The sequence below is a fragment of the Coregonus lavaretus genome (genome assembly GCF_964263955.1).
Source record: "Coregonus lavaretus genome assembly, chromosome: 2".
Lineage (NCBI taxonomy): Eukaryota > Metazoa > Chordata > Actinopteri > Salmoniformes > Salmonidae > Coregonus > Coregonus lavaretus.
In genome coordinates this window covers 19141307-19285485 of record NC_139989.1, presented here as the reverse complement: position 1 = coordinate 19285485, position 144179 = coordinate 19141307, and the positions used below count along the sequence as shown (strand labels likewise).

The window sequence follows — 144179 nt, the reverse complement described above, 5'->3', positions numbered from 1 at the left end:
TGTGATCATAAGACTTCAACTTTTTCAAATGATAATAGGCGTGCATTAACGCTAGTTAATAAGTGACAAGGAGTTGGCATGATAGCACTAACAGACTGGCACTCAGGCTATGCTACATGGGCATGGAAGAAGGCCAGAATAATTGCGGCAGATTCATAATAAATAATTGAGGTTAATATTTAATAAGGACTGTTTCTGGTATTTTATCCCCCACAAAACAAGTGCAAACCCTAACTACTAGCTTTACAGAGTTTAGTCCAAAACTATGAGGCTGAGCGATCAATCTCTGCTTTGACACATTTCATTAAATTCATCAATGGAAGCAATGACTGACAAGTCTGTAATAGCCCATAATATATCATAAGTCTCTGTGGTACCGGTGTTTGAATTTATATCTTGAGGTTATAGACCTTTTTCATCTACAGACTTGCAAACTATATTTCACTTCTTTCAAAACATTTTTGGACACCCCTGCAGAAAGCAGGCAAAGGCACAGACACATGATTAATGGCATCTAATGAACCAAAGAAAGCCATTTCTGCCTGCGGTAGAAAAGCAGTGTGCTTGAAAAAAGCTGAATCATCTGAATGGAATCAAACTCTTCCTCCCTCTGATGTTCAAAGGGGACGCAGCAATGAACATTGAACAGGTTGCTGCTGATTATTTCCCAAACAGATTGGAAAACTATTAAAACTGTGTGGTCTGTGTCAACGTGTAAGTCATTGGAAAGCCTGCAGTTAGTTGAACACAGTAACACAATAAGTGACAGTGAACTGACAACTATATCAGATTATCAGCTGTCTGAAGGAATCACAACCACTGGGTAATGCATAGATACTGCATGGAGAGACACTTTACTCCTGTCTCACAGAATAGCACTGCATGTACTTACAGTGGGGGAAAAAAGTATTTAGTCAGCCACCAATTGTGCAAGTTCTCCCACTTAAAAAGATGAGAGGTCTGTAATTTTCATCATAGGTACACGTCAACTATGACAGACAAATTGAGGGAAAAAAATCCAGAAAATCACATTGTAGGATTTTTAATGAATTTATTTGCAAATTATGGTGGAAAATAAGTATTTGGTCACCTAAAAACAAGCAAGATTTCTGGCTCTCACAGACCTGTAACTTCTTCTTTAAGAGGCTCCTCTGTCCTCCACTCGTTACCTGTATTAATGGCACCTGTTTGAACTTGTTATCAGTATAAAAGACACTTGTCCACAACCTTAAACAGTCACACTCCAAACTCCACTATGGCCAAGACCAAAGAGCTGTCAAAGGACACCAGAAACAAAATTGTCTGACCTGCAGAGAGCTGCAGAGAGCTGGGACCAAAGTAACAAAGCCTACCATCATTAACACACTACGCCACCAGGGACTCAAATCCTGCAGTGCCAGACGTGTCCCCCTGCTTAAGCCAGTACATGTCCAGGCCCGTCTGAAGTTTGCTAGAGTGCATTTGGATGATCCAGAAGAGGATTGGGAGAATGTCATATGATCAGATGAATCAAAATAGAACTTTTTGGTAAAAACTCAACTCGTCGTGTTTGGAGGACAAAGAATGCTGAGTTGCATCCAAAGAACACCATACCTACTGTGAAGCATGGGGGTGGAAACATCATGCTTTGGGGCTGTTTTTCTGCAAAGGGACCAGGACGACTGATTCGTGTAAAGGAAAGAATGAATGGGGCCATGTATCGTGAGATTTTGAGTGAAAACCTCCTTCCATCAGCAAGGGCATTGAAGATGAAACGTGGCTGGGTCTTTCAGCATGACAATGATCCCAAACACACCGCCCGGGCAACGAAGGAGTGGCTTCGTAAGAAGCATTTCAAGGTCCTGGAGTGGCCTAGCCAGTCTCCAGATCTCAACCCCATATAAAATCTTTGGAGGGAGTTGAAAGTCTGTTTTGCCCAGCGACAGCCCCAAAACATCACTGCTCTAGAGGAGATCTGCATGGAGGAATGGGCCAAAATACCAGCAACAGTGTGTGAAAACCTTGTGAAGACTTAGAGAAAACGTTTGACCTGTGTCATTGCCAACAAAGGGTATATAACAAAGTATTGAGAAACTTTTGTTATTGACCAAATACTTATTTTCCACCATAATTTGCAAATAAATTCATTAAAAATCCTACAATGTGATTTCCTGTAAAAAAAAATCTCATTTTGTCTGTCATAGTTGACGTGCACCTATGATGAAAATTACAGGCCTCTCTCATCTTTTTAAGTGGGAGAACTTGCACAATTGGTGGCTGACTAAATACTTTTCCCCCCCACTGTATCTCTATTATGCATGGGAATACTTTGGAACAGATTTACTTTGCTGATTGGTTGAAGAGTTGGAAGCTTGGTCTGTCATCCATTTTGTACCCACATGATGATGAGGAGGAGATTCAGGATGAGGAGCAGGACAAGGAATAAAAACATCCAACCCATGGCCCATAGACTAACTGATGGTACAATGTTGCTACCTGGTGGACAATATATAGTTTCAAAGGCTATAGCACAAAATCTAAATGCGCCAACTGGCAACTTATCAGACACATGATCAAGACTCTATGGCAGTTTTTAGACAGCAGCCCAATTCTGATATTATTTCCGCTAATTGGTCTTTTGACCAATCACATCAGATCTTTTCACATCAACTCACGCTTGAGCCTTTTACTTACGGTTTTGGTCCACCAGCTTCAAACAACTGTAAAAACGATATTGTTTTGTATTGAAAATATATTTCACAGCAATTTAGATGGTACAGTGAGGGAAAAAAGTATTTGATCCCCTGCTGATTTTGTACGTTTGCCCACTGACAAAGACATGATCAGTCTATAATTTTAATGGTAGGTTTATTTGAACATTTACATTTACATTTTAGTCATTTAGCAGACGCTCTTATCCAGAGCGACTTACAGGAGCAATTAGGGTTAAGTGCCTTGCTCAAGGGCACATTTACGTCATTTAGCAGACGCTCTTATCCAGAGCGACTCACCAATTGGTGCGTTCACCCTATAGCCAGTGGGATAACCACTTTACAATTTTTGGGGGGGGGGGGGGGGGTAGAAGGATTACTTTATCCTATCCCAGGTATTCCTTAAAGAGGTGGGGTTTCAAATGCCTCCGGAAGGTGGTGAGTGACTCCGCTGTCCTGGCGTCGTGAGGGAGCTTGTTCCACCATTGGGGTGCCAGAGCAGCGAACAGTTTTGACTGGGCTGAGCGGGAACTATGCTTCCGCAGAGGAAGAGGAGCCAGCAGGCCAGAGGTGGATGAACGCAATGCCCTCGTTTGGGTGTAGGGACTGATCAGAGCCCGAAGGTACAGAGGTGCCGTTCCCCTCACTGCTCCATTGGCAAGCACCATGGTCTTGTAGCGGATGCGAGCTTCAACTGGAAGCCAGTGGAGTGTGCGGAGGAGGGGGGTGACGTGAGAGAACTTGGGAAGGTTGAACACCAGACGGGCTGCGGCATTCTGGATGAGTTGTAGGGGTTTAATGGCACAGGCATGGAGGCCAGCCAACAGCGAGTTGCAGTAGTCCAGACGGGAGATGACAAGTGCCTGGATTAGGACCTGTGCCGCTTCCTGTGTAAGGCAGGGTCGTACTCTCCGAATGTTGTAGAGCATGAACCTGCAGGAGCGGGTCACCGCCTTGATGTTGGCGGAGAACGACAGGGTGTTGTCCAGGGTCACGCCTAGGCTCTTCGCACTCTGGGAGGAGGACACAGCGGAGTTGTCAACCGTGATGGCGAGATCATGGAACGGGCAGTCCTTCCCCGGGAGGAAGAGCAGCTCCGTCTTGCCAGGGTTCAGCTTGAGGTGGTGATCCGTCATCCATACTGATATGTCTGCCAGACATGCAGAGATGCGATTCGCCACCTGGTTATCAGAAGGGGGAAAGGAGAAGATTAGTTGTGTATCGTCAGCGTAGCAATGATAGGAGAGGCCATGTGAGGATATGACAGAGCCAAGTGACTTGGTGTATAGGGAGAAAAGGAGAGGGCCTAGGACTGAGCCCTGGGGGACACCAGTGGTGAGAGCACGTGGTGCGGAGACAGCTTCTCGCCACGCCACTTGGTAGGAGCGACCGGTCAGGTAGGACGCAATCCAGGAGTGAGCCGCGCCGGAGATGCCCAGCTCGGAGAGGGTGGAGAGGAGGATCTGATGGTTCACAGTATCAAAGGCAGCAGACAGGTCTAGAAGGACAAGAGCAGAGGAGAGAGAGTTAGCTTTAGCAGTGCGGAGAGCCTCCGTGACACAGAGAAGAGCAGTCTCAGTTGAATGACCAGTCCTGAAACCTGACTGGTTTGGATCAAGAAGGTCATTCTGAGAGAGATAGCAAGAGAGTTGGCTAAAGACGGCACGCTCAATAGTTTTGGAAAGAAAAGAAAGAAGGGATACTGGTCTGTAGTTGTTGACATCAGTGGGATCGAGTGTTGGTTTCTTGAGAAGGGGAGCAACTCTCGCTCTCTTGAAGACGGAAGGGACATGGCCAGCGGTCAAGGATGAGTTGATCAGCGAGGTGAGGTAGGGGAGAAGGTCACCGGAGATGGTCTGGAGAAGAGAGGAGGGGATGGGGTCAAGCGGGCAGGTTGTTGGGCGGCCTGCAGTCACAAGTCGCAGGATTTTATCTGGAGAGAGAGGGGAGAAAGAAGTCAAAGCATAGGGTAGGGCAGTGTGAGTAGGACCAGCAGTGTCATTAGACTTAACAAACGAGGATCGAATGTCGTCAACCTTCTTTTCAAAGTGGTTGACGAAGTCATCCACAGAGAGAGAGGAGGGGGGGGCGGGGGGGGGAGGATTCAGGAGGGAGGAAAATGTGGCAAAGAGCTTCCTAGGGTTAGAGGCAGATGCTTGGAATTTAGAGTGGTAGAAAGTGGCCTTAGCAGCAGAAACAGATGAAGAAAATGTAGAGAGGAGGGAGTGAAAAGATGCCAGGTCGGCAGGGAGTTTAGTTTTCTTCCATTTCCGCTCCGCTGCCCGGAGCTCTGTTCTGTGAGCTCGCAATGAGTCATCAAGCCACGGAGCTGGAGGGGAGGACCGAGCCGGCCGGGAGGATAGGGGACACAGAGAGTCAAAGGATGCAGAAAGGGAGGAGAGGAGGGTTGAGGAGGCAGAATCAGGAGATTGGAGGGAGAAGGATTGAGCAGAGGGAAGAGATGATAGGATGGAAGAGGAGAGAGTAGTGGGAGAGAGAGAGCGAAGGTTGCGGCGGCGCATTACCATCTGTGTAGGGGCAGAGTGAGTAGTGTGGGAGGAGAGCGAGAGAGAAAAGGAAACAAAGTAGTGGTCGGAGACATGGAGGGGAGTTGCAGTGAGATTAGTAGAAGAGCAGCATCTAGTAAAGATGAGGTCAAGCGTATTGCCTGCCTTGTGAGTAGGGGGGGACGGTGAGAGGGTGAGGTCAAAAGAGGAGAGAAGTGGAAAGAAGGAGGCAGAGAGAAATGAGTCAAATGTGGACATAGGGAGGTTGAAATCCCCCAAAACTGTGAGGGGTGAGCCATCCTCAGGAAAGGAACTTATCAAGGCGTCAAGCTCATTGATGAACTCTCCAAGGGAACCTGGAGGGCGATAGATGACAAGGATATTAAGCTTAAATGGGCTAGTGACTGTGACAGCATGGAATTCAAATGAGGAGATAGACAGATGGGTTAGGGGAAAAATTGAGAATGTCCACTTGGGAGAGATGAGGATTCCTGTGCCACCACCCCTCTGACCAGATGCTCTCGGGGTATGCGAGAACACATGGTCAGATGAGGAGAGAGCAGTAGGAGTAGCAGTGTTTTCAGTGGTAATCCATGTTTCCGTCAGCGCCAGGAAGTCGAGGGACTGGAGATTAGCATAGGCTGGGATGAAGTCAGCTTTGTTGGCAGCAGAACGGCAGTTCCAGAGGCTGCCTGAGACCTGGAACTCCAGGTGTGGGGTGCGTGCAGGGACCACCAGGTTAGAGAGGCAGCAGCCACGCGGTGTGGGGCGTTTGTGTAGCCTGTGCGGAGAGGAGAGAACAGGGATAGGCAGAGGCATAGTTGACAGGCTGCAACAGATGGCTACAATAATGCAGAGGAGATCGGGATGAAATGAACTGAACATCAGGGAAAGGAGAGAGCAGGCCTCCCTTACCAAAAAAATAAATAAATATATAACTCTCCCAACTTCCACCTCAGAAACTATAATTGTTTCACTGAACCACCCGAATAAAACTCTCCCAACTTCCACTTTAGAAATTAGAATTGTTGTAAGCTACAGCAGACTGTTATCAGTAGCTGTAATTAAGTACAGCAGCTACCAACCACCTAACGTTAATGCCTCGGATGAGGTTAGAAAAACAGCTGAATGGTAGCAGCTAGCTGGCTCAATCACAGGTACTCTCAAGCATGAAATAACATTGGAAACAGCTAACCACAGTTGCTAAAAGTTACCGGTAGCTACCCTCTAGCTAGCTAGCTTTGTTGGTCCAGGTAGTGGGTAAGCTAGCCTCGTGCTTCGCCTGGGCTCCGCCGAATAAAAATCCTTACCTACAATAATTACCTACAATAATAACCTACAATAACTACCGGAGTAAGCTACCTATAATACCAAACTACAATACCTACCTACAATCTAAATACATGGTTTAAGCTTAACTCAACACCATATAAGAAGCCAAGCTTACCTTTCATAACGCAGCAATGATTAAACGTTGGGTAGCTAGCACAAAGATATTGTATTTAGCTACCACAGCCTGCTGGTAGTGTTGGCTAGCTAGCAATGGCTACTGTGTTGACTTTGTTTGAAAAACGGCGTCGCTGTGAGCGAATGTAGCTGGCTAAAAGGATATTGTTTTTAGTTGCTACCGTTGCTAATAGCAACTCGCCAGCTAATCCAGGAGGTGAGTTAGCGAGCTAGCTTCGTGCTACATCCGGCACCGCCGAATACAAAAGTAACCTACAATAACTACACAACAGCTACCCGCAACAGCCCACGATGCCTACCTATACTACTTAATAATATACAGCCCACGATGCCTACCTATAGTACCTAACTACAATCTAAATACATAGTTTAAGCCTTACTCGACAAAGCCCAAGCTATGTATAAAGCCAAACTGAACAGTGAGAGACAGAATAACAACAACAAAATCCAGAAAAATGCATGTTAAAAATGTTATAAATTGATTTGCATTTTAATGAGGGAAATAAGTATTTGACCCCTCTGCAAAACATGACTTAGTACTTGGTGGCAAAACCCTTGTTGGCATTCACAGAGGTCAGACGTTTCTTGTAGTTGGCCACCAGGTTTGCACACATCTCAGGAGGGATTTTGTCCCACTCCTCTTTGCAGATCTTCTCCAAGTCATTAAGGTAACTCGAACCTTCAGCTCCCTCCACAGATTTTCTATGGGATTAAGGTCTGGAGACTGGCTAGGCCACTCCAGGACCTTAATGTGCTTCTTCTTGAGCCACTCCTTTGTTGCCTTGGCCGTGTGTTTTGGGTCATTGTCATGCTGGAATACCCATCCACGACCCATTTTCAATGCCCTGGCTGAGGGAAGGAGGTTCTCACCCAAGATTTGACGGTACATGGCCCCGTCCATTGTCCCTTTGATGCGGTGAAGTTGTCCTGTCCCCTTAGCAGAAAAACACCCCCAAAGCATAATGTTTCCACCTCCATGTTTGACGGTGGGGATGGTGTTCTTGGGGTCATAGGCAGCATTCCTCCTCCTTCAAACACGGCGAGTTGAGTTGATGGCAAAGAGCTCAATTTTGGTCTCATCTGACCACAACACTTTCACCCAGTTCTCCTCTGAATCATTCAGATGTTCATTGGCAAACTTCAGACAGGCCTGTATATGTGCTTTCTTGAGCAGGGGGACCTTGCGGGCGCTGCAGGATTTCAGTCCTTCACGGCGTAGTGTGTTACCAATTGTTTTCTTGGTGACTATGGTCCCAGCTGCCTTGAGATCATTGACAAGATCCTCCCGTGTAGTTCTGGGCTGATTCCTCACCGTTCTCATGATCATTGCAACTCCACGAGGTGAGATCTTGCATGGAGCCCCAGGCCGAGGGAGATAGAAAATAACTGTCAGTTTCTTCCATTTGCGAATAATCGCACCAACTGTTGTCACCTTCTCACCAAGCTGCTTGGCGATGGTCTTGTAGCCCATTCCAGCCTTGTGTAGGTCTACAATCTTGTCCCTGCCATCCTTGGAGAGCTCTTTGGTCTTGGCCATGGTGGAGAGTTTGGAATCTGATTGATTGATTGCTTCTGTGGACAGGTGCCTTTTATACAGGCAACAAGCTGAGATTAGGAGCACTCCCTTTAAGGGTGTGCTCCTAATCTCAGCTCGTTACCTGTATAAAAGACACCTGGGAGCCAGAAATCTTTCTGATTGAGAGGGGGTAAATACTTATTTCCCTCATTAAAATGCAAATCAATTTATAACATTTTTGACATGTGTTTTTCTGGATTTTTGTTGTTGTTATTCTGTCTCTCACTGTTCAAATAAACCTACCATTAAAATTATAGACTGATCATGTTTTGTCAGTGGGCAAACGTACAAAATCAGCAGGGGATCAAATACTTTTTTCCCCTCACTGTACAGTGACTCCCTACACTATTCAGTGCTTGTTTTCTCACATAAATTGAAATTGAGCAAACAGTGTAGAATTTTAACAACCAGGAAATGACAGAGTGATTTCCACTAGATAATATTACTGCAGATATATTATAGACATTTTCTGAAATTACAAAGCAAAAATTCAAAAAAGTCCTATGTGTAGCACCTTTAAGAAGGACATCGACACTTTTGCAGCCTGAATGGAGAATGTTTTATGTATGAACCGGTCCACAGGGGATACAAGTGTATAGCCAGCTGCATACATTCCCTTAGGACTGTAAGATGAAACGACTCAATACCCCCATCTGCCGGCCTTTGGGCTATGTTTACACAGACCAATTCTGATATTTTAACCAATTATTGGCAAAAGATCTGATTGCTTAAAATAACAATTATTGGCAAAATATCAGAATTGGGCTGCCTGTGTAAACATACTACAGACAGGTAGACTACTTGGAATTCTAATGGCCCTTGTAGAAATACCATCAGATGCAGAGAGGTGGTCACATAGGAAATGGAAGAGAAGATCCATTCATCTCTGGGAAATGGAAGAGAAGATCCATTCATTTCTAACCAGAGTCTTATGTCACCCGAGACGTGGCGATACGTGTATAGTCTAGGCCACAGAGGAAACATGAGCTGCATCCCAAATTGCACCCTATTCCCTATATAGTGCACTACTTTTGTTTTGACCAGAGCCCTATGGAAAAGTAGTGCTCTAAATAGGGAATAGGGTGCCATTTGGGACACAGACATGGTTACACAACCTAACCCAATGAACCTCATTAATATGCTGATATGAGCCTGGAGTACAGTCTTTTGTCTATTAGTACGATGCAAATACTGGGCAGCATATGAACTGACATCTGAGCCCCTCTAGCAACAGAAATCCAAGGATATCCATTGGAAAAGGATGTGTGAATAATAGCAGGTCAAGGCATTTATTTAGTTAGCCTGGTTACAGAGAAGGAAAAAAGGGCTCATATTTTGGACGCCATATCAAATAGCTGTTTTGAGCAGATTACATAGAACAAGTGTTTTCTTCATGTGTGAAATGAAATAGCTTAAGGCTCTAGCAGTGCGTGAGTCAAAGGTCTCTCTAGTGTCACTCATCTACTCCATGGGTTCGTCCCAAATCGCCCCCTATTCCCTATATAGTGCACTACCTTGGACCCTATGGGCCCTGGTCAAAAGTAGTGCACTAAATAGGGCCATTTGAGACGCAAACCATCCTCGTAAATCATCAGGCAGTGGTGATGGACGCTCTCTATGGTTAACACGGCAAAGCTATTCTCTCATTTACAAAGCCGAGTCTCAGTCCCATTTATGGTGGAGGTGGGACTGGTCTGTCAGGTAGGTGGATTCTCTCGTGTGTTTCACCTCTCATCCATACCATTAAAACCACCAGACTCTCAGGGTCAATTACAACGAACAGGCAGAACTTAACGCTTCATGCAGATTACCGCTGGATTTCGTAAAACACTACTAACAGGTCAGTTGATCTCTCGATGTAACTGAGTCAAGCGATTATGATACAAGACAGTTGGGTCTACATTCTCTACTCCAATGAAATATCGACCTATCAGGAGTATCAGAAACCATAAGGCTGATTAATTTAAAAATACTAATTAAAGTATAAGAATATACTGTAATTACTAGTAGGCCTATTTTTCATTAAACCATTTCACCTTAAATGGCAAAATAATATGGATGCGTTTACACAGGCAGCCCAATTCTGATATTTTTTCCACTAATTGTTTTGACCAATCACATCAGATCTTTTTCAGAGATGATCTGATTGGTCAAAAGATCAAATTAGTGAATTAGTGAAAAAATAGATCAGAATTGGGCTGCCTGTGTAAAAGCAGCCTATGTGTGCTATTTGAAATAACTTTATTAGACATTTTAATTTGATAAAAATATAGATTATATAGGCCTAACTCATCACGATTGACTTGATTTAATAGCCTACACATTTCAAATATGGACAGTCCGGGGATATTTCCCCCCGATCTTGATAAGAAATCACCATACTTTTTAAGCAGGTTGACGTTTATTGTCATGAGTCTTGCCCTGGAGGCAGAACTGATCGGGTTCCACAAGATGGGCCAGCTACAAAGTAAGATAATTCATGAAAACAAACGTTTGCTTATTAAGGTTAGGTTAAAAATCAGATTTTATAAGAAATCCGAAAGATGCAGATCATGTTTCCTCTGTGGCCTAGGCTATCCACGTATAGCCACATCTCTGTGCCAGCTAGTGACCACTTTGTGGCGCTGAGGGATATCCGACGAAGCAAGCTAGATCTACTCACGGTTTTCTAAAGCTAACCGGCTTCTGTTAGCTTCACGTTGCAGTTCAGGCTTCATCTGTACTACGATGGTGGATATTGCTTGTCCGCCTGCCGCTAACTCTAGCAGTCTTGTAACTGCGCGTGCATGTCGCACATGACTAGTCGAACGCAAACTCTTCATTGAGCCAATGCTGAAAGATCAGTAAATGGGCGAGTCAATGCCACATTTTCATTTGTGCCTAAATCAAAATGAAAGAAAAGTTATCTTGCAAATTCAGCAGGCTATGGTGTGAAATAGTTGTATTTTATTTTTTAGAAGTACCATCTTTATTTGATTTCTTATCGTTAATGGTTACTTTTTGGTGTGATTATCAATGCACAACCACAAGCATTTTTTCCCACTCCTATCAATAAAGTAATAGTATTAAGTCATACAAGTGTGGGGACCTATTTTCTTATAACTAGATGTGATGCCTAGCTTAGAAATAATACATTAATGATTAAAACATAATAGGTTTGTACTGTACTGATATAGATTACTTAATATAACAAGCTGTGATTAATGTGGGGAACTGTTAGGGGGTAGGATGAGATAAGACTTGTGTCTCACATACACACACACTGCCTCTTTGTTAAACCGCTCAAGGACATGTGTTCTGCTACAAAGATGTCTGAGGTTGCTGACTCGAGACAAGTTGTGGAGATAACAACTAATGCCTGGCAACAGTGAAGCGCCAAGGGACTGGGACTGGCAATGTATGTAGAGGGTCCCTGGTTCGAACCCAGGTAGGGACAGTGGGTAGAGCTTTCGCATTGGTGCTATAGACCTAGATTACTACGTGGATTGAGAAATGTGAAAGGTTGAATTAGATAGCTTGAGTAGAAGTATTCTAGAAAGGTCTATGAAAATATGTTACAAGGTCCCCGCGCCTCCCCCGTTGTGTAGGAAGGAGCAAGGGGAGGGGTGAGAGATAGTTCAAATTATAGGAATATCATTAAATGTATGCTTATCAACGATAGCAAGTATTTGTTTTATTAATTAGGGCCTAATCAGAGAGAACAGTTAAAGAAATTGAATAGCAAACTGAAATGTCGATAGAGCTGTGAAAATTAAGTTGAGGACAAAGGAGAATAATTTATGGCTCTGGTTAGCAAAAAACATAAAAAAATAGAGACAGTCCAGCGAGTTAGATTGAGCTGTAAGATTTCAAGTAGAGGTCTAAATACTTGACTGAAAGGCAGTGCTTTGATAAATTCTAATTGTTATTACTTTATTCGATAGGTTGCTTAACACCAGTGGTGTATGCAAATAGTTGGTGAATTCTAGAACAATAATTTATTTTCGTTACGGGGACCAGGGGATGCAAGTAGCTTTAGCTATTATGCTGAGGGAATAGCACCAACCTATAGTGGGTTCTAGATTTGTTAAATAAACAAACTTATATTTTAAACTAAAGTAATGCAATAGGCTACAATTATAACATTATCAGAAAAAGGCACAATATAATGTGAAATAGTTATTACAATTATTATTAATAGTTAAATACAGTTATTATCATTGATCCAGTAATGATAGGATAGTAGAGGAAAGGCAAGGGATTAAATCTCATTTAGGGAAAGAAGAAGAGTATGAAGATATATTAGGGAGAAAATACCATTAACTGAGGGATATAAAACGTTTAGCTGAAAAAGACAAAAGGAATAATTTACCTTACACCCTAATATAGACATTAGACCACACCAGAAATAGAGATGGCAGGATCACCAGTAGCAATCATGAAGAGAAGGTTCCCAGAAAATAGTGAAGATATTGGTAATATCTCTAACAAATTAGAAAAAGGACCAGAAAGATAGTAACTAAATGGCCAAAGGAGGGAACATTTGATGTAACCGTGATTGTATTGTCTAAAAAATGAAATATGACATTTACAGCGGGGAGAGGAACAATAGAAGGGGAGAAATATTTTCCTAGGGGGTTGATCAAATAATTGATAATGGATCATTTGAGATGAGATCACATGTAGCAGATTTAGGGTAATCAATTAAATAATCATTGTATACTCGAGGAATTTTGAGTGGTTTTATGGATTAGTTATGAGGAATTAGATTGATACAAACAATTATTGATGGGTTAGGACTGGGGATATCTGTATCATGTTTTGTGTGTATACCTGGTAATTGGAGGTTAACAAAATGTATAACCAGGAGAAAGAGATTAGCTTATCTCATTGGAATGTTGCCCAGGGCTAGGGGGAGCAGTAGTGAAGTTAGGCAGTATTTAAAAATAAGGGATGGCAATTGGATGACAAATTACCAATATTACCTAAGTGATTGTTTAGGTAGGTGGTAATATTGACACATGGGCAAATCATGTGTCAAAAGGGGGATGGTAGGATTAAATAATAAATATATACGAAGGAGAGGACAAAATACTTTAAAACATTTTTTTTAGATACAGTCTAGAAAGAGAATGCAGTCAGAAATAGAAATTGAGAGCTGAACATGTGTGAAGATAGTTTATTAACCACACCCGTATGTCATAGGTTTTGTGCCCCACAGGTGAACTAAAGGAGAAGGTGACCCACTATTTAACCAGGTGACTGGTGAGCATCCAGTCCCTAAAGAAGAAGAACTGGAAGCAGGCCTGTTGGGAAGGGCCCTATCAGGTTATATTGGTCACTGCCTTTGCCATTAGAATAGCAGAAAGAGCAACCTGGGTCCACGTTACCCACTGCAAAAAGGTAAGAACACATGCAAGCACCACTGAACACATGCAGAGTTAGAGAGAAGAACTGGACCAATAGGGTCTGGGGATCACCTCTGTTAACGAAGATCTCCTACCCCGACCTATCATCACTGTAGTGTGTTCTCAGGGTGTGAGTATGGGGTAGTACCAAGCAGAAAGACTGAGGACAGGAGAGGGTTGGCGGTTTTTGGGAATATGGATAACTTGAGTTGCATCATAGTCTCGGTAATGGTCTTGATATGTCAAGATCCACCACCAATTGTGCTATGCCCTTACCATTGTTAAGAAGTAAAAGAGAAGAGAAGCGACCCGACATACTGACCGTCAAGGACGAGTGGCCTACAAAATGGGAGTCAGAGAAGGGCAGACTGTCAGATTCAAAATAAGGGTTAGGGACGTAGCCAATGGGTGGGGTACATGTCAATAAGCAGCTTGGGATTATAAAATCCCATTATATTTGTGTTCGGCCCCCACGGCGGATTGTTCCTAGACTCAAGTGTTTAAACACACTTGGGGATGGGGATATGAGACCAAGGGGGACTGAACATCCAGATGGGGGGTAAAGAGAAACAAAGACATCACCAATTATCAATTGGAGATAGTAGTAATGTGACGGACTTAAGTTCGGAAGCACAGGAGAGAATGTTGAACCTTACAGCCCCTGTAACCGATGTGTGGTGGGCGTGTGCCAGTAAAGGCAGTATAAGGCAGAGAATTCCAAAAGGGTGGCTAGATACATGCGCCCTGGTTCTACTGGTTCAGCTAGTTAGAATTAGTCACAGGAACCAAGGATTAAACAGATGTAGCTGATGTACGAAGGGCTATATAAAAATAAAATTGATGTAGGAGGAGTTTTAACAAGAAGGAGAATAGCCCTATTTAGATGGATGCGATTGGGATACCAAGGGGGGTATCGGAAGGATACCGAGCTATGAAACAATTAGGGGAAGGGTTTACTACCACGTTCTTTTGATGGGTGACAATAAACAAAATTGTGAATTGGATTAATTATATCTATTACGACCAACAACGATTTATTGGCTGGACTAGGGATGCAACAGAAGGGATCTTTTGAACTTTTGAACTCTTATGACTTAGTAAAAAGAGGTTGGCTCAGGATCAGGCAGAAAGGGGTGGTGTCTATAGAATGGTAAGCCATTGTTGTATGTTTATACCTAACAATACCAGTCCTGACGGGAGTATCTCTAAAGCCCTAGTTGGTATAGATAAACTATCAGCTGAAATTAAGAGCATGGCTGGAATGGAGGGAAACGGACTGTTCTCCTGGTTGGGGGAGTGGTTTGGTAAGTACTCTGTTAAGGTGGTTACTGGATTTCTGACCCTTGTAGTTGTGTTTCTAATATTAATGTGCTGTGCTGCCTGTGTAATTCCTTGTTTGAGAAAGTCTGTTACAGATGTCGTGCATACGGCTGGTATGATGCCCCTCCTAGGGGCTCAAGAAGGAGATGCAGACACTGAGATGAAGCTGACTGAGGATGACCCTTGGTTTGCTATTGGTGAGGTGGTGGAGTGACACTAGTGGGTGTCTAAAGGGGGAATCAAAATTCCCTGTTTGTGTTATGTTTTATAAATCCATTTTAACTATTGTGAATGTTTGTCTTTCCTTATGTGAAGGTTTGAAGTTCCTGGGTGGCTGGTAGCCAACCTAGTACAAGTTAGGTGTAGATGGAAGGACTGAAGGCCTTTTTACTATCATAATAGCCTATTAATAAAAGTGTGATTATTTTTGTTTGTATTGTATTTTAATGAGTGACACCCCAGTGGGTGTCAAAAGGGGGGAATCCAAAATTTCCCTGAAAGTTCTTATTTTGGGTTCACACCCAGCGGGTGTGAAAAGGGGGATTGTGGGGTTCTATTTTCTTATAACTAGATGTGATGCCTAGCTTAGAAAGAATACATTAATGATTAAACATAATAGGTTTGTACTGTACTGATATAGATTGCTTAATATAACAAGCTGTGATTAATGTGGGGAACTGTTAGGGGGTAGGATGAGATAAAACTTGTGTCTCACATACACACACACTGCCTCTTTGTTAAACCGCTCAAGGACATGTGTTCTGCTACAAAGATGTCTGAGGTTGCTGACTCGAGACAAGTTGTGGAGATAACAACCAATGCCTGGCAACAGTGAAGCGCCAAGGGGCTGGGACCAGCCTGTGCGCCAACGATAGGCTGAGTAAGTCTAAACCACGCTCAGTCTCTACTCTGATAGGCCAGCAGGGAGCGGGAACTATCTCTGTCAGAGTATTTAAAGAAGAACTTATAACAATGGCTCAGTTCTCTGACTGCCCTGCGTGTTTTTTCAGTGGGCCCGTATATACGAACATCATATTTACCATTCAAGTGTTTGCATTAATTAAAATACTAGTCTATTTTAGAAGATGTGTATTGATCTCTTTTTGTTCCTATACCAGATTTGAATTGACGCAACTTAACACAAGTGTTACTGTGCGTGAAGTTTAAAATGCATTCTGTCATTCCTAAATGTGTAATGTGACATATTTTAACATGTACAATTTTTTAACACAAAAATAACATTTGATCAAATAAAAAACAATCAGTAGTCTTCCTCAAATGAAGGGGATGATGCCGCATGGCTCAGTCATTTCATTCAGGGTAAGTGGAATTAGCCGTGAGTTAGCCTGCTCTGCCCCGGAGCAGGTTAGTTCTGAAGAAGGTTAGGTTTAAAATAAAAATGTTAAGAATATTTTTTGGGGAAATGGGAGGACTTTACATTTTACATTTTAGTCATTTAGCAGACGCTCTTATCCAGAGCGACTTACTCACGTGAGTGCATACACATTTTAATTTTTTTGTCAATTTAGCCATAATTATGACTTTGTGGCTGTGTACATGAGTACATGAGTCATCTGACAACTTGCACTTTTTAAAGACAACTTTCCTTTTAAAGACAAGTTGTAATTAATGGACTACATAAATTGGAAACAAGCAAAAAATATCAGAATTGGGCTGCCTGTGTAAACACAGCCTTGTTTGTTCATGACAGCTGCTAGGTTCTCTGTTCTAAGATAAGGGTCTCTGCAGATGTTGTCCACATACGTTCATGTGGTCTTCACCCATGAGAGGGTACACACAGAATGAGACAGCTGGCGGCCAGCTGGGGATACCTGAAAAAGCGAAAAGCAAATCTCAGTCTCCTAGACCTAGTCAGTGAACAAACCAGATTCACGTTTCAAAATATATTTTATTAAAAAATAAATCTGAAATGTGCGACCCAGATCATACATGCCGTTATCATCCTGATTTAAAAGTGTCTGACCATTCCAACGTCTGACAGAGTATAAAAAGTACTCGATACCAATGGAATGCCACTATGATTCTGAAGAGACTGGGTATGTGTCCCAATTCCAAATGGCACTCTACTGGTAGTAGTACACTATATAGGGAATATGGAGCCATTTGGGACGCTTCCTGGGTCCACCTGTTTCACATAATGCTAACTGGGTGTCAATTAAAACCAGTGGACTCAGACACTCTCCCGGATCAGGGTGGACACCACTGCTCTTTGTAACTCGTTGCGCGATGTACCAGGGCCTGTTTTCCCGATACAATTTAGGCTTATGAGTGTTTTAACGATCTTTCCTACAAACGGTCGAAGATATAACATGCGTTTCACAAAACACCACGCAGAGTACGTTCGATTCGTGCGTTGTTGAGGCCTGTGTCGATACTGATAGGATTGAAAGGAAGGCAGCACTGCTCTCGGATCAGCGTTCTCCCTTTCCAATCTTAACATTAGAATACTGACGACGGATCAGCTCCTAAAGAGATATGATTTATTATCTATGGCTACAAATACTTTAGTAACAACGGTTTTGGGAAACAGCTCGGAGATTTAACGATGCTCCTACAAAAGTTCTAACGATGAACGTAGCCTTAAGATACTTTTGGGAAACCGGGCCTGAGCTACTCTGAATCTAGTCCCAATGAAAAGACTGAAGATGTTTCCTTGACTTCACCACACACACTCATGCACATGCTTCTTTTCACCATGATTTTGGCCATTATGGAACTGCATAGATCTGTTAGCAAGTTAAAGGAACTCTTCCATCAGGCCAATGTAGTAACAAATCCTGGTGGTCGGGGGCCATATGTATCAAGCTTCTCAGAGTAGGAGTGCCGATTTAGGATCAATTTAGTGTTTCAATCCACAATGAGTAAGATTATGTGGGGGGTGGGGCTGATCCTAGACTCTGAGAAGCTTGATACAAAGGGAATAAGGGATACAAATAAATACTGTCAGGGCAAGCAGACAGACAGATCTTCAGACACACAGGCATTTCAGACAGAAAGAGAGCATCAACATCCGATTCATTCGCACTCCAGTCTGTCTGACATGTTGTGGCACATATGACACGGGAGAAGCCCTGGACCTGACTCCTTTTGAGGCCTGTCGGTAGCCTGGTCCCAGACCTGTATGCTTCAGCCAACTTCTCTAACTAAAGGATCTGGGATCAGGCTAGCAGTTTTGAGGGTACGCAACATAAGTTGATGAGGGGGCTGGATGGTGTGTTCACCGGCACACCGCAGTCAAAAATGCACAAAGAGCACCATATATCTAACTCTTGCTTGGTCCCAGATCTGTTTGTGCTTTTGCAAACTCCCTTGTTGTCCTTGTCAAGGCAAACAGGAGGTGGCATGATCGCACAAACAGACTGACACTCAGGCTACTTTAACTCTAAGGAGTCATTTCTGTCAGAACAAGGTGATACACTAATAAATGTAGCTGCAATTACTGACCTGCTCATCATCTCATCATATACTTGATTACATTTACATGTATATACATGTACACAAAATGCTAAATAACAAATCTAATCAAAATGCTGCATTGACATGTGTAGCGTGTACAATACTGTTATGAAACTGTTGAGCTTTAAACACTGATATTACCACGGTAGTGGTTGGTTGGCACTACTGCTGAGCGATTAGTGCATTTGAGGTCAGTACAGTTTCGGTTTGATGATTTAAAAAAATAATCACTTTTGATTGATAAAATGTAAACATTAAATGCACTATGCATTATGTGGGTTGAATGCTGTAACACATAAAACAATTATTAAAAGTCCCATTATGGTAGTGACTGCCTATTACTGCTTATCACTTAACCATTTATTCACATTACTTTAATAAAATATTTCAGTTGTGTATATTACATTTGTTTTATTTGATGACTTTATTTCATTCCAAGTCATCTCGGTAGAGCTGCTGCCTATGCTGTCTGACAATCACTATTTTAGTTCTTCAACGTAAATAAGGCATACTATGACTGCTGAATACCAACTATCATTCACTTAGATAATGTATTTTCAGGTAGAGATACCTCACGAAGCAACTGGTCTCTATCCCTCTCAATCGCGCATTTCTCTGTCTCCTCTTAGTGTCTGCCCCACACTAACCTAACATAGCAGGAGTAAAAGAAACACAGACCGGACAAGTAGGCACGCAATGGATTATGGTCATTGTAATTAATTACCGAGTTTTCTGCGCTGTGTCAAATATTGGCCTGTTGGAAACTACAACTCCCTACTACATCGCACAGTTCGGGCTTGATCTGATTAATCTGTAGAGAAACTGTGCAATGTGTGCATTGAGCTCACAGAAAACCCCAGAATGAAATGGAATTCAAATAATTGAACCTACGTCGGTCAATTAGTTATTTAAAAACCTAAAAATAACCGACATTTTGGTTGATCGCTCAGCACTAGTTAGCACTCAGTTTGTTTCCGGTGTGAATGAGTGCTTAGGAAAACAGATCCAGGGACATTTGCTTGAGAAGTCAAATTCAATATGACTATTCATGTCCATGGGTCTTTTTCTTGAACCCATCCCAATAATACAGTGGCTCCCACAGTCACAAAGGAACAAGCATCACGAGGCTTGTACCCAGGGTGCATCCCAAATGGCACCCTATTCTCTATATAGTGCACTACTTTTGACCAGAACCCTCTGGGCCCTGGTTAAAAGTAGTGCACTATAGGGAATAGGGTGCCATTTGGGACACATCCCCAGACTCACTTCTCCAACCACGGTTACAGTACCAACTAGTCCTGTTGTGAGTTCAGAACAACCACCACCTTTACATCTTATGAAAGACAGAGACCATGTGTAGTAAGCCCTGATGACTACTCACCATGAAATAAATAAAAAATCATAAAGAAGTAGCGAAAACATCTTGAATATGCCATCCTGCACACATAGGCCTAAACCAAAATACATGTATTGTAACAGACTTCCAATACTATAACCAACATAGAATACCATTGTGTTACTGATCCTACCCTGTGCCTATTCACCATGATAAACCCATTCCTTTCCACCAACCTAAATAAGTTAACCTGAATAAACAGGCTAACCTGACTAACATAAGAAAGCAAGTAGGTAGACACTGTTTGGTGTAGGCCTCCGTATAGTAGGCATCAAAATAGACAGACAAATGAATACATGATTGATGCAACACTGCCCCACACAACATTCAAGAGACCCAAATGTCAATCCAGGTCCTAATATGGCATTATGATATATGATCATGATATGTAGTGGTGATGGTGTGTCCATCACTTCCAGTGGACACTGTTAGTATTCCAGTCTTAGAGGAGAAGTGTTCTCCTTCTGGCTGTGGTTCTACTGCGGTTTACCATCAGCTTGACCACATCCAGGTAGCAAAGAGTCCATGTGGTTTAGTAAGACGGTCTAGTTAACAAGGGTAGCTCCCTTATATTAGTGTGGTATTCATTACAGCACACCGTAGCAAAACATTTTGCAATGGACAATGGAAAAGAGCGTTTCTAATTGGACAAGTTCAGGTAGTCCCTTCCTCTTTCGGTTTGTTTTCTTCCGTTTGGTGCCGAATGAACATGACCCAGGTAAGGTCAAGTTGATGTAGTGGGGAGAGAAGCAACACTTGCTTCCCGTGCAGCCTTGAGGTTAAAGGTATGTTTTTTTTGTGTTTTTTTTTAAGCAGCTAATAGGGAGAGGCTGGAATGCGAAAAGATAGTCAGTCAAACGTCCAATGAGGGGAAGGGGCTATCTTAGTCCCGCCCTCGAGGTCATCCACTCCAGGCCCTGGCACAAGCTGAAAAGAAAAAAGCAAACTGTCTAAGTTGCAGAACAATTTTATTTTCACCACCAAAAAAAAATGCTTTGGATGTTTCATAGATGAGTGAGAAGTCAACCGGCCTCCCTTTTGAAGTTTCAGAAGAAGTCATGTTAAAAGAGGCTTATCACATAGGCTATAGAAAGAAAATGGGACAGTGTTAAGGTCATTGTTGTGTCTCAGGCCTCTGTTGAAAGAGACCCCCCCCCCCCCCCCTTGATTAAGTATATTTATATTAATTAGATACATGGAATTTTACATACTGGAATCATTAATTTAATTGTGTGTAGATTGTTTTGTGCAGAAAGATAGCCTCCTAGGTCCAATAATTAGGTAACCCAGAAGTTGGTTGAAGTTGTGAATCTTGAATGAGAAATGTCTTCGCAAAGATTCCAATTTCGCGCTTAGACCACTGTCATCGAGAGAAAAGACTGTTGTCACCATGAGCAAACGAAAGGTGAAAGAAACACACATGACAGTCGGCGAATGTATTTCTCAGGTTCAGGTGATATTGAGGGAGAGATTCTGTCATCAGAGACTTCCTGAAAAGCCAGTGGGAATGGAATCACAACACAAACACCTGCTGGAGCTGCTGAGGAGGACAGCTGTCCACAGAGAGAGTAACTCCGTACTCATCGTTGGACCCCGGGGATCTGGGAAAACAATACTCCTGAACTGTGTCTTGAGAGAGTTGCTGGAGGTGAAGGATGTCAATAAGAATGTGTTACTGGTCCACCTGAATGGTATTTTACAGACTGATGATAGAATAGCGCTCAAAGAAATCACACGGCAGCTCAATCTGGAAAATGTTGTTGGAGACAAAGTGTTTGGTAGTTTTGCAGAAAACCTGGCCTTCCTTCTTGAGGCGTTGAAGAAAGGTGATCGTAGCAGCAGTCGGCCTGTCCTCTTCATTCTGGATGAGTTTGACCTGTTTGCCCACCATAAGACCCAGACTCTGCTCTACAACCTCCTGGACGTCTCCCAGTCTGCCCAGGCTCCCGTCGCTGTGATCGGCCTCACCTGCAGACTGGATGTCCTGGAGCTGCTAGAGAAGAGGGCTGTGTTCCCTGAGCTTCAGACAGTACCTGGACAACGTCCGCTCACAGCTCAGCCTGCCACAAGACTTCCCCGACACCAAGTTCTGTGAGGAGTGGAACGACGGCATCAAGACGCTATGTGAAGACCAACCAGTGGTGGATGTCTTACAAAGACATTATAACTCCAGCAAAGACTTCCGCTCCTTGCACTTGTTGCTGGCTCTGAGCTGTGTGAGCGCATCTAAACCTGCCATCAAGCCCACTGATCTCTTGGAGGCCAGCAGAGTCTGTATGGTGGACTCTAAAGCAAACATACTTCATGGTCTGTCCATTCTTGAACTGTGCCTGATAATTGCCATGAAACACTTGAATGGCATCTATGACGGAGAGCCGTTTAACTTCCAGATGGTTCACAATGAGTTCAAGAAATTCGTCCAGAGGAAATCCCATTCTATCCATAACTTTGACAAGCCAGTCATCATAAAGGCGTTTGAGCACCTGCAGCAGTTGGAGCTGATTAAGTCTATGGACGGCTCCACAGCTAAGATCCAGGAGTACCAGCTGATGAAACTCATGTTGGACCACAGCCAGATCATGGAGGCCCTGCAGAAATACCCACAATGCCCCACAGATGTCAAACAGTGGGCCTTGTCTGCCTTTGGTTAAAGGTACATATTCTTCTATATTGGGTCCAGAGGGGCAGTTTTGGATAACCAATGAAAGATATGGGACTGTGGCCTGGACCCTGTCCTCATGGACAGACAATGAATTACCTGACCAAAATGTCTCTGCCATGTGTACATTCCTTGTGTGTAAATATAAATATTTGGCTGTACTTATTGAATAAAGTCATGCAAAAACAAAATCATTAGTATATATAAAAAAAATAAAAAAAAATTTAACTATTATGCACTCACTAACTGTAAGTCGCTCTGGATAAGAGCGTCTGCTAAATTACTAAAATGTAAAATGTGTGTGTGTCCGCATGACGCCCGTCTCTCACCCTTCTCCTGTGAGCGCGCAGCACGACTGAATGTGCCAGGGGTGGTCTTTGATGGAGCTGAGGGTGAGATATTTGGAGATCTCCGCCGCCGACATGCAGTCCTTCATATCCTGCTTGTTGGCAAATATCAACAGAGCTGCCTTTCTCAGGTCCTGGGAAGAAAAAAGGGGCAGAGAACAATGTAACCTCCACTACAACACATGCGTCCCAAATGGCACTCTATTCCCTTTATAATGCATTCATTTTGACTAGAGCCCTAAGGCACTATATAGGGAAAAGGTCACCATTTGAGATGCAACCAAGCACAACGGAAACTTCCACTGAACAATGTGACAGGGAGGGAACTAGGAATCATTCATGTGGACTTGTGAGACAGCTCCTTGTTTTTTTAAGGCAAGCAAAAAAATCAATTACGGAGATAAGACTAGTTCTGTGTGGTTTCCCCCAGTTTTCTGTGCCAGCATGCATGTGAATGAAGGCCAGAGTACTGGGGGGTTAATATACAAACCTCGTGAGCCAACATCCTGTAGAGCTCCTCTTTAGAGATCACCAGCCTCTCTCTGTCTGTGCTGTCCACCACCAAGATGATAAACTGGGAATTACAGGAGACAGAAAACGACACAACTGAATTCACTCTATTAATCCTGCAAGGGGAAATTGTCCATTTCCGAATACCCATACTTGCGTTCTGAATAGTAGGCTTTTGGGGTATACGAAAATAGATAGTATGTGACATTTCGGGGGGAAAATGTATGCTTTAAATGCCAGGATGTCATACTCATTTCAGCATTTCATCTAGTAGAATTCGCTGCACACTTGAGGAAGAGAATAGTCTTCACACCCACCTGTGTTTGACAACAGCTGATAATCAGAATAGGGGACTCTAAAAATGAACAAATGGCGGGGAACAAGCGCGATTGCGCATTAGAAGATGCCTTCTCAGTATGGATGAGTAGTTATGTTGATATTTGTTGCTTACGGCATACCTTTTTACTAAACAGTAAGTTCTAAATATTTACATAATACATACTATACTAAATAGTATTTACACTGAACAAAAATATAAAAGGCAACATGTAAAGTGTTGGTCCCATGTTTCATGAGCTGAAATAAAACATCCCAGAAATTGTCCATACGCACAAAAAAACGTATCTTAAAAGATGAGCACAAATTTGTTTACATCCCTGTTAGTGAGCGTTTCTCCTTTGCCAAGATAATGCATCCACCTGACAGGTGTAGCATATCAAGAAGCTGATTAAACAGCATGATCATTACACATGTGCACGTTGTGCTGGGGACAATAAAAGGCCTCAAATGTGCAGATACAATTGGAATGCAGACTGCAGTAATGTCCACCAGAGCTGTTGCCAGAGAATTGAATGTTCATTTCTCTACCATACGCCGCCTCCAAAGTCGTTTTAGAAAATTTGGCAGTACATCCAACCGGCCTCACAACTGCAGACCACGTGTGTGGTGTCGTGTGGGCGAGAGGTTTGCTGATGTCAACGATGTGAACAGAACCTTTTTTTTAAGGTATCGGTGACCAACAGATGCATATCTGTATTCCCATTCATGTGAAAACCATAGATTAGGGCCTAATGAATTTATTTTGACTTACTGATTTTCTTAGATGAACTAACTCAGTAAAATCTTTGAAATTGTTGCATGTTGCATTTATATTTTTGTTCACTACAGTAACATTATTACAAAGTATGCAGTTTAAATAAGTACTAGGCAAGCCATATTTCGGACACGGCCATTGGGTTTGTCACCAGCAAGATACTAGGCTCGGACTCGTTGAGTTAACGAGACGGGATTTGGAAAGATTGGCCACTTGAGACTGGGAAGACAAGTACAGCAACAGCAGACATGAGTCACATCAGAGACACAGACAGAGCACGGATGGCTGGTGAAACGAACAACTCATGACTTCCATAGAAGCTAGTAGATTCAATAGAATAGACACTTAAAACAGGTACAGTGAAACACGGTGGGTGGGTATTTCCTAGCGGAGCCCCTCACAATTGGGCTTGCTCCGGGGCTGGTGGCTGGCATGCTAATGACCCATTGTGTATCGTTCAGAGAGCATCAACACAATATAATAAGAAGGTAGGGTGGATGTGGATGCAGTGTTTGTGCTGAAGTGAGCATGTGGACAGTGCATAGCAGATGTCAGGTTATATAATTGTCAAGAGTGTGTGATACGGTTTGGAGTGTCCTACTGAGGTTTTTAAAACAGAGCTCCAATGAAGATCCACCTTCCTCATCTCACTATTATCATAAACTGCGGAGGCCAACCCTGCCTTTCAGACAGGCCTCTGTCAGCGTGACCTTTGAACCCGGGCGGCCCCTTTGGTCCGTCTGTGCTCTGAACAAACACGGCAGCTTCTGGGGGGGGGGGGGGCTAGGCTAGGCAAAACTTTTGTTCCCATCTCTGACAGCATCTATTAGTGTTTAGGAGCCCCACTATTTACAACACACACCACTGGACCTTATGCACCATCTGTCTGCTACCACTAAAGCGTACAGCACTGGCCTCTGGGTGAGTAGAGTATGTTGTGGTGTGTGTAACTTACCTCTGTGTTGGAGTAATAGGTGTTCCAGGAGGACCGGAGAGACTCCTGTCCCCCGATGTCCCACATGAGGAAGTGGGTGTTCTTCACCACTATCTCCTCCACATTACTCCCTATGGTGGGCGATGTGTGGACCACCTCATTCATCAGACTGAGGAGGAAGTTACAAAACGTTTCAATCATCTACCTCAGAGAGCAAGTCATTAGTATGGCCAGGAGTTTTCCTTAAACATAGAAAAACTCTTGAGTTCTAGTTAAAGCTACATGGAGACAGCAGACAAGGAAATAAAACTGTAGTACTCACAATTGGTACAGTATAGTGGTCTTTCCAGCGTTGTCCAAACCGACAATAATCACCTTGTGTTCTGAAACAAAGAGAACACTGGTTACAGTTTCCCTTCCCAATATACAGTACCTTCTTGCCATTCATAAGGCACTGAACTTCTTTCCGCACTTTCAAAGAGTAGGGTGAAGTTGTCCCTAGACGCTGATCTTGGGTCAGTTTCGCATTTTCCCCACTAATGGTTAAGATTAGGGGAGGGGAAGCGGATCCTAGATCTGTACCTAGGGGAAACTTCACCCCGGAGCCACTTTCAAAGCTAATTAGCCTACCTCTTCAAGCAAATGAGCTCTTAGCTTTAGCTGGCCTAACACAAGCACAAGTAGCCCACCCCTGAAATCACCATACAGTGTCTTTAGCTTCTGTGTTACTTTAGGGCCTTTAACGCTCCACTATCATACAGAGGCAGCTGGCACACCAAAGCCTGAATCAAAGTATGCACGCCGACGGGCGACGAGGAAGAAGGTAGTATTGTCAGAAGGCCGATGATTTTGACAGGCTTTGGCGCACAACAGAGGATGTCGTCAGATGTTCCACGGCTATTAGTTCCTGAGAGGATAGTTACCCTGTGGTGGATGTGGGTCGGTCCGGCCAACAAAGCCCACAGAGGAGTGAGTTGAGACGTTACATGCAAAGAACACTACCCGACATTTCCATATCCACGAACACATTCATTGGACTTATCTGAACTCTATATTTTCTATTCAAACAAAATGTTTTCAATATGACAAACACCATGATGGAAGTGGTCCAGAATGCACATTCCACAAACATCTAGCCTAGTAGTAATCTCAGTACCATTAACTCATCTGTTGGAGTGAGTGAAACTGGACATGGTAGAGGTCTAAGATAAAGGTCTTCACGGGTCCAACAGAGCCGAAATTCCGAGATCTGACCCAGGACATGAGCGGGTCAGGGTCCTAAATTCTGACTTGTCTCTCGGATCTGATATAATTGCCACAGGTCTGTGCAATTAAAATTGATTTGTCATCTGGACCAGTCCTCTTAATTTAATGTGTGGGAGATGAGAACTGCGCGAGCTTTATCTGTGTCAGCCAACAGCAACTCAAAAATGTATAGCTTTTGTCCTGCTGAAAGTGGTTCCGGCTGCTCACCTCACGTGCGCCTGCTGCTGAGAGAGAACGAAAGAATAAGCCGCATTGGCCTAGGCTCAAGTTGATTGTGAAGATGGAGGCCTATTTCATTCAAATAAAACAAAAGTTAGAGGGGGGAAAAAAAACAATGAAAAAGAAGCCGACAAGGGGAAAGTTTTAATATTCTAGTGGACAAAGATGAGAAGAACGTTGGCACGGCCAAATGGTCTGTGTGCAACTCGCTATTCAGGTTTTATTTATTATCATTTGTTTTATCATTATTTTTTGTATATTATTATTATTAGCCTATTTAAAATAAACCAGTTCTTTAAATATGCAAACATGTTGTTTCATTTTGTTGAGACATTTGTTGCCTAAATTAAGTTCTGTCTTTTGAAGAATTTTGTGCTCCATATTTAGGTTAAAAAAAGGCCTGTTGTAAAATAAATAGCATTAGCCTATTGCTGTCATTTGTTGGGTAGGCCTACAGTAGGCACTCACCTTTGTTGGTAATTACTGCAATATAGGCCTGTTCAAGGTTTAAACCAGTTCTTTAAATATGCAACACGTGTTTTGTTTCATTCTGTTAAGTCATTTTCTTTGGCCAAATTAAGTGTAATGTTGCGTTTGCTGCAATATAATAGAATTATCGGTAGGCCTTGGGCTACTCCACTCAAACCATGAAAAGGAAAAGAAAACTAAGAGGGCAAGATGCAAAACTTAATTTAATGCTGCAATATAATAACCTGTTCATATTTTCCCTATAAACAATGACTTGACTTACTTTTGATATTACCCTAATAAAGTTAACTAATCTGAGGTATTACTTGAGGCTGGGATTAGCAATCCACTGGTTCTCTTGTCTCACTGAGAGATTAGGCCAATGGGATCCACAATTCCGCAGGATTTCCTCATGGCCCAACATCGCAGGACAGAAGTATGAGAGAGTTGCTCTACTATAGATGACCTCCATTGTAATACTTCTAACAGATTTGGTACCAGGCTAGCATGAGTGCCGGTCTGTTTGTGCTATCATCATGCCAACTCCTTGTCATGTTTGATTTGACAATGAGCAATGGAGTTGGAAAGAGCACAAACAGATATGGGACCGGGTTAAAAGGCTCTGCCCAATTCCATTATACTGAACTCTCTGTGACATAATTGACATGTTCTTTACAATGAGGGGGGTCTCTTTCTCTGGATTGAAAAGACAGGAAAGGGCCATTACCCACGCGGGGCCAGTATGAGAAAGAAGAAAAAAAAAGTATGCACTCACTAACTGTAAATTGCTCTGGATAAGATGACTAAAATGTAAAAATGTAATTACAACACTCCTTTGTTTTCCATTTAGCCCTATGAACACCACACCGACTGCCACATCCTTCCAAAGTTGTCCCTTGTGTCCATTCCTCAGTCAACAGAAACAGTTGCCTAAATAGCAAGTCCGAAATTGGACCACAGAGTGCATACTATTCCTCTCCAACATGCGGCTATTTGAGTGTTAACGTTACATCTAACAGTATCCTTAGCTGGCATGCTGTAAACCTTAATCATGTCAGTACACATTGCGTAACATTACATTATGTTGCCCACCACGGTAACTCCCTAACATTGAGTTACTATAAATAAATAAATAAATAAATAAATATAGTTAACTAACTAGACCACTACTATTTGTTGTTTTGCATGCAGCCACCGTCAAGGAATAACGTTAGCTACACATCGGGTCGAAGAACAGCTGGCAGCCAAAAACGTTACTTGGCTAGCTAGCTAACCGTACTGATAAAGGCCCCATATTATTTTGCGTGTACTAGCTAACGTACTAGTTAGCTACTAGCAAGCTAAAAGGTTAGCTGGTAGCTAAGTACTCACCTTGATTGCAAAAGAAACTCCACAGTTTGGCAAATATAAGACCCATGTCGTCAGTTGTTTGAACTGCAAAGGGTGGACAATCGACGTATCCAGGGCTAACTAACGTTAGCTGGCACAACAAGCCCCGTTAGTATTTTTGAAATTATTAACTAGCTCCACAACAAGCCACGTAAACTAGCTCCACAACAAAACTCTAGTTGAGAAATTATTAGCTAACTAGCTACCTTTCTTTACTATCCGAGGTACCCAGTATGTCAGACTCAGTTATTTTGTATATGGGCTAACGTTAACTAGCATCCAGCATCAACAGAGTCCACTACTAACCGTTCTGGTAAAATACGTTGACACTCAACATTCCTGATGATGGTGCCTTTGGAATTCTGTTTACGAGAGCTAGCGGCCCAGAGCTAACGTTAGTTAGCTAAGGATTTAACATTAACCGCTTCGAGTTGACTTGTTTCCAGCTGCTAGCTAAGGCTACTTGTGAGAACTTTATATACACGAAGTTTTCCTTAAACAGAGATTTATGCCTGTGAGTTTTGTATCCTCCTCAAACTGACTGTTCGTGTAAACCCCGATGCGGTGTTTTTCAAACGCCATCCCCAGCCTAAGTGTCAAGTTACAATTGATGACGTTGACGCCAGTAGCTCAATAATTGGTTGAAAAATGACAGGATTATTTTTCATCAATGAACCTGAATAAAGTTCAAGAAGACATTAGAATAATTTTGTACTGTGTTTATTTATACTTTTCAGGAGTAATTTTTTACAACAAGCGTGGGTGTTACTGTCGCCGGGGCTGGCCCCAGTGTTGTTAAGCGTGAGCTATTGTGATGTCAACTGTGTGACAAAGTTGTGCCAAATGACATCATCACGGCTGACATATAGACATTTTGATGGACAAATCAATCAAACGGGTCCAGGACCTCAACGGAACCACTTCCTGTATTCACACTCCTGGTAGGTTGTACATTTGATTGACTTCAAAGATAATCCAACCAGACCTGGGTTGAAACATTTACATTTACATTTACATTTACGTCATTTAGCAGACGCTCTTATCCAGAGCAACTTACACATTTGTGCATTCACCTTATAGCCAGTGGGATAACCATTTTACAAGACGTTTTTTTTTTTTTTGGGGGGGGGGGGTGGGGTAAGGGGGGGTAGAAGGATTACTTTATCCTATCCCAGGTATTCCTTAAAGAGGTGGGGTTTCAAGTGTCTCCGGAAGGTGGTGAGTGACTCCGCTGTCCTGGCGTCGTGAGGGAGCTTGTTCCACCATTGGGGTGCCAGAGCAGCGAACAGTTTTGACTGGGCTGAGCGGGAACTGTGCTTCCGCAGAGGTAGGGGGGCCAGCATGCCAGAGGTGGATGAACGCAATGCCCTCATTTGGGTGTAGGGACTGATCAGAGCCTGAAGGGACGGAGGTGCCGTTCCCCTCACAGCTCCGTAGGCAAGCACCATGGTCTTGTAGCAGATGCGAGCTTCAACTGGAAGCCAGTGGAGTGTGTGGAGGAGCGGGGTGACGTGAGAGAACTTGGGAAGGTTGAACACCAGACGGGCTGCAGCATTCTGGATGAGTTGTAGGGGTTTAATGGCTCAGGCAGGGAGCCCAGCCAACAGCGAGTTGCAGTAATCCAGACGGGAGATGACAAGTGCCTGGATTAGGACCTGTGCCGCTTCCTGTGTAAGGCAGGGTCGTACTCTCCGAATGTTGTATAGCATGAACCTACAGGATCGGGTCACCGCCTTGATGTTAGCGGTGAGGCTCTTCGCACTCTGGGAGGAGGACACAACGGAGTTGTCAACCGTGATGGCGAGATCATGGAATGGGCAGTCCTTCCCCGGGAGGAAGAGCAGCTCCGTCTTGCCGAGGTTCAGCTTGAGGTGGTGATCCGTCATCCACACTGATATGTCTGCCAGACATGCAGAGATGCGATTCGCCACATGGTTATCAAAAGGGGGAAAGGAGAAGATTAGTTGTGTGTCGTCTGCGTAGCAATGATAGGAGAGGCCATGTGAGGATATGACAGAGCCAAGTGACTTGGTGTATAGCGAGAATAGGAGAGGGCCTAGAACTGAGCCCTGGGGGACACCAGTGGTGAGAGCACGTGGAGCGGAGACAGATTCTCGCCACGCCACTTGGTAGGAGCGACCGGTCAGGTAGGACGCAATCCAAGAGTGAGCCGCGCCGGAGATGCCCAACTTGGAGAGGGTGGAGAGGAGGATCTGATGGTTCACAGTATAAACAGTTTGAAACCGTTTGAAATCAGGCCAATGGAACAGTCCCAAAACGGCAAACCCCGCCCATTTGGCACTCCAGGCAGGCTAAAGCATATGGCTCAGAGAGTGGTGTAAGTGTTACTTTGCAAAGTATTTTAAAGATTTCAAATAGTATTTGAACCCAGGACTGAATTCAACAGAATAGTTTATGGTGTGAACAATGTGTGTAAATGGTGTCTTAGATTATGACTAAAATGTTCTCAGCATATCCCAAAACTACTGCAAAATGTGCAAAATAGTATCAAACTCATACTTGAACTTTCTTTCAATTGATTTGTTTTACCCTTGCCCTACAATAGGCTAGATATTATTGTTTTCACCATATTGCTTAGGCAATCAAATCATTTCAGACCTACACAATTTCATTGGGGGCTAGGGGCTCTGGGTTTGTTTCTGTACTGGACAGGGCTTAAATATATCTATTACAATGGCAAGGTGGCTAATTGGTGCACTTACAAATCACACTATTTCCTCATAAGGTTATCACAAACATCCCAAAATAAAATGTTAGGACCATCTGACTGTTTCAGAACAAGGGGCTGAGAATGAAGAGGAAGTGCAGGTTCGATGTGGACGGGGGCGAACGCCCATCCAAAAAACGGTCCAGCCAGCAGGCCATATCCAAAAGGGTTTCCTTGGTGCTCCCTAGTCCTCAATTGACACAGAGCACTCTCCAGAAACTGCAGATTGAGAGTGAGGCGGCTGACCCAGACTGGCCCACTCCTATGGAGACCAGGGCAATTTCAAAGATGCCAAGGAGAAGGGGCCTGCCAACCCCCAAGATGGAGGACAAGGGAACCCAATGCGACATGGGATCAAATAGGAAAAGGATGACTAGTTTCCTAGATTTAGATTCAGACGACCTTAGGACTGCAAAGAAGATCAAGGTCACCGTGGCATCCGGGTCATACAGCTCCTTTGGCTCCTCCACATCAACAGACACATCCACCAGCAGCGAGAGGACCAACTCCAAATGTTCAGAAGTCTGCGATAAATGCAAGGCCAAAGTCCGGCGCAACCCACCACGCAGAGGTCAGACACATTGGTCATAACCTGCCTTAGGTTTGAGTGACCAGACACCACAGAGTGTTTCAATGAGATAATTACAAACAGTGGCCAATTGTTGTAAAATGCAAATACCTACATCTGACTTAAGTCAAATGTACTATAAAGCCCCCTGTCTGATCAGTTTTATTGATAATGGCTCTGTTTGTACTCTTCTAGATCTGGTTCTTGTGCTCAATGAAGTCTCTTAGACATTGAATAGCCTGATAAACAGTGTGTGGTTAGGGGAGGGACTGGGCCATGTCCTTAACTGTGACATTTGTGTTGAAGCCAGTTTCACCTCGCTCTACAACGTGGGCAAGTTGCTGGGACAAGGAGGCTGTGGGTCCGTCTATGAGGGAACACGAAAGGAAGATGGGAGAGAAGTAATCATCATCCCTCCATCTCTTTCCTCACTCTTTCCTCCCTCTTTAGATCTGTCCATCCACAGCATAAGACATTACCACAATTATGTTGATTATTCACAATGTGCTTCTCTCTTCTCCGTCACTCAGGTAGCCATTAAGTACATCCCCAAGGGTGTATCGGAGTACTACCTCACAATCGTAAGTACAGTCCGATAAATGTGAATCAGTGTACTAGCCTACCTAACAATCGTAAAAACAGTCAGATGGATATACATCGGAGTGCTAGCCTATCTAATAATTGTATGTACAGTCAGACCAATATAACAGCCCACTGTGAGCTGCCAATGCATGAAACTTACTGTGTTGTTAATCAACCTTCCCACTTTAGCCTGGAACAACGTACAGGCTGCCCCTGGAGGTAGCCCTGATGCAGATCGTGTCGCGGCCCCCTGTCTGTGAGCACGTGCTGGAGCTGGTGGATTGGTTCGAGCAGCCCAAGAAGTTCATCCTGGTCCTGGAGCGTCCCACCTCCTGCATGGACCTGTACGACTACTGTGAGACGATGGGCGGGAAGCTCAACGAGGCCATGGCGAGGGTCATCATGCTCCAGGTGGTTCTGGCGGTACGGCACTGCCGTGACCGCGGCGTCATCCACCGCGACATCAAAGTGGAGAACCTGCTGGTGCAGACGGACACTCTTAATGTCAAGCTCATCGACTTCGGCTGCGGGGATCTGCTGAGGGAGAAACTCTTCAGGGACTTTGCTGGTGAGAAGAGACGAAGACTGAATAGCATTGGTGTGGTGAGCTACGGGCAAAGGAACGTAACTGACTATGTTCAACACATCCCCCCTCCCCCGTCTCTCCCCTTCTCTCTCAGGCACTACAGAGTTCTCTCCCCCTGAGTGGGTTCTGGATGGGAAGTACCAGGGATGCAAAGCCACCATCTGGTCCCTGGGTGTGCTTCTGTTTGGCCTGGTCAACGGTGACCTGCCCTTCAGGAAGGAGGCCGAAATCATCCGAGGACACCTGCGCTTCAAGAGAGGGATCTCCAAAGATATGTAGTTGCAGCTGGGAGGAGATAGGCGTATATAGGGAGTAGGGTGCCATTTGGTACGGGTCCAATTACCAGTGCTTTATCTACACACTATCCAAAGCGATGGTGACACAGTAGCAACACAGAATTGAGCTATTTTGCATTTAAAAATGGTTTATGGTAGGATACTTGATTAATAGAGTTTAAAAAGACGTTTTCAACAAGTGTGTGTTCTCTCTGTATACTTTTTTTTACTGTAACAAAGATACCATTTGTGACTCTGTCTAATCCTATTGTTCCATAGAATGCAGAGACCTGGTCCGCTGGTGCCTCAAGCAAAACCCTCTAAAGAGGCCCGTCCTGGAGCAGATCCTCCTGCACGACTGGCTGTCGGACCAGGCTTGCCCCTAAGTCAGTGTCCATTGCAAATGCCATAAGAAATACTGATATGAAATACATTAATTAATGTGTCATCAAGCAATGTCAAATCACATACTTTATGTCATACCTATCAGATCTTTTACAAACTGTTGTTTGTTATTTTTATTTTTTTGCAGGTTCTTTACCAATGTAAGCAAATTGAGGAGGGTAGGGGTGGGAACTTAATTGGAGTGGGGAGAGATTTAGGTAATTTGGAATTAGTAGCTGTTAGTACCAGAACAACATCCTCTTTTATGGTCCTGAACTGGACAATTGGGTCTTAAAATTCTTTAGTGTTCAAAACCAAACCCTCCTCCAATTGCATTAGTCAAGGATAGCATCGAAAAACAAGAAACAAAGGAGAAGGAAGAGGAGGACACCAAAAATCACCGGATATCACATTTGATCTGCGCAACCAACTGGGAATGAGGACTGAAACTCAAAGCTGCTCTCCAGGGAACAATTTTGCGGAACATGAAGGGACACTCAAATGCTAGATAGGAAGACACCTTCAAAACACTGCGGACTTCTGACTCTCCTTGTAACAGGGATAATACTTGGAGATGTTGCTAATCTGATGAGAGAAAATATGGTTTTTATTCAACCCCTGGACAACATCTTACCTTCGCCTTTGAGCTGGCGTCGACAAAGGGAGGATACAGAAACTCTCCATAAAATAACAACTTTATGTTCCCCTAGACTGCACTGAGCCAACAACCACTGTTCTAGTACTGGGCTTGAAAAGAACAACATCAGAACTGGAAGGAAACTCCAACAGGAAGATACCTTCAGAAAGACACCACTGAGACCAGTTCTGACCTTCTCTGCTGCAAGGGCTTGAAGAGAGATTGTACTCGGGGAGTGAATTCCAATCTACCCCTTTACAGCATATTACTTTCGCCTTTCAGCTGACGCAGGAATGCCAATTACAGTTTTGAGCAGAAACAACAGTTTTGCCCCCCCTTCAAATGTAATATGATTGAAAACACACTTCACATCAGTGTCCTGGATGTAGTTAGGATTGTAATCTTAGTCTTAGTTTTAGTGAAGTAAATTAGAGCTGAAAAATTGTGTCCTCAAGAAAAATAAAAAAAATAATGAAGCATCCCCAATCTGTTGTCTGGTGTAGAAGTTTTAGATTTGACATTTTATAGATACAGATTATTATTACTCACACACAAATAGTAAGTGACTATCACATGTGAGTTGATTAATGTTTGATTAATGTACATAAAAATCAAAACATTAAAAAAATCTCTGAATTATCATTGAACTGAAATGTGTGTGTCAATAGCAACATGCATATAGACCTACATGCAGTACAGTATCTAAAGAATGAGAAAACGACTCCAGAAAACGACTCCACTCTCCCGAGTGGCGCAGTGGTCATGCATGCCACTAGAGATCCTGGTTCGAATCCAGGCTCTGTCGTACGGGAGACCCATAGGGCTGCGCATAATTGGCCCTGCGTCGTCCAGGATAGGGGAGGGAATGGCCGGCAGGGATGTAGCTCAGTTGGTAGAGCATGGCGTTTGCAACGCCAGGGTTGTGGGTTCAATTCCCACGGGGGGCCAGTATGAACAAAACAAATAAAAAATAATGTATGCACTCACTAACTGTAAGTCGCTCTGGATAAGAGCGTCTGCTAAATGACTAAAATATAAAATGCAATTAGATTGCCCCAAAAGAACTACAACTCCCAACATTACGATAAAAACACATGTTAATGACGTATGAGGAAATGCCCTACGAAGAGCCTTCACCCCAAAGAGTAACGTGAGTAGCATGGAAACTGATTCGTAAAACGCTTTTCACCTTTACATTATGCACACAAACGTACTTTGAATCAATACTTCATGCAAGCAACATGCTAGTAATGGCGTCGCAAAGAAGCTTATGCGTTTGATGTCTTCATATCACCGACAATACTACTAGCCTCTTCACTCCCAAGTCTCCCGTCATCAAGAATGATGGTCAGGTATTGACAATTTCAGGGGAATGGATGCAGTAATTAACAATAACTTTAATTTCTCTATGTTACATCTCAGGTCGAAATAGGTGTATTTTTCCACCTTCAAATTGCCATAACCAATACCAGAAGAAATGTCAATTTTCCCAAGAATTGCTTTGAAGCCAGAAGTTCATGATTACTTGAGGAATGTCTTCATAAACAAGGAGGTGGGGTTCCCTTACCTGCTACACACACACACACACACACAGGGGCATTTAGCAACGCGGATGTATTTACACACACTAGCGTTGCTTTCAATTGTATTGGGTTGCACAAAAGCCTGAAGTGAAATACAATTCCATTTAAACTTACTGTGCCGGTGGGCAGGACGGTTGGTTATTATGAGGGGGGAAATTTGAAACAAAATATCTAAAGGATTGTATTATTAAAGAGTTTCCAAGCCAGATCTGTTGTAGATCCACTTCCACTCTGCTTACCTCATGTCAAAATAAAAGTCCCACACGTGCGCCATATGTGGAGAAAAAATGAATAACTTGTGGGGGACGTTTATTTTGATATGAGCTAAGCAGAGATTAAGTGGGTTCTATAACATACCCACGTTTGGAAAGTCTGTTTAATAATACGATCCTTTAGATATTTTCTCTCAATCCCCCCCCCCCCCCCCCCCCCAAACCCAATACAATGTATGTAAATACACCCTCGTTCCAAAATGCACCTAGCACACACACTAATTAATCTGTTTGTGTTCATTGTTTTGACAGTGACTACATTAATGTTCTTGTTTGAACATTGAGGACGTTGGTTGACTTCTACTAGATGCAAGTTTATTGTTATTTCTAAATGACACCTAAGCTTTTACTTGCACTTTATCAGATCTCATCTAGTTATGTACAGATATATGGACCTGTATTTATCCTGCTTCTCAGAGTAGCATTGCTGATCAAGGATCACTTTGGCCTTTTAGATAATAATGAATCCAAATGTTATGGAAAGGGAGGCCCTGATCCTAGATCTACTCTGAGATGCTTTATGAATATGGGCCCTGAAGTTCAAGTGTCACCCAAAAAGGATCTGTTGAAAGAGAGAAGTAATGTTCAGCTGCTCGAACCTGACACCCCCTGTCCTATGTTTGGGTGCAGGTGTTGGCTGCAGTGAGTCAGGGAGAGGCGGAGCAGAGGTTCCAGAGGCTACTCTCCTGCCTGTCCCACCCGCCTGCCTTGACCTGTGTGCGGGCCAGCACTCACCTGGCTCCCCTGGAGGAGATCCAACAGAGGCTTGGGGAGGAACTCAAACAGGTGGGGGGCAGTCTGCATTCTGTGTTGGTGACTTGTGACGGTGGGATTTATTAATTGGAATACATTAACTGAAATGTGCTTAAGTTCAATGCTCCTTCTAGGCTATAGTGTGAGAGACAGATGGACTGAGTTTATTCCCTTCTACCGAAGTGTGTTTGCACAGTTTCTCACTCTCCGTCATCAATCAATCAATACATTAAATGTATTTATAAAGCCCTTTTTACATCAGCAGTCATGGATTTAACAATGGTGGAAACTCCCTCCAGCCAATGCTTACACCAATCCAATGCTTTTAAATACATGACAGGGTGCAAATGCACACTTTCGGAAAAGGGTGGAGAATCAGGCCACAGCCATGGTGGACATGTGTCTATGGAGCAGTGTTGCCTGAACTTAACTTAGATTGTGTTTTTTATTGCTAAAGGTTTTCTTTGTCCTGGTGGGTATGCTATGTGAGAGCATTCATGTCTGACTGTGTGTCTATACATTTATGATAGTCAACACTGTTTTCTGTGTGTTGACACCTCAGTGTGAGCTCTTCTAACCCTGCTGTCTCTGTTCTTGCAGCAGCAGAGGTGTGACTCTCAGTCTGAAGACATTTCCATTACCATTCTCCCCCACCCACACATTCCAGATGTGCTGCTTCTTCCTGTCATCGGCCCAAGGTATGTCAGGAATGCTTGCAAAATGTCAGCCAAATAAACTATATATACAGTGGGGAGAACAAGTATTTGATACACTGCCGATTTTGCAGGTTTTCTTACTTACAAAGCATGTAGAGGTCTGTAAATTTGATCATAGGTACACTTCAACTGTGAGAGACGGAATCTAAAACAAAAATCCAGAAAATCACATTGTATGATTTTTAAGTAATTAATTTGCATTTTATTGCATGACATAAGTATTTGATCACCTACCAACCAGTAAGAATTCCGGCTCTCACAGACCTGTTAGTTTTTCTTTAAGAAGCCCTCCTGTTCTCCACTCATTACCTGTATTAACTGCACCTGTTTGAACGCGTTACCTGTATAAAAGACACCTGTCCACACACTCAATCAAACAGACTCCAACCTCTCCACAATGGCCAAGACCAGAGAGCTGTGTAAGGACATCAGGGATAAAATTGTAGACCTGCACAATGCTGGGATGGGCTACAGGACAATAGGCAAGCAGCTTGGTGAGAAGGCAACAACTGTTGGCGCAATTATTAGAAAATGGAAGAAGTTCAAGATGACGGTCAATCACCCTCAGTCTGGGGCTCCATGCAAGATCTCACCTCGTGGGGCATCAATGATCATGAGGAAGGTGAGGGATCAGCCCAGAACTACACGGCAGGACCTGGTCAATGACCTGAAGAGAGCTGGGACCACAGTCTCAAAGAAAACCATTAGTAACACACTACGCCGTCATGGATTAAAATCCTGCAGCGCACGCAAGGTCCCCCTGCTCAAGCCAGCGCATGTCCAGGCCCGTCTGAAGTTTGCCAATGACCATCTGGATGATCCAGAGGAGGAATGGGAGAAGGTCATGTGGTCTGATGAGACAAAAATATAGCTTTTAGGTCTAAACTCCACTCGCCATGTTTGGAGGAAGAAGAAGGATGAGTACAACCCCAAGAACACCATCCCAACCGTGAAGCATGGAGGTGGAAACATCATTCTTTGGGGATGCTTTTCTGCAAAGGGGACAGGACGACTGCACCGTATTGAGGGGAGGATGGATGGGGCCATGTATCGCGAGATCTTGGACAACAACCTCCTTCCCTCAGTAAGAGCATTGAAGATGGGTCGTGGCTGGGTCTTCCAGCATGACAATGACCAGAAACACACAGCCAGGGCAACTAAAGAGTGGCTCCGTAAGAAGCATCTCAAGGTCCTGGAGTGGCCTAGCCAGTCTCCAGACCTGAACCCAATAGAAAATCTTTGGAGGGAGCTGAAAGTCCGTATTGCCCAGCGACAGCCCCGAAACCTGAAGGATCTGGAGAATGTCTGTATGGAGGAGTGGGCCAAAATCCCTGCTGCAGTGTGTGCAAACCTGGTCAAGACCTACAGGAAACGTATGATCTCTGTAATTGCAAACAAAGGTTTCTGTACCAAATATTAAGTTCTGCTTTTCTGATGTATCAAATACTTATGTCATGCAATAAAATGCAAATTAATTACTTAAAAATCATACAATACTTGTTCTCCCCACTGTATATATATATACACACTGCTCAAAGAAATAAAGGGAACACTTAAACAACACAATGTAACTCCAAGTCAATCACACTTCTGTGAAATCAAACTGTCCACTTAGGAAGCAACACTGATTGACAATACATTTCACATGCTGTTGTGCAAATGGAATAGACAACAGGTGGAAATTATAGGCAATTAGCAAGACACCCCCAATAAAGGACTGGTTCTGCAGGTGGTGACCACAGACCACTTCTCAGTTCCTATGCTTCCTGGCTGATGTTTTGGTCACCTTTGAATGCTGGCAGTGCTTTCACTCTAGTGGTAGCATGAAACTGAGTCTACAACCCACACAAGTGGCTCAGATAGTGCAGCTCATCCAGGATGGCACATCAATGCGAGCTGTGGCAAGAAGGTTTGCTGTGTCTGTCAGCGTAGTGTCCAGAGCATGGAGGCGCTACCAGGAGACAGGCCAGTACATCAGGAGACGTGGAGGAGGCCGTAGAAGGGCAACAACCCAGCAGCAGGACCGCTACCTCCGCCTTTGTGCAAGGAGGAGCACTGCCAGAGCCCTGCAAAATGACCTCCAGCAGGCCACAAATGTGCATGTCTGCTCAAACGGTCAGAAACAGACTCCATGAGGGTGGTATGAGGGCCCGACGTCCACAGGTGGGGGTTGTGCTTACAGCCCAACACCGTGCAGGACGTTTGGCATTTGCCAGAGAACACCAGGATTGACAAATTTGCCACTGGCGCCCTGTGCTCTTCACAGATGAAAGCAGGTTCACACTGAGCACGTGACAGACGTGACAGAGTCTGGAGACGCCGTGGAGAACGTTCTGCTGCCTGCAACATCCTCCAGCATGACCGGTTTGGCGGTGGGTCAGTCATGGTGTGGGGTGGCATTTCTTTGGGGGGGACGCACAGCCCTCCATGTGCTCGCCAGAGGTAGCCTGACTGCCATTAGGTACCGAGATGAGATCCTCAGACCACTTGTGAGACCATATGCTGGTGCGGTTGGCCCTGGGTTCCTCCTAATGCAAGACAATGCTAGACCTCATGTGGCTGGAGTGTGTCAGCAGTTCCTGCAAGAGGAAGGCATTGATGCTATGGACTGCCTGTTCCCCAGACCTGAATCCAATTGAGCACATCTGGGACATCATGTCTCGCTCCATCCACCAACGCCACGTTGCACCACAGACTGTCCAGGAGTTGGCGGATGCTTTAGTCCAGGTCTGGGAGGAGATCCCTCAGGAGACCATCCGCCACCACATCAGGAGCATGCCCAGGCATTGTAGGGAGGTCATACAGGCACGTGGAGGCCACACACACTACTGAGCCTCATTTTGACTTGTTTTAAAGACATTACATCAAAGTTGGATCAGCCTGTAGTGTGGTTTTCCACTTTAATTTTGAGTGTGACTCCAAATCCAGACCTCCATGGGTTGATAAATTTGATTTCTATTGATAATTTTTGTGTGATTTTGTTGTCAGCACATTCAACTATGTAAATAAAAAAGTATTTAATAAGATTATTAAATTCATTCAGATCTAGGATGTGTTCCCTTTATTTTTTTGAGCAGTGTGTGTGTGTGTGTGTGTGTGTGTGTGTGTGTGTGTGTGTATGTATGTATGTATATATATATATATAATATATACACACACACACAGTACCAGTCAAAAGTTTGGACATACCTACTCATTCCAGGGTTTTTCTTTTCTTTTTATTATTTTCTACATTGTAGAATAATAGTGAAGACATCAAAACTATGAAATAACACATGGAATCATGTATTAACCAAAAAAGTGTTAAACAAATCAAAATATATTTTATATTTGAGATTATTCAAAGTAGCCACCCTTTGCCTTGATGACAGATTTGCACACTCTCAACCAGCTTCATGAGGTAGTCACCTGGAATGCATTTCAATTAACAGGTGTGCCTTGTTAAACGTTAATTTGTGGAATTTCTTTCCTTCTTCATGCGTTTGAGCCAATCAGTTGTGTTGTGACAAGGTAGGGGTGGTAAACAGAAGATAGCCCTATTTGGTAAAAGACCAAGTCCATATTATGGCAAGAACAGCTCAAATAAGCAAAGAGAAATGACAGTCCATCATTACTTTAAGACATGAAGGTCAGTCAATCTGGAAAATTTCAAGAACTAAAAGTTTCTTCAAGTGCAGTCGCAAAAACCATCAAGTCTATGATGAAACTGGCTTTTATGAGGACCGCCACAGGAAAGGAAGACCCAGAGTTACCTCTGCTGCAGAGTATAAGTTCATTAGAGTTACCAGCCTCAGAAATCGGCTATTAACTGCACCTCAGATTGCAGCCCAAATAAATGCTTCACAGAGTTCAAGTAACAGACACATCTCAACATCAACTGTTCAGAGGAGACTGCTTGAATCAGGCCTTCATGGTCGAATTGCTGCAAAGAAACCACTACTAAAGGACACCAATAATAAGAAGTGACTTGCTTGGGCCAAGAAACACAAGCAATGGACATTAGACATGTGGAAATCTGTCCTTTGGTCCAAATGTGAGATTTTTGGTTCCAATCGCCATGTCTTTGTGAGACGCAGAGTAGGTTAACGGATGATCTCCGCATGTGTGGTTTCCACAGTGAAGCATGGAGGAGGTGGGATGGTGTGGGGGCGCTTTGCTGATGACACTGTCTGTGATTTATTTAGAATTCAAGGCACACTTAACCAGCATGGCTACCACAGCATTCTGCAGCGATACACCTTCCCATCTGGTTTGGGCTTAGTGGGACTATCATTTGTTTTTCAACAGGACAATGACCCAAAAATATATTTTGATTTGTTTAACACTTTTTTTGGTTACTACATGATTCCATATGTGTTATTTCATAGTTTTGATTTCTTCACAATTTTTCTACAATGTAGAAAATAGTAAAAATAAAGAAAAACCCTTGAATGAGTAGGTGTGTCCAAACTTTTGACTGGTACTGTATATACAGTGGGGAAAAAAAGTATTTAGTCAGCCACCAATTGTGCAAGTTCTCCCACTTAAAAAGATGAGAGAGGCCTGTAATTTTCATCATAGGTACACGTCAACTATGACAGACAAATTGAAGAAAAAAAATCCAGTAAATCATATTGTAGGATTTTTAATAAATTTATTTGCAAATTATGGTGGAAAATAAGTATTTGGTCAATAACAAAAGTTTCTCAATACTTTGTTATATATCCTTTGTTGGCAATGACACAGGTCAAACATTTTCTGTAAGTCTTCACAAGGTTTTCACACACTGTTGCTGGTATTTTGGCCCATTCCTCCATGCAGATCTCCTCTAGAGCAGTGATGTTTTGGGGCTGTCGCTGGGCAACACAGACTTTCAACTCCCTCCAAAGATTTTCTATGGGGTTGAGATCTGGAGACTGGCTAGGCCACTCCAGGACCTTGAAATGCTTCTTACGAAGCCACTCCTTCGTTGCCCGGGCGGTGTGTTTGGGATCATTGTCATGCTGAAAGACCCAGCCACGTTTCATCTTCAATGCCCTTGCTGATGGAAGGAGGTTTTCACTCAAAATCTCACGATACATGGCCCCATTCATTCTTTCCTTTACACGGATCAGTCGTCCTGGTCCCTTTGCAGAAAAACAGCCCCAAAGCATGATGTTTCCACCCCCATGCTTCACAGTAGGTATGGTGTTCTTTGGATGCAACTCAGCATTCTTTGTCCTCCAAACACGACGAGTTGAGTTTTTACCAAAAAGTTCTATTTTGGTTTCATCTGACCTTATGACATTCTCCCAATCCTCTTCTGGATCATCCAAATGCACTCTAGCAAACTTCAGACGGGCCTGGACATGTACTGGCTTAAGCAGGGGGACACGTCTGGCACTGCAGGATTTGAGTCCCTGGCGGCGTAGTGTGTTACTGATGGTAGGCTTTGTTACTTTGGTCCCAGCTCTCTGCAGGTCATTCACTAGGTCCCCCCGTGTGGTTCTGGGATTTTTGCTCACCGTTCTTGTGATCATTTTGACCCCACGGGGTGAGATCTTGCGTGGAGCCCCAGATCGAGGGAGATTATCAGTGGTCTTGTATGTCTTCCATTTCCTAATAATTGCTCCCACAGTTGATTTCTTCAAACCAAGCTGCTTACCTATTGCAGATTCAGTCTTCCCAGCCTGGTGCAGGTCTACAATGTTGTTTCTGGTGTCCTTTGACAGCTCTTTGGTCTTGGCCATAGTGGAGTTTGGAGTGTGACTGTTTGAGGTTGTGGACAGGTGTCTTTTATACTGATAACAAGTTCAAACAGGTGCCATTAATACAGGTAACGAGTGGAGGACAGAGGGGCCTCTTGAAGGTACAGGTCTGTGAGAGCCAGAAATCTTGCTTGTTTGTAGGTGACCAAATACTTATTTTCCACCATAATTTGCAAATAAATTCATAAAAAATCCTACAATGTGATTTTCTGGATTTTAGTTTCTCAATTTGTCTGTCATAGTTGACGTGTACCTATGATGAAAATTACAGGCCTCTCATCTTTTTAAGTGGGAGAACTTGCACAATTGGTGGCTGACTAAATACTTTTTCCCCACTGTATATGTGGACACCCCTTCAAATGATTGGATTAGGCTATTTCAGCCACACCCGTTGCTGACCGGTGTATAAAATCGAGCACACAGACATGCAATCTCCATAGACAAACATTGGCAGTAGAATGGCCTTACTGAAGAGCTCAGTGACTTTCAACGTGGCACCGTCATAGGATGCCATCTTTCCAACAATTCAGTTTGTCAAATTTCTGCCATGCTGGAGCTGCCCCGGTCAACTGTAAGTGCTGTTATGGTGAAGTGGAAATGTCTAGGAGCAACAACAGCTCAGCCGCAAAGTGGTAGGCCACACAAGCTCACAAAATGGGAGAATGCTACAGCATACATTTACATTTAAGTCATTTAGCAGACGCTCTTATCCAGAGCGACTTACAGTTAGTGAGTGCATACATTTATTTATTTATTTTTCATACCCCCGTGGGAATCGAACCCACAACCCTGGCGTTGCAAACACCATGCTCTACCAACTGAGCTACATCCCTGACATTGACAATGACATTCTAGACGATTCTGTGCTTCCAACTTTGTGGTAGTTTGGGGAAGGCCCTTTCCTGTTTCATCATGACAATGCCCCGTGCACAAAACATGAAATGGTTTGTCGAGATTGATGTGGAAGAACTTGACTGGCCTGCACAGAGCCCTGATCTCAACCCCATCGAACACCTTTGGGATGAATTGGAACGCTGACTGCGAGCCAGGCCTAATCGCCCTAAGTGCCCAACCTCACTAATGCTCTTGTGGCTGATAGGAAGCAAGTCCCCACAGCAATGTTCCAACATCTAGTGGAAAGCCTTCCCAGAAGAGTGGAGGATGTTATAGCAGCAAAGGGGGGACCAACTCCATAATAATGCCCATGATTTTGGAATGAGATTTTCGACGTGCAGGTGTCCACATACTTTTGGTCATGTAGTGTATGAGGCCACTCCACAGAGGGAAAAACAGTCTTTACAGGTGGAAAAATCGTAACTCTGGTCCAGGGCTTTGCACGCAGCTTTCTGACGCTGAGCCTTCAGGGTCAGCAAGCCGCGTGTAACTCCCTGGACCAGAGCTTAGAAAAATCCCAAACCCTCTCCAAAATCACTCCCACCATGGCCACAACTACACATTATTTTATAGAACTACAGCAGAAATAACAGGTTTCTTAGCTTAACTCGCTATGCAAAAACACTATGCACATTGGGTTTGACATTATACTATGTAACCAAATCAACAACAGAACAAAAAGACACAAAGAAAGCCCTCATAAACCAACAATTGCTAACAATGCCATGATAAGGTTCTCTTCTGCTCTTAATCTTTCCAATAATTATTACTTTGCTGCTGTTGGTATGTATGTGTGATGATAGCATATAAGTGGTACCTCTGATCTTTAGCGCTGTTCATCACCCTTGTGTGTGAAAGAGAGAGATATTCTGCATCCCAAATGGCACCCTATTCCCTAGGGACTGGTAAAAAAAATTGTGCAGTAGATAGGGAATAGGGTGGCATTTGGGATGTAACCATAGCATATAAGCGGTATGTGAATGTGTTTTACCACCCCTTGACTTTGCGCTCTGACCTCAGGCCTGTGGTCCAGCTCAGCTCTGAGGTCATAGTAGGAGCTCAGTGTGGCAGTGCTGTTCTGAGGGGCGCGCACGTCTTCGCCCCAGGGATCCTCGCCACACCCAAGTGTAAGATAACTTCATGCACTTCAACTACAAACCAAGGACAGCACACTTTTTCTTCAGACTTCCTTAGTTGCCATTGGAGCCTTTGACCGGAGCGATTTGGTAGACCTTGAGTTCTTCTTCAATTATTTGAATGGAAAGTACGTCAATGTTGTGATACTAGTTGCGTTCACAACAGATGAACTGTTATCAGCAGTCTAGTAAAACAATAGTTTTGTGAATAAACATTATAGCCTGGACTAGAGGTATAATAATAGTGGTGTGTTTGGTCTCAGTCATGAAGACAGGGGATGTGGTGTACATATCAATGTTGTGATACTAAAATTGTGTTAGAACTGTTATCATCAGTCTAGTAAAAGAGTATTAACTCATAAACCTGTTGCCTGATCATTCTCTGACTGTCTCAGTCATGAAGACAGGCGATGCGGTGTCTGTGTTCTCGGACCTGGAGGGGAAGTGCACACGGGGGAACAAGGACTTTAAGGGAAAGAGAGTGTTTGTGGGAAATGGAGTCGCTGAAATGGACCGCTCCAACATCTTCTGCTCAGATGAACCAGTCAAGTAGGTAGAGACGCTTAAGTCTCGAATCTCGATACAAAATTCTCTCAGAGCAGTGTTACACTAGTCTGTTATAGGGCTGCTATTTGGGTAGCACTTTACAGCACATCAGAAAGTGGTAATAACATGGTAATAGTATGGCTGCTATTTGAATAAAGAATTAATACAGATCAAGCCTCATTGAATGAAGCATGTGCAGATACTCAATATCAATGATACTCAATATCAACGTTCAGAATTATTTAGTCCTAGTAAAAAGCATGCCCTAAGCTGTAAGACATGCTCAGGTTTTATTATATTTTGCAGTAATGTCACTGTTCTCTTCCCATCTAGGGGTGTTGGCATTCGGATGGTAGAGCCCCTGTACCAGAGCCCCTCCTTCGACGGGGTACTGCCCAGCCTGGCGTTCCTACAGGTACCTCTTGAACAGCAGTTTTTTGAGACGGCAGTAGATTCTCTGAATGAGTCAGAATCAGGGGCATCTCATGTATCAAGAATCTCAGAGTAGAAGTGCTGATTTAGAATCCATTTTGATCACAACAAATAAGACATTGGGGACCTGGGCCTGTATCCACAAAGCATTTCAGTCTAGAGTGCTAGGTCCCCACCTGTCCATATAATCTTATTCATTATGATCTGAGCAGCAAAACTTATCCTAGATTAGCACTCCTACTCTGAGCTCTGTTTTCCCCTGTCTCTTTCTATGACTCTAGAACCTCCCATCAGTGGTGGTCGGTCACGTGCTGGGGCCCCGTCCTGGAGAGCGCATCCTTGATATGTGTGCTGCCCCCGGGGGGAAGACCTGCCATATAGCTGCCCTGATGGGGGGACAGGTGAGAGACTGTAGGGGGTGGGGGGGTTTCGGGGGGGGGGGGGCTCTGCTGGGCTTTGAAGACCTTGAATTTAAAGGTACAATATGCAGAAATTGCTTCGCCATTTCCTGGTTGCTAAAATTGTAATAGTTTGCCTAATTTCAGATTGTGTGACAAGTCAAGCAAGGATAGTCTAGAGAATCATTGTACCATCTAAACCGCTTTGAAATATATTTTGAAGCTGGTGTACAAAACCGAAAGTAAAAGACACAAAAACAAAACTTCAGAACGGGAAGCATAGAAATAGGTCACATAGAACGGATCTACCACTTCTTAGACTTGCTTTCAATGGGAATGACAGAGCTATAACTCACATTTCTATGTGATTTTGGTTGGGTCGCCCAAAAAGTTACATATTGCAGCATTAAAGGGATATTACACTTTCAGGTCAAAGTTTGTGAGATGTTTTCCGACCTCTAAAGTAGTCTGTCAAAATGAAGAAGATTAGTAAATGTCCCTTTAAGTTTCTATTTGCACATTACATCTACTTCTCCACAAGGTGGCGCTGTTGTGCAATGTTGGGCTCTTTTCCCCACTGCTGCCTGGTATGTTGTTTTGAACTTTGCTGCTCACTTGGTTTGTCCCTTGCAGGGAGAGGTAGTGGCCCTGGATAAGATCATAGGCAAGGTAGAGCGCATCCGTCAGAACGCCAAGGCGCTGCATCTGGACTGCATCAAAGCCCACTGCTTCAACAGCATCAAGGCTGTGTGCACTGACCAGGCCCAGGACACTGAGGGTACAGAATGTGACTGATGGGATGCATCCCAAATGGCACCTTAATTCCCTATATAGTGCACTATACAGTAGGTAATAGGGTGCCATTTAGAATGCAGACATGGACACCACTTTGGCGCTCAATGTTATTCTCACCTCTACTTGGCTAGCATGATTACTAATTCAGAGACCTGCATACTTTCATTTCATCCTGTTTTCAGGTCCACCCTTCCCTCCACAGAGTTTTGACCGGGTGCTGCTGGATGCTCCCTGTAGCGGTCTAGGCCAGAGACCCAGCATGGCCTGTACCTGGAACCTGAAGGAGATCTGCTCCTACCAGCCTCTACAGCGCAAGCTCTTCCACACGGTGCGTCACACACATGGTCAGATGCATGCATGCACGCTCGCACACACGCTTACCTCGTATAACATTGGCCGTGACCAGTGCTGACCAGTAGAGGACGGTGTGGCCAAGCTTGATTGTTCCAGAGCGCTTGGCTCCGCTATACTCTGAAGGAAAGCTTAAGTATAGCCGGCAGATGGATTACTGTGGGGAGATTAGGGTCCAATAGTGAGCACATCACTTATCCCAGAGGCACAAAGCGCTCCATCAGTGTCCACTGGAGTTTCCTTAAGGCCATTTAATATCTAGGCTCTGGAGAGACCGCAGTAAGGTAAATGTGTGTGTATGCACCGGCGTTCCGACAATGCGATGTCTATCTATTGAGAGATGAGGGCCTTTTGAAGAGTGCTTACTGTGAGTGTGACATTGATGTGTGTGTCTTGTGTATAATTGGCAGGCGGTACAGCTCCTGAAGAAAGGTGGGATCCTGGTGTACAGCACCTGCACGGTGACTCTGGCAGAGAACGAGGGGCAGGTGGTCTGGGCCCTTAACACCTTCCCCTGCCTCACACTACAGCCTCAGGTAGCACATGCATGCAAATACACACACACACACACACACACACACACAGCCTCAGGTAACAAATGAACACACACACACACACACACACACACACAAAAAAAAAAACTAATGTGTCTGTCTCTCTCAGGAGCCCCACATCGGAGCAGAGGGCATGCTGGGAGCTGGCCTGTCACCTGAGCAGCTGCGTCTCCTCCAGAGGTTCAGTCCTGAGTTGGGCTGGAGCGCGGCCGAGGCCAGGGGAGAGGATGACAGCCCCACAGAACAGCCAGAGTCCCCAATCCCCCTCGCACACCGAGCCAACAAGGACACTATCGGCTTCTTCATCGCCAAGTTCCTGAAGAGCTGACATGACTAGACTAGCGGTACTCTCCCCTACCTGGTTAGAACAGAGCTGTTCTCCTTGCCTTAACACATAGCCTGCAAAGAGGAATAATGGTGTTTACACCTCTCACTGTACTCGGGCAAGAGAGCATTTAGAACACACAGGCTCCCTGTGCGGTTTACAATATCCACCTCTGTGCCTGTCTGGCTGCATACTAAAACACTGGGCCATATAGGGATGAGTTGTATAAACAGAGAGGGGAGGAGAGGAGGGAGGGATTGAGCAAGAGAAAAACATTTAAGGGCGAGTAAGGGAGAAAATGCAGAGAGTGGGTTAGTATCGGCGAATGCAGTTCTGCTGCCATTTGCCCCATCGCCATGACAACAGTGACGACACAGCTGACAGCGGATTTGCTGGCTCTGGGAGCGTAGATCAGGAAGTAGCGTGCTGAAAGGGGTCACGAGATATTAACAATTTACTGCCTTTTTAGTTAGTGTTTCAAAAACAAGGAACCGGTATGGTTATTTTTACAGGAACAAGATGGTAGGTATCACACAGCTATCCCTCAGTTTATGGTCTCTACATTCAAACAGATGTTTTTGTTACTTTACTTATCCCCTTTTCTCTCAAATAAATGGAAAATAAACTAAATATATATATATATTTGCATATTTCTTCTTTACAAATATCTCATTAAATATTTTTGTGTATATACATCCCCATATTGCTTGCCATATCAAAACGTGAATCAAAGATAAGAACAGTCACATTTATTTATAAAGTCAATTTTATCAAATGGATGAAGGTCAATGCGGGTGAAGGTCAACGTCATAAATCTACGAGTGTACATCCTACATGGGCTTCAATTTACAGGCCACACTCCCTCTCCCATCTCCCATACTAGTATCTTCCCATGCTGGAGTCAGAACTCAGACCTTCACAATGACCTCAGCTCACCTCTCTTTTCCTGGCTTCCTGGGAGGAGGAATAGCATCAGTCCATCAACCCGATTATCCAGGACAGAACGGTGGGAGAAAATTACATGGCATGCTGCAGCTCCAAGCACCCCCCCCCCCCCCCCCCCCCATCCATCAGAATCAGTCAGCAGCCACATCAGCTGTGTTTTAGATGGCCCTAGAAAAGTGATTAAAATGGCTCCTCCACTGACAGGCCACTAAGGGCCCACTATCTGTGGTTTAAATCTGACCTAGGGACAGCATAAGTGATTGGGTTTTTTGTTGAACAGGTACTCTGCAGTGTAACAACATAAAGAGACTGTCGATTCACTAAAACTGAGAAGCAGCTTTAAGAGTGACTCAGGTTGACTGACTGGGAGCAGTAATCGGCCTAGGCATTTCTAACACACGGGCTATGTTTTTTCCTTGAGGACCCCATTATTAGCAAAATAATGATAATTCTGTGCAAAACCCCCAATTTAGACCGGCCCACTGGGCTAAATATGGACCAGTCCATCTGGCATTCGCCCTAACTGCCCTATGGCCAGTCCATTTCTGGAGAGACAGTGGGAAGTAAAACCCTGCCTTATTTCAAACTGTCCACTCTCTCGCTCTCAGTCTCTTCTCTCTCTCTCTCTCTCTCTCTCTCTCTCTCTCTCCTCTCTCTCTCTGCTGTTGACGTTCATGGCGTCATGACGACTCTGAGGCAGCTGGTTCCACCTGGGAGTTTCAGGGTGGTTTCAGAGGACTCTATTCTTAGATCAGACCATCTTCTTCACTTCTGTCTCTTCTCATCTCTCCCATGTCCTGGCGGGCTATTCCTGGTCAGAGTACTAACGTATGCTATGAATGTCATTCTCAGAGGAAGCAATTCCTTTTAGACACAGACAGGCACGCACACATGCACGTACACGCACAGTGCCGACACACAAAGTACAGACAGACACCACAGGTATGTAAGTAACAGCATTTCATGAAACGTATTACAAATAAATCTAAGACCAGTTGATTTTCTTGTCCTCTACATAAATCCTTTGTTGCCAAGTTTATATTTTGTATTTATACATATGTACATACAAATGTACACTCTTAAAAATGTGTAGTGTTACTACAGTAGCATATAAATGGATTGTACCTTATCATAATATTTTAGGCTAAAATAAAAAACGGAGAATTGTTCTAGGGGACTGGTTGGTTGGTGGTAATGTACTGGTTGGTTGGTGGCAATGTAAACAGAGGGACAGAATACCCTAGGGTGCATCCCAAATGGCACGTTATTTCCTACATAGTGCACCCTGGTCAAAAGTAGTGCACCATATAGGGAATAGGGTGCCATTTGGGGCACATTCCCCTAAACTCCCTTACCTTACAGAGGGCAGCCTGAACTAAGTTAGGAGTTGGCCCTAACCTCAACTGTGCTAGGTTATAACCATATATTTAAAAATATATATTTTAGAGAGAAAACATTTCAAAATATATGGCTCCGGTTATAACTTGGGGCGTACAACTTTTCTTGAGCACCGTAGCTGAGCAGAAAGGCTTACCTTTATCATCCAGTTGATTTCATTCAGTGGTTGTGATTGATTTTCAATTAGACATAAAAATAAAAAGTGGACAATTGGCACATTTCTCACAATATTCAAGGAAAAAAAAATGTTGGTACCTCATGCACATTCATAGCTAATTGGACTGTACTAAGTGCATGAAACTGTCCTTAGAAAAGGGTCCAACTTAAAAATACATACCATCATAGATAAAAGTCCCCTAGTGTGTGAGTGGATTGGTTTGACCCGATAACTGTACCCTAAAATATCAAATCGTTGTACACCTGACACCAACAATATGAATCAGTCTACAGTATGTTCTACTAAAAGTGCTGAACAGAGTGTGTATCAATGTTATAAAATGTTTCTGAACCCTTTATAAATAGAACAACAGTACTGTAATGTAAGACAGTAAGTCGTGTCACTATTCTTTTGTCTTGTAAGGCAAGACTAAGGTGTGCCCCAATGGAAAGGCAGCATCAACACCAGAGGAACCAACGTCAGAGGACCAAACACTGAACATTAACAATGAAGAAAAAAAAAAAAGCAACGAAGAAAACAGCAACATTTTAATTAAAATAAAATAAAACAATTGCACATATTTAGCATTTAACCTTACCTGGTTTCCCACTTCTCAGTCAGTCACCGCTAACAGTAGTCTGAATGAACAAATTATTGTTCAAGTGGCAGTAAGAAAAAAACAAAAACAATATAGAAATACAATTTAAAAACTCTAGTCACAGAAAGCACAGTACAGAAGAGAATTCTGCTGTTGTGTCATGCTTTATCAAACACAGGTTTAAAATATGCATATTTGAGAAGATCCATGCATATCCACACATAAACGACAATGTCTATGTATTGATACACATATTTATATATTTATATACCTATATCTATATATAATAAAAATACTGCCGTTGCTAAGGATGCAACAGGCTTTACAAAGGAAGCGTACATAAACGGAGGATGCAGGGGCTTAAGGGTGTAGCAGCAAGATGGGACAACAGAATGGTTTGGGAAAGAGGGGGGTGAGTCCTACAGTACCACTGTCTCAGTGTGTGAGGGGGTTTGTGGTCTAGGGTCTGGGCTGTCACTGGTGAATATAGGAGTCTCTGGCCCTGTCCCCTGTGTCGCCCCTCTTTTTGGGGGCCACCTCCCCCTCCCTGTCCCTGTCCCTGTCTCTGTCATAGTACTGGTGGTGGTGGTGGTCGCGGGCCGGTCGTTGGTGGTGCTGGTGACCGCGCGGCTTGTTGCGCTCGTTGTGGTCCTGCTCGTTGCGCTCCTTGGAGCGGTGGTGTCCTGTTGTACCATGGTCCGCCTCCTCGCCAGTGCCACCGCGGTGATGGTGGTGGTGGTGATGGTGGTTGTGGTCCCTTGGGTGAGGCTGAGCCTCGTAGCGCCCCTGCTGAGGGTGCCCCCCATCTCCCAGCCCCTCCTCCTCATACTCCTCCTCTCCAAACTCTTCTTCCTCTTCCTCGTCCTCCTGGTGCAGGAGGTGAGTGCGAGGCTCTATGTAGGCTGAGTCTCTGCTTTCTCTGCTCTCCCGACTCTCGGGGGTCTCTGAGTCCTGTGTCTCCCCCCGAGAGAGGCCCTTGCCCCGGCCACCACCGGCACCAGTATGATGATGATGATGGTGGTTGTTGTGGTGCTGCTCAGTCCGCTGAGAGGAGGAGCGGTGGTGGATGTGCTGGGGTCTCCTGGAAGACTCTGTCCTCAGGGGCCTCTCCTCCTCCTCCCCCTCCTCCTCCTCCCCCTCATCCAGCTCCCCGTCTGGCTGCTCCTGACTCTGATGCTGGCTGTGGTGGTGGTGATGGTGATGGTCCTCTCTGGAGCCCTTCCTCTCCACACCTTGTCCTGCCTTGTCCCCTTCTTTCTGCTCTGTCCCGCTGCCCTGGGGTTAGCAACACAACACACAACATGGCCGTTAGTACAGTTAGATACACCAACACACCTATGCAGAGTAAAACACTTTTTTGTGTTATCCTCTATGATTTTGAATGCATTGTATCCATATACAAATCAAATCAAAGACAAACACACGCCCTCAAACAAATGCAAATCAAACACACACTCCAACCACCTCCATACAGTATGTCAAATCCACACACATGCAAACCCACATGCATGAAATTCGAACTCACACTTCAAATACACACGTGCACTGCACTGCACACTCAAAGGTTGAAATGAAGTTATCAACCATTGAAGGTTGACTGTGGTCCTGGAGAATACTAAAAGTATCCCAAAAAGTAATCATATTAGTTTGAACTTGATTGATTTACACTGGTTAATTTTAAATGTGCATCTCAAATGGCACCCTATTCCCTACATGGTGCACTACTTTTAACCAGAGCCCTATGGACCCTGGTCAAAAGTATGCACTATATAGGGAATAGGGTGCCATGTGGGATGCATCCCAAGTCTCCAGGACCAAGGCTGAATCCCCATGGAAAACTAACACTTGAAGTCCACACAGCTCTTTTGACTGAGTCCCTCCCACTCACCACAATCTCAGACATGTTAACCTCACTCATCAGATGCATTTTCATCAGCATTTTCAGGAGTTTTAAAAATGACTTTCATTGTTAGGAGTTTCAGTCTTACATTTGCCAATGTGGAGCAATGCATGGGGATGGAGAAAATACGTGGACATTTTAAATACACATGAAACTGATCTGAATCAATCAAATGACCCAAACTAATTGTTCGCTGCCGTTAAATACAGACACTTCAAATAGATAATTATTCTCAAACTGACAAAATTCCTTTGCCTGTAAGTATTCATTATTTCAAAGGATAGCAACCAGCTGTGTTAAACCAATTCAAAACACAAGCTCCAGATTTGTCGGTGTACTTTCAAGGCTTAATGATCTTGTTTAGTCATGGTTAGCAGGCCCACCATCAGTCATGCCACCCCTTGTCTCTCTATGCCTCTTCCTATTACTTTCTCTCTATCTCATTGCATCCTCACTCCCTCCCTTCTCCCTCTCTCTTTCCTTTTCCTTCTCACTGTATATCTCGGTCCTGCATCTCTCTCTCTCTCTGTCCTGCATCTCTCTCTCTCTGTCCTGCATCTCTCTCTCTCTGTCCTGCATCTCTCTCTCTCTGTCCTGCATCTCTCTCTCTGTCCTGCATCTCTCTCTCTCTCTGTCGTGGTCAGTGTGCCATTGCGCTGACTCTGTGGTGATACAGACTGCTCATGGCCAGTGAGCTACTTGTCTCCCTGCCCTCCCTGTCCTCCTGACTGTCTGGGCTCAGGAGCAGGCCGCCCACATTGGCCCGGAGCCTGGTTAGCACCTGTACCTGCATGCTGGAGACAGGAGCGGGGCTGGAGGGCAGGGCGGCCGTAGCCACCTTGGCCAGCAGCGGGTTGGGGGGGTTGCAGCTGGCGGGGTGGGTGCTCTTCCAGTAGGCCTCCAGGTAATCAGCCATGTGCTCACACGCATCCTCCAGTTGGTTTTCATCCAGGATGATGTCAAACATCTCCTGAGAGAGGGAGATGGAGAGAGATATAAACAGAGGGAGAGAGGAGGGGAAAATAGTATTGTTAGTGTTTTTATGGGCCCAAAACAGTACGGGTATGAGCTTAGTATGGGCCAATGATACTAGGATAGATAACAACTTTATAAGAGTGGATCTACTTTTTCTTAGATACTTTATTTTCTTGATTCCAAATGACTTATGCAGATAATTTTTTACAAGAAACTGACATGCTTCTCGGATTAAGAAAGTGTCAGACTAAAACTGTGTCAGAGACATAATACAAATTTAATAGCATTAAATATTAATTCGGTAAGAATATTCAGATCAGAGAGACTCTTAAAAGCTAAATACCACCAGGGATGCGATGCTATTGGATTTAAATTAGGGCAGATTTTTCTTCATCCTGCAATGTTTGGGCTCATATTCTAAAAGAAAATCAGAGAAGATCACAGAAGGACTGAAATAGAATTGGCAGGAGATATGAGTCTTTCTGAAGCATTCCACAACAGTAGTATTAATATAACAGCAGAATCCTGATGGGTGATATACGCACACAACTCAAAACTCCTGAGTGGCGCAGTGGTCTAAGGCACTGCATCGCAGTGCTAACTGTGCCACTAGATCCTGGTTCGAATCCAGGCTCTGTCGCAGCCGGCCGCGACCGGGAGATTCATGGGCGGCGCACAATTGGCCCAGCGTCGTCCAGGGTAGGGGAGGGAATGGCCGGCAGGGATGTAGCTCAGTTGATAGAGCATGGCGTTTGCAACGCCAGGGTTGTGGGTTCGTTTCCCACGGGGGGCCAGTATAAAAAAAATATGTATTCACTAACTGTAAGTCGCTCTGGATAAGAGCGTCTGCTAAATGACTAAAATGTAAATGTAAAACCATGCAAATCTCCTATCAACATCAATGCATGATTTACATAAGACTTCAGAGTGAGTTTATCAAGTTAGGATTCAGCCCTTGATAGTCTCCTTTACGGTATCAATAGAGCCTTGATGCACAGAGACCCAAATCTTCAATCTGCATACAGAAACAGTATCATGAAATGTCCCGATTGTAATAGCTGTGGCATGTGGTGGGTGTGATCCAGGTAGCAGAGACCTCTGGCCAGTGGTGTGGCTATACTCACGGGAGGGCACTGGGCCAGTTTGTCTGCAGCAACCATCTGGACGTTGAGGTGCTTGGCCTGGGACTTCCCTCTGGACTTGATGAGCCTCTGCAGAACCTTTGGGAAATATGAGAGAGAGGCATGAGAGTCATGACACCATCAGCACCATAACAAAGTCAACTCCATCATATGAAAGCATATAAACACCGTAACGAAGTCAACTCCATCACATGAAAGCATCGTCAATACCGTAACAAAGTCAACTCCATCACATGCAAGCATCGCCAACACCCTAACAAAGTCAACTCCTTCACATCACAGCATCGTCAGCACTGTAACGAAGTCAACTCCAATGTAGCAGCAACGTGGAAACTTCAATCTAACATCAGTACCACAGTAGAACTGTGATCCTACTGATTCACAGCAGCAGTAGTTGATGAAAAGAGGAGACGAGAGGTGTCAGATAGGCTTGGTTTATCTCATCGAGATGTGATTTAGACTGACAACACTTTGATTTAGCGGCCGTATTTCACAGATCTTCAGCTATGCCTTCTTTCCCTTTTTATGTTACTCAAATGGCAGCGTTTGTATTGATCTTTGAATCATGAGTGTTATTTACAGACAACTGAAGGTCATCGTGATGAATCAGTCTCCTCACACACCTGACTCTCTCCCATTTAGACGAGCTGAGTAGTCGGAGCTTTAAAAAAGGCCATATTTAAAAACCAGAGCAGGACGCCATTCAGTTAGAAAAAGGCGATATGAGCAGTGACAAGACGCATCCATTGGCTCCCCAATGCACCAGGGACATCCATAGACATCTATAAACCAGTAGGAGACTACTTCACTACTTCTCACAGAGTCTCAGGACGAGACTTTCACTTCAGCTCTGTTTACTTCATCAATCTGACACTCACTTCTTTCATACTGTCTGGAGGGGACCAGTCTCTACTGGCCTGCATCTACCTTTACACACTTACACATATTATATAAATCACTTAGACTTGGAATGATCTTGTTTGAACAACTTAGTAAATAATAATAATAATAATAAACTTCTGTACATTATTACTGTGTGTGAGATGGAAGGTTGGTTGAATACATGACTAGAAAATAAAGGTTAGCATTGGAATAATAACCATGTAATACAAACTGCCCTAGTACCCTGTCATGTAAACTACCACATGTATTTGTAGAATGGAAATTGTGGATTGTGAATGAACATAATGTTATGACTATAACTACTGTTCCCTGAAGGAGGGAAACGAGGTACAACATACTATGTATGGGGAGTAGCACTCTCGCAACTTCGGATGAAGTCACGCCTGACAAGGCCAATGAAATCCACGCCTCACTGGAAGCCCCACCTTCCACAGGTGATAAGCGTGAGGGTTGAATTCATTCCTTCAATTTAATACTGCTCTTCACCGAGCCCAGGAGCGGGCGATGCAGAGCCAAACAGGTGTTGTACCTAATTTCCCTCCTTCAGGGAACAGTAGTTATAATCGTAGCGTTACGTTCCCTTTCAGTCAGTCATCTTTGGTACAACATACTATTGGGAAATATAATCACGCCCCAACGGATACTAAATGAAACAGCCCATGGAAGACCACCCCAACCTAACCCCGCCAGATGTGGCAGTCTGGGCATTGCGAACACGGCGCGCTGTCTAGTGACTTTCCCCTGTCCCAAGCGTAAGCACGCTGTGTGCTATACTGGGAGCAGTGACATCCAAGCTATAAAACCTCACAAAAGTGTGTTGTGATGCCCAACTCGCCGCAGCACAAATATTTCCTATAGTCAACCCTTTAAACAACGCCCAAGATGCTGCCAGACCCCTGGTGGAGTGGGCGCATACACCGGTAGGTAACCCTTGCTGCTATATGCCAGGGCTATAGCCTCCAAAATCCAGTGGCAGAGACGCTGCTTAGAGAGCGCCCTGCCGCAAGCTGGATTAGCAAAACAGACAAAAGGTTGGTCACATAACCGGATATCCCGGGTCCGTTTAATGTACGTGCGTAAAGCTCGCACCGGACATAGGACATGTAACCTCTGTTGCTCTTCAGAAGCAAAAGGGGGAGGTGAAAAGGCCAATAGCGCAAAAGCTAAGGACCTGTAGGACATAGCCATGACTTTTGGGGCGAAGGCCGCATTTGGACGCCCGGGGCCAACTGAGTACAGGAAGGTTGTAGGGATAACGCGTGGAGGTCCCCAACACTTTTAGCCTAGGCCAAAGCCACGAGCAGGGAGGATTTGTAGGAGAGGATCTTCAGATCCACCGACTCCAGAGGGGGCTGCACACAGTGCCTCTAAAGCCAGCGCCAAGTCCCATGTGGGTGGAATAGGTTCTGAGACAAATTACACCTTTCAGGAACCACCAGGGGCCTCGCTTGCCAAACCTGCCTGTGCACCTGGGACAACAGGTCCATGCCTAACGGGAGTTTCCACGGGTCTCCGCCTAAAAGGTGAATGATCTCCGCGAACGAAGGCTGCCTGGGGAGCCACAAGAATCAATGGTAAGCCGTCCCGGCACACCCACTCCACCGTGGGCTGAATAAGAGCCTCTGGCGGAAATGCGTAAAGGAGGGTCCAAGGCCACTGGTGCGTCTGTTCCCAACGGGGCACTTGGGTCCCTCATTGAGAAAAATAGATGACACTGCGTAAAGATCTACGTCGTAAAGATATATGCGTAAAGACCTACGTGCGTAAATGCGTAAAGATCTACGTCGGCCCTGCCAAAAATGTCCCATACCTGGGAGAGCATCTACTCCTGAGAGAGAGGGTCCCACCTGGATAAAAGATCTGCACCTGAGTTGAGTTGAGGCAACCGGGGACATGCGTCGCCTAAAGCGAAAGCATGTGCACACTGCTCCCCAGCAATAGGGATCGAGCGAAGGTTAGGAGGGAGAGAGACGGTCTCTCCCAATCTGTTGATGCATGCCACCACTGACATATTGTCGGTTCTGACCAGCACAAGCCAGCCTGACAAGAACAGGGGAAAGCGCCTGAGCGCCAGATACTCCAGGTAATCGACATGCAGTGCGCTCTGCAACAGTATCCATAACCCCCAAATCGAGTTGCCTTCGTACAGCGCACCCCACCCTCGGGGGATGCGTTTGTCATGATCACCTTGCGGGATACAACTCAGCCCATGGGTGCTCCCTGACAATAGCAGAGGGTCCCACCACTGGGCCATGGCCCGTAGGCTTGACAGGGATACCCGAAGCGACCGGCTTAGGCTGAGAAATGCGTCCAGGTGAGTAGCTAGCACTCAGCGCTGAAAGGTCCGTATTAACAATAACCCCACGGGAACGACTTCCATCACAGAAGCCATCATCCCCAGTAAGCATAAGGACTGGTGAAAACGCACTGTGTGACCCAGACGAAACTTGGCTAAGCAGAGCCGGAACCCGGACACCCTCCGTGTTAATAGAAAAGTGTGATACGCGAGTGAGTAGCTTGAGACCTAGAAACGGAATGCGCTGGATGTGTGTAACACTGCTTGCCCCCTTGACTCCGCCGCCACCAGCCAGAGTATGTGAGCGACGCTGGAGTGGCGCATGCTCAATTTGACTGGAGCGTGAAGCAAGTTTCCCAAAGGCTGGAGCGTCACCCTTCTCACCCGCTCCAATTTCACTCCAGTACCGCTCACTTCACGAGCTCAGGGCATGCCCGGCCCAGCATGCATTTGTAGGCTATTTGTGTGCTTCTATAGCCCCTTGCTTTAGCTACTGTCATGGAGTTCGCTAAATGTTTTCATAAAGAAAATGATAAAACACTCAGGTGCAAAATCAAGGTGTCTTACAAAGATGAGGAGGACCAAGAGCAAGAGAGGGAGTGTGGTGATGTTATATTATCTATACAATAGGCTATAATTTATTTTGGCCCAATAGGCCTGACATATTACCTCTTTCAAGGAGCTTTATGTTTTGATAGGGTTATTTTGCCTAAAAACCTTTAGGCCTACCTATAAACATTTTTAAAAACAACTCTGCATCCCTGCCCAGCCTGGCAAGAGTGGCCTGAAAGGTGTTTAGCATTCCCAGTGGCTCTGCAAGCGCGGAGAGGGTATTCTCTGCTGCTGGCCTGCTCTCCAGGCACCCTCGCATGAGCCTGATGCCAGATTCTGGCCAAACTCGTGTTTGTAAAAATGAATTCAAAGGCACCGTAGACTGAGCCTAATAAGGTATTTTTGTTTCATTTGTATTTAAGTCACAGCCTATATGCGCAATTTATTGACTATAATGATTTAATGCAACAAAATGTTGTTTAAATGATGAGCGCTTAATGTCCCTGCCAACCTAGTGTGTTGCACTCGCAAATGCTTCACAATGTATTTCTTTGTAGGCTATAACCTTGAAATAATTGAAATAATAGGCTTATAATATAGCCTAAATAATACATTTTAGTTTCTTCTTAGGCTACCTATCTGGCTCCTGACCAATTTAGAGTGTTTATATGCCTTTCAATGTAATGTAATTTAATGTAGCCTATTTCAAATGATGAGTGCTTCTTACAGTCACCTTTTCATGTTTTTATGAAAATACTTTTCATTCAAATCATATTTCAATACATCAAAACCAAATGGTAGGTCCAGGTGGTCACAAAAATAGATGGGTGTTGGTTAAATGGTGATTTTAATGAATGGAGCGAATTTGGAGCGGCAGTTGTTTTCCCTGCGAGGAGCAGTTATTAGCGGAGCGGTTGGAAAAGACGTGGAGCGCCTGAGTGGTGCGCAAGTGGGATTTCCGACCGCTCAACTCCGCTCACATACTCTGCCACCAGCCAATCGATGTAATAGCCATCGGCTCGTGAGCATTCTTAGTTTGTAGACTCTGAGGTGCTTGCTGAGGGCACGTAGTTCTAGAATAGGATGCAAAGTCCCGTCCGTTTTCGTAACCAGGAATACCAGCTATACTAGCAGTCCCGGATCTTCGACATAGGAACCACTCAGATTGCCTGCTTCTGGAGACGGGAGGATATTTTCTCCCTCGAAAAGGGCACTGAGGCCTTTGGAACAGTCGATGTGATGATGCTGCAGAAGCGTGGGGAATGCACAACAAATTGTAGCCTGTATCTTAAAGTCACTGTTAGCATGATCCAGGGTGACACTGCACATGCGCACCATTGGTCGGAGCAGACAATGAGACTCCCGTGAAGTGCCATCTGAAGGGGCGGGACACCACCTTGTGGACTGTGAGAGATTGGTTCTTCTTCTATTTCCACCACTCCTGACAACCGTGTGTCTGAACATGGAGAAGGAACACTTTTCATTGAACTCACATTCGGGAGGCAACACTTTTAACACCAGTCCAAACTGTGGAACTTGGCTGTGTGTTTATGTGGCAAGGTTTTCCTAAAGGTTATGTCATGCAATAAAATGCTAATTAATTACTTAAAAATCATACAATGTGATTTTCTGGATTTTTGTTTTAGATTCCGTCTCTCACAGTTGAAGTGTACCTATGATAAAAATTACAGACCTCTACATGCTTTGTAAGTAGGAAAACCTGCAAAATCGGCAGTGTATCAAATACTTGTTCTCCCCACTGTATACTAAACAAGAGAGCTACCCCAGCAACACCACAGTAGGGAGTCAGTAATAGCTATTATAGCTGGCTCGCCTCGGCAAGTTAGCCAACCTGCTTAGCATGCTATGCAACGCTCATTTAGCTAGCCCGGTCTTGAAAGTCCACGTAGAACTGGATCACTGAGGTGGGACCGGACCCTTCATTAAGAAGTCTGGGAAGAGAGGAAGCCAGTGCTTGACCGAGGCAGACACAGGCGGCGGGGGATACCACCGAACCTGGCTGCCCTCTCTCTTCGAGTAGCCTCCCGTGTACCGAAGTTGACTGACTGAAAGGGAACCAGACTAGATATAAGTTACCACTTGTTTGCCTTGCTTGGTCTCACCTTAGGAGAGGAGATCTTGACGTAGACGATGATAGGGGCCAGGGAGGTCTTTCCCAGTTGGGCCGGGTGGTTGATGGTGTCTGCGTCCAGAACCACCAGCTGCAAGGTCCGGGCCAGCTCAAAGATACGCTCTATCTCACTTTGCACTTCAGCTACTAATAGAGAACGAGAGGGAGAGCAGTAGGGTTGGAGAGACAGAGACAGAGAGAGAGTGAGGGAGCGAGAACGAGAGTCAAACCATAAATCCGCTTTCATTCTGCCCTTCCGTTAAGCAGCTGCGAGAGAAGGAGAGATTATCAAAACTTAATGGCTATACTATAGGATAATGTGGAAATACGGAAGTAACCCATTTAACATGAGAGAACACGTATTAGCTAACGCACTTTTCCCCAGATAGACACAGTTAGGTCATAAACATAAATCACAAACAGTCTAGGAAATCTCCCTCAAGCAACACTTCACTTCATTACATTTCATTAGAAGCTCAAACAAACTTGTTTGAACATCCACTGCTGCCCATGACTAAGACACACCCAGATACAGTACACCCACCGCTTGCCCTATTCAGTTGTTGCCGGAAATTGAGCTGAGAGTCCAGATGTGTCTGGTGATTATAATACATTATGGATGCATCCCAAATCGCTCTCTATTCCCTATATAGTACACTACTTTTGACCAGAGTTCTATGGGTCATGGTCAAAAGTAGTGCACTATAAAGAGAATAATAGGGTGCCATTGGGGACGCATTTTATGATGATGTTTTTCATATCAGATGCTTCCTATTGAAAACACTGAGTTTTGATGATATCGAGGCTGAAATCAAACAGGAACTAACAGCTGTGACTGGAATGCAACATAGGCTGTATAATATTACTTTTTACACACAAACTCAATTACATAAATACTTAACTCAAGTAATGGGTCTGCTTGTAAGAGATTCCTGAAATAACTTCAACAACATTGGGATAAATTGCAGTTTTCAGAAAATATGGCAAGTCTTCATATCTATTGCATCAAGACAGAGTTAGGGTTCAGAACACTGTCAACACTTGTGTCCCTGAAGTGATTCAATAATTATACAGTTGCATTGGCTTCCAGTTAAAGAGCTTCTCATCAAAAGTGGAGCACAGAGATTGTACAGAGTTGTGCAGTGCTTTAAGTGTGACCCAATCTTAAAGTATCTTTAAAAATTAGTGGGGAAGTGGTGGTAGGCGGAAGGAGGTGCTACTGGCTTCCTTCCACGCTCCGTCTGAGGCTCCACAGAAAGGGGTTTATCCCGGGACATCGTTACCAGAGCAACCGGCACGTCAGAAAAGTAGTGCACTAAATAGGAAATAGGATTCCATTTGGGACACATCCCAGGAGTAACGTTACAGAGCACCGTTGCTCATGTCGGTGATCCCATACAAAAGATTAGTACTGTGGCTTCCATAGTTCCGTTGGCTCTACGGCCACCCCCGTGAGGTCATAGCTGAGGAATCTGTTTCATTCTAATCGCATCTTGTTAATCAAGCCTGGTAAAATCTGCTGGGTTCTTGACTGTGTTATCTGGCAGCAGGCTTCTGGTTTCTCCTCTCTTTCCCTATATTTTGTTCCAAACCCAAACCTTTTTAATCAATCGTCCCCTTCGAACATCTGTAGGTCTGCATTATAACCAACTGCAAGGCTTCTTTCCAAATGGCATCCTATTCCCTACAGTGCCTTGCAAAAGTATTCATCCCCCTTGGCGTTTTTCCTATTTTGTTGCATTACAACAATGTAATTTAAACAGATTTTTATTTGGATTTCAAGTAATGGACATACACAAAATAGTCCAAATTGGTGAAGTGAAATGAAACAAATTACTTGTTTCAAAAAATTCGAAAAAATAAATAACGGAAAAGTGGTGTGTGCATATGTATTCACCCCCATTGCTATGAAGCCCCTAAATAATATCTGGTGCAACCAATTACCTTCAGAAGTCACATAATTAGTTAAATAAAGTCCACCTGTGTGCAATCTAAGTGTCACATGATCTGTCACATGATCTCAGTAGCTATACAATTGTTCTGAAAGGCCCCGGAGTCTGCAACACCACTAAGCAAGGGGCACCACCAAGCAAGCGGCACCATGAAGAACAAGGAGCTCTCCAAGCAGGTCAGGGACAAAGTTGTGGAGAAGTACAGATCAGGGTTGGGTTATAAAAAAATATCAGAAACTTTGAACAACCCACGGAGCACCATTAAATCCTTTATAAAAAATGGAAAGAATATGGCACCACAAACAAACCTGCCAAGAAAGTGCCGCCCACCAAAACTCACGGACCAGGCAAGGAGGGCATTAATCAGAGAGGCAACAAAGAGATCAAAGATAACCCTGAAGGAGCTGCAAAGCTCCACAACGGAGATTGGAGTATCTGTCCATAGGACCACTTCATGCCGTACACTCCACAGAGCTGGGCTTTACGGAAGAGTGGCCAGAAAAAAGCCATTGCTTAAAGAAAGAAATAAGCAAACACGTTTGGTGTTCGCCAAAAGCCATGTGGGAGACTACACAAACATATGGAAGAAGGTACTCTGGTCAGATGAGACTAAAATTGAGCTTTTTTTCCATCAAGGAAAATGCTATGTCTGGCGCAAACTCAACAACTCTCATCACTCCGAGAACACCATCCCCACAGTGAAGCATGGTGGTGGCAGCATCATGCTGTGGGGATGTTTTTCATCGGCAGGGACTGGGAAACTGGTCAGAATTGAAGGAATGATGGATGGCGCTAAATACAGGGAAATTCTTGAGGGAAACCTGTTTCAGTCTTCCAGAGATTTGAGACTGGGACGGAGGTTCACCTTCCAGCAGGACAATGACCCTAAACATACTGCTAAAGCAACACTCGAGTGGTTTATGGGGAAACATTTAAATGTCTTGGAATGGCCTAGTCAAAGCCCAGACCTCAATCCAATTGAGAATCTGTGGTATGACTTGAAGATTGCTGTACACCAGCGGAACCCACCCAACTTGAAGGAGCTGGAGCAGTTTTACCTTGAAGAATGGACAAATATCCCAGTGGCTAGAAGTGCCAAGCTTGTAGAGACATACCCCAAGAGACTTACAGCTATAATTGCTGCAAAAGGTGGCTCTACAAAGTATTGGGGGGGGGGGGAATAGTTATGCGTGCTCAAGTTTTCTGTTTTTATGTCTTATTTCTTGTTTGTTTCACGATAAAAAATATTTTGCATCTTCAAAGTGGTAGGCATGTTGTGTAAATCAAATGATACAAACCCCCCAAAAATCTATTTGAATTCAAGGTTGTAAGGCAACAAAATAGGAAAAAATGCCAAGGGGGGTGAATACTTTCGCAAGCCCAGAGTCCTATGGGTCATGGTCAAAAGTAGTTCACTATAAAGGGAATAATAGGTTTCCATTGGGGACGCATTTTATGATGATGTTTTTCATATCAGATGCTTCCTATTGAAAACACTGAGTTTTGATGATATCGAGGCTGAAATCAAACAGGAACTAACAGCTGTGACTGGAATGCAACATAGGCTGTATAATATTTCTTTTTACACACAAACTCAATTACATAAATACTTAACTCAAGTAATGGGTCTGCTTGTAAGAGATTCCTGAAATAACTTCAGCAACATTGGGATAAATTGTCATTTTCAGAAAATATGGCAAGTCTTCATATCTATTGCCATCAAGACAGAGTTAGGGTTCAACGCACTGTCAACACTTGTGTCCCTGAAGTGATTCAATAATTATACAGTTGCATTGGCTTCCAGTTAAAGAGCTTCTCGTCAAAAGTGGAGCACAGAGATTGTACAGAGTTGTGCAGTGCTTGAAGTGTGACCCAGTCTTAAAGTATCTTTAAAGATGAGTGGGGAAGTGGTGGTAGGCGGAAGGAGGTGCTACTGGCTTCCCTCCACGCTCCGTCTGAGGCTCCACAGAAAGGGGTTTATCCCGGGACATCGCTACCAGAGCAACCGGCACATCAGAAAAGTAGTGCACTAAATAGGGAATAGGATTCCATTTGGGACACATCCCAGGAGTAACGTTACAGAGCACCGTTGCTCATGTCGGTGATCCCATACAAAAGATTAGTACTGTGGCTTCCATAGTTCCGTTGGCTCTACGGCCACCCCCGTGAGGTCATAGCTGAGGAATCTGTTTCATTCTAATCGCATCTTGTTAATCAAGCCTGGTAAAATCTGCTGGGTTCTTGACTGTGTTATCTGGCAGCAGGCTTCTGGTTTCTCCTCTCTTTCCCTATATTTTGTTCCAAACCCAAACCTTTTTAATCAATCGTCCCCTTCGAACATCTGTAGGTCTGCATTATAACCAACTGCAAGGCTTCTTTCCAAATGGCATCCTATTCCCTACAGTGCCTTGCAAAAGTATTCATCCCCCTTGGCGTTTTTCCTATTTTGTTGCATTACAACCTGTAATTTAAACAGATTTTTATTTGGATTTCAAGTAATGGACATACACAAAATAGTCCAAATTGGTGAAGTGAAATGAAACAAATTACTTGTTTCAAAAAATTCGAAAAAATAAATAACGGAAAAGTGGTGTGTGCATATGTATTCACCCCCATTGCTATGAAGCCCCTAAATAATATCTGGTGCAACCAATTACCTTCAGAAGTCACATAATTAGTTAAATAAAGTCCACCTGTGTGCAATCTAAGTGTCACATGATCTGTCACATGATCTCAGTAGCTATACAATTGTTCTGAGAGGCCCCGGAGTCTGCAACACCACTAAGCAAGGGGCACCACCAAGCAAGCGGCACCATGAAGAACAAGGAGCTCTCCAAGCAGGTCAGGGACAAAGTTGTGGAGAAGTACAGATCAGGGTTGGGTTATAAAAAAATATCAGAAACTTTGAACAACCCACGGAGCACCATTAAATCCTTTATAAAAAATGGAAAGAATATGGCACCACAAACAAACCTGCCAAGAAAGTGCCGCCCACCAAAACTCACGGACCAGGCAAGGAGGGCATTAATCAGAGAGGCAACAAAGAGATCAAAGATAACCCTGAAGGAGCTGCAAAGCTCCACAACGGAGATTGGAGTATCTGTCCATAGGACCACTTCATGCCGTACACTCCACAGAGCTGGGCTTTACGGAAGAGTGGCCAGAAAAAAGCCATTGCTTAAAGAAAGAAATAAGCAAACACGTTTGGTGTTCGCCAAAAGCCATGTGGGAGACTACCCAAACATATGGAAGAAGGTACTCTGGTCAGATGAGACTAAAATTGAGCTTTTTTTCCATCAAGGAAAATGCTATGTCTGGCGCAAACTCAACAACTCTCATCACTCCGAGAACACCATCCCCACAGTGAAGCATGGTGGTGGCAGCATCATGCTGTGGGGATGTTTTTCATCGGCAGGGACTGGGAAACTGGTCAGAATTGAAGGAATGATGGATGGCGCTAAATACAGGGAAATTCTTGAGGGAAACCTGTTTCAGTCTTCCAGAGATTTGAGACTGGGACGGAGGTTCACCTTCCAGCAGGACAATGACCCTAAACATACTGCTAAAGCAACACTCGAGTGGTTTATGGGGAAACATTTAAATGTCTTGGAATGGCCTAGTCAAAGCCCAGACCTCAATCCAATTGAGAATCTGTGGTATGACTTGAAGATTGCTGTACACCAGCGGAACCCACCCAACTTGAAGGAGCTGGAGCAGTTTTACCTTGAAGAATGGACAAATATCCCAGTGGCTAGAAGTGCCAAGCTTGTAGAGACATACCCCAAGAGACTTACAGCTATAATTGCTGCAAAAGGTGGCTCTACAAAGTATTGGGGGGGGGGGGGGATAGTTATGCGTGCTCAAGTTTTCTGTTTTTATGTCTTATTTCTTGTTTGTTTCACGATAAAAAATATTTTGCATCTTCAAAGTGGTAGGCATGTTGTGTAAATCAAATGATACAAACCCCCCAAAAATCTATTTGAATTCAAGGTTGTAAGGCAACAAAATAGGAAAAAATGCCAAGGGGGGTGAATACTTTCGCAAGCCCAGAGTCCTATGGGTCATGGTCAAAAGTAGTTCACTATAAAGGGAATAATAGGTTTCCATTGGGGACGCATTTTATGATGATGTTTTTCATATCAGATGCTTCCTATTGAAAACACTGAGTTTTGATGATATCGAGGCTGAAATCAAACAGGAACTAACAGCTGTGACTGGAATGCAACATAGGCTGTATAATATTTCTTTTTACACACAAACTCAATTACATAAATACTTAACTCAAGTAATTGGTCTGCTTGTAAGAGATTCCTGAAATAACTTCAGCAACATTGGGATAAATTGTCATTTTCAGAAAATATGGCAAGTCTTCATATCTATTGCCATCAAGACAGAGTTAGGGTTCAACGCACTGTCAACACTTGTGTCCCTGAAGTGATTCAATAATTATACAGTTGCATTGGCTTCCAGTTAAAGAGCTTCTCGTCAAAAGTGGAGCACAGAGATTGTACAGAGTTGTGCAGTGCTTGAAGTGTGACCCAGTCTTAAAGTATCTTTAAAGATGAGTGGGGAAGTGGTGGTAGGCGGAAGGAGGTGCTACTGGCTTCCCTCCACGCTCCGTCTGAGGCTCCACAGAAAGGGGTTTATCCCGGGACATCGCTACCAGAGCAACCGGCACATCAGAAAAGTAGTGCACTAAATAGGGAATAGGATTCCATTTGGGACACATCCCAGGAGTAACGTTACAGAGCACCGTTGCTCATGTCGGTGATCCCATACAAAGATTAGTACTGTGGATTCCATAGTTCCGTTGGCTCTACGGCCACCCCCGTGAGGTCATAGCTGAGGAATCTGTTTCATTCTAATCGCATCTTGTTAATCAAGCCTGGTAAAATCTGCTGGGTTCTTGACTGTGTTATCTGGCAGCAGGCTTCTGGTTTCTCCTCTCTTTCCCTATATTTTGTTCCAAACCCAAACCTTTTTAATCAATCGTCCCCTTCGAACATCTGTAGGTCTGCATTATAACCAACTGCAAGGCTTCTTTCCAAATGGCATCCTATTCCCTACAGTGCCTTGCAAAAGTATTCATCCCCCTTGGCGTTTTTCCTATTTTGTTGCATTACAACCTGTAATTTAAACAGATTTTTATTTGGATTTCAAGTAATGGACATACACAAAATAGTCCAAATTGGTGAAGTGAAATGAAACAAATTACTTGTTTCAAAAAATTCGAAAAAATAAATAACGGAAAAGTGGTGTGTGCATATGTATTCACCCCCATTGCTATGAAGCCCCTAAATAATATCTGGTGCAACCAATTACCTTCAGAAGTCACATAATTAGTTAAATAAAGTCCACCTGTGTGCAATCTAAGTGTCACATGATCTGTCACATGATCTCAGTAGCTATACAATTGTTCTGAAAGGCCCCGGAGTCTGCAACACCACTAAGCAAGGGGCACCACCAAGCAAGCGGCACCATGAAGAACAAGGAGCTCTCCAAGCAGGTCAGGGACAAAGTTGTGGAGAAGTACAGATCAGGGTTGGGTTATAAAAAAAATATCAGAAACTTTGAACAACCCACGGAGCACCATTAAATCCTTTATAAAAAATGGAAAGAATATGGCACCACAAACAAACCTGCCAAGAAAGTGCCGCCCACCAAAACTCACGGACCAGGCAAGGAGGGCATTAATCAGAGAGGCAACAAAGAGATCAAAGATAACCCTGAAGGAGCTGCAAAGCTCCACAACGGAGATTGGAGTATCTGTCCATAGGACCACTTCATGCCGTACACTCCACAGAGCTGGGCTTTACGGAAGAGTGGCCAGAAAAAAGCCATTGCTTAAAGAAAGAAATAAGCAAACACGTTTGGTGTTCGCCAAAAGCCATGTGGGAGACTACCCAAACATATGGAAGAAGGTACTCTGGTCAGATGAGACTAAAATTGAGCTTTTTTTCCATCAAGGAAAATGCTATGTCTGGCGCAAACTCAACAACTCTCATCACTCCGAGAACACCATCCCCACAGTGAAGCATGGTGGTGGCAGCATCATGCTGTGGGGATGTTTTTCATCGGCAGGGACTGGGAAACTGGTCAGAATTGAAGGAATGATGGATGGCGCTAAATACAGGGAAATTCTTGAGGGAAACCTGTTTCAGTCTTCCAGAGATTTGAGACTGGGACGGAGGTTCACCTTCCAGCAGGACAATGACCCTAAACATACTGCTAAAGCAACACTCGAGTGGTTTATGGGGAAACATTTAAATGTCTTGGAATGGCCTAGTCAAAGCCCAGACCTCAATCCAATTGAGAATCTGTGGTATGACTTGAAGATTGCTGTACACCAGCGGAACCCACCCAACTTGAAGGAGCTGGAGCAGTTTTACCTTGAAGAATGGACAAATATCCCAGTGGCTAGAAGTGCCAAGCTTGTAGAGACATACCCCAAGAGACTTACAGCTATAATTGCTGCAAAAGGTGGCTCTACAAAGTATTGGGGGGGGGGGGGGATAGTTATGCGTGCTCAAGTTTTCTGTTTTTATGTCTTATTTCTTGTTTGTTTCACGATAAAAAATATTTTGCATCTTCAAAGTGGTAGGCATGTTGTGTAAATCAAATGATACAAACCCCCCAAAAATCTATTTGAATTCAAGGTTGTAAGGCAACAAAATAGGAAAAAATGCCAAGGGGGGTGAATACTTTCGCAAGCCCAGAGTCCTATGGGTCATGGTCAAAAGTAGTTCACTATAAAGGGAATAATAGGTTTCCATTGGGGACGCATTTTATGATGATGTTTTTCATATCAGATGCTTCCTATTGAAAACACTGAGTTTTGATGATATCGAGGCTGAAATCAAACAGGAACTAACAGCTGTGACTGGAATGCAACATAGGCTGTATAATATTTCTTTTTACACACAAACTCAATTACATAAATACTTAACTCAAGTAATTGGTCTGCTTGTAAGAGATTCCTGAAATAACTTCAGCAACATTGGGATAAATTGTCATTTTCAGAAAATATGGCAAGTCTTCATATCTATTGCCATCAAGACAGAGTTAGGGTTCAACGCACTGTCAACACTTGTGTCCCTGAAGTGATTCAATAATTATACAGTTGCATTGGCTTCCAGTTAAAGAGCTTCTCGTCAAAAGTGGAGCACAGAGATTGTACAGAGTTGTGCAGTGCTTGAAGTGTGACCCAGTCTTAAAGTATCTTTAAAGATGAGTGGGGAAGTGGTGGTAGGCGGAAGGAGGTGCTACTGGCTTCCCTCCACGCTCCGTCTGAGGCTCCACAGAAAGGGGTTTATCCCGGGACATCGCTACCAGAGCAACCGGCACATCAGAAAAGTAGTGCACTAAATAGGGAATAGGATTCCATTTGGGACACATCCCAGGAGTAACGTTACAGAGCACCGTTGCTCATGTCGGTGATCCCATACAAAGATTAGTACTGTGGCTTCCATAGTTCCGTTGGCTCTACGGCCACCCCCGTGAGGTCATAGCTGAGGAATCTGTTTCATTCTAATCGCATCTTGTTAATCAAGCCTGGTAAAATCTGCTGGGTTCTTGACTGTGTTATCTGGCAGCAGGCTTCTGGTTTCTCCTCTCTTTCCCTATATTTTGTTCCAAACCCAAACCTTTTTAATCAATCGTCCCCTTCGAACATCTGTAGGTCTGCATTATAACCAACTGCAAGGCTTCTTTCCAAATGGCATCCTATTCCCTACAGTGCCTTGCAAAAGTATTCATCCCCCTTGGCGTTTTTCCTATTTTGTTGCATTACAACCTGTAATTTAAACAGATTTTTATTTGGATTTCAAGTAATGGACATACACAAAATAGTCCAAATTGGTGAAGTGAAATGAAACAAATTACTTGTTTCAAAAAATTCGAAAAAATAAATAACGGAAAAGTGGTGTGTGCATATGTATTCACCCCCATTGCTATGAAGCCCCTAAATAATATCTGGTGCAACCAATTACCTTCAGAAGTCACATAATTAGTTAAATAAAGTCCACCTGTGTGCAATCTAAGTGTCACATGATCTGTCACATGATCTCAGTAGCTATACAATTGTTCTGAAAGGCCCCGGAGTCTGCAACACCACTAAGCAAGGGGCACCACCAAGCAAGCGGCACCATGAAGAACAAGGAGCTCTCCAAGCAGGTCAGGGACAAAGTTGTGGAGAAGTACAGATCAGGGTTGGGTTATAAAAAAAATATCAGAAACTTTGAACAACCCACGGAGCACCATTAAATCCTTTATAAAAAATGGAAAGAATATGGCACCACAAACAAACCTGCCAAGAAAGTGCCGCCCACCAAAACTCACGGACCAGGCAAGGAGGGCATTAATCAGAGAGGCAACAAAGAGATCAAAGATAACCCTGAAGGAGCTGCAAAGCTCCACAACGGAGATTGGAGTATCTGTCCATAGGACCACTTCATGCCGTACACTCCACAGAGCTGGGCTTTACGGAAGAGTGGCCAGAAAAAAGCCATTGCTTAAAGAAAGAAATAAGCAAACACGTTTGGTGTTCGCCAAAAGCCATGTGGGAGACTACACAAACATATGGAAGAAGGTACTCTGGTCAGATGAGACTAAAATTGAGCTTTTTTTCCATCAAGGAAAATGCTATGTCTGGCGCAAACTCAACAACTCTCATCACTCCGAGAACACCATCCCCACAGTGAAGCATGGTGGTGGCAGCATCATGCTGTGGGGATGTTTTTCATCGGCAGGGACTGGGAAACTGGTCAGAATTGAAGGAATGATGGATGGCGCTAAATACAGGGAAATTCTTGAGGGAAACCTGTTTCAGTCTTCCAGAGATTTGAGACTGGGACGGAGGTTCACCTTCCAGCAGGACAATGACCCTAAACATACTGCTAAAGCAACACTCGAGTGGTTTATGGGGAAACATTTAAATGTCTTGGAATGGCCTAGTCAAAGCCCAGACCTCAATCCAATTGAGAATCTGTGGTATGACTTGAAGATTGCTGTACACCAGCGGAACCCACCCAACTTGAAGGAGCTGGAGCAGTTTTACCTTGAAGAATGGACAAATATCCCAGTGGCTAGAAGTGCCAAGCTTGTAGAGACATACCCCAAGAGACTTACAGCTATAATTGCTGCAAAAGGTGGCTCTACAAAGTATTGGGGGGGGGGGGGAATAGTTATGCGTGCTCAAGTTTTCTGTTTTTATGTCTTATTTCTTGTTTGTTTCACGATAAAAAATATTTTGCATCTTCAAAGTGGTAGGCATGTTGTGTAAATCAAATGATACAAACCCCCCAAAAATCTATTTGAATTCAAGGTTGTAAGGCAACAAAATAGGAAAAAATGCCAAGGGGGGTGAATACTTTCGCAAGCCCAGAGTCCTATGGGTCATGGTCAAAAGTAGTTCACTATAAAGGGAATAATAGGTTTCCATTGGGGACGCATTTTATGATGATGTTTTTCATATCAGATGCTTCCTATTGAAAACACTGAGTTTTGATGATATCGAGGCTGAAATCAAACAGGAACTAACAGCTGTGACTGGAATGCAACATAGGCTGTATAATATTTCTTTTTACACACAAACTCAATTACATAAATACTTAACTCAAGTAATGGGTCTGCTTGTAAGAGATTCCTGAAATAACTTCAGCAACATTGGGATAAATTGTCATTTTCAGAAAATATGGCAAGTCTTCATATCTATTGCCATCAAGACAGAGTTAGGGTTCAACGCACTGTCAACACTTGTGTCCCTGAAGTGATTCAATAATTATACAGTTGCATTGGCTTCCAGTTAAAGAGCTTCTCGTCAAAAGTGGAGCACAGAGATTGTACAGAGTTGTGCAGTGCTTGAAGTGTGACCCAGTCTTAAAGTATCTTTAAAGATGAGTGGGGAAGTGGTGGTAGGCGGAAGGAGGTGCTACTGGCTTCCCTCCACGCTCCGTCTGAGGCTCCACAGAAAGGGGTTTATCCCGGGACATCGCTACCAGAGCAACCGGCACATCAGAAAAGTAGTGCACTAAATAGGGAATAGGATTCCATTTGGGACACATCCCAGGAGTAACGTTACAGAGCACCGTTGCTCATGTCGGTGATCCCATACAAAAGATTAGTACTGTGGCTTCCATAGTTCCGTTGGCTCTACGGCCACCCCCGTGAGGTCATAGCTGAGGAATCTGTTTCATTCTAATCGCATCTTGTTAATCAAGCCTGGTAAAATCTGCTGGGTTCTTGACTGTGTTATCTGGCAGCAGGCTTCTGGTTTCTCCTCTCTTTCCCTATATTTTGTTCCAAACCCAAACCTTTTTAATCAATCGTCCCCTTCGAACATCTGTAGGTCTGCATTATAACCAACTGCAAGGCTTCTTTCCAAATGGCATCCTATTCCCTACAGTGCCTTGCAAAAGTATTCATCCCCCTTGGCGTTTTTCCTATTTTGTTGCATTACAACCTGTAATTTAAACAGATTTTTATTTGGATTTCAAGTAATGGACATACACAAAATAGTCCAAATTGGTGAAGTGAAATGAAACAAATTACTTGTTTCAAAAAATTCGAAAAAATAAATAACGGAAAAGTGGTGTGTGCATATGTATTCACCCCCATTGCTATGAAGCCCCTAAATAATATCTGGTGCAACCAATTACCTTCAGAAGTCACATAATTAGTTAAATAAAGTCCACCTGTGTGCAATCTAAGTGTCACATGATCTGTCACATGATCTCAGTAGCTATACAATTGTTCTGAAAGGCCCCGGAGTCTGCAACACCACTAAGCAAGGGGCACCACCAAGCAAGCGGCACCATGAAGAACAAGGAGCTCTCCAAGCAGGTCAGGGACAAAGTTGTGGAGAAGTACAGATCAGGGTTGGGTTATAAAAAAATATCAGAAACTTTGAACAACCCACGGAGCACCATTAAATCCTTTATAAAAAATGGAAAGAATATGGCACCACAAACAAACCTGCCAAGAAAGTGCCGCCCACCAAAACTCACGGACCAGGCAAGGAGGGCATTAATCAGAGAGGCAACAAAGAGATCAAAGATAACCCTGAAGGAGCTGCAAAGCTCCACAACGGAGATTGGAGTATCTGTCCATAGGACCACTTCATGCCGTACACTCCACAGAGCTGGGCTTTACGGAAGAGTGGCCAGAAAAAAGCCATTGCTTAAAGAAAGAAATAAGCAAACACGTTTGGTGTTCGCCAAAAGCCATGTGGGAGACTACCCAAACATATGGAAGAAGGTACTCTGGTCAGATGAGACTAAAATTGAGCTTTTTTTCCATCAAGGAAAATGCTATGTCTGGCGCAAACTCAACAACTCTCATCACTCCGAGAACACCATCCCCACAGTGAAGCATGGTGGTGGCAGCATCATGCTGTGGGGATGTTTTTCATCGGCAGGGACTGGGAAACTGGTCAGAATTGAAGGAATGATGGATGGCGCTAAATACAGGGAAATTCTTGAGGGAAACCTGTTTCAGTCTTCCAGAGATTTGAGACTGGGACGGAGGTTCACCTTCCAGCAGGACAATGACCCTAAACATACTGCTAAAGCAACACTCGAGTGGTTTATGGGGAAACATTTAAATGTCTTGGAATGGCCTAGTCAAAGCCCAGACCTCAATCCAATTGAGAATCTGTGGTATGACTTGAAGATTGCTGTACACCAGCGGAACCCACCCAACTTGAAGGAGCTGGAGCAGTTTTACCTTGAAGAATGGACAAATATCCCAGTGGCTAGAAGTGCCAAGCTTGTAGAGACATACCCCAAGAGACTTACAGCTATAATTGCTGCAAAAGGTGGCTCTACAAAGTATTGGGGGGGGGGGGGGGATAGTTATGCGTGCTCAAGTTTTCTGTTTTTATGTCTTATTTCTTGTTTGTTTCACGATAAAAAATATTTTGCATCTTCAAAGTGGTAGGCATGTTGTGTAAATCAAATGATACAAACCCCCCAAAAATCTATTTGAATTCAAGGTTGTAAGGCAACAAAATAGGAAAAAATGCCAAGGGGGGTGAATACTTTCGCAAGCCCAGAGTCCTATGGGTCATGGTCAAAAGTAGTTCACTATAAAGGGAATAATAGGTTTCCATTGGGGACGCATTTTATGATGATGTTTTTCATATCAGATGCTTCCTATTGAAAACACTGAGTTTTGATGATATCGAGGCTGAAATCAAACAGGAACTAACAGCTGTGACTGGAATGCAACATAGGCTGTATAATATTTCTTTTTACACACAAACTCAATTACATAAATACTTAACTCAAGTAATTGGTCTGCTTGTAAGAGATTCCTGAAATAACTTCAGCAACATTGGGATAAATTGTCATTTTCAGAAAATATGGCAAGTCTTCATATCTATTGCCATCAAGACAGAGTTAGGGTTCAACGCACTGTCAACACTTGTGTCCCTGAAGTGATTCAATAATTATACAGTTGCATTGGCTTCCAGTTAAAGAGCTTCTCGTCAAAAGTGGAGCACAGAGATTGTACAGAGTTGTGCAGTGCTTGAAGTGTGACCCAGTCTTAAAGTATCTTTAAAGATGAGTGGGGAAGTGGTGGTAGGCGGAAGGAGGTGCTACTGGCTTCCCTCCACGCTCCGTCTGAGGCTCCACAGAAAGGGGTTTATCCCGGGACATCGCTACCAGAGCAACCGGCACATCAGAAAAGTAGTGCACTAAATAGGGAATAGGATTCCATTTGGGACACATCCCAGGAGTAACGTTACAGAGCACCGTTGCTCATGTCGGTGATCCCATACAAAGATTAGTACTGTGGCTTCCATAGTTCCGTTGGCTCTACGGCCACCCCCGTGAGGTCATAGCTGAGGAATCTGTTTCATTCTAATCGCATCTTGTTAATCAAGCCTGGTAAAATCTGCTGGGTTCTTGACTGTGTTATCTGGCAGCAGGCTTCTGGTTTCTCCTCTCTTTCCCTATATTTTGTTCCAAACCCAAACCTTTTTAATCAATCGTCCCCTTCGAACATCTGTAGGTCTGCATTATAACCAACTGCAAGGCTTCTTTCCAAATGGCATCCTATTCCCTACAGTGCCTTGCAAAAGTATTCATCCCCCTTGGCGTTTTTCCTATTTTGTTGCATTACAACCTGTAATTTAAACAGATTTTTATTTGGATTTCAAGTAATGGACATACACAAAATAGTCCAAATTGGTGAAGTGAAATGAAACAAATTACTTGTTTCAAAAAATTCGAAAAAATAAATAACGGAAAAGTGGTGTGTGCATATGTATTCACCCCCATTGCTATGAAGCCCCTAAATAATATCTGGTGCAACCAATTACCTTCAGAAGTCACATAATTAGTTAAATAAAGTCCACCTGTGTGCAATCTAAGTGTCACATGATCTGTCACATGATCTCAGTAGCTATACAATTGTTCTGAAAGGCCCCGGAGTCTGCAACACCACTAAGCAAGGGGCACCACCAAGCAAGCGGCACCATGAAGAACAAGGAGCTCTCCAAGCAGGTCAGGGACAAAGTTGTGGAGAAGTACAGATCAGGGTTGGGTTATAAAAAAATATCAGAAACTTTGAACAACCCACGGAGCACCATTAAATCCTTTATAAAAAATGGAAAGAATATGGCACCACAAACAAACCTGCCAAGAAAGTGCCGCCCACCAAAACTCACGGACCAGGCAAGGAGGGCATTAATCAGAGAGGCAACAAAGAGATCAAAGATAACCCTGAAGGAGCTGCAAAGCTCCACAACGGAGATTGGAGTATCTGTCCATAGGACCACTTCATGCCGTACACTCCACAGAGCTGGGCTTTACGGAAGAGTGGCCAGAAAAAAGCCATTGCTTAAAGAAAGAAATAAGCAAACACGTTTGGTGTTCGCCAAAAGCCATGTGGGAGACTACACAAACATATGGAAGAAGGTACTCTGGTCAGATGAGACTAAAATTGAGCTTTTTTTCCATCAAGGAAAATGCTATGTCTGGCGCAAACTCAACAACTCTCATCACTCCGAGAACACCATCCCCACAGTGAAGCATGGTGGTGGCAGCATCATGCTGTGGGGATGTTTTTCATCGGCAGGGACTGGGAAACTGGTCAGAATTGAAGGAATGATGGATGGCGCTAAATACAGGGAAATTCTTGAGGGAAACCTGTTTCAGTCTTCCAGAGATTTGAGACTGGGACGGAGGTTCACCTTCCAGCAGGACAATGACCCTAAACATACTGCTAAAGCAACACTCGAGTGGTTTATGGGGAAACATTTAAATGTCTTGGAATGGCCTAGTCAAAGCCCAGACCTCAATCCAATTGAGAATCTGTGGTATGACTTGAAGATTGCTGTACACCAGCGGAACCCACCCAACTTGAAGGAGCTGGAGCAGTTTTACCTTGAAGAATGGACAAATATCCCAGTGGCTAGAAGTGCCAAGCTTGTAGAGACATACCCCAAGAGACTTACAGCTATAATTGCTGCAAAAGGTGGCTCTACAAAGTATTGGGGGGGGGGGAATAGTTATGCGTGCTCAAGTTTTCTGTTTTTATGTCTTATTTCTTGTTTGTTTCACGATAAAAAATATTTTGCATCTTCAAAGTGGTAGGCATGTTGTGTAAATCAAATGATACAAACCCCCCAAAAATCTATTTGAATTCAAGGTTGTAAGGCAACAAAATAGGAAAAAATGCCAAGGGGGGTGAATACTTTCGCAAGCCCAGAGTCCTATGGGTCATGGTCAAAAGTAGTTCACTATAAAGGGAATAATAGGTTTCCATTGGGGACGCATTTTATGATGATGTTTTTCATATCAGATGCTTCCTATTGAAAACACTGAGTTTTGATGATATCGAGGCTGAAATCAAACAGGAACTAACAGCTGTGACTGGAATGCAACATAGGCTGTATAATATTTCTTTTTACACACAAACTCAATTACATAAATACTTAACTCAAGTAATGGGTCTGCTTGTAAGAGATTCCTGAAATAACTTCAGCAACATTGGGATAAATTGTCATTTTCAGAAAATATGGCAAGTCTTCATATCTATTGCCATCAAGACAGAGTTAGGGTTCAGAACACTGTCAACACTTGTGTCCCTGAAGTGATTCAATAATTATACAGTTGCATTGGCTTCCAGTTAAAGAGCTTCTCGTCAAAAGTGGAGCACAGAGATTGTACAGAGTTGTGCAGTGCTTGAAGTGTGACCCAGTCTTAAAGTATCTTTAAAGATGAGTGGGGAAGTGGTGGTAGGCGGAAGGAGGTGCTACTGGCTTCCCTCCACGCTCCGTCTGAGGCTCCACAGAAAGGGGTTTATCCCGGGACATCGTTACCAGAGCAACCGGCACATCAGAAAAGTAGTGCACTAAATAGGGAATAGGATTCCATTTGGGACACATCCCAGGAGTAACGTTACAGAGCACCGTTGCTCATGTCGGTGATCCCATACAAAAGATTAGTACTGTGGCTTCCATAGTTCCGTTGGCTCTACGGCCACCCCCGTGAGGTCATAGCTGAGGAATCTGTTTCATTCTAATCTCAGCTTGTTAATCAAGCCTGGTAAAATCTGCTGGGTTCTTGACTGTGTTATCTGGCAGCAGGCTTCTGGTTTCTCCTCTCTTTCCCTATCTTTCGTTCCAAACACAAACCTTTTTAATCACATCCCCAGAGAGGTCAATCGTCCCCTTCCAACATCTGTAGGTCTGCATTTTAACCAAATTCAAGGCTTTGTTCCAAATGGCATCCTATTCCCTATATAGTGCACTACTTTTGACTAGAGAAATATGTCCCCTGGTCAAAAGTAATGCACTACACTTAGTAAAAAGGATTCCAAAGGGTTCTTCGGCTGTCCCCATAGGAGAACCCTTTTTGGTTCCAGGTAAAACCCTTTTTGGTTCCAGGTAGAACAATTTTAGGTTCCATGTAGAACCTTCAGTGGAAAAGGGTTCTACATGGACCCCAAAACAGTTCTACTTGGAATCAAAAGGGTTCTCCTATGGGGACGACGAACAACCCTTTTAGGTTCTAGATAGCACCTTTTTTTCTAAGAGTGTATACTGTATAGGGAATAGGGTGCCATTTGGGACACATGAGAAGACTGTTTAATCTTTCACTCCTTCCCTTTTCTCTATGCAATTAGTCTCTAAATACAAAGGGCACTAGAGGAACACAGAGGTCTCATACTTCCAGAACTTACCAAGGTTGGAGCGTGTGTTGGAGCGCTCGATGATGGCGTGTTTACTAGGGTTGTTGAGGACGGAGCGTTTGGCAAGAGAGATGTCTGCCGTGACACGAGTGATTGATATTCTGATAGGAAGGCAGAGAGAAAATAACTGGTCACAGAGAGAATAGAGCGTGCTCTGATTTCTGAATGAAATAGCCTTGATTCATGATCACTATCAATAAAAAATTTAACACTTGGAAAATGCACTGTATTCAAAAGAAAAAGGGGATAGCAACAAAATCACCATATGAAGAGGGGAGAGTTGTGATTTCTAAGGAATATTTAGTAGAAGAGGACAGAGATGGTGTGAGTATGCTTATACTCGAATACCATACAGTGAGGGCAAAAGGTATTTGATCCCCTGCTGATTTTGTACGTTTGCCCACTGACAAAGAAATGATCAGTCTATAATTTTTATGGTAGGTTTATTTGAACAGTGAGAGACAGAATAACAACAAAAAAATCCAGAAAAACGCATGTCAAAAATGTTATAAATTGATTTGCATTTTAATGAGGGAAATAAGTATTTGACCCCTCTGCAAAACATGACTTAGTACTTTGTGGCAAAAACCTTGTTGGCAATCACAGAATCACAGAGGTCAGACATTTCTTGTAGTTGGCCACCAGGTTTGCACACATCTCAGGAGGGATTTTGTCCCACTCCTCTTTGCAGATCTTCTCCAAGTCATTAAGGTTTTGAGCCTGACATTTGGCAACTCGAACCTTCAGCTCCCTCCACAGATTTTCTATGGGATTAAGGTCTGGAGACTGGCTAGGCCACTCCAGGACCTTAATGTGCTTCTTCTTGAGCCACTCCTATGTTGCCTTGGCCGTGTGTTTTGTGTCATTGTCATGCTGGAATACCCATCCACGACCCATTTTCAATGCCCTGGCTGAGGGAAGGAGGTTCTCACCCAAGATTTGACGGTAGGGGCCCCGTCCATCGTCCCTTTGATGCGGTGAAGTTGTCCTGTCCCCTTAGCAGAAAAACACCCCCAAAGCATAATGTTTCCACCTCCATGTTTGACGGTGGGGAGGTGTTCTTGGGGTCATAGGCAGCATTCCTCCTCCTCCAAACACGGCGAGTTGAGTTGATGCCAAAGAGCTCGATTTTGGTCTCATCTGACCACAACACGTTCACCCAGTTCTCCTCTGAATCATTCAGATGTTCATTGGCAAACTTCAGACGGGCATGTATATATGTGCTTTCTTGAGCAGGGGGACCTTGCGGGCGCTGCAGGATTTCAGTCCTTCACGGCGTAGTGTGTTACCAATTGTTTTCTTGGTGACTATGGTCCCAGCTGCCTTGAGATCATTGACAAGATCCTCCCGTGTAGTTCTGGGCTGATTCCTCACCGTTCTCATGATCATTGCAACTCCACGAGGTGAGATCTTGCATGGAGCCCCAGGCCGAGGGAGATTGACAGGTCTTTTGTGTTTCTTCCATTTGCGAATAATCACACCAACTGTTGTCACCTTCTCACCAAGCTGCTTGGCGATGGTCTTGTAGCCCATTCCAGCCTTGTGTAGGTCTACAATCTTGTCCCTGACATCCTTGGAGAGCTCTTTGGTCTTGGCCATGGTGGAAAATTTGGAATCTGATTGATTGATTGCTTCTGTGGACAGCTGTCTTTTATATAGGTAACAAACTGAGATTAGGAGCACTCCCTTTAAGAGTGTGCTCCTAATCTCAGCTCGTTACCCGTATAAAAGACACCTGGGAGCCAGAAATCATTCTGATTGAGAGGGGGTCAAATACTTATTTCCCTCATTAAAATGCAAATCAATTTATAACATTTTTTACATGCGTTTTTCTGGATTTTTTTGTTGTAATTCTGTCTCTCACTGTTCAAATAAACCTACCATTAAAATTATAGACTGATCATTTCTTTGTCAGTGGGCAAACGTACAAAATCAGCAGGGGATCAAATACTTTTTTCCCTCACTGTATGTAAAACATCTTGTTAATGATCAAAAGGTTTGCACTTTGAGAATAATATAAAACGGTTTACAGTATGAGTACAGTATGAGTTTTGTAACATAATTTCTTTACTGTGGATGGGAGACTGGCCAGGCAGCCCAGGCAGGGACTGGTGCATGGAGAGGAGAGGAGCTGAGGAGAACCCTGCGCTGCACTAGGGCCCACTATGGCCTATTAAGGACATGGAGAGGGCCTATTTAAAGCAACAGCTAGCACACATCTCCAGGCAACACAAACTTGTTATACACTCCCTCGGCAAAACCTCCCGGGATGACTAAATACCAGCCTATAGGACTCAGGCAGAGCAGACTGAACAGGGATACAGAGAGAGAGAAAGAGAGAGGGAAGGAAGGAAGAAAAGCACGTACCTCCCTTCAAATCGGTGTTTCAAAAAGTCAAACAGTGCTTTTTGCATCATATCTGTCACCTGCAAGCAAATGGGGTAATAAAAACATAGTGAACATTTAAGGAACTACCATCATTTTGAAAACAGGCTCTCTGTGTGTGTGTGTGTGTGTGTGTGTGTGTGTGTGTGTGTGTTTGCATGGGTGGGTGGGTGGGTGGGTGTATTGAAGCAAGCTCTCTGTTGGTGAGAGAGGGATCCCCACAGCTCAGACTGTTGTTTCAGAATTGACTGATAGCACTTCATCCTTTCTCTTGTAAACAACTGTGATCCTCCTCAGCTTAGTGTGTCCTGTTCTCACCAGGTTCCAGAGGACCCTCCCCTTTCTGCCTCCCATTAACCACAGAGACAAAGCTCAGCTCTGTCGGTGTATCCATGTGTCCACAATGAGAACAAGTAGTAGAATTAGTGTAAACAGAACGTATCAGTGAGTGTAGTAGTGGTGCTAGTACCAGTAGTAGGTTTGCAAAATTCTGGTAATTTTCCCCAAATGTCCAGGTTTTCCAGAAATCCCATTTGGAAGATTCCCTGAATCAGGAGAGAATAAGCAGGAAATCCAGAATCCTCCAACCAGGATTTCTGGGAAACCTGGGAATTTGGGGAAAGTAACCGGATTTGGCAACCTTAACAAGTAGTGATCTAAATAGAATATACTAATAGTGAGTGTAGTAGTGGTTGTGTCAGTTATAACCCCTTACAACAACTTTATAACAACTTATAACAATCCCTTAAAATAAAAATGCTGTTACCTCATAGCCCTTCAGTGACGGTCCAACCAGGACCACAGGTCGCATGGAAGGCACAACGTCGTATGGAGGAATGTGTTCCGTCTGCCCAACGAGAGAAAACCACCCATCAGCTTCACATCCAGGGAGATTATTATACACAGGTTACATCCCAAATGGCACCCTATCCCCTACATAGTGCACTACTTTTGACCAGGGCCCACACACTCAACATTACACACTACATCCAAGGGGGAAAAGCAAAACACACTAGACCATTTAATAGAACTGAAAGGAACTTGGAAAACTATGAAATGAGTTATTCTAACTGTGAGCCCCAGTTTGCACTCAACACACATGAAGGATGCCAGTTAAAGGGGCAATCTGGGATTGGTACATCCCTTTATCCATCATAGTTTTCTGATCCATAGAAATAGGAGTGTTTTGTTTTCATTTTGAGTAAATATAAAACAGTAAGACATTATACTGAATTATACTCTAGACAGAGCAAATACTAAGATAATCTCTGAACTGAATTCACTGACCTCGTAATGAATGACAAGCAGCTTAACATAAGAACAACAATCCAAATCTGTGTGGAGGTCAAGGTATACTGAGCAGAATCTCTCATTTCATAATTGTTATCTACTCAAAAGGGAATGTCAGTAGAGGAACTGGTTAGTCAGAACAGGGATGGTAAGAACTCAAACGGTAGAACTGAAACAAACAAGCAGAGTAACAGAGAAACCCAGTCACACAGCGACAGAGTGGGAGCTCAGTGTATCTCAGTGACAGCTTCAGAGGGATGTGTCTGTTTGTGTGACAGTGAGGCAGTAGACCTCTAATGCCACATCTGTGTGTGCTGTCACAGTTCCAGCGGTGTGACAGCGCAGTACGTCTGAGGAACGCACCGGCAGACAGACAGACTGACACGCCATCGCTTCGCAGGGAAATGAAAGCGCTTTCTCCTCCACAGGAGCGACAGCGTGTGATCTAAGCACTACTGGAGACAGCTATGACAAATGGATGAAGAGAGAGAGAGCGCGAGAGAGAAGGTGATAGCACTGAGTCTGTCATACTTCTACTACCGTCTTTCACAACTCAATATTACTGCTAACTACAGTATCTCTCTCTTGCTGGTTTTCTTTGATCCATCTCACCCTGTTTTTGTATCTTAGCCTCTCTTTGCAATGTCTTCCTGTCTTTTCCTTTCTCTCTCTCTCTCTCTCTCTCTCTCTCTCTCTCTCTCCCGCTCTCTCTCTCTCCCTCTCTCTCTCTCTCTCTCTCTCTCTCTCTCTCTCTCTCTCTCTCTGTCTCTCTCTCTCCCTCCATCTCTCACTCTCTCTTTCTATGTATTCATCTTTTTCCCTTTCTCTTACTTTCTGTCTCGTTCTCTTTCTCTCTATCTCTCTCCTTTCCTGTATCTGTCTCTCTCTGTCCGTCTCCCTCTCTTTAATTTGTCTTCAACTGCTAACATCTGCTGCCGTCACTGGCTGACCCTGGGGAACTCTTGTTACATCAGAGAGGGGTAAATGCTGCTAGATGCACGCCAGAGCATCCAAGTCTGGAGCACTACCGGTTAGGTCACTGTGACTGCTGAAATATTTTAGGCCATATTTTCCTGGCCTAGGCTACAGGGTTATTGTTACTAAAATATGCATGCTGCTGGACGATGGAAAATGGTGGCTATTGTTTCCATCGTTGTTGTAGTTGTATGGTCTTAGAAAGGAGATGAGACTGTACCTCTTTATCTGATTATTGTAAAAAGAAAACAAAAAACTAAATAAATATAATGTTGAAAAAAAGACAGGACATACAGAATGTGAATGGAGAGGAGTTGCATTTGCTAAGCTTTGCATCAAGTCAAGACATGGCATGCACACAATGACTGATAACTATTGTTGTGTGTGCAATATGTGTGTGTGTGGGTCATGTGTATGAGGTTGGCCTACATACACACATACACACACACACACACACACACACATCCCATCGTGTGCCAAGAAAGCCCTTATGGGATTTCCATAACTCCTCTGAAATTGTGTATTAATATGGCAGTGCTTGACAAAATAATGGATTTACGTAAGTTGTTTCATAATAAAACTAACATGAGAATAGTTGTTGTATTTGTTCTAATGGAGGTCACACTTGATTCATGTTGCATGTGATAAAGAAACACAACCAAACCAACAAGGATGCTAATAGCTGTTACTGTAGATTAGGGCTGTGGCGGGCATGAAATTTTGTCAGCCGGTTATTGTCATGCAAAAGACTGCGGTCTCAGGTTAATTGACCATTAATTAACACGTTTAGCATCTCCAGGCCTCCACTCAAACAAGCCGCTGATGTGTGCCTTTGGAACATATACATTTAAAAAATATAATAAATCAATTTAATATACACCATCACAATATATCCATTATTTATTTTAGTCAGGTCTAAAGAAACATTATGATATGAAGAAAATGTATTTCAGAAGAACAGAATATGAGTTGGCCTACTGTAGGCCTATGTTATCTAGCTATGCTCCATGTCATAGGCTGTAGGGTTGTTCATTTAGCTGACAAGATATGCTTATAAATCCTGTGCCATTATTTTATTTTATATGATTTTATATTAAGAAGAATATAATTGAATATAGCTGAATGAAATAGAAAGGATATTTTTCCCATTACGGAGCGACTGCGCATATGAAGTGGCTATGTTGAGCGCAAAAGTGATCATTTGAAACATGTCCTATATGCTAGATTTAGAGTTATTTGGAAACTTTAGTTGTGAATGATACAAACCTTAGAATGTCTTAGAAATCAAAACATATATGGGCGGCATGGTGCGACTATAGGCTATTGATGATTTGAGAAAGTCGCAAAAAAAGCCTGCGCTATGTTCCTTGCCTCAGGCTGCACAGCTCTCTCATCAAGTGATCATATTTTCACCCATCAGACTATTCTCAATTTAATCTCATCTTTACTAATAGGTCAAATTAGTTTAGATTTAGAATGGCCCATTATCAAATGGGCAGGAACAAGACATGCCATCTGTATGCACTCGAATAGCGAATGGAGGCCACGCACTTTCCCACTGGTCCATTTTGTAGGCTACTTCGGTTTTTATAGCGGAGCATGTGCTTAATATGAGCAGCTGAGAAAAAAATAGTAGAACACTTATTTCACTCCACGCATCAACCACTGTTTGAGGAGCATGCTCTCGCTGCCCCAACAGGTGCACAATCAAAGAACCAACAGCATCATCAAGGGCTATATGTTCTCCCCCAGACTCATGGATATACACTACCGTTCAAAAGTTTGGGGTCACTTAGAAATGTCCTTGTTTTCGAAAGAAAAGCAATTTTTTTGTCCATTCAAATAACATCAAATTGATCAGAAATACAGTGTAGACATTGTTAATGTTGTAAATGGCTATTGTAGCTGGAAATGGCTGATTTTTAATGGAATATCTCCGCAAAACACCAGTCTCAACGTCAACAGTGAAGAGGCGACTCCGGGATGCTGACCTTCTAGGCAGAGTTACAAAGAAAAAGCCATATCTCAGACTGGCCAATAAAAAGAAAAGATTAAGATGGGCAGTCTGAGATATGGCTTTTTCTTTGCAACTCTGCCTAGAAGGTCAGCATCCCGGAGTCGCCTCTTCACTGTTGACGTTGAGACTGGTGTTTTGCGGGTACTATTTAATGAAGCAGCCAGTTGAGGACCTGTGAGGCGTCTGTTTCTCAAACTAGACACTCTAATGTATTTGTCCTCTTGCTCAGTTGTGCACCGGGGCCTCCCACTCCTCTTTCTATTCTGGTTAGAGCCAATTTGCGCTGTTCTGTGAAGGGAGTAGTACACAGCGTTGTACGAGATCTTCCGTTTCTTGGCAATTTCTCGCATGGAATAGCCTTCATTTCTCAGAACAAGAACAGACTGATGAGTTTCAGAAGAAAGTTCTTTGTTTCTGTAATCGAACCCACAATTGCTGTTTTCGCTCCACGCATTAACCATTTTGAACCTGTAATCGAACCCACAATTGCTGATGCTCCAGATCCTCAACTAGTCTCAAGAAGGCCAGTTTTATTGCTTCTTTAATCAGCACAACAGTTTTCAGCTGTGCTAACATAATTGCAAAAGGGTTTTCTAATGATCAATTAGCCTTTTAAAATGATAAACTTGGATTAGCAAACACAACGTGCCATTGGAACACAGGACTGATGGTTGCTGATAATGGGCCTCTGTACGCCTATGTAGATATTCCATTAAAAATCAGCCGTTTCCAGCTACAATAGCCATTTACAACATTAACAATGTCTACACTGTATTTCTGATCAATTTGATGTTATTTGAATGGACAAAAAAATCGCTTTTCTTTCGAAAACAAGGACATTTCTAAGTGACCCCACACTTTTGAACGGTAGTGTACATTTTGGAGTGTAGCATAAGGTAACCAGTCCATCCAGTATGCATAATAATACAGTCCACACTCAAAGGAGATTACTCGAATTTGTTTAATTTTGGAGTATAGGCTAGACCAATTATGTACCAAAGCCATCTTAAATGAGTTTAGTTTGATGTTTTTCTGCCATACGTATAATACGGCAGGCTATGTATTCTATAACGGCACAATCATAATTCAGTTTTTTTTCCCGGCCTCATAAGCCTATGCATAAGCTCTAATATGTGTATGGATGTTTTGAATTTATCATCACCTTAGAAAGCGCTTCCATTTCATTGTTAGGCTTTGAAACAACATCCACAACAACCATGTTTTACACTGTTTCAACCTGCTGTTGAACTTCAAATTGATCATCACAGTGAGGTGAGTTTTAAAAGTACTATATGCCTACTGTTTTGATGATAAGTGTTTGATGTGATTTTAGATTGCATTTGCATTGATGTCAAAGTGGTTAGAGGGACAATATACAGTGGGGGAAAAAGTATTTAGTCAGCCACCAATTGTGCAAGTTCTCCCACTTAAAAAGATGAGAGAGGCCTGTAATTTTCATCATAGGTACACATCAACTATGACAGACAAAATGAGAAAAAATATTCCAAAAAATCACATTGTAGGATTTTTAATGAATTTATTTGCAAATTATGGTGGAAAATAAGTATTTGGTCAATAACAAAAGTTTCTCAATACTTTGTTATATACCCTTTGTTGGCAATGACACATGTCAAACGTTTTCTGTAAGTCTTCACAAGGTTTTCACACACTGTTGCTGGTATTTTGGCCCATTCCTCCATGCAGATCTCCTCTAGAGCAGTGATGTTTTGGGGCTGTCGCTGGGCAACACGGACTTTCAACTCCCTCCAAAGATTTTCTATGGGGTTGAGATCTGGAGACTGGCTAGGCCACTCCAGGACCTTGAAATGCATCTTACGAAGCCACTCCTTCGTTGCCCGGGCGGTGTGTTTGGGATCATTGTCATGCTGAAAGACCCAGCCACATTTCATCTTCAATGCCCTTGCTGATGGAAGGAGGTTTTCACTCAAAATCTCACGATACATGGCCCCATTCATTCTTTCCTTTACACAGATCAGTCGTCCTGGTCCCTTTGCAGAAAAACTTGTATGTCTTCCATTTCCTAATAATTATTCCCACAGTTGATTTCTTCAAACCAAGCTGCTTACCTATTGCAGATTCAGTCTTCCCAGCCTGGTGCAGGTCTACAATTTGTTTCTGGTGTCCTTTGACAGCTCTTTGGTCTTGGCCATAGTGGAGTTTGGAGTGTGACTGTTTGAGGTTGTGGGCAGGTGTCTTTTATACTGATAACAAGTTCAAACAGGTGCCATTAATACAGGTAACGAGTGGAGGACAGAGGAGCCTCTTAAAGAAGAAGTTACAGGTCTGTGAGAGCCAGAAATCTTGCTTGTTTGTAGGTGACCAAATACTTATTTTCCACCATAATTTTCAAATAAATTCATAAAAAATCCTTCAATGTGATTTTCTGGATTTTTTTTCTCAATTTGTCTGTCATAGTTGACGTGTACCTATGATGAAAATTACAGGCCTCTCTCATATTTTTAAGTGGGAGAACTTGCACAATTGGTGGCTGACTAAATACTTTTTTCCCCCACTGTAGCCCTGAGTAACAGGCCATTAGGACCTGATGATCTAGCAAGTTGGGTACTACCAAAGCATGTCCAGAGTGCATAAAAGGATATTACCGTGACATGTGGAATTTTACTGTGGTCATGGCACATGACTGCCAGTGTGGCGGTAATACGGTCACCACAACAGCACTACTGTAGATACACTCTTCTGGTTTAATATCTGAATACAATGCGTTCCCACTAAATCTGCATCAAACATGCACGCACACACAAACACACACACAGAGAGACCACAGCGATGACAGTGAGTTAGATGGGAGTGTCAGGAACGACCACAACCACTGCAGAGAAATCACTGATGCACATCCCCCAGACCCGCAAGGCTCCCTCCAAGGCCCTGCTAGGGGTTGGTGCGTGCTGCATGGCAATATAACTTACCGACTTCTGCTTCTGCTTAGCTACGGCCCAGATGGAAGAGGAGAGAGAGAGAGAGAGGGTTAAGAAACAGGCAACATGCATGCTAATGGCTCGAACGCCCAGCGGAGGGAGGGAAGAGACACGGACTGTGGTAGGACATGGAGGACAAACAGAACGGGCGAGCGGACAGACGGTGGACAGGGTGATGCTGAGCAGCCACAGTCAGGCAGTTGTCGTGGGTAGCTGTGTGGACAGACGGACTGACAGAGAGAGGAGATAGAGAGAAAATACCGGCGTAGATGCCACATTTACCTTCTTAAAGAAGGGCATTCGTTTCTCTTTGGCTAGGGTGGGTGACATGACAGTGTTTGGCTGACTGGCTTTAGGGGAGCGGAGGTGGACTGGAAGCTCATTTTCCTCGGGGTCTAAGCCTGTGGCATCTATGTCAACGGCTATGCACACAGACATACAAGGCCACCATCACACAGAGGCAAACACAGGAGGCTACAAGGGTAACATTGAACACCTAACACTGGACAGATACACAGGTTATTCCACCACATATACAAACTATACAAACCATATACAAGCTATAGTCAACTATAGTCAAACTATGGTGAGCAATGACAGTAAACAATAACAAACATTTAAGGCCACAGTAGCTAAGACATAAATACCATTCTAACACTTTCACTAAAGGGCTACATCCTGTAGATTTAGCAACCGATTGTACAATACGCCTGAAGTGTACAAAAGATAGGCCAGCAGTAAGGTCAAAATAATGACCTTACTAATAAAACGTACCATCGTCTCCTATTTTTATGACACTTCATTTTCAAGCCCTCTTAGAGGTTGATGGAAGTTTGATAATACTCAAGTATTAGAGTGAAGAGTTTGTGTTAGTGAAAAACATGGCAACCTTTCTCAAAACGCCTTCTGCAAGGCCCTCCTTTACTCACCAGAGGAAGGGGGGGTGGATTTCCGCGAGTTAGGAACCACTTCACCTAAACTGGTAGAGGAGTTTGCTCCTGATTTACTGCAAAGATAAATAATTCATATCAGCTTTATCATTCATATCAGTATATCTGAGGTGTTGCTTGATGAAAGTGTCGGACATCTCAAGTGTCGGCTCAATGCCAGAATAATGATTGGGTGAGGTGCATGTTAGTTTCCATGGTGATTGCAGTGAGGTGGTAGCGGGGAATGGTACGTACCTGGAATGGAACTTGCCCTGTTTGGCTCTCTGCTCGTGTTGTATCCGAGTGTTCTCAATCTTCACAGGACTGGGGATGAAACCGATTTCACAGCCTTCCTTCACCAGGCGCCCTATCCACCAGTCATTACTAAATTTCTACAGGGGGACGGACATAAAAGGGTTAATAAATCTGTGTTCTCCTTCTGCTCATCATCATTGTCATCAACATCATCTTCCTTATCATCATCATCATCATCATTCTTCCCATTCTCCTCCACTTCATCATCATCATCATCCTCATCACCATTTGATAGTACTGTGACCCCTGACCTCTTTGACATGGAGGAAGTCTTTCGCCTCAAAGGAGATGGCCATGCCCGGCACAGGGACGTCATCATCGTTGGTGGCGCAGTAGTTGACATTTGTGCGGACAGCAAACGCAACTGGTTTAGTCTGCCAAAGAAAGAAAACTAAGAGATGTAAAGTTTTGGTTACACAAGAAAATATATGATATAATGTCAAGTTTCTCTGTAGTCTGAAACATTTGTCTGGGGTAGTAAAAGCTGAGCATGAAGAAAAGAAGGGTGATATGCACATCCTGAACTTGAGAATACCAGTGCTAAATAAAACATTATACTGAGATAGGAAATGAGAGGCCCACACATAGAATAGGCTGCTCCCAAGCGCATTATTCCTACACCCAAATACACGTTTTGACTTCACAGAAGTCTTCGTCAGGAGACAAAGCTGAGCTCCATGGATTTGGGAGACAGCAGCATTCGTTCCCTGAATTTAATTCTGCATGATGTTTTTATTAGCATCTCCAGCTGAGAAGAGAGTAGCGCTATTTGCGGGGCTTTTTTCTCCCCCATTGTGTGAGGTGTAAAAATAACTGCAGGCAAAAATAACTGCACCATCATCTGGCAGCACCTGGCATCACCATCATCTGGCATCACCATTATCAACATCATCTAACTCAGTTTAGGAGCCTGAGATCGCTGATATACTGAGGGAGTCCTGCTCTAGGCTCTGACAATGTCGTCCTGTCCTTTGTTTTGTGTTGAGTAACCTAAGTACGCCTAGAAGACTAGGTCTACTGAGTAGCCTAGGACTACTATGTTTATGTTTGTACATTTTGAACCATTTAATTAAGAGGACCACAATGGAAATAAACTCAGCAAAAAAAGAAACGTCCCTTTTTCAGGACCCTGTCTTTCAAAGATCTTTCGTAAAAATCCAAATAACTTCACAGATCTTCACTGTAAACGGTTTAAACACTGTTTCCCATGCTTGTTCAATGAACCATAAACAATTAATGAACATGCACCTGTGGAACGGTCGTTAAGACACTAACAGCTTACAGACGGTAGGCAATTAAGGTCACAGTTATGAAAACTTAGGACACTAAATAGGCCTTTCTACTGACTCTGAAAAACACCAAAAGAAAGATGCCCAGTGGCAGACCACGTGTAACCTGCACAGGATCTGTACATCCGAACATCACATCTGGATGGCAACAACAACTGAGAGAGGCTGGACTGAGGGCTTGTAGGCCTGTTGTAAGGCAGGTCCTCACCAGACATCACCGGCAACAACGTCGCCTATGGGCATAAACCCACCATCGCTGGACCAGACAGGACTGGCAAAAAGTGCTCTTCACTGACGAGTCGCCGTTTTGTCTCACCAGGGGTGATGGTTGGATTCACGTTTATCATCGAAGGAATGAGCGTTACACCGAGGCCTGTACTCTGGAGCGGGATCGATTTGAAGGTGGAGGGTCCGTTATGGTCTGGGGCGGTGTGTCACAGCATCATCGGACTGAACTTGTTGTCATTGCAGGCAATCTCAACGCTGTGCGTTACAGGGAAGACATCCTCCTCCCTCATTTGGTACCCTTCCTGTAGGCTCATCCTGACATGACCCTCCAGCATGACAATGCCACCAGCCATACTGCTCGTTCTGTGGGTGATTTCCTGCAAGAAAGGAATGTCAGTGTTCTGCCATGGCCAGCGAAGAGCCCGGATCTCAATCCCATTGAGCACGTCTGGGACCTGTTGGATCGGAGGGTGAGGGCTAGGGCCATTCCCCCCAGAAATGTCCGGGAACTTGCAGGTGCCTTGGTGGAAGAGTGGGGTAACATCTCACAGCAAGCAAATCTGGTGCAGTCCATGAGGAGGAGATGCACTGCAGTACTTAATACAGCTGGTGGCCACACCAGATACTGACTGTTACTTTTGATTTTGACCCCCCCTTTGTTCAGGGACACATTATTCAATTTATGTTAGTCACATGTCTGTGGAATTTGTTCAGTTTATGTCTCAGTTGTTGAATCTTGTTATGTTCACACAAATATTTACACATGTTAAGTTTGCTGAAAATAAACGCAGTTGACAGTGAGAGGACATTTCTTTTTTTGCTGAGTTTACGTTTTAAAACTTTTTTGTGTCATCCTTGATGATTTTAAATGCATTATCCACGTGTGGTTGTATTGTGATTGTAATTGTCAAAGAAATATATCTATCTATCTATCTATCTATCTATCTATCTATCTATCTATCTATCTATCTATCTATCTATCTATCTATCTATCTATCTATCTATATAAAAATAAAAACTACGATTAGTCTTGTAATGATTTGACAGTTTCATAACTAAACTTTGTTTTTGTCTTGTGTTTCCTTCTGACTAACAATGAGCAAACTGCACTTGTGCAAATGGTTGGTAAATATAATCTGTACGATGGCTGGATCACTGTGTCCCACTATAAAATCATGTATGACCTTTTTCCTCTGGAACAGCTATCCACCCAGGCTGTGTCCCAAATGGCACCCTATTCCCTATTTAGTGCACTTCTTTTGATCAGGGCCCATAGGGTCAAAAGTCAAAAGTGGTGCACTACAATATTGGGAATAGGGTGTGGTTTGGGACGCAGCCCCAGTCCATCTGAATAAAACAAACGTGATATAACCGCTTTATGACACAGACAGATGGATTCAATTCAAGAGAATGCAAATTCCACAATCTTTTTTTGACGAGACAGGAGGGAGCAACATGTCGTACAAATCATCCCCCACCCCTACCCCCCACCGTAGTAAGGCATTACATTTTCTGCGAAAAGGGATTTAAACAATAAATACTTAAGAAATAGGTCACTGGCTAGAGAAAAGAGACGGGAGAAAAAACATACACAGACTCCAAATCGTAACCTGATTGTGGCCTTAAGAATATCCTTTTTTAAGACAGAATCGTTTAGAAGGGAATTACATATAATGTTATTGGACATGATAGTAATCTGAGCTGAGTCTGTCTGTGGCAGCGGTAGCAGCAGTTGGTGACATGGACATGGCCTTATACGGATTACATTTCCTCTGCCTGTGAGAGCGTGACAAGCTCCTCAGTCGCTGGTGGCCGATGGAGAACCAAGCCAAACGCACAGTGATACAACCCACAGTAATTTCCCCTGGCCCTTTGCTAAATGTTTACCTGTAGATGAGAGAGAAAGGGAAGGGGAGCTGGAATGGGACATGGCTGGCTTAGTTTACCACTAGCAAAAAATGTATCAAAGATCCATACAGCATAAACCCAATGAAAACCCTTTTTGCACAGAATGCTCATTATTTGGCTAATAATGGGGGCCTCAAGGGAAAAATTGCTGGTGTTTATTGCCCAGGCAAATTTCTGCTCCCAGTGAGAAACCATAGAAATTGCCTTTTAAAGCACTAAGCCTATACAGTATACAAACCCATAGATGTTGCAACAACTGTTAGGTAAGAATCGTCCTCCAAGAAAAGGGGGCATCAAGAATACTTAGAGGAGGGAGTGTAATTTGTCCCAGTCACCTTCAGCCTTCACCTAGCCAATGGGATTGTCTACCATTAATGAGCCCCATTAGAATGATTGGCCAGTAGAGTGGACCTACAGGAGACCATGCAGACCTATGGATGTCCCAAATGGCACCCTATTCCCTAGTGCATTACTTTTGACCAGAACCCTCTGGGCCCTGGTCAAAAGTAGTGCACTATATATGGAATAGGGTGACATTTGGGACGCAGGCCATGTAATGTACCATTCCCAGACGAAGAGCAAACTGGATGCCATTTATTCTCATTCATTCCTGAAGTCCTTCAATGTCAGATAATGCTTTCTAAAAATATGAAACAGGTGCAAAGCGACAATGTTAAACCTCTAAAGAAACAAGAAAAATACACATAATTATAATCCTCTCTGAATAGCTTAGCAGGAGAGTACAGCACATCCCAGGAAAGGAATGAAATGGCCGTGTGTGTGTGTGTTGGTCAACGTCATTAGAGTAAATGTACTGCGCCTGAGTGTGTACAGTACTAGGACATGACACATAGAGGACATTGTGTCCTTGGTTGAGTGTGTGTTTAAAGCCACATGGCTGCTGTGTTAAGGTGTTCTGTTCTGTCAGAGACTGTGTCCCAAATGGCACCCTATTCCCTATATAGTGCACAAATTTTGACCAGAGCCCTATGGGTCCTGGTGAGAAGTAGTGTCCTATAAAATAAATGGAGTACCATTTAGAACAAAGGCAGGTAGTATGTGCCTGTGTGGTCTGGGGGACTGGGACTACCTTTCTCATGCTCCACTGCTTCTCTCTCTCCAGTCTCTCAGTGATCAATGACATGGTCTGTGACGTCAGTAGCCCATGGTGGAGGGCGTAATGCTATTTCACAGTGTTTAATGCTATTTCATACCTGTGTGCATCTGTGTACACACTCTCCTGACCTCAGATGCCACTGTGGATTATCACAAGTGACAGGCGCTGTGCACTGTGGCACCGGGTTGTTCTCCTCTCCTGTCCATCCCCCTCTTCCTCTCTTCATCTCTCCTCTCCTGTCCATCCCCCTCTTCCTCTCTTCATCTCTCCTCTCCATCCCCCTCTTCCTCTCTTCCTCTCTTCATCTCTCCTGTCCATCCCCCTCTTCCTCTCTTCATCTCTCCTCTCCTGTCCATCCCTCACTTCCTCTCTTCATCTCTCCTCTCCTCTCCATCCCCCTCTTCCTCTCTTCATCTCCATCCCCCTCTTCCTCTCTTCATCTCTCCTCTCCTGTCCATCCCCCTCTTCCTCTCTTCATCTCTCCTCTCCTGTCCATCCCCCTCTTCCTCTCTTCATCTCTCCTCTCCTGTCCATCCCCCGTTCCTCTCTTCATCTCTCCTCTCCATCCCCCTCTTCCTCTCTTCATCTCTCCTGTCCATCCCCCGTTCCTCTCGTCATCTCTTCATCTCTCCTCTCATCCCCCTCTTCCTCTTTTCATCTCTTCATCTCTCCTCTCCTGTCCATCCCCCTGTTCCTCTCTTCATCTCTCCTCTTCTGTCCATCCCACTGTTCATCTCCTCATCTTTACGTAGCACAGGCAGGCCTTCATTAGGCATGCAGTATTGACTGCAGCAAGAAAATAAGTATAATTATAATTAATAATTTATTCAACTTTTATAGCGTTATTCATTACATAAAGAATCGCTTTTTAAAATGTAAAACAACAACATCATTCTTGATAGGGTCAGGAAATGTGTAGCTTGAGTGGTCATCGGAGGAAGGTGGTCATGACATAAGGGGGAGAGAAAGCAAAGCTGGTCTCTGAAGCAAGTCCGGGGGCAGGCAGCACGGTGTCATCAAGGTGTCTCGCCGTCGCTGCCGTCTGTTTGGCTTCTCCATAATAGGACTCGGATGAAGTTTGAGCTTAGCCACTGCAGTTCATGAACTCCGTAGTAGGTGTAGCTAGCTAGCCACTCCTTCACTACTACCAAAATGAAGTACCCACTTGGGTGAAGCTACGGCAGTCACATGGCGCCAGAAAGCACACCACATTTCTATAATAATTCAAGAGTAGTCCTCCCTATGATCGTCATCACTGCATACCTCTGCTGTGCCGTCTTGCTTTCGTGCTTCTCCATCCTCAACCTCCGGACACTGGCTGGCATTCGATTATTAATGAGCTACATTCATTGTTTTGTCTTAAAACAAAACGTTTTGTATGGGCAAAATGAATTTTTCAAAATAAATATTTACATAATGTACTGAAGCTATCTGCCTATGGGATCTCACAGTGCCATGGTAACCGTGGAACCGAAAATGGGTGGGGTGAGGGATAGAGAGCGAAGGGAGGGGAAGAGAGAGAGAATTGAGAGAGAGTGAGGGGAGAAGGTGAGAATGAGAGAGGGGGATAGAGAGAGAAGAGAGGGATAGAATAGGATAGAGGGAGGAAAAGCCGGTAAGAGAGTGAGGGGTTGGAGAAGAGAGAGTGGGAGAGAGAGAATATAGAAAGGACCAACAGAAGAGAAAGAGAGAGTGAGGGGTGAGCTAGAGAAAGAAATGTGGTTGATTGCCAAATAACACCACAGAGTCCTCTCCCCCCCTCTCTATCTCTCTCTTTTTCTCTCTCTCTCTTAATATCACTCCATTTTATATATATTTCAATAACTAATATCCGGAAGCCTTCTCTATACCGGTACTGACAGCATTATTAGATGCCTGCCCTGCGTGTTGCTCTGCCTGCCTTGTAACTTGTAATCTGGCATCATCCTTGCATTAGCAGGCCACAGAGGATCTAGCACCATAAATCAAGATTCTCGTATCATCTCACCTTGAGCATGTTTCAGATTGTTCTGAATTCGATTGTAAAGCCTTATTGCGTGCAGAGCGGGTATAGTGTGCTAGCTCTGAAGTGCGAGCCCATAAAATGTGGTTTTATGCGCCGTGGTAAGGTCCCCTTAACCTTCATCAATCCAGCGCAGGGATTTTTTGTTCTATAAATGAGAAGAGCCATATGGCCATTTCAGCACTGCCCATGCATAATGAAATAGATAATGAGGACAGTTCTCTAAAGTCCAGACATTTGAATATTTTACATTCATATCGAACATAATTGGGTGACAGTGATTGATTGTTGGGGCTATTTTTACAGAGGAAACGAGAGGTCTGTCTTGGTTTGAATCTGGGGTTGTGTCTGAAATGGAATCCTATTCCACTACTTTTAACCAGAGCCCTCTCTTCCTCTCTCCCTCTCTCCCTATATATACTGTATATCTCTCTCCCCCTCTGTCACTCTATCTCTCTGTGTTTTTCTCTGTTTTGCTAACTCCAGTGTATCTCTGACTCCTTGGTATTGCTCTGAGGTGATAGAGGAAAGGAGGGCAGACAGTGCTAGTTTGTTGTCAGATGTGAGTGTGATTTGGGCTAGGAGACACTGCCATAGGAGGAGAAGCCTGTAGAGTTGATTAAAGCTGTGCGGTCAGACAGAGGGGCTCAAGGGCCCGTGAGGGGCTACTGATGTGAGAGACCAGTGGCCTCAGGGGGACACATCTCCATTTAACTCTGGCAAGCACACACCAGGGTTTCCGTTAGCTGGTAATTGCCGGCTTTTGGCCCCCTACATTTTTTAAAAGCCGATAAATAAAATTGGCAACGGCCAATTGTCCAGGAGAATAAAATAATTCCATTGCAAAATAATGTTTTTTTTGCCTATTCATTGATGTAAATACCATTTGATGTAAATACATTTGACCGGTCATGTTTAGCGGTCTATAGGTATATTTGCATAATTTAGTGGAATTCAATTGGCCCGTGTGTATTTTAGTTAGTCGTTATGATTCTTATTTATCACAAGTGCACAGCATACAGATATTCAGCCTATTTTGAGCAGAAAATCTGTCAGACAGTGCGAGAGCTGCTGCTACAGCTCCTGTTGCTGCTGGAGTGAAACGTGCTATTATAAGCCCAATCATTGTGCAACAATTCTAAATGCAGTCACGTGTTAAAAACAGTTTTGATAGCCACGATTAAAAAGAGCTACTATTTTTATTTCTCAACAAGTAATTGAAGTGCGCTTCCCATTCGCCATTTAAGTGCTTAGGCAACGGTAGGCAGGCTTCAGCACATCACACCACTTTTAAATGTGAGCTGGAAGCAGTATGCATTTTTTAAACATTTACTTAATTGTGTGAAACATTAACGTTTTACTTCATATTATGAGGCATGTCTTACCTAGCTTCAAAGTAGCCGAGCCAAAATTTGTTTCAATAAACGTGGAGGTAATTATTTTATAAAGACTTTATATAGCCAATTTCTCTCATGTTCTATTGGTTTTCAAATCAACTTTATTTTATTGTCCAATAGCCAAAGGCACAATCCTAGTCATATGCGCAACCCATGCTAGTTGTTGCATCTTTAGATCTCCCATCTTTCTATATTTCTAACGTAAATTTGATCTCTGTCACATGAAACCGCTCGCATGTGCAGTGCTTTTGACAACTGTGTTTTCCGCTAATTACATTATGGAACGAACATTCGCGTGTAGCCTACTACGGGGCAAAACAGACGGAGTTGGCTTAGATGTTGACAAACTATATTTCATCTCCAAATGTTTATTGAAAACATACACAACCAGTCAAAGGTTTGGACACACATACTCATTCAAGGGTTTTTCTTTATTTGTACTTTTTTTTTTCATTGTAGAATAATAGTGAAGACATCAAAATTATAAAATTGGCCTATGCCCACCCATGGCTGCGCCCCTGCCCAGTCATGTGAAGTCCATAGATTAGAGCCTAATGAATTTATTTCAGTGGACTGATTTCCTTATATGAACTGTAATTCAGTAAAATCTTTGAAATTGTTGCATGTTGCGTTTACATTTTTGTTCAGTATAAATACATTTGCACAATGAGCACTTGTTGTCTCTCAAATACATTGTTGCAGTTGTTGGTTAGCTAGCTAGCGAATTTTAGCCATATTAGCATTGACATGAAATCAACAAGACATGGTATCATCAACAAGGTAAAACTTTATGAAACGAGCCACCTACGATTCCCCACATGGCAGCTTCTTGTCAATGTTGCTAGCTATCTGAACATTCAGAATCATAACAATGCACAGCTTCCAGCCCAATCGATGCGCGCCCATCATTTTCGTGACGTTGTCAGCCAACCCGTCTGTGTAGTGCACTACTTTTGACCAGGGCCCATAGGGTACCCCTACACTCTTAGAAAAAAAGTGCTATCTAGAATCTAAAAGGGTTTTTCGGCTGTCCCCTTAAGAAAACCCTTTGAAGAACCCTTTTGGTTCCAGGTAGAACAATTTCCACAGAGGGTTCGACATGGAACCCAAAAGGGTTCTACCTGGAACCAAAAAGGGTTCTCCTATGGGGACAGCCGAAGGACCCTTTTTTCTAAGAGTGTAGGGCTCTGGTCAAAAAGACGTATACTATATAGGGAATAGGGTGCCATTTGTGACGTAGCCCTGGTCGGTCTGCCTGTAAAGAGGCAATCAGGCCAGCATATAGCCGGATGTTTCACAGAGAGAGCCCCTTCTTGCTCACTAATTAAAAAGATAAGTCGCTAGCAGATAACCTGGCATGGATTACCCCAGCCACTTTACATGATAGACGAGCTGTAAAAATAGATGCTCAGTGATCTGGCCTCACGCCAAAGAGAGAGAAAGAGTAGAGAGAAAGAGAGGAGAGAGGAGAGAGAGAGAGGGCTCGGGTCAGGGGAAGTGCAATCTCAGTGACTGTAATGGTTTATAAGGCGGTCATTCACAAGCACCTGCCTAGTGCACCGTTAATGTGTTATATACAGTAAACACTTACTGTACAGAGGAAATAGAGCCTATGTGCCCTATTGGGGTCTGGTCAAGTGCACTTAAGGGAATAGGTTGCCATTTGGAACGCAGGCAAGCCATAATAAAATAAAATAATATAGCCATAAGACTGCTAAATAGTTAATTAAATGGTTACCCGGACTGTCTGCATGACCCCATCTTGCACTGACTCTATGCACACTCACAAGACTATATATAGACTGTATACACACTCACTCACACACACGACACTGACACTCTCACACAAATCCCACACACATTCACATACACTACATACAGTGCCTTCAGAAAGTATTCACACAGTATTTTCCACAAATTGGTTGTGTTACAACCTGAATTTAAAACGGATTAATTTGGGATTTTTTTGTCCCTGACCTACACACAATACCCCATAATGTCAAATTGGATATGTTTTTCCTGAAATGTTGATACATTTATTATAAATGAAAAGCTGAAATGTCTTGAGTCAATAAGTATTCAACAACTTTGTTATGGCAAGCCTAAATACGTTCAGGTGCAAAAATGTGCTTAACAAGTCACATAATAACTTGCTTGGACTCACTCTGTGTGCAATAATAGTGTTTAACATGATTTTTGAATAACTACCTTATCTCTGTACCCCACCCATACAATTATCTGTAAGGTCCCTCAGTCCAGCAGTGAATTTCAAACACAGATTCAACCACAAAGACCAGGGAGATTTTCTGATGCCTCGCAAAGAATGGCACCTATTGGTAGATGGCAAAAAAACAAAAGACATTCAATGAGCATGGTGTAGTTATTAATTACACTTTGGATGGTGTATCAATACACCCAGTCACTACAAAGATACAGGCATCCTTCCTAACTCAATTTCCAGAGAGGAAGGAAACCACCAATGGTAACTTTAAAACAGTTACAGGGATTAAAACCAATAAGGGTCTAAGCCCTGTCTAAACCGGGGATCATATTGCTATTTGATTTTGAATTGTACGTTTTTGGGCCTTACTGCTATTAGCCCATACAAACACATTGAATAACAGATTCACTACATAGAACAACAGATAGTCCCTCAAAAAATCAAAAGGAAGTTTGTTCTGAAGTGTCTGTCCTATATCTGAGAGATATAAGCAAGATCAGGAGAAAAAAATTGTTTTCTCCATATATACAGTACTTCCATAAATGTTTTCAACTAGTACAATACAACACATTACTGAGTACCACTCTCCATATTTTCAAGCATAGTGCATCATGTTATGGATGTGCCTGTAATCGTCAAGGACTGGGGAGTTTTTCAGGATAAAAAAGAAAGGAATGGAGCTAACCACAGGCAAAATCCTAGAGGTAATGTTATGGCTATGGTTCAACCCAGCACTCAGAGAAACCAACACGACAAAGGGAGTGGAAGAAACAAAAATATTTTAATAAAAGTTCAAATTGTCTTAGTCCAAAAACAACTGAAGTAAAGGAACAGAGTGGGCTAGTCGGCTCCGGAGGAAGGAGAGGCTGAGGCAGGCAGGCAGGCAGGCAGGCAGGTTGGGAGGTATGACTGAACTGAAGACAAAACAAACGACAGGTTAAGGAGAGTGGAGAGCCAGGCTGAAGACAAAGACAAAATAACTTTACTGGTGAGCCAAGTTACCGCTCTGGTAAGAACAACGATCTGGCGCCGGTGGAGAGCCATGCCCAGGAATAAGTAGTGTAGGTTGATGAGAGAATAGGATGCAGCTGCGTAGGCAGGAATCACTGGAAACAACCCGCAGCTGCACAGGAGAGGCAGATCCTGAGCCCGCCCCCTGCTCCACTCCAGACACACCCACATAAAGGGGACAAACACACATACAACAGAAAAAGAGGGGACAAAACAAGGAGGAAGGGAAACAGAACAGGGAGAGACAAGCTGCCCACATAACAGTACCCCCCCCTCAATGGTCGCCACCTGGCGACCCACCAGGCCTGTCAGGGTTGTCGTGATGGAAGTCCGTGATCAGCTGAGGATCCAACACAAAACGCTTAGGGACCCAAGACCTCTCCTCTGGTCCATAACCTTCCCAATCGACTAGGTATTGGAGACCCCTACCCCGCCTCCGAGAGTCCAGGAGCCTACTGACGGTGTAGGCCGGATGGTCGTCAATGAGGCGAACAGGTGGAGGTGGATCAGCCGGCGGACACAAAAGGCTGGAGGACACAGGTTTCAGTTGGGAGACGTGGAAGGTAGGGTGTATCTTCATGGCTGAAGGCAACTTCAAACGAACCGCAGCGGGGTTAATAATGGACTCCACCACAAACGGACCCAGGTACCGAGGAGACAGCTTGCGTGATTTGGTACGAAGAGGTACGTTCTTAGATGACAGCCAAACCTCTTGACCAGGATGAAACACAGGTGCGGGAGTCCTGCTCCTATCCGCTGTTGTCTTGTTCCTGTCGGTGGTCCGAAGCAATGCTTCCCGAGCGTCGCTCCACACTCTCTGGCAGCGGCGGAGGTTCTCCTGAACCGAAGGAACAGCCAATTCCTTCTCCTGAGCAGGAAACAGAGGGGGTTGATAACCCATGGTAACCTCGAAGGGTGAAAGACCGGTGGCAGAGGCGGTGAGGGAGTTGTGGGCGTACTCTATCCAGGGCAGATGTTTAGCCCAGGATGAAGGATGTTGAGCAGCCACACACCGAAGGGTTGCTTCGAGGTTCTGATTGGCTCTTTCTGTTTGACCGTTGGTCTGGGGATGAAACCCTGAGGACAGACTAACGGAAGCACCCAAAGCAGAACAGAAACCCTTCCAAACACGGGAAGTAAACTGTGGGCCTCTATCAGATACGATGTCCACAGGTATTCCATGGGGACGGAATACATGTTGGACTAGGAGGTCCGCTGTCTCACTGGCAGACGGTAATTTTGGTAATGCTATATAGTGGACAGATTTAGAGAATCTGTCCACAATGGTAAGTATAGTATCATTACCTTCAGACTTGGGTAGGCCGGTGACAAAATCCATGGCAATGTGGGACCAGGGACGGCTGGGAACTGGGAGGGGTAGCAGCAGCCCCGAAGGGGACTGATGGGAGGCTTTGCCCCGAGCACAGGTTGAACAGGCTGCCACAAAAGCCCGAACGTCAGTTTCCATTGAAGGCCACCAAAAATGTCTCCTAAGCAGCGTCAACGTGCGTCTCATCCCAGGGTGACCAGCAAAACGGGAGGTGTGAATCCACTGCAACACCTGAGACCGGACCGTCTCGGGAACAAAGAGTAGGTTGGGAGGTCCATCACCCGGTCCCGGGTCCGTGGCAAGTGCAGTCTTCACAAGAGACTCGATCTCCCACTGAACAGCCGCCACGACGCATGAGGAAGGCAGGACTGCCTCAGGCTCGCTGGTCTCCGAAGGGTCAGCAAACTGGCGGGACAAAGCATCTGGTTTAACATTTCTTGACCCCGGTCTGTATGTAAGAATAAAGTTAAACCTACTAAAAAACAGGGCCCATCTGGCTTGGCGTGAGTTGAGTCTCTTAGTGGCTTGGATGTAAGCCAAGTTTTTGTGGTCAGTCCAGACCACAAACGGCAATTCAGCTCCATCCAGCCAGTGCCGCCATTCTTCCAGTGCAAGCTTGACCGCCAGCAGTTCCCGGTTTCCAACGTCGTAATTCCGTTCTGTGGGTGACAATTTCTTGGAGAAGAAAGCACAGGGGTGAAGCCTCTGGTCAGTGGGGGAGCGCTGGGAGAGGACTGCTCCCACACCTGAGTCCGACGCGTCCACCTCCACAACAAACTGCAGAGAGGAATTGGGGTGTATCAACACGGGGGAGGTGGAAAACAGTTCCTTCAAAACCCCTACCGCCTGCTCCGCCTCAGGGGACCACCGAAAAGGGACTTTAGGAGATGTGAGTCTTGTAAGGGGTGCCACCACTCTACTAAAACCCTTAATGAATCTACGGTAGAAGTTAGCAAAGCCCAAAAATCGTTGAAGTTGCTTACGGGTGGTGGGTGTGGGCCATTCCGTCACTGCCCGGATCTTCTCGGGGTCCGCCTTCACCTGCCCGCTCTCAATTATGAATCCAAGGAACGATGTAGACTGTTTGTGGAACTCACACTTCTCTGCTTTGACGTACAGCTTGTTCTCCAAGAGCCGTTGAAGGACTTGACGGACGTGTGACTCATGCTCCTCGGGTGACTTGGAAAAAACAAGAATATCATCCAAGTATACAAAGACAAAACGGTTCAAAAAATCCCTAAGAACATCGTTCACCATGGCTTGGAAAACCGCAGGGGCATTTGAAAGCCCAAAGGGCATGACCAAATACTCAAAATGTCCCAGTGGAGTGTTGAAAGCGGTTTTCCACTCATCTCCCTTTCGGATTCGGACAAGGTGATAAGCATTCCTGAGGTCGAGCTTGGAAAACACTGTGGCGCCATGCAGAGGTTCAAAAGCTGAGTTGATGAGTGGAAGGGGATACTTGTTTTTAACAGTTATGTTGTTTAAACCCCTGAAATCGATACAGGGGCGTAATGACTTGTCCTTCTTTTCCACGAAAAAGAAACCTGCACCCAAAGGAGACGACGAGGGACGGATTATGCCCGAGACCAGAGAATCACCAATGTACTGCTCCATTGCCTCTCTTTCCGGTCGGGACAGATTGTATAACCGACTAGAGGGCAAGGGAGCACCAGGAAGCAGTTCAATAGGGCAATCATAAGGCCTGTGTGGTGGTAGAGACAGAGCCTTGTCCTTACTGAAAACCTCCGCTAGGTCATGGTATTCTTTGGGGACAGATGACAGATCAAGAGGAGCTGAGGGAGGAGTTGGGTTACACTTAGTGGGGGGAACCGCTGACCTCAGGCACTCGGAATGGCAGTTAGTGCTCCAACTGAAAATGGTGTGACGTGTCCAATCAATTTGTGGGTTGTGAAGAGCCAACCAGGGGAAGCCAAGGATTAGGGAGGTAGCTGAGCCAGACATAACTCTTAGCTGAATGCTTTCACAATGATTGCCAGAAATCACTAGGGAAACGGGGGTGGTTTGATGAGTTATCTCCGCGAGGAGGCGCCCATCAAGGGCTGTGACCCGGATGGGGGTAGGTAGTGGCTCCATGGGGATACGAGCTTGTGTAACGAACTGGTGGCTAATAAAGTTATCTTCTGCACCTGAGTCTATGAGAGCTGAGAGTGGCAGGGAATGACTCTGGAAACGTAAGGTTACAGGTACTTGTAATCGGGGAATGATGGGTTCAGGATCTAACTCTGGGCTCGCAAGTAGACCCACCGTTACGAGCGAGCCTTGTCTTTTGGCCGCTTAGGGCATGTAGCCAGAATGTGTGTGGCGTCTCCACAGTACAGGCACTCACCCGCCTGGAGGCGCCGTTGCCGCTCAGCTGGAGGTAGTCGAGCTCGACCCACTTGCATAGGTTCCTCCTCTGTGCTCGGGATGGAATCAGGAACAAGAAGCTGCCGACTCCGGAGAGGCGAGACTCGAGTGGTTGGAGGCTGGGGAACTCGTCCTCCTAGATGTGGCCGATCGCCTCTCTCCCGACGCCTCTCCCGCAACCGATTGTCTAGCTTGATGGACAGGGAAACGAGAGAATGTAAATCATGTGGCTCATCACGAGCAGCCAGTTCATCCTTAATGGCTTCATTTAAACCGTTTAGAAATGCTCCTTGAAGTGCCACATTGTTCCACTTGGAGTCCGCTGCCAACGTCCAGAACTCAATAGAGTACTCTGCCACACTGTTAGAACCCTGCCTCAAATTAAAAAGTATCTTGGAGGAATTACCCACATGGTCAGGATGGTCAAAAACAGTCTTCAATTTAGCAGAGAAATCAGCAAAAGTCAATCCAGTCAAAGTTTGATCTGAACACACAGCCTCAGCCCAAACCAGAGCTTTCCCTCTTAACAGCCCCAGAACAAAATGTACCTTAGATGAATCAGTAGAAAACGACAGTGGTCTCTGCCGAAAAATCAAGTCACACTGAAGCAAAAATCCCCGGCACTTGTCCAATTCTCCATTGAACGGTTCAGGCGACGTGACAGGGGGTTCCCGACGGAACGAAGCCTGCCTAGTGTCCGAGGAAACAACTTGGGGTGCATCAAACTGGGGGTCAGAGAGAGATGGAGAACTGATAACAGACAATTTAGAGACGTGTGTAGTTAACTGAGTCACCTGGTTCAGCAGTTGATGATTATCCTCCACAAGAGTCCGAATCAACTGGTCATGCTGTCCTAGCAACGTTCCTTGAGCCTGGATAGCTTGTTGGAAGCTGTCTTTGTTTGCCCCGTGCTGTTTCTCTGTTGGGTCCATGGCCAGATCGTTCTGTTATGGCTATGGTTCAACCCAGCACTCAGAGAAACCAACACGACAAAGGGAGTGGAAGAAACAAAAATATTTTAATAAAAGTTCAAATTGTCTTAGTCCAAAAACAACTGAAGTAAAGGAACAGAGTGGGCTAGTCGGCTCCGGAGGAAGGAGAGGCTGAGGCAGGCAGGCAGGCAGGCAGGCAGACCGACAGGCAGGAAGGCAGGCAGGTTGGGAGGTATGACTGAACTGAAGACAAAACAAATGACAGGTTAAGGAGAGTGGAGAGCCAGGCTGAAGACAAAGACAAAATAACTTTACTGGTGAGCCAAGTTACCGCTCTGGTAAGAACAACGATCTGGCGCCGGTGGAGAGCCATGCCCAGGAATAAGTAGTGTAGGTTGATGAGAGAATAGGATGCAGCTGCGTAGGCAGGAATCACTGGAAACAACCCGCAGCTGCACAGGAGAGGCAGATCCTGAGCCCGCCCCCTGCTCCACTCCAGACACACCCACATAAAGGGGACAAACACACATACAACAGAAAAAGAGGGGACAAAACAAGGAGGAAGGGAAACAGAACAGGGAGAGACAAGCTGCCCACATAACAGGTAAACCAGGTTCAGTCTGCTTTCCACCAGACACCGGGAGATTCATTCACTTTTCAGCAGGACAATAACCAAAAACACAAGGCCAAATCTACACTGGAGTTGCTTACCAAGAAGACAGTGAATGTTCCTGAGTGGCTGAGATACAGTCTTGATTTAAATCTACTTGAAAATCTTGCTCAACTAAGGTAGTTAACCAACAACATATCACAATCATAGCAAGTAAAATGTTTTTGTAACCATTACTGAGAATGTTGTTGCTGTTTGGGCCGGCTACTTGCAAATGTATTTTTGTATTTTAAAATACATGGATTTTAATTAAATATAGTTTATTTTGATACATTCATCTTTATGGTATTTTGTATCTGTTTTTTCTAATTGTATTTAGTAATTTTTGCCCATCCCTGTTCAGAGTGGATGTCACTGTTTCTCATATAATTTTTCACACAGGGCGCCTTTTGGGAAATTTTGGGCAAAATGTAAGTATACCCACTTCTCCAGGCACCACTACACCACTGTGTACATATCTACCTCAAATATTATACCTCGTACTCCTGCAAATTGACCTGGTACTGGTACTCCCTGTATATAGCTTCATTCTTGTGTATTTAATTCCTCTTGTGTTACAATTTTTTTCACTCTGCATCGTTGGGAAGGCTCGTCAGCAAGCATTTCATGGTAAAGTCTAGACCTGTTTGGATCAAAGTACTGTATTTCTGTGTCTCTAACACAACGGTCAACCACCATGTTGCTTCTACCTGGGAATTTTGGAAAAGTTAGTGTAGTTTTATAACCCTATGCTGTACTGTATGTACCGTAGAATGGACTGATTGTTCCCTATGCTTCTCACAGACAGAGCTGTTGCGCTTAGACAGCATGTTGTGGAACACACAGTCTGGCCTCTCTAAGTCACCCATATCTGTCAGACATGCACTATTACAAATGTTTTTGCTATCTAGAACCAAAAAGGGTTCTTCGGCTATCCCCATAGGAGAAACCTTTTTGGTTCCAGGTAGAACACTTTTTGGTTCCAGGTAGAACCATTTTTGGTTCCAGGTAGAACCCTCTGTGGAAAGGGTTTTACATGGAACCAAAAGGGTTCTACCTTGAACCAAAAATTGTTCTTCAAAGGGTTCTCCTATGGGGACAGTTGAAGAACTCTTTTAGGTTATAGACAGCACCTTTTGTTCTAAGAGTGTAGGGAATAGGGTACCATTTGGGATGTAGCACAATGGTAATACTAGAGCCAGAGGTCCCTCTCCCCTAGCCTGAGAGTCAGACTACCCAAACCGGATAGGGCACTGATGTGACACCCTAACATCCCTCAAACAAGGTTGGGTTATCAATGGTGGACCTAGGGCCCTGAGTTTCCCTGACCATGTGACCTGGCCAGTAAATTCTCCAATGGAACCAGGAGAGTGATGTGAGACTAACTCAGAAAGCTCATTAAGCATAAAAAGGCCTTTTTCATCTGCAGAATGTCACCACATTCATAGTTATGATCCACTTTAAAGATCCAGAGAGAGAGAGAACGAGAGAGAGAGAGAAAGAGATGGCATGGATAAAGAAAGGGAGATCCACAGCAGACTGCTGGACAGAGTGGTCAGTATAAGGGTCAGTACAGTACCTTGGCCTTCTCCAGCTGTGCCTGAGCCTGCCGCTCTGCCTCTCGTCGCACGGCCTCCTTGTCCTCCTCCAGGGACACATCGGAGTCTGATGGACGGCTGGTGTAGGAGTCCGCCGAACCCTGCAAAGTAGAGGGAAACACTTTCAATTATAGATTACATAGCAGATTAACTCTTGAGACCTCAACAGCACACAACAGACTAACTCTTCAGACTCACACTCATCAAACACACCAACACACAGTATATAAACACACCATGCTGCCTTGTTCAGCAGTGAGACATGCCAAGTCTAACTGAAATTCAAGCAGAAGTCCTATTTTTGGAGATGGTTTGTGAAGACAGTTCTGTCAAATACAAACAACTAGAAAAAAGATACAAATATAGTCATGACCAAACTCAACCCCAGAGGTACAAAGAATCATCAGAGAGCATCAGAGCCTAGTTAGTGAACTTAGTGAACAGGCACACACATCTAACTCACACAATATTCAAACCCAGGGGAATGAGAGGCAGAAAGAAATCACAAAAGCTAATTGGATGTGTTTCAAATGGACACTCCCTTGCTTCTCAGAAAGCAGCTGTCACGCCCTGACTCAGGGGACGCTTAAATGTTGAGTCAGGGTGTGTATATTCTTTGTTGTGTGTTTTCTATGTTTCGATCTATTATGTGTAGATCTATGTTGGCCGGTGTGGTTCCCAATCAGAGGCAGCTGTAGCTCCTTGTCTCTGATTGGGGATCATACTTAGGCAGCCTATTGGCACTAGTGGGTTGTGGGATCTTGTTCCGTGTAAGGTATGTTGTGTGTGCTACCTTGGACTTCACGTTTCGTTTCGTTTGTTGTTTTGTCGTTGTGTTTATTTGGTTTAATAAACATGTACGTATATCACGTTGCGCCTTGGTCTGTCCCGTCATTCAACGAACGTGACAGAAGATCCCACCAAATGAGGACCAAGCAGCGTGCCCAGGCGGAGCAGATGGCCATGTCACAGGTGGCCAATTTGTGGTCATGGGAGGAGATATTTGCGGGGAAAGGACCATGGGCTAAGTTAGATGCCCAGGCAGGAGAGGAGCAACGGCAACACAGAGGAGGCCGGTCGAGGAGGAAGCCCGAGAAGCAGCCCCAATAAAAAAAATTGGGGGGGGGGGCACACGGGGTGGTTGGCGGAGCCTAGGGTTAGAGCAGAGCCAACTCCCTGTACTCACGCGAAGAGGCGTATGACTGGGCAAGCTCCGTGTTATGCGGAGCTACGTACTGTGTCGCCAGTGCGCCGGCACAGTCCTGTACGTCCTGTGCTTGCACCACGCACGTGCCGTGCGAAGATGGGCATCCAGCCAGGACGGGGTGTGCCGGCTCAACGCTCCTGGTCTCCAGTACGCCTCCTTGGTCCCGCATAACCTGCGCCAGTTCTACGAACTGTATCGCCAGTGTGCGTGCACAGCCCAGTGCATCCTGTGCCAGCACCCCGCACGTGTAGTGTGAAAGTGGGCAGCCAGCCAGGACGGGTTGTGCCAGCTCTCCGCTCTAGACCTCCAGTCCGCCTCCACAGTCCGGCCCGGCCTGTTCCTGCTCCTCGCACCAAGCCAGTGGTGCACGTCGCCAGCCCGGCCCGGCCTGTTCCTGCTCCTCGCACCAAGCCAGTGGTGCGCGTCGCCAGCCCGGCCCGGCCTGTTCCTGCTCCTCGCACCAAGCCAGTGGTGCGCGTCGCCGGCCCGGCCTGTTCCTGCTCCTCGCACCAAGCCAGTGGTGCGCGTCACCGGCCCGGCCCGGCCTGTTCCTGCTCCTCGCACCAAGCCAGTGGTGCGCGTCGCCAGCCCGGCTCGGCCTGTTCCTGTTCCTCGCACCAAGCCAGTGGTGCGCGTCGCCAGTCCGGCCCGGCCTGTTCCTGCTCCTCGCACCAAGCCAGTGGTGCGCGTCGCCAGTCCGGCCGACCCGTTCCTGCCCCTCGCACCAAGCCAGTGGTGCGTGTTCCTAGTCCGGTCCGGCCCGTTCCACCGGTGCCTGATCCGGCACCGGTCAGCTGCTCCACACCGGAGCCAGAGCAGTCCGCTCCACCGGTGCCTGACCCAGTGCCGGTAAGCTGTTCCACTCCGGAGCCAGAGCAGCCCGCTCCACCGGTGCCTGATCCAGCTCCGGTTAGCTGCTCCACTCCGGAGCCAGAGCAGTCCGCTCCACCGGTGCCTGATCCAGCTCCGGTCAGCTGCGCCACTCCGGAGCCAGAGCAGTCCGCTCCACCGGGGTCCAGTCCAGCTCCGGTCAGCGGCTCCAATCCGGAGCCAGAGCCATCCGCTCCACCGGTGCCTGATCCAGCTTCGGTCAGCGGCTCCACTCCAGAGCCAGAGTAGTCCGCTCCACCGGTGCCTAGTCCAGCTCCGGTCAGCGGCTCCTGTCCAGACCATGACGTCAGCCCCTCTCCAGGTTCGGGGTCTCCCACACCAGGGTCCAGACAGGGCCTGGCGTATCGTGGAAGGAAGGAGAGGGGAAGCAGCGCGCCGAGGTCCAGACCAGACCAGGGGCGCAACATGGAGGCGGAGAGTGAGAGGTCGTCACGCCCCGAGCCGGATCCGCCTCCGAGGCGGAATGCCCACCCGGCCCCTACCCTGTTATGTTTATGTTGTGCGGTCGGAGTCCGCACCTTTGGGGGGGGGGGGCCCTGACTCAGGGGACGCTTAAATGTTGAGTCAGGGTGTGTATATTCTTTGTTGTGTGTTTTCTATGTTTCGATATATTATGTGTAGATCTATGTTGGCCGGTGTGGTTCCCAATCAGAGGCAGCTGTAGCTCGTTGTCTCTGATTGGGGACCATACTTAGGCAGCCTATTGGCACTAGTGGGTTGTGGGATCTTGTTCCTTGTAAGGTATGTTGTGTGTGCTACCTTGGACTTCACGTTTCGTTTCGTTTGTTGTTTTGTCGTTGTGTTTATTTGGTTTAATAAACATGTACGTATATCACGCTACGCCTTGGTCTGTCCCGTCATTCAACGAACGTGACAGTAGCAGGACACATACTGTCATGACTTCTGCCGATGCTGCCCCCCCTCCTGGTTCGGGCAGGCTTCGGCGTTCGTCGTCACCGGAGTACTAGCTACTGCCGATCCCATTCTCATCACTCCACTTGTCATGTCTTGTCAATCACACACACCTGGTGCTCATTCCCCTAATTAGTATGTGTATAAGTGTTCCCTCTGTTCCCCTTGTCTTTGTGAGTGATTGCTTTGTTGTGAGAGCGTGTAGCACGGTTGAGCTACATTTCACTGTGTTATTTGCCAAGGTGGATGTTTTCCCTTGTACAGTTTTGTTTGACGCTTGGGGCGTTTGATTTATGCAAACAGATTAAACTCTGGACTTCGGTATTTTACCTCCTGCGCCTGACTCCTTCTTTCACACCTCGCCACACCCACTATCTCACATTTCCCAGGCTACATCAGTAACTACAAAAGTAGTGCACTATAAAGGGAATAGGGTACCATTTGGGACGCATCCTCAGTCTGTCCTTTCATTCACTACCACTTCAGTCTGAGAAAAAAAGAGACTAAAGAGTAACGCTAAAGGATACCAGGACTAAGTATTTGTTTAATTTACTGTAGCTGTAGGTTTGTCTCCCATGCTCTATAAGAGAGACATAGGGACCTCTGTCTCTCTCTCTCTCTCTCTCTCTCTCTCTCTCTATCTATCTCTCACTCTTCTCTCCATCTCTGGTAACTGTGGGCCCCAGCATGTATGTGTGGTAAAGGCTGCAGCTTCAGCCATATAAACAATCAGGCTCACACACATTAAGCACCTGACCACCGGACACACATTCTATATCTCCTGGATGCACACAAACTTACAGTGCCTTCGGAAAGTATTCAGACCCCATGACTTTTCCACATTCTGTTACGTTACAGCCTTATTCTAAAATTGACTAAATCGTTTTTTCCCCCACATCAATCTACACACAATACCCCATAATGACAAAGAAAAAACAGTTTTCTATTTTATTTTTACCTTTTTGCTAATAAAATAATAAATACAACTGAAATATAATATTTACATAAGTATTCAGACCCTTTACTTAGTACATTGTTGAAGCACCTTTGGCAGCGATTACAGCCTCGAGTCTTCTTGGGTATGACGCTACAAGCTTGGCACACCTGTATTTGCCGAGTTTCTCCCATTCTTCTATGCAGATTCTCTCAAGCTCTGTCAGGTTGGATGGGGAGCGTTGCTGCACAGCCATTTTCAGGTCTCTCCAGAGATGTTCGATCGTGTTCAAGTCCGGGCTCTGGCTGGGCCACACAAGGACATTCAGTGACCTGTCCCGAAGCCACTCCTGCATTGTCTTGGCTGTGTGCTTAGGGTCGTTGTCCTGTTGGAAGGTGAACCTTCACCCCAATCTGAGGTCCTGAGCGCTCTGGAGCAGGTTTTCATTAAGAATCTCTCTGTACTTAAAGGCCTGATTGGTGGAGTGCTGCAGAGATGGTTGTCCTTCTGGTTGGTTCTCCCATCTCCACAGAGGAACTCTAGAGCTCTGTCAGAGTGACCATTAGGTTCTTGGTCACCTCCCTGACCAAGGCCCTTCTCCCCCGATTGCTCAGTTTGGCCGGGCGGCCAGCACTAGGAAGAGTCTTGGTGGTTCCAAACTTATTCCATTTAAGAATGATGGAGGCTGTGTTCTTGGGGACCTTCAATGCTGCATAAATGTTTTGGTACCCTTCCCCAGATCTGTGCCTCGACACAATCCTGTCTCGGCCCTTTACGGACAATTCCTTCGACCTCATGTCTTGGTTTTTGCTCTGACATGCACTGTCAACTGTGGGACCTTACATAGACTGGTGTGTGCCTTTCTAAATCATGTCCAATCAATTGAATTTACCACGGGTGGACTCCAATCAAGTTGTAGAAACATCTCAAGGATGATCAATTGAAACAGGATGCATCTTAGCTCAATTTTGAGTCTCATAGCAAAGGGGCTGAATACTTATGTAAATAAGGTATTTATGTTTTATATTTATGTTTTCACATTATGGGGTATTGTGTGTAGATTGCTGAGGATTAAAAAAAAATCAATTTTAGAATAAGCCTGTAACGTAACAAAATGTGGAAAAAGTCAAGGGGTCTGAATACTTTCCGAAGGCACTGTATATATAACACAAACAGATGTATGGGCATACACAGGTACACATGATCAGGACCAAGACCTTTCTCTGTTTCTCTCTTTCCTCACACACATATACACACAGGCACAGACACGCTGGCACGAACGCACACATGCACGCAGGCAACCCAGTATGTTTACAGCCCTGTTATGTTATTGTCAGACTCAGAGGGACTTTTTGAATAATAATAATAATTAACCTCACACTCTACCAGGCTGATTAAAACTACCCAACCATCCCATTACAAAGAGGATCATACTTTACTATCCCTTAATAATATACATCACACTTGAAACATTCATCCTAAACACTTTGTATTCATCTCCTGCATCATAGATGAGGCACTGCTCATTAACTATCCACGTCTCTTCTCCTACCTTGTACATGAGACACCTTCTATAAATAACACTGCTTATGCTTTATGCATTATCCTTAATGCTTCCGATATCCGTCTTTTACCTCATACGTTAAACCCTACCTGAAAATACTCTGAATACTGTATACAGTATACTGCATCTCATCACCATCACATTGTCTATAGATTAGGACTGTATCATAAATGGCACCCTATTCAGTATATAGTGCGCTAACTTTGAACAGGGCCCATTTGCCATTTGTGACACATCCTAGCTATAGCCTATAACCACACCAACCTAGCTCATGTATCCATGTATCCTTTACATGTGACTGACATTGTTCAATCCATCATTCCATCATGTCTAGACTAATGCAGGGGTCTGACTCTGAGAGTTACAGCACAGTGGGTCAGAGAACGGGTGCATAACGAGGACTCTGACAGTGATGACAGACAACCCACTGACCCTCATCATCACCATCGCAGCATGACAACACTATCACCATGACAATACCACCCCCTGACCCCTATACAGGTAGGCACAGGTAAATACGATGATGTACACACACATTTACATACGCATACATGCATTCACGCACAAAACGCACACACGCGCACAATCACATACACACACACACACGCATGTATGAATAATGAGCTTACACAGTCATCGGAGCTCTTGTTGCGACCTCCCTTGGCTCTTTTCAGCAGCCTAATCCAGGTGGCCTTCATCAGCCACACCGGTCATTCAGTGTCCTAAGCCACTGTTACGTATCCCTACTATGACTACAGATACCTGGACTGCTACCCCTACAAAGACCTCTACAGCTATGGCTACCTTTGCTGTTAATAAAGCTACCTATGTTAGGGATACCTTAGGTGTGACTGTCAATACCTTTGTTTGTAAGGCTATCCCTAACGCTGCAGCAACAGCTAGTTCTACCTTTGCTGCTGCTGTTGCTACAGTTAGGTAAAAAAGCTTCTGCTACATGTAATGCTCCAGCTACTGTTGCTGCTGCTAAGCTGTCCACATGAGCTCTGGAACCGGTGCATAATCTCAGTAGCTGCCGGTCTCCCTCCAGTCTCCTCTAGCTGCTCAGGCTGCCGGCGCTGAGGCTGCCTGCCCAGTGTGAGCTGGTTGGCCGGATGCTGCTCCTCTTCCCCTGCTTCTCATGCCTCACTCCCCCAGCCCCAGCTCCGGCAGCTCCAGCCCCAGCCCTGTCGTCTGTCCTACACAGGCTGGGCTGCCATGCTCCTTCCTCGAGGACAGATAAGAGAACGCCTGCCTGGATGATCAGTGTGAGAATGCTAATGTTGCTGCTGCTGCTACTCAGGTGGTGCCTGCTGCATGCAATCTCAACTCTCCTCAGCCTGTCAATGTATATATCCCGCGCCTTTTCTCGCTCTCTCACCGGATTTCTTGAGCACTGTTTCTGTGGTTCTGTCCCCCCCCCCCTCTCTGCCTCCCTTCCGTATCACTCCCCCACCCCTTCTCCTCTTTTCTTGTTCTTTCGTTTTCTCCTGTTCCTCCTCACAGTCGCTCCATCTGTTCTGCTGTCTCCACTGTGATTAATGCTGCCCAGTACAGATGGCTTGTTTGTGTGTGTGTGCCATGTTTGTAAACTATGCATTGATCTATGCATTGATCATGTAAACATTTAATGTTGCACATATATTAGTACACACACACACAAACCTGCACACACGCACGCACGCACCACACACACTCTGGTCCTGTGATGATCGTCAGTCCAAAGTTCAGTGCCGTGCCTCTCCCCCTCCAGGGAGGTGATGAGGTGCCCAGTGCATCCCTACTCTACGCACTCACTTGCATCGCAAAGCACATACATACGCACACACTTCCATGTCTAGAGCCTCTCCTGTGCCACCAGGGGAAAGGAGTGGAAACAGACAGCGAGAGAGAAAAATCTAAAATAGATGTTCCAAGCTGCACAGTACAACACTCTGATCTTAGTGATAGTGTTTCTTAGGTTTCAGAGGTACTATAGCTAAAGCCAAGTGCAGAGGATCCCTGGTGATTCACTAAATATGAATACCCCCCCACCACAACTGGTTGAGGCAGGGATTGGGGCAGTGAAAGCTGATCCAGGACTAACAGGTCTGCTTCTCCATTTCAGAGCTGGTTTACCCTGTGTGACCTTTGGTGAGGCCGGCACAGGTCAGGAGCCGGAAGAGGTCAGTGGTCCCCACAACTCAGGTCAGCACTGGGAGGCAGGTAGCCTACCGGTTAAGAGCGTTGGGCCAGTAACCAAAAGGTTGCTGGTTTGAATCCCGAGCCGACTAGGTGAAAAATCTGTCAATGTGCCCTTCAGCAAGGTATTTAACCCTAATTGCTTCTGTAAGTTGCTCTGGATAAGAGCGTCTGCTAAAATGTAGATGGTTTAGCGGTTTGGCTAATGGCTAGCAGTCATTCCCCTAGGGGACGCTAACTGTACATCAAAGGATATGACACGCTAATCAGTCCTGCATTTCATAACCAATCAATCCCATAGTTCTACCCGCACAGAGGTCGTCTCAAATAGCACCCTGTTGAGTGCACTTTCAACCGGGGCCCATAGTGCTCTGGTCAAAAGTAGTGCACTGAATAGGGTGCCATTGGCAATGAAGCCGTGTTGAAGATGACACGTGATTTAGCTGCTTCCTACATGAAAATAAAGGCTGGGGGAGAATAAAATAATTTTAGCTCATTAAGACCAATTAGCCTAACATGGGAGGCAATTGCCACAGTCAGATTCCGATTTGGACAGAGACGGATTGGAATGACTATGCAAGTATTATGGACTATGACAACGTCCATTACAAATAGGCCCACTGTATGGAGTACCTTCAAATGTAGCCTGAGTGCCAGTCTGTTTGTACCAACATGCCAACTCCTTGTCAGTCATTGTCATGCCAATGTCTGGCTTGACAATGAGCATTGACGATGGCAAGAGCACAAACAGATCTGGGATCAGGCTGCTTCAGATGGCCCTATTATTACTAGTAAAAACAGTGGAGAAAATATATCAAAAATGTGGTATCCAGTTACCTAACTATACTGCACCTCAAGTGAGATACTGTAGGTCCCATGAAAATATGAGCAGGCAGTAGTGTTGTGAAAGCCTCTACCGATGGTATAGCTGGTGCCTATTGGGTGAAGGGACCTTAAAACCATGGTATTGTGTGTCACACAGTCACACATGGCTTGAACATTGTCTGATGGGGGTGAGCTAGTGTGATGGGAGTTGTCGCTACCTTCCAGAGCGTGGCACAGATGTTTTCCATGTGGAGCTGGGTGCCCACAGCCCACAGCCCAGAGCAAGAAGCCCTCAGAGCAGGCTTATGTATGTCTGTGAACACTGGGCACAGTGGGCAGTAAGAGAGGTTGACATGGACTCAGTCTGACAGAGAGAGCCTCTTGCTGCATGACACGGCTGACCCAAGGTCCCACTCCCACACTGAGATGAACCGAAAATATAGAGAACAAAGAAAAGAGGCAGACAGGGATGAGCTCACTATGGTCACCCTTTGGAGAGGGAGAGAGGGATGGGAGAGAGTATGTTTGTTTTTGTTAGCACACATGCATGAATCTTGTGTATGTGTGTGTGTATGTGTGTGGTGTGTGTGTGGGTGGTGTGTGTGGGACGGCAGTGCTCCTGTGGTCTGCTGTAATGGACTTATTGATCCCTCTGGGCTGCCTGAGAAACCACAAACGGTCGCTACATGCTACATGCCACATGCCACAGTCGCATAGGCGGTCAACGCATTAGAACGCCACAAATCACTAAGGCTAATTACAACCATCGAACGGCAGGGTGGCTATACAGGGCTGTCACAGGGCAATGTCCCAGGTCAATGTCAGCATTCCCTTCAGTAGAGGGCATACACACATCACTGGGGAATCTCCTATTGTTTTTGTAATATGTTATAAGCATTGGTAGCCATTACCTGGCAAATAGGGGTTATTCTAAAAGGTGTATATGCAGTGTAAAAATAGTCGAGATGGAAGGTTGTGGTCATGCAGATGTATGATGTATGATGAATTAATTAATGATGACATAACAAGCTGAAATGCTCTCTAGTCTACCGGAGACTCAGTACAGTGCATCACTCCTTGTTCAACCCTCCCCACACCAGCCACTCTCTTCTGCTCCCCCCCCCCCCCTCCCCTTCCCCTGACCCTCTGCTAACTTTCTCTCTCTCTCATCCTTGTCTTCCATTCCCCATCACATCCCCATCCCACTGCCTCTCTCCTTCCCTTGTCTCCCCTCCCCTTTTTCCCATTATATTCCCCCTACTCTCCCTCTCTCTCCCACGTTCCCTCTCTCTCTCTCTACACATTATATCACCCTCCCATCACAGCCCTGCCCTCCCCCTCTCCTCTTCTCTCTAGTGGGACAGTCAGTGACTATCTAGCCTTCCCAGTATTCCTCAGAAAGAGAAGAGCAGAAGGGACTTTTTCTGCTCATTAATATGTTATGAATAATGTCACTGTGGGAATCTTTATTGGAGCAATTTTGTAACCTTCTTGGCAATAACAACGTTTGCAAAGGTTGAATTGGATCCAATCAATATAAATATAATTCTAACTATGGTTACAGTAAATCCTATTCTTAGAACCAGTACATTGAAGATGGAAATGACTTTCTCATAACTTTTTCTGGTCGATATTATCAGATGGTGTCTATTTCTTAGATTGTGGTTTTCTAATCTCCAGCGACAGATGAAATTAGTGCCTTTTGCGTCCCTTTGATATTTTAAGTAGAAATTGTGCACCAATATCAATTTTAAAAGCCTGTTAAAATAAACAAAGTGCCTTTAAATATAGACCACATTGAGAATTCAATCAATCTGATTTTCATTATGAATAAAGACTTGCTAAAGTCGAGAGCCATGCGTCCTCCGAAACACGACCCTGCCAAGCCACACTGCTCACTTAACCCAGAAGCCAGCCGCACCAATGTGTCGGAGGAAACACCGTACAACTGGCGACCAAAGTCAGCGTGCAGGCGCCTGGCGCACCACAAGGAGTCGCTAGAGCACGATGGGACAAGGCCTCATGGGTCTCCCGGTCACAGCCGGCTGTGACACAGCCTGGGATCTAACCCGGGTCTGTAGTGACGCCTCAAATACTGCGATGCAGTGCCTTAGACCGCTGTGCTAAAGTCAACCCTGTTACGTGAACTGAATTCTCATTTTAATATGGTGAAACTATTCTTTTTTTTGTATTTTTTTTTTCAAAAGAAACATTGAACATCTAATAGTCAAACTGTGTTGAAGCAGGTGAGCTGGTTCTACTATTTTTGGCAATTTTCTGGTGTTTCGTGATGTAAAACTGAAATGTTTCAACAATGTCCTTTTTTGTTGTTGTTGCTTGCATTCAATTGCCCGTTCTGTTGCACACAACAAGCTTCCATTCCCCCTATCACAAGGGGATTTATGGCTGATTTAAGATGAAGTCATCAACCCTGTTACTTTATTTGGCACTTTATAGTATTTTTGTTATTATTTGTTGTTGCACTATGCAGAAAACGCTCCACCATTTCCTGGTTGCTAACACTCTAATAGTTAGCCTAATTGCAGTTTATGTGACAAAATATGATAGTATAGTGTAGAGAAACATTGTACCATCTAAACCGCTGTGAAATATATTTTACATAACCCAAAATATTGTATTTTCAGCTGTTTGAAGCTGGTGTACAAAACCGAAAGTAAAAGACGCAAAAACAAAACTTAAGAATGGGAAGCATAGAAATAGCGCACATAGAACAGATCTACTGCTTCTTAGACTTGCTTTCAAGTAGAATGATAGATCTATAACTCACATTTCGATGTGAATTTGGTTGGTCACCCAAAAAGTTACATATTGCCACTTTCATCTCTTGAGATGGGAAAACTTGTTTTTTGTGAAGTTGTACATGTGCTCTTTATGACAGAATGTTAAAATGAGGTGAAATCAAATGTTTTTTTGACCATGTTACAATTCTCAAAAGGCAACAAATTGGTGGAACCACCCATGTGTGGACATTCAGGAACACAAAAAAAAGTAGTGCACTATACAGGGAATAGGATGCCATTTGAGACGCACCCACAGTGAGCCAGTGGTTGGTTTGTGACTCATACAGTTGCTGTGTTCATTCTAAGCTGGAACAAAAGGCTGCTGCTTTATAGCCATCTGCCTGTCAATGTCAAATCACTCACAGCAACAGAAAGTCTATTAAATCATCATCCCATAGATTACACTATGACTACTGTCTCCTTCCACTGCATAAATACAATAGCACACAAAGTGAGACATGACAAAAGATGTACAGTTAGAACGTATTCGACTTCTGTCACTGCTTCCCACTCTAACTGATGAATGAAGAATGGAAGCAGAGAGAAAGTGTGTGTGTGTGAGAGAGAGAGAGAGAGAGAGAGAGAGAGAGAGAGAGAGAGCGAGAGAGAGAGAGAGAGAGAGAGGGAGAGAGAGAGAGGGGGAGAGAGAGAGAGAGAGAGAGAGGGAGAGAGAGAGGGAGAGAGAGACAGAGAGAGAGAGAGAGAGAGAGAGAGAGAGAGAGAGAGAGAGAGAGAGAGAGAGAGAGAGAGAGAGAGAGAGGGAGGGAGAGAGAGAGAGAGAGAGAGAGAGAGGGAGAGAGAGAGAGAGAGGGAGAGAGAGAGAGGGAGAGAGAGATGGAGAGAGAGAGAGGGAGAGAGAGAGAGAGAGGAAGAGAAAATGAGAGATAAAGGGGAGAGAAAAAATAAAAGGGGAGTGTGTAAGATAGAGATTGCTAGAAAAAATGAATGAGTGTGCGTGAGTGCGTTCCTACATGCGCACGTGTTTCCATATCTGTGTCCAAGTGTGAGTGCGCAGGTCGGGTACTGAAGTAATGGCTTCTCTGGCGTGGGGAGCGGAGCGGGGAGCAGAATTGGCTGTGTGGATGTCAAGGTGACACTCGAGGAACAAGGGAAAGTGTTTACCCAGCATTCCACATGCCAAGTGTTTTTCCTCCGTGCGTTAGATAAGTGCATCATCCATCGAGGTGATGGACTCTCCGGCTGTCAATCAAACCACACTGTCCTAGGGAGCAGGACTATGTCTCAAATGGCACCCTATTCCCTATGTAGTGCATAGGACTCTGGTCAAAAGCAGTGCACTACATAGGGACTAGGGTGCCATCCCCTGGTCAAAAGTGTTGGTTAAAGGGATGGTTAAAAGCCAGGGAGAGGGGGGCTTAGGAGCACACTACTTTGAAAGGAGAGAGAAGGGGACCATGCAGTAACACAGCACAAGAGGCAACATTGAGAGAATAATCAACCCACCTTAATAGGCAGGGAGCCGATGAAGGAAGGTGGTTTGATGAATGGAATATGGTTAGGAAGAGGGCAATGCTGCACTCATTCATTGTGATTGCATCATTAATATTGTGTCAGGAGCTGGGTGTAGGAGGCAGGTGGTGTTTGTGGATGACTGATGAGCACTGGGCTGGTTATGAGAGGACTGTCTGATGAGACTTTTAGCTCCATCGTCAGAAACGAATTGGCCATAGGGTAGTTCGGGCAAATGCCAGATGGCTGGTCCATATTTAGCCCAGTGGGCCGGTCTACATTTGGGGTTTTGTGCAGAATGATCATTATTTGGATATTAATTTGGGCGTCGAGAGAAAAAATATGAGCTGTTTTCTGGTCCCAGTCCATCCCTGTCCATCTTAACTGCAGCAACAGACAATAACAGAACACCAGACCCATTAAAACGACTGCCAGTACCGTGAGTGTCTGTCCTAGCAGTCTGAATTACACTCTGTACCGCTGTCTGGGGTCATTATGCTCCCCCGCAGCCAGTTGTGTTGTGTGTACTGTGTAGTAACAACCCTGTAATGTAATACGTGTCCATATCAGAACTACTATAGTCTGCTCTCTGTCACCTAAGGCGTGAGGAAATAGGAACCAGTCACTTCACATTTCGTTTACACAGAGATGTGTCCTCAACCGGCTGAGTCAGACATATTACTCACACACACATACACGCTCACACACACACAGACAAGGATGGACGTGCGCACACACACCGACTGACGCACACACGGACGTACACACGCACAGAGACACACGCACACACCACCCCAGTGTGTAATAGTGGTTGGAGTTTCCGACTGGCTCTGTGGCTGTCTCTCATTGTTGTAACTCAGATCAATATGTTGATACAGAACTCTTGAGCACATCCATCTCCTGTACAGTAAGAACTACAATGACCTGTCAATGATAAAATCATACAGACACTTCAAATCCAGCTTTCTAAACAGAGTATTGATGTGCTGGGGGCTGGTCTAGAGGTAGTGCTAGCATCCCCAGACCTCATATTACCCATGGACGCAACGGTTTGATCCCCTGTACTGCCACTCACTTTCTATTCTAGTCACCTTATTTAAGAACCCGGAAACAAAACAATGTCCGAACGTTCTGTTTTGTGGAGGACTTCCATTGTGGCGTTCTTGCCGTTTTCCGAATGTTAGCTAGCTAGCTCAAAATGTCGTGGGATCATACCAAGAAAAACCTTTCAAAGTCGAATGACAAGTCTGTGCCACATCCGCAGATTATTCAAGAGTGGGAGGACAATATGAAAAAATGGCCAGATATCACCTACGAAGACATCTTCAATTATTTAGTATCTCGGTGTGGATGGGTCAGAGATGAGGAGCTACAAAAGCACAGAGGCATATCAATACCTCCACAGCGGGAAAGTTGGGCGGGTGCTTATTCACTGTCTTGAGGATGACAACCTGGTGATCCTCCAAGCAGATGTCCAGCCCAGTCAGAGCAAAACACACCATCATTCTGCCTGGATTCTTGTATCATCTGTCGGCACGGTGGAGACTGCAGGGTGTTCTTGTGTTGCAGGGCAGGGGAAGTATTGCTATGGAAGGTAGCTAGCTCGCTGGCATTTTGTTTATCATAACCCTTTCTATGACTGATACGTTTGACATTAGCTAGTTACTTAGCTAGCTAGCTAATTGTGATGATACCATATCACTGACCAGAACTGATAATGTTAACTATTACAACATGCACACACGGTTTTGGTTTCAATGGCTCATTGTGTAAGTATATCAGTCTAATCTCGAATGGCAATGAGGTAGGTACAGAATCAAGGTGAGTTTTCCTTTTACAAAGGAAATTACCAACATAATCTAAACCTACTAGTTTAAAGGAAACTGTGTAAACTAGTCAGCTGTGTACACCATGTAAATGAGTGTTCTGTACTGTAATTGACCATTCTAACAGTAGTGTTTTGTTGAAAGTACAGAATGCTGTGTATGGCGGATTGACAGGGGTGTCCTGTACAGATGAGCAATGCCAGTGGAACTTGGAGACGCAGCGGAATTTATCTCCAAAAAGGTTGAGCGAGATCTGTTTCAAACGTCAGCAACCAAGTGACGAGTTCTCTGACAGCACCCCAGCCGCTTCTCCATCTCTACCTCCAACTCCTGCGTACCACTCCCACAATGCACTTAAGAAGAGTTTGGAAGGGGCCAATGTTCCAGTGGGGAGCCTTCTGCACAAGTGCATCAAAGCTAAACCAAACAGTTATCAGGTTCCAGCAGCAGCCACACAGCTACAGCAGCCTCGTGGTGAACACGGTATCAACATGCAGTGTCAGAAATGCTTGTCATTTTATGACATTTATGTTAAGCTGGAGGAGTGTAAATGTGCCAGCTTGGAGGAGGTCACTAAAGCACAGAGTGCCTCGCATGCGTGGTATGATGCGCGTAAACTTCGGATCACTGCTGCGCACCTCAACAAATCCCGACAACTTTGTGCGGGAGCATCTCTTCCACAGGTTCCATGGGAACTCCGCAACCACATATGGCAAGGAGAACGAGCAGGTGGCCTACACATGGATGAAGAGCTGCGGGTTTAGTCTGGAGAGTAGAGGCACAGTAGTGAGTGTCAAGGAGCCATGGCTTTCTTCAAGCCCAGATGGAATGTTAAACTCTCAAGAACTTCTAGAAATCAAATGTCCTATTCTGAGTAAGAAGTGTGAGTCTCTGACTGAACTGTTCTCTGGCAAACAGACTAACTCTGTGCTCCAAATATGTTAATCTATGTGGTATCTAGGGGCCTAACACTTCTGTGTTTTTAAATAGTTCCTATATTTTGTGCCTTGTAAAGCTCTCTGTCAGCTCTACCTTATTTTCTCAGCATAACTCTTTATTGGTGTTTTTTTTGCCTTGCACAGTTCTCTTCATATGCACATTTACCTGATTATATTTGCCAAATTGTACAGCTCTCTTCATACATGTTTATCTAATGCCTACGGATAACACCTTATGATTTACAAATATTTTTAATTGTACCTTGAATAGCGCTTTCTTTTCATATGGCACTTCATTAACTTATCTAAGCATACCGTAATTCATCTTGCACTTGGCAAATGATGATGTTAATAAAAACACCATGAAATTCAACTTTGTTGACATTTTCTTTCATACTTAACATTTTGAAATGAAGGACGAGGAGGCATGTCTAAGGGTTTCAAATGTGTTTTCAGTTTGATTCTGGGTTTGGTTTTCAATGGCACAAATTAAGAAAACAGTGTGGCACTTCATAAACAGTTGTCTTCCCTCTTGGTCTGTTAGAGACATTTTGGTGTTGAAGAAAATGTATTTTACATAGATTGAAGAAGGGATGATAACAGCACCTACTTGATGTCTGTAATTATCAGGAACAGGCAAAGTACAGTACATTTCTAATGTAGGAACATTAAAATGATTCTGATTAAACAGGAAACTATACAGTTGAAGTCGGAAGTTTACATACACCTTAGCCAAATACATTTAAACTCAAGTTTTTCACAATTCCTGACATTTAATCCCACAAAATTTATATAGGATTGAGGTCTTAGGCTTTGTGATGGCCACTCCAATACCTTGACTTTGTTGTCCTTAAGCCATTTTGCCACAACTTTGGAAGTATGCTTGGGGTCATTGAACATTTGGAAGACCCATTTGCGACCAAGCTTTAACTTCCTGATCACCGACAACGATGAGACAGCCTATAGGGAGGAGGTCAGAGACCTGGCCGTGTGGTGCCAGGATAACAACTTCTCCCTCAACGTGATCAAGACAAAGGAGATGATTGTGGACTACAGGGAAAAAAAGAGGACTGAACATTCTCATCGACGGGGCTGTAGTGGAACAGGTTGAGAGCTTCAAGTTCCTTGGTGTCCACATCACCAACAAACTATCATGGTCCAAACACACCAAGACAGTCGTGAAGAGGGCACGACAAAACCTATTCCCCCTCAGGAAACTGAAAAGATTTGGCATGGGTCCTCAGATCCTCAAAAGGTACTACAGCTGCACCATGGAGAGCATCCTGACTGGTTGCATCACTACCTGGTATGGCAACTGCTCGGCCTCCGACCGCAAGGCACTACAGAGGGTAGTGCGTACGGCCCAGTACATCACTGGGGCCAAGCTTCCTGACATACAGGACCTCTATACCCGGTGGTGTCAGAGGAAGGCCCTAAAAATTGTCAAAACTCAAGCCACCCTAGTCATAGACTGTTCTAATAATAATAATAATAATAATAATAATAATAATATGCCATTTCGCAGACGCTTTTATCCAAAGCGACTTACAGTCATGCGTGCATACATTTTTGTGTATGGGTGGTCCCGGGGATCGAACCCACTACCTTGGCGTTACAAGCGCCGTGCTCTACCAGCTGAGCTACAGAGGACCACTGCACGGCAAGCGGTACCGGAGCGCCAAGTCTAGGTCCAAAAGGCTTCTCAACAGCTTCTACCCCCAAACCATAAGACTCCTGAACAGCTAATCATGGCTACCTGGACTATTTGCACTGCCCCCCACCCCACCCCACCCCACCCCACCCCACCCCCCTCTTTTACGCTGCTGCTACTCTGTTTACTATTTATGCATAGTCACTTTAACTCTACCCACATGTACAGTTGAAGTCGGAAGTTTACATATACATTAGCCAAATACATTTAAACTCAGTTTTTCACAATTCCTGACATTTAATTATAGTAAGAACTCCCTGTCTTAGATCAGTTAGGATCACCACTTTATTTTAAGAATGTGAAATGTCAAAATAATAGTAGAGAGAATAATTTATTTCAGCTTTTATTTCTTTCATCATATTCCCAGTGGGTCAGAAGTTTATATACACTCAATCAGTATTTGGTAACATTGCCTTTACATTTTTAAACTTAGGTCAAACGTTTCAGGTAGCCTTCCACAAGCTCCCACAATAAGTTGGTGAATTTTGGCCCATTCCTCCTGACAGAGCTGGTGTAACTGAGTCAGGTTTGTAGGCCTCCTTGTTCGCACACGCTTTTTCAGTTCTGCCCACACATTTTCTATAGGATTTAGGTCAGGGCTTTGTGATGGCCACTCCAATACCTTGACTTTGTTGTCCTTAAGCCATTTTGCCACAACTTTGGAAGTATGCTTGGGGTCATTGTCCATTTGGAAGACCCATTTGCGACCAACCTTTAACTTCCTGACTGATGCCTTGAGATATTGCTTCAATATATCCACATAATTTTCCTTCCTCATGATGCCATCTATTTTGTGAAGTGCACCAGTCCCTCCTGCAGCAAAGCACCCCCACAGCATGATGCTGCCACCCCCGTGCTTCACGGTTGGGATGGCGTTCTTCAGCTTGCAAGTTACCCCCTTTTTCCTCCAAACATAACGATGGTCATTATGGCCAAACAGTTCTATTTTAGTTTTATCAGACCAGAGGACATTTCTCCAAAAAGTACGATCTTTGTCCCCATGTGCAGTTGCAAACCGTAGTCTGGCTTTTTTATGACGGTTTTGGAGCAGTGGCTTCTTCCTTGCTGAGCGGCAGGTTTTGTTGATATAGGACTCGTTTTACTGTGGTTATAGATACTTTTGTACCTGTTTCCTCCAGCATCTTCACAAGGTCCTTTGCTGTTGTTCTGGGATTGATTTGCACTTTCCGCACCAAAGTACGTAAATCTCTAGGAGACAGAACGCGTCTCCTTCCTGAGCGGTATGACGGCTGCATGGTCCCATGGTGTTTATACTTGCTTACTATTGTTTGTACAGATGAACGTGGTACCTTCAGGCGTTTGGAAATTGCTCCTAAGGATGAACCAGACTTGTGGAGGTCTACAATTCTTTTTCTGAGGTCTTGGCTGATTTCTTTTGATTTTCCCATGATGTCAAGGAAAGAGGCACTGAGTTTGAAGGTAGGCCTTGAAATACATCCACAGGTGCACCTCCAATTGACTCAAATGATGTCAATTAGCCTATCAGAAGCTTCTAAAGCCATGACATCATTTTCTGGAATTTTCCAAGCTGTTTAAAGGCACAGTCAACTTAGTGTATGTAAACTTCTGACCCACTGAAATTGTGATACAGTGAATTATAAGTGAAATAATCTGTCTGTAAACAATTGTTGAAAAATTACTTGTGTCATGCACAACGTAGATGTTCTAACCGACTTGCCAAAACTAGAGTTTGTTAACAAGAAATTTGTGGAGTGGTTGAAAAACGAGTTTTAATGACTCCAACCTAAGTATATGTAAACTTCTGACTTCAACTGTATATACACATAGTGTATAAAGTTACATTTCATATGTATGAATATTCTCACTGCTCACTCTGCATCCTCATGGATGATCTCACCCTGCATGTTAACAAGTGCTGCACAGATTCTAAGGACTTTGTCAATTTTGTGCATCAGGTTTATGGGAACAGTCTGGGAGAGGATTTTGAACACCTTGAGTCGTCTGATAACTCTCTCAACATGTATATGTACATTAGCTATCCTTCTCGTGCTTGTGACATCCTCGTCAGACAGCTGGCCTCCTTTCTGAGTGAAGGCTGGTATGGCAAGGTTTACCTTCCTCTCATACAGCAGATCTCGGATGGTGAAGCCCCTGTCTGCCATAACTTCATCACCAGGCCTAAGGTATTCCAGGAAGCCAGAGTTTTGGATGATGAACTTGTCACCGCATCTGCCTCTATATGCAGGAGAAATTAACATAACGAGTCCACATGCAGCAATGGCAACCAAATACTTGAGAGTATTGCTGGAATAATAGTGGCTGTATGACTCCCCTCTGGAATCGAGATTGTGTGCTTTCTGAAGAGTGGTTTCATAGCAGTCGATGATGCAAGTGGTGTTGGGGAACTTCTCTTTGAAACGCTGAAGCATTGTGTTCTGGATCGTCTCCCTCGGCACCCATGGAATGTAGATCCTCATGTGCTCCTCCATTGTGTCAATCCAGTAGGAAAGGACTCTGCTCACTACTCCCTGGGACACAGCAAAGCGTTCAGCAAGATCACCCTGGAGTAGATTCAGCTTCAGCTTCATCAAGGTTATCAGTATTTGATCAGTGGTATCCATTTTGAAGTTAGCCGTATAGAATTTCTGCAGAAACACTACATGGTCAAAGAAAACAATAAGAGGAAGGCCAGTATACAACACTGAGCTAGTGGCATTCTTCAGGATGGTGTGGGTCAATGGCTCTGCACCACCACATTGGGTTTGTTTGTGGCAGGTGGGCTTGTTGACTGGTTCTCTTGACACGTAGCTGTGATTAGTCAGTGCTGGAACCTCCCATTGAGTATCAGCATGTTCATGCTGCGGTGGCATTGGCACACTCAGATCAGACTCTGCATCACCACAGTTGTCTTCATCTGTCAAACAAACATAAGAGAGACTACAAGTTTAACACAATAAAATACACAGACAGCCTACTGGTCATGGTTAGGAAAAAAAAAGAAAACACTTGAACTAATAATTTAGCTTGTTAGACATTTCATGAGCATCACCAGTGGCATGCCAGCAATGACAGGGATTATCATTGCATGGGGGAGACATTGTCAGACAGAAGTTATTGGATAGCTAACAATGTAGGGACTAACTAGGCTAGTTAGCTAGCAACACTGTATCAGATGGGCTGCCCTCAAGCTATCCAGCTAAGTGAGTAAGCTAGGCAACAGTTAGCTAGCTACAGTATGTTAGGATTTAGGAGTGGCTACCAACTAGGAGCATAATTAGCTAAGCTAGCTAACTTCTGCCTGATTCAGGACACCCATCTGTGACGATAGCTAGCGAGTAGCAGCTAGCGAGTAGCAGCTAGCTAACAGCTACCTGTATGTGTTGATGTCCTGATGAGATGTCGCCTTCTGGTCTGTACTGGAGCATCATAGCATCATAGCTCTTCAGTTGGCCTCTTGTCCACAAAGTGATAGGAACACACATACGGTTGGTTTGGTGGTTTCTTCAAGTTCAATGCTTTGAGCCAAAGCCGAAAAGACTCCTCGTCCTTAGGAGGTGGGTGCAAATCAAAAGCCACCTCACAACTGCACTCGCTCCTCAAAAAAGTTTGGTGGTCAAAACACTCTGCTCCATGAACAGTTTCCATTTCTGCCAGTTATTGTGGCATCCCCTTAACGTACATAAAATGCCCATTTTGCATGAATCCATGTTTGGAAAGTTGTGAGAAGCGATACTGAGTTAGTTAGCTAGCTAGCTAGCTGCGAACTATTGGCCAGAAGTGCTTAACAGGAAGTCCCCCACAAAAATACCTCAACTGACCCCGCCCATATTTCCGTTGAAAATAAGGTGAATATCCCTCTCATCTGTCCCCCCATGTACATTTAAAAATGTATCTGTCAATAAAATAAATACAAATAAAAAGTATTTCTATACATGTGTCAGTATGTGTGCCATTGGTATTTGCAGGCTAGTTTGACTGGAACAGCAAACAGATGATTGGGAGGAGACAAAATTGGTTCTGTGAATGTTCCCAGAACATTAATTAGGTTGCCCCAAAAGTGTGCTGATGATTACACAATGTTTGTATAAAACATTTGCCTGATCTTGCAAGAATGTTCCCAGAACACATTTTGTTATTACATTACCTGGAAACTTAATAAGAACCTTTGGGGAATGTTCTGTGGTGGTTGTTACAGATGTTGTGCACAACATTTTGGTGAATGTTAGGAGAACAAATAACACAAATAACATATTTTTGAATAACACATGAATGTTTCTGGGATGTTATCATCCTAACGTTAGATAAAACCCTAACTAAAACTTAATGGGAATGTTAGCTAAGGTCCTGGGAATGTTCCCGGTTTGCTGGGCTGTCTGTCTCCAGCTCTCGCTCACACCCCAAATGAGTCAACTAGGGAACAGGAAGATAGACAACAGCATCTGTCACAGACACACAGTGTCACAGACACACAGTCACAGACTCATAAGGACAGACTGATACAGACACAGAGATACCCACACACACAGGCACACACACAGACAGGCGGACAGACAGACACACTAGAGGACTTCACGGGTCCAAAACGTTCCAAAATGGACCTGGGCTTTCCCATCTGGACCCGAAATGCATAAATACATTTTACAATATAGAGACCCGTTCCGAACGGACTGAGGACAACTACACCCGTTCTGTATAGACCTGGTCGGATCCAGACCTGGTCCGATCCAAGTGAGGGAAGCAACAGAAAAGTACATCTTTAAGCTACTTTATTAACCGGAGCTGACAAAGCGCATGGGAGAGGAGGTAGAGAGAGGTGATGCTCTAGCAGGGGCCGTGCTGTGTGTAGGCTACTGTGAGTGTGAGCGAGTGACATGAGAACAGGGAGGAGGGAGGTGGAGAGGAGAGACCGCAACCAACCATGCCGATTCGCGCTATAGTAGACTAATAGCTGCCATAGCTAGGTTATTTATCATTCAATATGATTACGAAGTACCTATCTTGACTGCATCAAACCCGGGAGAAGCTGCTAGCTAGCTAGGCTAATTGAGGCTGCATGTGCTTTCTCATCCTACACAGTTACAAACAACACAACTCCATTCAGAATATAAAGTAGCAGCCTACCTGTTGGCTCTTGGTCGTTGTAGCCTATCCTTCTCCTTTAACTTTTAATTCCATAATTTTAATTCCATCTTCCAATGATTAGATATCTTCTAACTTTTGCCCCAAACGGAGGCTCCAAACTGTAGCCCATTGCCGCTTTGATGATTTATTGATGACTTATGATTGGTCAACAACAACAACAAGCTACACACGCCACTCTCGTGAAAAGCAAAGAGCAGCAGCATAAATTATACAATTTCTCTCTCTCTCTCTACTGCAGTAGTCGCATTCGGATCTATATGGGTCCTTCCGGACAAATAAGTTATAATTACACATACCCGAGACCCGTGACAATCATTTCAGATCCAACCCAGGCCTGTGACATTATTTAGAATTCTGGATCCGGACCCGCTCGGGTCCCAGATCGGGTCTCGGATATTCGGGTACAGGTGGATCTGTGAAGACCTTTAAGACACACACACAAACACAAAACAAAGTGGCACAAAAATGCCATATATTTCTAATGATGATCCAGTGTCAGTGATGCCCTTTAAAGTGGAACTGACAGCGTTTTAGAAACATGAAATCATATTAAAATCTGTCCATATACACCCCGAGGAAGAATATGACACTTTTCTTTACATTTTCTGACAAGAGAGCACTTAGATATGGTCATTTTCATAGAATGTTTGGGAATGACGTATAGTAAGGCATTTGTGAAAATTCTATAGCAATATAGAGTGGGAAAGCAGCCATGCGTTTGGACAATTAATAGACACTGCAGTAAATAAAACGGAATAAAAACGTGTCAGTCTTGTCCAGGACTGGACTCTACACAGACCGGCGCGCCATAGCCAATCAGAGCTACAGTAGGCCTACATGCAAATAAGCCATTTGGCACATGGGCCTGCCATCATTCACTTTGAACTGGACTGTGTGTTTACAGGCAAAACCCACAAAATACACCTGAATGGATTTCTGCAAATATGTAAATACCACAGGACTCCTCTTACAATTGGGAACTTCACAGTCCTATTGATCAAACCACCATGAAGAGGTAGGCTATCTCTGCCTCAGATGCCTATGCACATCAACAACTAATATTAGCCAGAGCGAGATGAGCTAAAATCTAACGAGGGAACAGTAGGTAAACCCTCTCAAACCTTTTCAACTTGTAGTTGGCCGTCAAAATTGCACTGATAAACAAAGGGGAATAGTAGCCTGCTCACCCTTCTGCAGCTTGCCTGCCAATGTATGCTTGTCCCAACCCCCTTTTTGACAACTGAATGGAAACTTGCCTGCCTGCCTGCCCATTTGATCGATGGCAAATACATTTGACTGACAACTAAGAGATATGCTAACTGTGGATAACAGTCGTTCAAGTTCAGCATAGCTAGCAAGCAAAGTGATTCACATTTCTTGCTAGCTAACCAAATGACACATGACCTACATCTCTAGCTGTAGCCACCGTAAAAAGATATGGGGTGAAAAAGTCGGCCACTCACCCACTCGTCCAATGACATGACATCCTCCCAGCAGCTAGCTAGCTAGCTAACGTAAGGTTCTGTGGTTTTAAGCTTGCTAAATAAATACCTACATAAATATATAAGCTAATCTATTAGCCACGTTATGACTGACTTGTGATCATTGCCCTGGCTATTTTGATTGTACTGACATTCCCAGCCTTAGTCACATTTGTCAGTTTTTGACCAAATTATTGTGTCATTGAATCTGAAAAAGTCCATCCCGAATGGCTGGAGGCAGCAAACAATGTACCAGGCCAGCTGTGATTTACAACCTGATAGTAATATTTGCTCGACTACCAAGAATTGTATTGGGGAATTATATTAATCAGGTATTGAACTGCATCCATCTTTTCTGCCAACAATAGATGCGGAAAAAATTGTTCAATTGAACGCAGACCGTGGGGGATAGAAGAAGAATGCCGGATTGGCGCATATTCAACTAATCTGATCTAACAAAGTGGATATTCATAAAATCCGTCATGATTGATGCATTTTAACAGGCCCACAATGTGGTTACTAGTGGTGCTTTCAAGACAACAGGGAACTAAAAAATGTTTTATGACGTCAGTGATCTTCAGGTTGGAAAGCTCTAGAAAGATGCCCGAGTTTCTGACTTGGAATTCCAAGTTGGATGACCATTCAAAAAATGTATCCCAGTCGGAGCTAGTTTTTCCAGTTCCCAGTATTCTTGAACGGATTGAATTTGGAAGTCAGAGATTTCAGAGTTCCTAGTTCCCAGTTATTTTCAGGTTTAGAAGAAGTAACTGCTAAATGATAACTCACATTCGTATAAGCTGCTAGCATAGCTAGCATACAGAAATCGGTGGTGGTAGTCAAAGTCGTTCTTAACTGTAATGCAGTTGATTGATGACATGAACATGTATTAGGGTTGACATCCATACAAGCATTATACTTCGATTTTGACCTCAACATAGTGTGAAATACACATATAAACAATATTTTGCTGGGGGGCAAAGAGGAGATTCGGGATCATTCCCCCACGCGTATCCATGGCATTTCCATTGTTTTGGTCGAGTTTCATGGAATTTTGAGTCAAATAGAACCTATTTTTAAAACCTCTTATAAAGTTGGTTTTGTAGCTTAAACTGGGAATGTAATAGTTTTTGACTGATATTATGATTGTCTGTTTGTTTCATATCTGCAAAGTAGCTTAAACGCTGTCAGTTCCACTTTAAGGCTAACCTTTCACATGGACAGAGTTAATTAGGTGTGAAGAAGATCATGGCTGCATCCAAAATGGCACTCTAGTACCTTTATAGTGAGCCCATAGGGCTCTGGTAAAAAGTAGTGCACCGAATAGGGAATAGGGTGCCATTTGGGATGTACCTGTGTGTGGGTTATTAGAGGGAGGATAGCTCATGACAGTCACCTCATTCTGACTGTCATTAACACACAGAGGGCTCTGCCAGATTTCAGCACTGTCTACTCAATCACACACATCAAACACCATTTAACACACACACAACACACATGCATGTACAGACATTCCTAACACACACAAACACACACACACACACACACACACAGCGCACACAAGCTCACGTTCACACACACACACAGCACACACACATACACACACACGCTTACATTAGGGATGTGACAAATGTACAAATGTTCTTAACGTTTAAACTGCCATTTTTATTTCCCCCCCAAAAAAACGAACAGAAAATGACATGAATTCACAATTCAGATATGGCCCTGCATATGACCACTAAGGGGCAATGCAGTTCAGTCTACCGCAGACCTGGCTACCTACCAGACGGTCGTCACTAATTACCACATCCACAAAGTAATTGACCCTGCCTATTTCTATAATTAATTTTCTTAAAATGTGATTTTAAACCTAACATTAACCACACTGCTAACCTTATGCCTAACCCTAAATTAAGACCAAAAAGCAAATGTTTCCATACATTTTTAAGACATAGCCAACTTTGACTTTGTGGCTGTGATATCTAGTAGAAACCCCACCAGACGGCACTCACGTTAGTTAATACCGTTTTAGTTTTTCTGCTGTGTGTCTCTCTTCCATGTTCCATGTTCTCAGTTGTCAGTAGTACATAGGACTTCATGTCCCACTTCTCATCAATGTGATGTGTCGTTGCAGTGATGTATAATGGCGCATTCATAGAAGTCCAATAATCTGTTGCGCCACGTATTGTATTTGAGAGCTAACGCTTTGTAGGACTACTTGCAGAGCAATCATTGTACAATTTCTTCATCCGGGCCGTCAAGGTTTTTCGACATGGCATCTTGTACAGTGAGGGAAAAAAGTATTTGATCCCCTGCTGATTTTGTATGTTTGCCCACTGACAAAGAAATGATCAGTCTATAATTTTAATGGTAGGTTTATTTGAACAGTGAGAGACAGAATAACAACAAAAAAATCCAGAAAAACGCATGTCAAAAATGTTATAAATTGATTTGCATTTTAATGAGGGAAATAAGTATTTGACCCCTCTGCAAAACATGACTTAGTAATTGGTGGCAAAACCCTTGTTGGCAATCACAGAGGTCAGATGTTTCTTGTAGTTGGCCACCAGGTTTGCACACATCTCAGGAGGGATTTTGTCCCACTCCTCTTTGCAGATCTTCTCCAAGTCATTAAGGTTTCGAGTCTGACGTTTGGCAACTCGAACCTTCAGCTCCCTCCACAGATGTTCTATGGGATTAAGGTCTGGAGACTGGCTAGGCCACTCCAGGACCTTAATGTGCTTCTTCTTGAGCCACTCCTTTGTTGCCTTGGCCGTGTGTTTTGGGTCATTGTCATGCTGGAATACCCATCCATGCCCTGGCTGAGGGAAGGAGGTTCTCACCCAAGATTTGACGGTACATGGCCCCTTTGATGCGGTGAAGTTGTCCTGTCCCCTTAGCAGAAAAACACCCCCAAAGCATAATGTTTCCACCTCCATGTTTGACGGTGGGGATGGTGTTCTTGGGGTCATAGGCAGCATTCCTCCTCCTCCAAACACGGCGAGTTGAGTTGATGACAAAGAGCTCCATTTTGGTCTCATCTGACCACAACACTTTCACCCAGTTCTCCTCTGAAACATTCAGATGTTCATTGGCAAACTTCAGACGGGCATGTAAAGTGGGGAGAACAAGTATTTGATACACTGCCAATTTTGCAGGTTTTCCTACTTACAAAGCATGTAGAGGTCTGTAATTTTTATCATAGGTACACTTCAACTGAGAGACGGAATCTAAAACAAAAATCCAGAAAATCACATTGTATGATTTTTAAGTAATTAATTTGCATTTTATTGCATGACATAAGTATTTGATCACCTACCTACCAGTAAGAATTCCGGCTCTCACAGACCTGTTAGTTTTTCTTTAAGAAGCCCTCCTGTTCTCCACTCATTACCTGTATTAACTGCACCTGTTTGAACTCGTTACCTGTATAAAATACACCTGTCCACACACTCCATCAAACAGACTCCAACCTCTCCACAATGGCCAAGACCAGAGAGCTGTGTAAGGACATCAGGGATAAAATAGTAGACCTGCACAAGGCTGGGATGGGCTACAGGACAAAAGGCAAGCAGCTTGGTGAGAAGGCAACAACTGTTGGCGCAATTATTAGAAAATGGAAGAAGTTCAAGATGACGGTCAATCACCCTCGGTCTGGGGGCTCCATGCAAGATCTCACCTCGTGGGGCATCAATGATCATGAGGAAGGTGAGGGATCAGCCCAGAACTACACAGCAGGACCTGGTCAATGACCTGAAGAGAGCTGGGACCACAGTCTCAAAGAAAACCATTAGTAACACACTACGCCGTCATGGATTAAAATCCTGCAGCGCACGCAAGGTCCCCCTGCTCAAGCCAGCGCATGTCCAGGCCTGTCTGAAGTTTGCCAATGACCATCTGGATGATCCAGAGGAGGAATGGGAGAAGGTAATGTGTTCTGATGAGACAAAAATAGAGCTTTTTGGTCTAAACTCCACTCGCCGTGTTTGGAGGAAGAAGAAGGATGAGTACAACCCCAAGAACACCATCCCAACCATGAAGCATGGAGGTGGAAACATCATTCTTTGGGGATGCTTTTCTGCAAAGGGAACAGGACGACAGCACCGTATTGAGGGGAGGATGGATGGGGCCATGTATCGCGAGATCTTGGCCAACAACCTCCTTCCCTCAGTAAGAGCATTGAAGATGGGTCGTGGCTGGGTCTTCCAGCATGACAACGACCCGAAACACACAGCCAGGGCAACTAAGGAGTGGCTCCGTAAGAAGCATCTCAAGGTCCTGGAGTGGCCTAGCCAGTCTCCAGACCTGAACCCAATAGAAAATCTTTGGAGGGATCTGAAAGTCCGTATTGCCCAGCGACAGCCCTGAAACCTGAAGGATCTGGAGAAGGTCTGTATGGAGGAGTGGGCCAAAATCCCTGCTGCAGTGTGTGCAAACCTGGTCAAGACCTCATTGCAACTCCACGAGGTGAGATCTTACATGGAGCCCCAGGCCGAGGGAGATTGACAGTTCTTTTGTGTTCCTTCCATTTGCGAATAATCGCACCAACTGTTGTCACCTTCTCACCAAGCTGCTTGGCGATGGTCTTGTAGCCCATTCCAGCCTTGTGTAGGTCTACAATCTTGTCCCTGACATCCTTGGAGAGCTCTTTGGTCTTGGCCATGGTGGAGAGTTTGGAATCTGATTGATTGATTGCTTCTGTGGACAGGTGTCTTTTATACAGGTAACAAACTGAGATTAGGAGCACTCCCTTTAAGAGTGTGCTCCTAATCTCAGCTCGTTACCTGTATAAAAGACACCTGGGAGCCAGAAATCTTTCTGATTGAGAGGGGGTCAAACACTGATTTCCCTCATTAAAATCCAAATCAATTTATAAAATTTTTGACATGCGTTTTTCTGGATTTTTTTGGTGTTATTCTGTCTCTCACTGTTCAAATAAACCTACCATTAAAATTATAGACTGATCATTTCTTTGTCAGTGGGCAAACGTACAAAATCAGCAGGGGATCAAATACTTATTTCCCTCACTGTAGTCTGGTTCTAGATATGCCATTAGGGCAACTGTTGCCAGCAACAGGTTGGGTCTCACGGTGTCTCCCTTTCAGCATTGCATCTGTACTGCCACTGTAGCTCAATTACACCTCGCAAAGTTAGCATTTCACAACCTTCTCATTTAACATCTTCAAGTATTGCCATAAAATACTTTGCTGCTGTCTCACTCTTTTTTTCAACTGTTGACGAGGATGACGTGTGGAGAGACCTTTATATCCGTGACAAATAAATTGAAAGATGCATATCTCCTCCTACTAACGTTACAGCATTGTTGCGTTAGGTATTTGTTTAATTTAAATGTTTCCCTTTATGATGATGTTCGGGACCTGTTAGTGGTAGTTTTATGATAACTGCACTGTGATTTTAATTTTGCAATGGCAGTCTGTTGTTGTGCTCTTCCCACACTTTGCTTACTTAATATCTAGCGAACTCGTTCAAAACTGCTGCTGTCCTGTTGTCTCAGCTGGCCAACTGTGTTTACACTCCCGCACAACCTATTCTTGCGCCCAACGTGCCCAACGTCACAGCGGCTGACTGAAATGCGTAGTTCGGTTAAAAAAAAGAACAAAAAATTAATGCTTTAAAAACAACTATTATAAAAATATTATAATTTCATATATAAATGTAAAGAATACTTAGAGTACAAAGTGCTAGTCACTCAGCTTTGGAGTAGTTAGAAGGTCTAATTCCCTGCTTTTGACAGGAGCTGGCTAGTACATGCCCATTGACTTTCAGCAAGTGTGCTAAGCTAATGATATGCTACCTTCAACTTCCTTCAAACTGCATGCAGAGACATAAAAATGGTATCTGACTCTGGGTAATTCGATTATTACCCAAAATCACAAAATCCCGAAGTATCCCTTTAAGGGGTTCAAACAAAGAGGTAGCTAAATGAACTAGAGTGTAAAAAAATGCACTACAGAAAACAATGTAGTAAACCTTGAAATGGTCAGTTCATGTTTTAAATCAAATGATGTTGCTTTCATAGTCTCCATCAAATAAATGGGCTACAGTCAGAAGTAATATGATACAGAGATCTTTACAGTCAGACAGAGGTAGATGAGCAAAGGCAGAGAAAAAAATGACAAGGAGTTCTGAACAGCCACGGCTAAAGAAAGTGGGCCTTGTAAATGCTATGTGTTCACTAACTAAACAGTCTCTGTAACCAGAGGACCAGGCATGTCCCATGTTCCAGGTGTTTATTTTCCTAACTTCACATGAGCCGTTAACAACTGTTGCAGCTTTCCACTTCAGGCTAGTAACCTTGAGTCGCAAATTCAGACAAGATTCCCAAATAATCCGCTACTCCCAAAATTACCCCCGTAGGCACGCTACATAAGAGCCAGAGCCGCGACACTCTCGAGCAACAAATTGACTTCCAGGAAAAGTTCTAAGGAGACAAAATAGGAAGCCCAAGATTATGCCCTTTGGAGTGAAAACTAAATTTTTCAAGATTCCAGAACTCTCCTCCATTGTTCAGAGTGGAGAGTGAGAAAGAACAAGAGAGAACGAGATAACTACTGCTGAATCTGTGAAGCATACAGATAGATAGCCTCAGAATGTGTAGGCTAAGTATGTTTACAGTATGTGTCTCTGATGTTGTGTCTACTCACCACGTCAGACTCCTCACTGCCGGAGAGATACATATCTGCCCTACCCGGCTCTGCTGTTGCTCCTGCTCTGCCCGGTCCGGGAGAAAAACTCCTCAGCTACTGACCATCTCCTCCCAGTCCCAGCACAGAGAGAGGAACTCCTACTCCTACAGTACTCCTTGGCTCCTTTCAGTAAAACACACTGAAACTACATAGACTACAGTAAAGTAACCCACAAAAAGTTGGAAGTTTGGAGTTTGGCATTGGGAGTTTCAGCCCTTGTATGGCCCAGTCCTGTCCTGTACCGGCTGAGAGGCAGAGAGAGAGACGAGCCTCTTCTTTCCCACGCTGGGAAAACACTCCTTCAGTGCGCTGCGACCGTTCTCCAGCCCCCAAAAACAAGCCCCCCTGAAACCCTCCCTCCCTCCCTCCCTCCACACACACACACACACACACACACACACACACACACACACACACACACACACACACATACATACATACATACATACATAGCCTGAACAAACACACATAGCCAGTTAGGAAGTAAGAACTCTGGCCAACAGGGCAGGCCTGAAAATTCCAGAATGCACCGAAAGCAGCTGCAGCAGCTTTTAATTTCTGTGTGAGTGTGTGATCTTGAGAGTTTACATGTGTTTGGCTATGCCTTGAAGAGGTTACACTTTGAGGAGAGGAAGGGTAAAGACTTAAACTTACTGTACATAGAAGCCCAACACATGTTCCTAAAACCAAACTTCAGGAAATAATTATCTTTACTATGTTTAAAATATGCCATACGCAGATTATGCACAGAGGCATGATCAATGCCCAATAGGCCACAAAAAAACGGATACATGTACTTTGAACATTCTTCATTCAGTTTATTGGGGTCCGCTGGGTGACTGTAGTGGTTACTGTAATAGAAGTCATCTAACTTCAAACGACCATGGCCCGGTTTCCCAAAAGCATCTTATGGTTCTAACGGTGAATTTAGCCTCAAGATGCTTTTGGGAAACCATCTTTTTGTAATTACACACCAGAGGCCCCCTGAGTGGGTTCGGTGCAATGTGTGTTTGTGTGCCCTTGAAATTGTGACAATATCATCTCAGTGCTCATGTAGCAGAAACAGGCTCAAATGTGAAATAATGTGAGAACGTGAGAACACCAACCCCCGCTGTGTCACTGTGTGTGAAGCGGGGGCAAAAAGCGGGAGCAACCGCCACAAATAGAGTCCATATGAGTTAGGCTACACTACAGGGTCACAGAAGACCTCAGGGAGTAGGTCTATAGCAAAGACTTTCTCCTTCAACATTAAAACACAAAACTATAAGCAAACGTAGGTGTCAAGTCTGTATTGTATTGTATTGTCTGGTTAGACTGTAAACTCAACTTCCAGACTCACATAAAGAATCTCCAATCCAAAGTTAAATCTAGAATCGGCTTCCTATTTCGCAACAAAGCCTCCTTCACTCATGCTGCCAAACATGCCCTCGTAAAACTGACTATCCTACCGATCCTTGACTTCGGCGATGTCATTTACAAAATAGCCTCCAACACTCTACTCAGCAAATTGGATGTAGTCTATCACAGTGCCATCCGTTTTGTCTCCAAAGCCCCATACACTACCCACCACTGTGACCTGTACGCTCTTGTTGGCTGGTCCTCACTACATGTTCGTCGTCAAACCCACTGGCTCCAGGCCATCTATAAATCATTGCTAGGCAAATCCCCGCCTTATCTTAGCTCATTGGTCACCATAGCAGCACCCACCCGTAGTCTGCGCTCCAGCAGGTATATCTCACTGGTCATTCCCAAAGCCAACACCTCCTTTGGCCGCCATTCCTTCCAGTTCTCTGCTGCCAATGACTGGAACGAATTGCAAAAATCTCTGAAGCTGGAGACTCTTATCTCCCTCAATAACTTTAAGCATCAGTTGTCAGAGCACCTTACCGATCACTGCACCTGTACACAGCCCATCTGAAATTAGCCCACCCAACTACCTCATCCCTATATTGTTATTTATTTTGCTCTTTTGCACCCCAGTATCTCTATTTGCACATAATCTCTTGCACATCTAGCATTCCAGTGTTAATACTATTGTAATTATTCTGCACTATAGCCTATTTATTGCCTTACCTCCATAACTTGCTACATTTGCACACACTGTATATATATTATCTGTTGTATTTCTGACTTTATGTTTTTTACCCCATATGTAACTCTGTGTTGTTTTTATTGCACTACTTTGCTTTATCTTGGCCAGGTCGCAGTTGTAAATGAGAACCTGTTCTCAACTGGCTTACCTGGTTAAATAAAGGTGAAATAAAAAATAAAATAAAAAATTGGTCCAGTTCAGGTATTGTTGCCATTATATTTTCTCATTAAATATGTTCACTTGGCTCACGTCTCACTCTCTCATCCATGTAACTTTAACGCATCATGGTGTCTGAAGTGGGATAAGCAGGCCTATAGCAAATCCCATGATACACCACTCCTCCTCAGCCACCTGGCATTGCCCAGTGGTGTAATCATTAGTCCAAACCCTACCAAAGAGTTGCAAAAAGTTTTGCAACAAAAAGATTCTATTGGACAAATTCAGGTGTTCTCCCTGTTTGGTTCTGTTTGGTTCCTAGTGACTACACCCTAGATGTTTGAGAGCCATTGAGAGAACCACGTGTTTGGTGGGTAAATCCTACTAGATTATGTGACTATGTTTGCTCTGCTTTAACCCCTTTCCAAGGATTATAATCCAGAGTGTGTGCTGGGCACGTGTCACGTTCGTTGAAGGACGGGACGGACCAAGGCGCAGCATGATATGCATACATGTTTATTTTAACTTAATAAACACTCAACAAAACAATAAACGAAACGAAACGTGAAGTCCAAGGTAGCACACACAACATACCTTACACGGAACAAGATCCCACAACCCACTAGTGCCAATAGGCTGCCTAAGTATGGTCCCCAATCAGAGACAACGAACGACAGCTGCCTCTGATTGGGAACCACACCGGCCAACATAGAACCATACATACTAGATCGTACAACATAGAACATACACAACAAAGAATATACACACCCTGACTCAACATATAAGAGTCCCCTGAGTCAGGGCGTGACAGTACCCCCCCAAAGGTGCGGACTCCGACCGCACAACATAAACATAACAGGGTAGGGGCCGGGTGGGCATTCCGCCTCGGAGGCGGATCCGGCTCGGGGCGTGACGACCTCTCACTCTCCGCCTCCCTGTTGCGCCCCTGGTCTGGTCTGGACCTCTGGGCGCTGCTTCCCCTCTCCTTCCTCCCACGATATGCCAGGCCCTGTCTGGACCCTGGTGTGGGAGACCCCGAACCTGGAGAGGGGCTGACGTCATGGTCTGGACTGGAGCCGCTGACCGGAGCTGGACTAGGCACCGGTGGAGCGGACTGCTCTGGCTCTGGAGTGGAGCCGTTGACCGGAGCTGGATCAGGCACCGGTGGAGCGGACTACTCTTGCTCCGGAGTGGAGTCGCTGACTGGAGCTGGACAAGACCCCGGTGGAGCGGACTGCTCTGGCTCCGGAGTGGAGCAGCTGACCGGAGCTGGATCAGGCACCGGTGGAGCGGACTGCTCTGGCTCCGGAGTGGAGCAGCTGACCGGAGCTGGATCAGGCACCGATGGAGCGGACTGCTCTGGCTCCGGAGTGGAACAGCTGACCGGAACTGGATCAGGCACCAGTGGAGCGGACTGCTCTGGCTCCGGAGTGGAGCAGCTGACCGGTGCCTGGTGGAACGGGCACGGGCCGTGCCGGACTGGACAAACGCACCACTGGTCTGGTGCGAGGAGCAGGCACGGGCCAGACCTGACTAGGAACACGCACCACTGGCTTGGTGCGAGGGGCAGGAACGGGCCGGGCCGGACTGGCGACGCGCACCACTGGCTTGGTGCGAGGAGCAGGAACAGGCCGGGCTGGCGACGCGCACCACTGGCTTGGTGCGAGGAGCAGGAACAGGCCGGGCCGGCGACGCGCACCACTGGCTTGGTGCGAGGAGCAGGAACAGGCCGGGCCGGGCTGGCGACGCGCACCACTGGCTTGGTGCGAGGAGCAGGAACAGGCCGGCCGGGCTGGCGACGCGCACCACTGGCTTGGTGCGAGGAGCAGGAACAAGCCGGGCCGGGCTGGCGACGCGCACCACTGGCTTGGTGCGAGGAGCAGGCACGGGCCGGACCTGACTAGGAACACGCACCACTGGCTTGGTGCGATGGGCAGGAACGGGCCGGGCCGGACTGGTGACGCGCACCACTGGCTTGGTGCGAGGAGCAGGAACAAGCCGGACCGGGCTGGCGACGCGCACCACTGGCTTGGTGCGAGGAGCAGGAACAGGCCGGGCCAGGCTGGCGACGCGCACCACTGGCTTGGTGGGAGGAGCAGGCACGGGCCGGACCTGACTAGGAACACGCACCACTGGCTTGGTGCGATGGGCAGGAACGGGCCGGGCCGGACTGGTGACGCGCACCACTGGCTTGGTGCGAGGAGTAGGAACAGGCCGGGCCGGGCTGGCGACGCGCACCACAGACTTGGTGCGGGGAGCAGGAATGGGGCGGGCCGGGCTGGCGACGCGCACCACAGACTTGGTGCGGGGAGCAGGAACGGGCCGGGCTGTACTGGGAACACGCACCACTGGC

At 44.6% G+C, this 144179-nt stretch overlaps 3 protein-coding genes and 1 pseudogene across 4 annotated transcripts; 2 read left to right on the top strand and 2 right to left on the bottom strand.

Annotated features, from left to right (window-relative positions):
• Positions 1–16836: 16836 nt before the first annotated feature.
• arl8 (ADP-ribosylation factor-like 8) lies at positions 16837–29303 on the bottom strand. Its single transcript, XM_084144496.1, has 6 exons — positions 28688–29303; positions 25686–25746; positions 25385–25532; positions 23317–23400; positions 22809–22960; positions 16837–20747 (listed from the first exon to the last, which is right to left on the bottom strand). The coding sequence occupies exons 1-6, from the start codon at positions 28731–28733 to the stop codon at positions 20699–20701; spliced, it is 540 nt and encodes a 179-aa protein (XP_084000622.1). The 5' UTR covers positions 28734–29303; the 3' UTR covers positions 16837–20698.
• On the top strand, positions 21030–22636 carry LOC311102987 (origin recognition complex subunit 4-like; annotated as a pseudogene). Its single transcript has one exon. The product of its transcript is annotated as an origin recognition complex subunit 4-like (transcript).
• Positions 29304–35564: 6261 nt separating the features above from the next.
• LOC311102975 (tRNA (cytosine(72)-C(5))-methyltransferase NSUN6-like) lies at positions 35565–49582 on the top strand. The gene is made up of 12 exons (XM_084144480.1): positions 35565–35615; positions 35888–36017; positions 36951–37106; positions 37674–37771; positions 45430–45536; positions 45941–46094; positions 46425–46506; positions 46805–46924; positions 47555–47699; positions 47899–48044; positions 48478–48603; positions 48731–49582. The coding sequence occupies exons 2-12, from the start codon at positions 35943–35945 to the stop codon at positions 48947–48949; spliced, it is 1428 nt and encodes a 475-aa protein (XP_084000606.1). The 5' UTR covers positions 35565–35615; positions 35888–35942; the 3' UTR covers positions 48950–49582.
• Positions 49583–52039: 2457 nt separating this feature from the next.
• LOC311102960 (voltage-dependent L-type calcium channel subunit beta-1-like) lies at positions 52040–139569 on the bottom strand (the record flags this gene model as incomplete). Its single annotated transcript, XM_084144457.1, has 13 exons — positions 52040–53319; positions 54732–54914; positions 56044–56139; positions 61936–62087; positions 80084–80193; positions 82460–82518; positions 83244–83324; positions 89999–90138; positions 90646–90722; positions 90901–91037; positions 91212–91334; positions 108994–109113; positions 139537–139569. The coding sequence occupies 13 exons, from the start codon at positions 139567–139569 to the stop codon at positions 52519–52521; spliced, it is 2112 nt and encodes a 703-aa protein (XP_084000583.1). The 3' UTR covers positions 52040–52518.
• Positions 139570–144179: the final 4610 nt, after the last annotated feature.

Coding starts and splice junctions, on each gene's coding strand:
- arl8 (XM_084144496.1), bottom strand. CDS start 28,733: ATGGGTCTTATATTTGCCAAACTGTGGAGTTTCTTTTGCAATCAAG. Junction 25,747..28,687: donor GAGTTTCTTTTGCAATCAAG/GTGAGTACTTAG, acceptor TCTTTGTTTCAG/AACACAAGGTGATTATTGTC. Junction 20,748..22,808: donor TGCGCGCTCACAGGAGAAGG/GTGAGAGACGGG, acceptor TTTTCTTTTCAG/CTTGTGCCAGGGCCTGGAGT.
- LOC311102975 (XM_084144480.1), top strand. CDS start 35,943: ATGTCAATTTTCCCAAGAATTGCTTTGAAGCCAGAAGTTCATGATTAC. Junction 37,107..37,673: donor TTGGGGAGGAACTCAAACAG/GTGGGGGGCAGT, acceptor CTGTTCTTGCAG/CAGCAGAGGTGTGACTCTCA. Junction 46,095..46,424: donor TGCTCAGATGAACCAGTCAA/GTAGGTAGAGAC, acceptor CTTCCCATCTAG/GGGTGTTGGCATTCGGATGG.